The sequence below is a fragment of the Fundulus heteroclitus genome, chromosome 3, assembly GCF_011125445.2.
Source record: "Fundulus heteroclitus isolate FHET01 chromosome 3, MU-UCD_Fhet_4.1, whole genome shotgun sequence".
Lineage (NCBI taxonomy): Eukaryota > Metazoa > Chordata > Actinopteri > Cyprinodontiformes > Fundulidae > Fundulus > Fundulus heteroclitus.
In genome coordinates this window covers 42,355,995-42,500,173 of record NC_046363.1, presented here as the reverse complement: position 1 = coordinate 42,500,173, position 144,179 = coordinate 42,355,995, and the positions used below count along the sequence as shown (strand labels likewise).

At 40.2% G+C, this 144,179-nt stretch overlaps 3 protein-coding genes across 4 annotated transcripts; 1 reads left to right on the top strand and 2 right to left on the bottom strand.

The window, feature by feature from the left end:
• Positions 1-550: 550 nt before the first annotated feature.
• LOC105936048 (beta-2 adrenergic receptor) lies at positions 551-6,122 on the bottom strand. The gene is made up of 2 exons (XM_012876687.3): positions 5,879-6,122; positions 551-1,923 (listed from the first exon to the last, which is right to left on the bottom strand). Exon 2 carries the CDS (start codon positions 1,885-1,887, stop codon positions 853-855), a length of 1,035 nt encoding a protein of 344 aa, XP_012732141.2. The 5' UTR covers positions 1,888-1,923; positions 5,879-6,122; the 3' UTR covers positions 551-852.
• A 53,746-nt stretch (positions 6,123-59,868) lies between these two features.
• Positions 59,869-94,696, top strand: plekhf2 (pleckstrin homology domain containing, family F (with FYVE domain) member 2). Its single transcript, XM_012856050.3, has 2 exons — positions 59,869-60,066; positions 90,403-94,696. The coding sequence occupies exon 2, from the start codon at positions 90,414-90,416 to the stop codon at positions 91,146-91,148; it is 735 nt and encodes a 244-aa protein (XP_012711504.1). The 5' UTR covers positions 59,869-60,066; positions 90,403-90,413; the 3' UTR covers positions 91,149-94,696.
• A 25,793-nt stretch (positions 94,697-120,489) lies between these two features.
• Positions 120,490-131,658, bottom strand: wdr73 (WD repeat domain 73). 2 transcript variants are annotated; one of them, XM_036135441.1, is made up of 8 exons: positions 131,511-131,658; positions 130,168-130,235; positions 129,430-129,515; positions 127,240-127,328; positions 126,010-126,077; positions 123,185-123,346; positions 122,732-123,100; positions 120,490-120,859 (listed from the first exon to the last, which is right to left on the bottom strand). In XM_036135441.1, the coding sequence occupies exons 1-8, from the start codon at positions 131,576-131,578 to the stop codon at positions 120,624-120,626; spliced, it is 1,146 nt and encodes a 381-aa protein (XP_035991334.1). In that variant the 5' UTR covers positions 131,579-131,658; the 3' UTR covers positions 120,490-120,623. The 2 variants fall into 2 exon arrangements, with proteins under 2 accessions (XP_035991334.1, XP_035991335.1); XM_036135442.1 differs by having other exon boundaries at positions 122,732-123,097; positions 131,511-131,657.
• Positions 131,659-144,179: the final 12,521 nt, after the last annotated feature.

The window sequence follows — 144,179 nt, the reverse complement described above, 5'->3', positions numbered from 1 at the left end:
GTGTTGCCCAAAAATATATCAACAGATGATGTTTTAAATAACCTTTCAGAAGATTTTAAATTCATAACATCATTATTTGGTTGTTCCCAAACTGTTTAAATCCATAGTAATCTAAACATCGTACTTTAAAGAAAGTTATAAATAAATCCATTTCTTTCTTTTGGCATGTAGCAAATAGCAATAATTGTTATAATCCTGACCTACAACAAGAGAAATTTGTCAGATTTAGTGTAGGGCAGAGACATTTTTTTTTGTTTTATCTCTTTTTTATGCGTATGTACATTTTAACTGAAGACACCAAATGCTCATTTAAAAAAAGTTAATAAATAGTTAAAGTTTTCCTGGGGGAAGGCAAACATCCCTGAAAATTTTCCCCCACTGATTATATTTACTGTTGTCTTCTTGTTGGTGAACAAAACCCCAGAATTAATAAATTACACAAAATTTGTGAAATGCATGTCAGTGTCAACCAAATCAAGTCCCTGAAACCAAGACGGTATGTGTTGTTTAAATCTAACCTCCTATTTACGTCATAGGAAAAGACGAGGCGTGTTGTTTTAGTCTTTAATCAGTTATACTCATGTCAACAACCAGCTCACGAACAGACAGGCCTCAGCTATTTAACGTTACACAGAACAAGATGAACGCCCACTGAGAGGAATATTTACATCCAGAATCACTCCAAGCCTTATTTATGTAAAAAAAAAAGAGAGAATTTAAAGCCAATTCACCACAGCTGCCCACAAGACATGCAGATACCGTCAGCACGTCTCTGACCGAAGCTTGTGATGTAACGGGCCCAAGGTTTGTGACACACATAAACATCTAAGAGGCGCCGACCTGACAAACGCTTTAGGTTTTGGTCGTGTTTTGTCTGTGGGAAGGCATGAGGAGTTTGTGCGCGCAGAGTCTGAACTTCTGATCCCTCACGCTGTAAATGATGACATTCCAGCAACTGTTGGTCGCCAAAATCCAGAAGGCAAAAAAGGAGAAGTTGCACCACTGATTCCCCAAAACGTTCCCCACCACAAAGACGGCGATGGGGGTGAACGACGCCGTGAAGGCCACGGTCAGGGTCCCGATGGTCTTCGCCGCCTTGATGTCTGAGAAGGTGGGGTTGCTGGTGGTTTGGATTTCCGTCTCTGCCAGGGTTTTCCTGTGCTTGGAGTGCTGCCGGATGCTGGACAGAGAGATGATGTTGATGACCACCGTGCTGCCGAGAAGCGTGAAGTCAAACGCGGGAAAGAGGAGGAGGATGTTCCATGCCTGGCTGGGGAACTCGCCAATGGTTCCCAGGGCGTAGTTGCACATCCTGCTGCAGGAGTTGTACTCCAGGGCGATCTCGCTGCTGAAGACCATCGGAGACACGGCCAGGAGGAAGCTCCCCACCCAGGAGAGGAAGATGAGGATTGTCGTCCTTTTGCGGGTGATGAAGGAGTCCTTGTGCAGTGGTCTCAGCACTGCGATGCTCCGCTCAATAGTCAACAGGAAGATGGTGCTGATGGAGACGAAGGTGCACCCCGCGAAGATCGGGCCGATGATGTTGCACGGGTGGAAGCCCACCGACTGCGAGTTGTACAAAGTCCACTCTGGAGCAGACTCGGCCACCATGAGATAGACCTCAGCGTAGACGGACAGAGGCACCACAAATATCCCCACCGCCAAATCGGCGACAGCGAGGGACGCCTTGAGGTAGCCCTGAGACGTGTGGAAGTGCTTGGTCCCCACCACCACAGCCAGAGTCACTAGGTTCCCAAACAAGATGGCGAATATCAGCAGCAGCATGAAGAGCACCATGAAGATTTTGTTGGCCAGAGTGCAGCAGCACACGGTGCAGTGTGCTGCCTCTTCTCTGTCCAACATCGTTGGCGTACCGGTCTCAATCATTGCAAAAAGAGCGAGCTTGAGCGTTCACATCTTAACCTGAAACAAACAGAGAGAGAAACAGTCATCAGACCTGAGGAAACAGCATCGAACGGATAAAAAAAGGCAGAAGTTAAACAATATAATCCTGGTTCAAAGCTTTATTGGTTCACTAATCTGCTGTGAAAAATCTGGAGATTGAAACTATGCACTTTATGGCATAAACGTATCATTAGTTTTACAGTTTGAGGTTCAGCTGTCAACAACCATCTGCCCATGATGATGCGATATGTGAGGCACTGCTTGATTTGTTCTTTGCAAGCTGCAGGTTGAAAATATATAACGATAAATCAACCACAAATTAAATCTACATTTACTCCTCAGACCTGATTCTAAAGACAGACGCTTCAGTCTACAGTTCATAGACCACAAAGAGCCTTTTTATTCCAACACTTCTAATGTTAGCAGTGGAACCGATAAAAATAACAGAATTTAGGTCCTTTTTCTGTGACCTAAACATTTAATTAAAAATCAAATTGATTCATAACATCCATACACCGTCACTGATATATTTTTGTAAATGATTTGTATATGATTTTTAAGGATTCCATTCTGTCATGTAGAATTTTATAAATAAATTAGAATCTGTGGAAGCAGATCCATCTCTGTATTATTGAACATCATCAACGACTTTATTTATTTTAGCAAAAGATTTAAAATAACTCATTATACACAGAGTTATATAATGCTTTTGTTCATTTTGATGATTGAGGCTAATGGGAGTCCATCCACCCTGTTAACCTGTGCGTAGGGTCAGGGATTCAGATATTTGCACCTTTCCTGAACTGTGGGAGGAAGCCAGAATACCTGGTGAGACCCCGGGGTATTCACAGGGATGTCCGGCGCACTCCATGCAGAGAGACCCCCAGCCGAGATTTATCCCCAGGACATTCTTGCTGCAAAACAACGGCGCTGACAACCGTCGTATCATCCATCCATAACACTTGGATAGAACCAAGGAAAAAGATCTTTGATGCAGAAATCTGTGCCAACTTGTCCATGCGTTGTATCTGCACCCACTGCCTGGTTGGGTTACACGCTGCATGAAGTCCTGCATCCGTGCAGCAGGACATGGACTATTGACAGGTCTCATGTTTCAGTGAGACTACGTGTTTGAATAAAGGTTTTAAAATGATCGAGACAATCAGCCTTTGGCTCTGCTGAGGTGTTCAGAAAGCTCAAGGTTGCTTCAATATAGTAAACAGCTTAGTTTGTCATCCAAACAAGCACATTTACACCACAGTCATTAAAAGGAGCAGATGGCAAGGCTTCCCAAACCATCATGGACTATGGAAACTTCCCAGTGGACGTCAAGCAGCTTTGAATTCGTGCTTCTCCATTCTTCCTCCCTACTCTGGGACGTTAAAGACCGAGGGACCTTCAGATCCTTTTTGTCCTTAGCCACTGTTGATGTATCTGGCTTAACACAAGTGATGCAACAGCTGTAGCCCATGTTCAGGGCTATTTGCCTCATAACAATGAGGTCAAACGTCTTTCCTACATGATTTGGTAGGTCAGTCCATAACATATAATATTTGTGTATTAGAGTTGGAAAAAAAATCTTTTATCTTATTAGCTATGGACCACAATCATCTAAGTAACAGAAATAACAGTTTGAAATACATAGCTCTGTATATAACGATTCTATGTAAATAAAGAGTTTCACCTTTGAATTACATTTTTTAAATACGTTTTCTTTTCAATTATATATCCACATCTGTATATATATCTACATGTTACAGCAGGGTTAGGGTTGAAGGCAAAAACGACCTAATGGATTTATCAAGTGTGTATATTTTTCACTTGCACCATAATTTGGATACATTTATATCACGTCCTAAATTAGGTCACTTGAACCACTGAGCATTATTTTCCTTTCTTTGTAGGGGTAAAGCTGTGTATTATAGCTTTTTATTGTTACTGTCGCATTCCTTCATCTGTAAGTTTGCATTTATGTTGATTTGCTGCCGCTGTAGTTCTCTTTTCTTCCACCAGGTGTCGTCTGACCACCTGTCAGAGCAACGTGCGTCATTACGCGTCTCCATAAAACCAAACCTGTGAACAGCAGCTTGGCATCGCACACTTTTCGGACTGCGGACATTATCAGAGACCCCTGGTGGCTCACAAGTGAAAGTGCAACACCTACAGCTTGATTCCAATCAAAATATCTTCCACTGGCGTTCCTTGAAATGCATGCGTTAAATAAATAAAAATACTTAAGTTTATCTGTTTCTAAGGACTGATGGCAATACTTTAATTTGCTAATCACACCTTTTACATTTTGCATAGTTGGCCTAGTTGCAGTTGAGCGAAAAGTACAGACACAGTAAACAGAACAATATGTGTTAGACTATTATAACTGCTTTTATAATTTCCTTGCTTTTTAATTTTTTTAAATTTGCACTGCAATGTTTCTTTCCATTTTTAATTATTTATTATTCTTTTCTTCCTGTGTATTTTTCTGTTTTTTTTTTGTCCTTTCATTTTCATAAAAAGCACTAAATTATCTTGCTTACGAACAGTGCTACAGTAATAAATTCCCCTTGCTTTGATGTGTAAAAGGTTGATTGTAATTGTGTCAGAACATAATTGTGTCGTTTTAGGTCACAAATGGCTTACAGTGCAGATTTCTTCTGATCACCTCTAAGGTCTTTTAATGTGGGAAGCATCCTTTGTGTGTGTGTGTGTGTGTGTGTGTGTGTGTGTGTGTGGGGGGGGGGGGGGGGGGGGGGGGGGGGTCCTTTTAATAAAGGTGTATTTTTGAGATGCCATTATTTTGGTATGTCACTGTTACTTGATCAAATTCACCCGGTAGGTTAGTTTGACTGGTATCAGCTTAACTAAATAATAAAAAGTTTAAAAAAATATTTTTTTGATAAAAACGGAGTTATCTGTTTTTGCAAATGAACTCATCATGGTTTGAGCCGCAGCGTTCAGCAAACTGGCATCAATTAATGCGCAGCTGACGATAAAACTACGCGCTTTAAATTACTGACGCAGCCGCTTTGAGCGTTTGGAGCGCTGTGGCAGCAGCTCAGGGATGGAGGGATGGATGTAGATGGATGGATGGATAGAGGGATGGAATTGATGGATGGATGGATGGATGGATGGATGGATGGATGGATGGATGGAGGGATGGAATTGATGGATGGATGGATGGATGGACGGACCTACAACCTTCGTGAGGTAGTGACGCAATAACGTCAGCGGACAACAACAACAGCAGCAGCAGCTGTAGTAGTAAACAGAACCCAGCTGACGCGCTTTAATCCACCATCAGGTTTCCTCTGAAACTGTCCAGCTGACATTAGAATTGATTTTAGCATAACTAAAAATGGTCTAATTTATTTAGCCCTCAGAGATAAACCTGCGCCACATGGAGGGACATGTAAACCCTCCATGGAACCTCCACCCTCCAACTTGACCGTTTTCCCTTGAAAAATTATTAACACTTTTAATTTGTATCAAGGATGTGAAGCTGGAACCTCCATCTCTGAAAAAGAAACTCCACACCAGGCCACCCAGAGTTTCAAACGCACTTACAGCACAAACAGATCTATATAATAAATCATATGATTTAAATGGCACAGCAAAGAACTCACACGATAATCATCTAAATGTAATAAAAATGGTGACTTTAGAATAATAAAAATACCAAAAAAGGTGTTTCACATACACTAAATATTCTGAATATTTTAGCTGTCATAGTCTCAAGCTTGTTTCCAACTGTAAATGTTTAGTGGAAGCCTTTCACTTTCACCCTTTAATGGTCTCAATACGGGGGGAAATCCATCAAATATCCCCTTCAGCGCGCACGGATATACCCAAATGCGCTTTGCATCCTCTGAAATATTTACTTTTCGACTATGTAAGTCTTTTTCTTCTTTTTTATCATTAATATAACATTTGCATTGTGTGTCACTTTGATCCATGTTCTGGAGTCAGCTGTACTCACTTTCTGTTAAATTCCCCTCATTGTGTCAGAAGAAACCAGCTGGAGGTTTGTGCAGAGCTGAATTTCAGAGTTAAAAATCCACATCGTCTTTTCAAAGCCGCGGTCCTTTTTTACGCGAAAACCAACACACACCGGATCCCGGAGCAGAGCTGAGCTCCCGATGCTGCAGATGTTGGAGAGTCGGGGGAAGAGCCTCTGTGGCGCCAGGCGCTGCGCTCTGATCCGCTCCGCGCAACAGACGCGCTTAAGTGGCTCCTCCGATGGGTTACCCATTGGCTAAGGAGGGTGCTGATGAAAGAGGAGTCCACCGCCCCCACGATGCCTGCTGCACACCAGCATGGCTCTGCTTCTAACAGCAGTGGGAGATGTTTGTCATTGTCCAAAGTGGCTGAGTGACTACTAAGACTGTGTGACTGTTTCCTCCATCATTAACATTATAACAGACTACAAGCAAATACACTGTATTAAGTCTCACTTAATGAAAAAAGGTTAAAAGTCTGACTTAAAGGTTTCAGGTCCTTTTGTACCTCTGACATTTTTAGGAACTGTAGCTAAAAGCTAATCAGAACTGAGACGTCTGACCAGGCGTCCAGCTTTGCTCCCTCATCTCGTCCAATGCGGTGATTTTCAGTGTGGACCCTGGAGATCGTCTGTCCTGCAACATTCAGACGCTTCTCTGCTTCCACACTCCTAACTTGATCGGTGCAGCAGAAAAACTTGGTAACTTGAGGTAACTAGCTCTGCTGCTATAGGCTTAGGCTGCTGGAGGACATAACGGTCACTTTTCCTCACTCGGCTGCGTTCTCCTACTACTCTACAAGTTTGCCCCGTTTGCTGTTATTTCAGCTTTTAAAGCTATCTTTTCTCTTTGTGGCAGCATTATCTGGCCTGGTGTTCTGTTTAACTGTGACGCTGTTCTTGGGCGGGGTCATTTTGGTTCTGTCTGTTAGTGTTAAACCCTATCTCTCTCTCCTGGACATGCTGAGCCTTTACTATGACCAACTGTAGTGTTCTCTTTCATCCTATTAACATGAAAACTGAAGTTACTTGAAAACTCGAGCTACTACTGCCATGATGTCTTTATGTTTTTCCCCACATAGAAAGTACTCCTGGGTCAATGTGAGCTTGTGTGCTTTCTGTGTCTCTGCTCTGTCTTCTCTAAGCCCCAGTGGGTCGAGGCAGATGAGCGTTCACACTGAGCCTGGTTCTGGTTCTGCTGGAGGTTCTCCTCCCTGTTAAAGGGAAGTTTTCCTCTCCACTGTCGCTTCATGCATGCTCAGTATGAGGGATTGCTGCAAAGCCATCAACAATGCAGACGACTGTCCACTGTGGCTCTACGCTCTTTCAGGAGGAGTGAATGCTGCTTGGAGAGACTTGATGCAACCTGCTGGGTTTCCTTAGAGAGGAAACTTTCTCACCAACCTGGAGGATCTGATGGAATTAGACTTTTGAAAGCTGCTTCAGATGACATCTGTTGTGAATTTGCAATATATGAATAAACTGAGTTTCAACTCAATCAATCCCTGAGATTGTGAATGTATGCCCCAGACAGAAAAGACAGGTGGCAGTCAGTTTACAGGATGATGTAGAAAATACCGTGCAGTTGCATGAATGTAGACACACATTCCCAGAGAAGTTATTCAGTGTGTGCAATTAGTCATTAGCAAAAAAACAAAACAAAACAAAAAACTTTCAGTTTAAGAACTGCAATTTGTGAGGATGTCCAAACAAACACTCCCTGATGCACATTCTATAAATAAAATCCACTTACTTCTCCTTGGATGAGGGACAAAATATAATTCTTTGCAAAATGACTAAGTTCAGTAAGATGTTAGCATTCCAGAGAGGCCAGGCCAGAAAATATGAGGAAGGATTCAATGATCTGCAAAACAATGAGGACAAATGGTTCAGCAGTTCTAGTCCTTGGTGTTTTGCATTACGAAATGCTTTGCAATACTGATTATTATCATTTAATAGTAGTACATCTATATTTGCATTTCTTTATTTATTCATTTTTTGTTTGCAAAAATGAAAGTAATCAAATCTGCAGCACGACAGAAAGCTTGGCCCATTTATAACGCTGCCTTTTCTAACACATATCTGCCCAAAACCAGCACTGAGTCCCTTTCTGAATGCATCGTTTGAAGCTGTTGCATTAGCCGCAGACGTTGTGGGGACACCTGTGCTAAAGTCAGACACCTTCTCGCTGCGTCTCTTTAATCTCTGGAGGCTTTTGTTCTCTCTCATACTCCTGGAAGCAAGCTTTAATCTTCCACCTTTAAAACTCCTCAGCTGTTTGTGGTAAACTGCACCTGCCAGCATTTTTTTTCTGGAGGGTTCGCTCCAGTACCGCATTAGAAAAAATTTAAGAAAATCATATTCCCACAGTTCTCTGTGTGCGCCGTGGGGAAATCTGAGGCATTACCGTACATCACAATCCTGAGTTTGCTGTTGGAGTTTTACTCAGATGAGCATCAGATCTGAAACCTGCCTGTCTTCATATCTTCACTGGTCTCAGTTTCAACCCAAGGACGTCACCCTGTAATACTAGAATTGGATTGTGTTTTGTGAACAGATACAGAGCTTTTAAATTCCCTAAAAGCCTAAAACAAGCTGTGAAGTCTTTATTTTACCCTTTCAGTTTACCTGTCTGCCATTCCTGGTCAATGTTATTGAGTTTCTGCCAGCTCGTTTCCACTCTTCCTCCCTCATTAACGAGACGAGGACAAAAGTCAAAGTTCACAACCATGAAGGCTTTACATCAGAAACCAGTTGGTGCAACAGTGACAACTTTGTGTGCACTTACTGCCATACATACGTTGTTTTGATGCGTCAGGTGCTGCAATAATCTAAAGAAACACATTTATAATATTATCAAGCATGATAATATTGGTCTGTATTTTTTGTTTAGCATTCCCCTACAGAAGTTCTGTCATCCTGTGTCCATTTGGTGGTATTTCAAATGGTCAATATTGATATTTGGATTTTTTTTTTTTGGTCAAATGAACTCTCCTTCTTTTCTTCACAAGTTTAAAAGTTTGACTTTTATTCCATTTGTAGTGACAATGACTCGTAGATACAGTGCAACACATTTAGTGCTGTCACGATTTGTAGGAGTTTGCACCTTTTGGTTTTCATTTCTGTTTGTATTTTGACCATTTAGGGCAGGGGTGTCAAACATACGGCCCGCGGGCCGGATCCCGCCCACCGAACTATTTAGTCCGGCCCTGTGGCTAAATGCATTATCATTATAAAAAAAATAAAAAAAATAAATAAAATTTTCCAGTGTCCTGTCTGGCAATGTGGCAATAAAATGCCACAAAGACCTCATCAGATTTGACTTTCACAAGTGGACAAGATAAAAGGAAGAGAATGATAAAACAGTTATTGAAAAAAACATGTACTTCGTTTAATTGAACATATGCAGTTCCTATATTGTCCACGAGGGGCGCTGTGTTTTAATTAGCAGATTAAGCTTCAGGTGTGGAAAAATTCAAATAATTTCTTAATTTTTATCTGTTTGATGTATTTTGTCATGCAGGACAGTGTTTTTAAGTTCCAAAAAATGTGAATAAATGGTTTTCAACATTGTACAATCACTGTGATCAGTTCTTATGCATAATGCACAAGTAAATGTTTAACTGAGTAAAAGTATTGTTGAAATTGCACATACTTTTCTTAAAAACGCTGAGGTTATTCATAATATATTGTATAAAAGTGAAATTAATTTAATATAAAAATCAACAAGTCCACATTTATTAGTTCTATTTAATCTTGCAATGATTTTACTCATGTGGCCCTCTTGAGATCAGATTAAGCTGTATGCGGCCCCTCAACCAAAATGAGTTTGACACCCCTGATTTAGGGTGATTGATTATTACCTTTAATGTCTTGCCATACAGGCTAATTCCTCTGTTTTTGGCTTCTTAATTATTTTATGGGTTTGGTTCGCAGTGCATTTCTGTGTAGACCCTTAGTTTAGCTTTAGTTTTTGCCCTCCTTGGTTTTTAGATTCTTTTGTGGTTTCTTCGCTCCCTCTGTCTTCGTTCGGTGTCATTTCCACCTTCTTGTCACCTTGCAGCATAGAATCCCCCCTCAGCTGTTCTGTGTTGCCTGATCGTTCTCACCTAGCTTTAGCGTCACTACTCACACCTCTCGCTGGTTTCTTCTGCTGGTATTACCCTGGTTCTGGCTTTCTCATTCTCCTTGTGGCAGTCATGTAAGCTCCTTTTTTTTTTTTTTTTTTACATTAAATTATTCTTACAACCGTGATTCATTCAGATCTGATGCAACCTCAAATCCTGACTTCAAGTTGCTTCCACCAGTGAAATGCAGAGGGAATTCTCAATGATTTTAAATTGACATTAAATAAATATTAATCTTGCAGATGATAATACTTAATGCATGCAAAATATAATGTTTTAAATCCACTTATGCTGGTCTGGGTTCTGGGGGAGGTTTCTTCTCTGACGCTACGTGCATGCTCGGTATGAGGGATTGCTGCAAAGTGAGTGCCTCCGTACGATGATTGTCTTTGTTACCACAAGTTCATCCAGGGTGATTTCTGCAATGCTGAATCACACAGAAAGCCTTTACACAGCCTGCAAGAACAGAGATGTTTCATGTGAAGCTCCAGCAACATTTCAGCAGGTTTCTCACCAGAAGACCCGGGTCACAAGGAGGACGCTTGGATTCTTCTGATAAAGGAGAGATCTGAACTGAAAAGCTCGTGGACTCAACACGTTTTTCCTTCTTCAAATCCCTCCTTGCTTTTTTCTGCTTTTAACATTTCCTTTAGATTTAAAGCCAGCCATAAAAATCCAACTTATGTGCAAAACCTTTAGGTTCAAATTTCTGAAAGAGACACAATCCTAACATTTGACTTTAATTATTAATATTCTAAATGTTCATTCTTAGTGGATTTGATTGATAGTAAGTAGATTTATCTAATGTTTTTGTGTCAGTATTAGGATTTTCCAAATAAATATATCTTCATCTGATTTATTTCTCTTTAAACTGTGAGCTGAGGTACATACCTGTTCAATAGAATTAAAATTAATCCAGAAATATAATTTTATGCTGCAATTTATTAATACTACATTATCTTTATATAGAAAGTACTTTTCATACACAACAGCAATACAGTAATATTAATAAAGGTTTACGCAAAATAAAAACAGGAAAAAAAAAAAAAAAACAAGAAAACAAACCATGAGCTACACATGAAACAGAAAATGACTCATTAGGTATTTCATAGCTTATTTACGCTTTAGATTTGATGCTGAACATTTCAAATACAGGTTTAAAATGTATTTTCCATTTAATGTAGCACTGGTTTAGAGCGAGGACAACAAATAAACTGCTAAATGCTATACTGGCACAATTTAAAAAGGGTGCTGAGTTTTGCTTCTTTTTCTTAATTCTCACCTGGTTTCAGTTTATGGATCGCTTCACACCCATTTCCATATTTTCCAGCTCATTATGTTTAGAATATTGGTTCACCGGAAGATTTGTCATTTCAGACATGATCTCATTTAATCTTCTCTACCAGGGATTTTGGATTTCGTTGTGTGCTGTGGATTTCCTGCTCATGCAGCACTTTTGACTTATCTTGTAACTTTTCAAAACTCTTGTTTTTATGTCCCCTCTGCCAACTTTTTTGCATGTTTTCCATAAGTAGAGTTTTACCTGGGAAAGTGTCATGAATGGGTTGGTGAACAGACAGGAGGAGAGGAAGACAACAGTGGAGACAGGTGCGGGTAAGTTCAATTAAATTAAACTTTATTTATATAGCTCAATTCATGATACATGTCATCTCAAGACTCTTTCCAAAGTCAGACTCCATCAGATCCTCCAGGTTGGTCAGAAAGTTTCCTCTCTAAGGAAACCCAGCAGGTTGCATCAAGTCTCTCCAAGCAGCATTCACTCCTCCTGAAAGAGCGTAGCGCCACAGTGGACAGTCGTCTGCATTGTTGATGGCTTTGCAGCAATCCCTCATACTGAGCATGCATGAAGCGACAGTGGAGAGGAAAACTCCCCTTTAACAGGGAGGAGAACCTCCAGCAGAACCAGAACCAGGCTCAGTGTGAACGCTCATCTGCCTCCACCCACTGGGGCTTAGAGAAGACAGAGCAGAGACACAGAAAGCTCTGAAGCTCACATTGACCCAGGAGTACTTTCTATGTTAGATGGTAATAGAGGATGATCTGCCTCCCCTGAAGATGTCACAGCTAACAGAACGCCAGACCAGGTGTACCTTCTATGAAGAGAAAAATGACAGAGAACAAAAAGTTAAAAGCTGAAATAACAACAAACAATGCAGATTGGAGAAAAGTATTTATTCAAAGACAAAGTGGCTCAAACAACAAAATATCCTGAAAAATCAGAATGTTTACAGAAACCCCCCTGAGAGGCCAGAACGAGGTAAGTAGGTGAGACTATGAACTTGTCCTGATGGTCGTCTGTCCAGTTTAAGGAGTCTGGCTGTTAATTTAAGAAGAAGTTTAACAATTTGGGCCAGTCTTCATTATTTTACTGAATTAAAACAGACCCTCAGCATGATGCTACCACCACCATGCTTAACACTCAGAAACGGAGACACTTTTTGTCATGGTGGCGAAATGCTCAACATTTGTCTCATCTTTTCCCCAAGAAGGTATGTGGTTCATCCATGTGGGCAGCGACGCTGAAAGAGGTGATTTTAGGGCTTCTTTCTAGTTCGGCACCTTCTCAGTCCACGGTGATGTTAGATTTGCTTCTCTGAGGACCGTGAAACTGGTGATTTCAGGATCTTTGAACCTTACTTGGGTAGTTTCTGATAATCCTGAATAAAGAGGTTCCAAAGACACACCACAAATTGGTTTGCAATGGGTAAAGCAGTGTAACATGAACCTTCTGGAATGGCCATGACCTCAACCCCTTTATGTCTAAAAGCCAGGTCCATGCAAATAAACTCATTTAAATGAGCTTCACCCATTCTGAGGAGGGTGGTCAAATATGCAGCCAGAAGAGGTCATGGCTACAAAAAGCATATGGTCTCTCTGCAAACTGACAAGAGAAACTGAACCAAATATTGAGATGTATGATCAAATTTGAGATTGTAAGGATGAACCAGATTTTTTAATTAATGCAAAACCAAGAACTTTTTTCTTTTAAATCACTGAAGTCTCTCCTGAACATTTCTGGAGATTCTTTTTTCCAGTCCTACACCCAGAATCATAAACAGAGCTCAGAATTTACTTGATAAAAATAAGCTATTAACAACAAAGAAATTATAAACGGTGCTGCTTGGATGGTTTCTGTTGTTCTGCAGTGCCTGGAGGAGGAGAACAGCAGCAGGAGGAACAAGGACGCATCTTGTGATGGAGCAGTCTAATTAAGAGGCTTACGCTGCTGAGGCTGGTAGACGAGACCGAGGGGAGGTCCTGGAGAAGGGGGGGGGGGGGGGTCAGAGCGGAAGAGTCGAGGTCCAACAGGGATTCTGGTGTGAGTAGAGCAGATGGAGGGTTGAGACGCAGGTAGAGATTGAACATAAGTGACTGGAGACAGAATGCTGATTTACAGCGACTGTTCCTGGTCGGGCTTTTGATCCAGGAGAACAAATTAAAAATTTTTAGTGCAAATTCAAAGTTTATGACCCATATAAGAGTACTATAGAATTACAAATCTCATTGCAAAGGTAAAACGCAGAAAGAAAACACATCTCCAAATCAGTGTTGATGTTGTGTCATAATCTGACTCCTCAGAGCTCCACACGTCCATCTGGGATCGCTCCACTGGAGATGTATTTCAGAAGGAGGGGCCTTATCAGAAAAACGGTGCTTATGATTGGATAAACCATTCGTCCGTCATCTTTACTGACGTGCTACTTCAACCACTGACAAAACCACTAACAAAAGCATTCAAAGGGGTTCTCTGGGGTTCTTTTAAAGAATTAATATTCGGTAGATTGGACAACACTGATGAAATAGCAGCATCAATGTCACCGGGTTTCCAGATTTCTCTAGGGAAAACTGGGGATGTCTCTGATTTTGCTAAGCGGGCAAACGCAGAGTCTTTGTTGGGGGTTTGGTTTGTTTTACCCGATCTGCAACGATCTGCAACGCTTCTCTGATGCGTCACACCAACAAAAATCCCGCCCGGCGATCCTGATCGGCTCGTCCATTTTTTGTGGTATTGAAATCCCTCCCAATGGCAGCGAGTCCAGACGGATGCATGGAGCCGTGTGGAGCTACATCTGGTGAGAGTCAGCTTAGTTCAATGCTTCAGTTTTGTTGAGAAAGGCCTCATGTCTGACGGAGACTTCAGCTCCTGTGGTAAAGCGATCCTTTGACCATTTGACTCGACAGTTTCCATCATGTTCAGGAAAATAAAAAACAAAAGGTAGATTCGACTTGGTCTTGACTGCCAAGTGGGCTGATCACCAGGCAAAGTGTGTTAAACCCTCAGCAGCCAGATGAAGGAGCTGCAAACAGACATGCGGTCTGCAGCTAGCAGGTACGCCCTCCAGCAGCGCCCCCCCCCCCCCCCCCCCACGTTCAGGAAAGATCTCATCCATGCACGCAAAGCTCACTCCCACACAGCAGGGGAACAAACAGCCTTTTAATGTGTTAATCGTGCCACAGATGAGTGGTCGTAAGCGTCTGACCAGACCTGCATTTTCCCTTTCTGCAAAACTAATTTCATACAACATCTCCACAAGTTCAGAATATCCATAATTTATTGGTTAATATCCATCTTGAAGCCTTTAGCAGCAGGACGACGCTGCTGTGAGCACCGCTTGAACCCACTCATCAGGAACCTGTGGGTGACATTCAGGCTGTCGGCATCACTTCATCGCTGCCAAACACATTTGGCCACTTAAACCTGAAGCGACGTGCTCAAAGGTGTGGAAGAGAAGAGCCACGCATGGATCCAAAGCCGCAGCCTTTCTTCCTTTTACACAGGCAGCCTTTTATTGGATTTTATTGATAAGTTGTCCTCAGCACTGGGATAAAAGGGGCACTTTTACAGGCAATAGCTGCTTCAGTCTGTGGCGTGTGAAAATGAGCAACTGCAGCACTTTAAATGACGGCAGTGTTTTTTCTCCAGTGGATGAATCGTAAAAGATCCCAAGTTGCATCTTTTGCTCTCATCGTCGTTGATAAAATATGAAAACTGGGCTTTATTGTCCTCTCACAGTGGTTTCCAATCACAGTCCTTGAGGCTCCCTGCAGGTTTCAGATCCTTCCCTTCTCCATGGCACCTGTTTTACATTAACGGGCTGTCAATAGGCCTCGGATGAGCCTGATGACGGGCTGAGGAGGCAATTCTTGGGAAAGAAATTGAAGTAATTCTGTCCTGGTGGGTAGCTTTCTATGAAACCCAGCTTGGTGCATGGAGCACACACTCAATAAGACCACGAGGTTCATATGCCTATCAAGTGCAGCGCTGACGTCTGTGAAGGTTTCACTGAATGAAGATTAACTCCTTGAAATTGAATGTTCTGCGGGGGAAATTTTAAGCACACGTGTAATGTCACGGCGACATCCACATCCAGCCAAACGTTACAGACCGGACCAGTCTCCCCATGGCAACCGCTCTGCCGTCGCTCTGCAGCCTGATGTGCCCTGCATCCATATGTAGCTGCAGAAGACTGAACGGGGCCCCGAGGTGTTAAACCAGCCTCACATTTCCCCATATCCCCCCCACCCTGCAGCCTGCGGGGCCCTTCAGCAGCCGCCGCCCTGGTTCCACCAGAGAACATCCACCAGACGACGAGTAATGAATATTAACTGATAGGCGGGACAGTGAGCATCTGCAAAATACTCAGCGATTGTTCTTTCTCCTGTCATATGCAAGGTATTTGGGGGGATTTTGTTAACGCGTAATGTGAAGTGGAAGGAAAAGTGTGTTTTTTGTACAGTACAGGGAAACGGGTGTTGATCTCTTTACACATTTCTTCTGCTTTTGCTCTTTTTTGTCACATTTTAAATGTTTAAAATCACCCAACATGTATTTTACTCAGTGATAACTAGAGTAAATACAAAAACACAGTTTTCAAACACTGATTACATTTATTTAAGGGAGAAAAACACAATTCAAACCAATCCGGATCTACATGAAAAAGTAATTATTCCCTTAATCTAAATCTGTGGCCCATTTGGTTTCTACGGCGGCTCTCAAGCAGTAAGGGATTCATTCACGTCGCCGCTGATGAATTTAAACCAAACTTGTTTAAAGAATTGTTTTATTTCAGACACATTCGAGGATTTTGGGGCGTTAAGTATTTTTGATATCAGACAAAAGTACCGAATTTGTCGGACTATAAGTCACTCCAGAATATAAATCACATCAGTCAAAAAGAGGGGAAAAAAACATATATAAGGACTGTCATGGTATTTTTCTAGGATGAACCCGGACACAGCACGCACACACAGAGCTAGTTCTTAGGAGTGAGTTTATTGAATAGTGTGGAAGATGGATGATGATGGGACCAGACTCTTTCAACAGACGGAGGTGTAGGGTGCAGAAGCTGGCTGGCAGGAGGCGTGTGGAGAGACTGACCGGGAGGAACTCTGGAGCCGAAGACTAGCGACCAGGACGGAGCATCTGAGCCGAGGACTTGAGACCGGAACAGCTCACCAGGAGTTGAGAACAGGAGTTGGAACTTGAGTGGGAACAGGGCTGAGCTGGATCTAGGCAGTGACTTGAACAAAAACAAAGCTGAAGGAAAGTCTTCTGGCTGACTGTAACAAAAAACTGAGCTGACAAGGATTCTGGTAGAGACGGCGCGGGAGTGAACACTATGGACCGGTGACGAGAACAGAACTAAGGTAAGTTTATAAAGGGAGCTTGACAGGTGGCGGGAATAAAGACTAATTAGTGTCCAGACAGGTGTGACTAATAGCTGAGCGAGAGAGAGCTGTGTGAACTGCAAAACAACAAGAAAGAAACCAGACAAAACTTAAACCATGACAAGGACTATAAGCATTTATCTAGACATTTATTTCACACAATCCAAGACTAAAAACTGACATTTGATCTGGTAAGACGATGTATTAAATGACACTTCTGCATCTATAACCGGCTGAATAATATGGAACATACCTGGGAGGATGAATGGGGTAAATTAGCAAAGTTTTATCCAGCTCATTTCAGCTTAACGGCTTGTTATGCCGAAAGTTGTCAAAATTACGCCTAAATCAGACCGTGAGCATAGCGGTGCTATGTGCTAAGCTAACAGTGCGACACGGATCTTTCAGAGCAACATAAAGCTCACGTATATCAGCGAAGATGTAAAAAACCTGTAAGCTAGACTACGTCAGGACAATGGCAGTACCTTTCATTACACTGAACTTTGTTTACTCCACCATGAGGCACTGAAATAGGGGACATTTCTGGGGACAGAACATCCAAAATGGGGACTGTCCCTAGTAATCGGGGAAGTCTGGTCACCCTATTTTAAGTGGCACAAGAGTGAGATAGTTTTCACAAGCCTAGAGCGTCCCCTGGTGGCTACAGACGGTAATGTTTACTCCATGGTTGATGCTGGTCAATATGAATTACCATTTAAATTTTATATATAAGTCACACCTGAATATAAGTCGCAGGATCTGCCAAACTATGAAAAATAAATTACTTATAGTCCAATAAATAAGGCAACTGTTTTTGTTTATTAAAAAAAGAAAACCATTTAAACCAACCTGACCTTCTGTGAAAAGTAATTTTCCCTTGCTAATTGATGAGTTAATTATGATTAGCCACATTTTTCCATTTGATATCATGACCTACCCCAAGGCCAGTTTATCTTCATACCTGGAGTGTCAAGAAATCACATAATAGAGCCATTCTGACGGCATCAATTAGGCTAAAACATAAAAAATGCACCAAATCCTGATCTAAAGGGATCAAATAGCAGATAAGAAACAAAGTTACAGATATTTATCAATCTACAAGCAGCTGACAAGCAGTCTCTAAGGATCCATACCTAGTGACCATAGAGGAGGATCAGAACCACAGCAGAGCTTTTCTTTTCTCTTTCTTCACCACAACAAACCAGAGCCATTAGTAGCTGCCTGATCAGCTGGTGGCGAGATTAAACCGCAAATCCAGTGACTATGATATGAATGATGTAGTAGGAGGATTTCAGCAAACAGCAGACATTTCACTTCATATTAATATTTTGCATCTAAAATGTCGGGTGTCGTGGTCGTTTGCTGCCCCCTCAGACAGATGACACACTGAGGGAAAATGCCGTGCAGAATAAAAGTCCTCAAGGGTCCAATTAATGAAGTGGAAACCCTCCTTATCGATGCTCACGTTCAGACCTTAATGCCCTCGACTTAGGGGCATTTTCACAAACTTTCCTGAGGGTAAATGATGCCCCTTATCTATAATAGATAGTGCAAATGTCTAATATTAGTTAATATAAAGGTAGCTGCTAAATGATTGTTCAGAAACGTTCCCACACAACGATTGACTCCCACCTGAAGGGAAGTAGCATGGAGACCTAGCATGTATGTATTTATAAATGTTGAGAGGAAGCTGAAGTAACTACAAAAGCATGCAGACTCCAAACATGAAGGCCCTGGCTGGGATTTCAACCCAGGACCTTGTTGCTGTGAGGCAGCAAACTGCACCACCATGCAGCGATCTAAGGAGATGACACAATCAGGCTTTTTTTTCCCAGGCTGATTCAAATTTACAGGTTTTCTCTTTTTATTCTAAAAGGGAATAAAATATGCTGCAGGTTCAATTATGGAGTTATTTTGTATTCAATAGAAAATGAGTAAATTATCCAGGGTGGGGGGCATCCTTCTAGAAGGTAACAGCAGACTTATACCACAGGGATGTCATGCAATGTTGCTGATTTAAGCACCACACTCCCAGCATGACTAAGAGCAAAGTGACTGGACGTTGGTCTTCCTCCCACTACCTACTGCTGATTTAGTCGGAGAGGACCCCAGTCTTTCCACAGTCCCCACAGGGTGGTGTACTCGGCCCCCTACGGTACTCTCTCTAGGCTCATTGTTGACTTCAGGAGGAGGAGGAGGTCTGGACTGCAGCCTGCCTCCTTAAGCGGGGGAATGTGTGGAGAGGGTGGCCAGCTTTAAGTTCCTGGGTGTGCACACAATATGCAGAACTCCAGTGGAGCTCAAATGGCCCAGCCAACTCAGAAGGCGTCGTGAGGGACCATAAACGCCTTTATTTGATACAGGCTTGTACTGGAGTAAAGTTTTAGAGTGAAAGTAGAAGTTTTGACTGATAGTCTGCAGACTATAAAGATTGCAGTGAATCCAGTCCACTCCAGAGTTAAAGCTATACAATACGCTCTGTAGTTACATTACACCTCCAAGCTATTCTGACCCAAAACTGTTAGAAAAACAAACCCTCAGCATACAATAAGAGATTAACCTTTTGTTATGTCTCAAAAAAATATGCTTCCATTAGCAATTAGGAGATGTCCAATAACCTCCATCTGTCAATTTTCTCCTAAGAAGATTTAAATGAGGGTTTCATTCAAACTTCTGTCAACTTATTCCAAAAAAAGGTAAAAAAACAAAGCAACTGGACTTGTTTTCCGTAGCAAGCAAGTCCAGTTGCTTTGTTTTTTTACCTTTTTTTGGAATGACCATGACCTGGATGACTGAGAATCTTCACCAGCATTCTGTCAACTTAGTAGCATTAAGGATGTGATAAGACATTGTTTTTATTTTTTTGTAATTGTTTTTATTTGTTTGGAAGAAAATTGGTAACACGAGAACCAAAACTTGTGAAAAGCTTGCTCTCTTTGTCATTCTGTCTCTGATAAATGTTCAAAACTTTGACACAGTTCCAGTGTTTTTGTTGGGTTCTAGTTACAAGCAGACTTTATATAAAATGAGCAAATGACAGATTTCAACAGACAAAAACACTAAACTCCCGGGGACTTTACTAATGCATGAATTACCTGTTAAAACATGGTCTGGTTGTTTTGGCTTATAAAGGACTCACAAAACAATAATCTCAAATAATAATGGGCCAGAACTGGAGTAAAGAGATATTTATTAGGCTTTTAGGCACTGGCTCATATAATTTTTTTTTTAAAGAGACAGCAACATTTAATCTTGCACGTTTTAAAATTATTCTTAATTAATTTTCAACCCAGCTTCACTGATTCGTGGAGGTACCGCTGTCCAATGTTCAACATGCTGCTTAGCTCGTCTACGTCTGGTCAAAGTTCAGTTCACGTCTGTTTAAAGTGGAAAACGTGACGCTGATATCAGCATCTGATTAGAGGTTTCCAGTTCTGGAGATAAATAAGTGAAACAGCTCTTTACACAGCCCTGTCAGAAGCTGTGCCATGTTCAGCTTATCGGGAAAACAGAACTCACTTCCTGGCATTAACAGCAGGTAATTGTTAGATGGGTAATTATGCACCCTATGAGGCTACAAAATACAATGAAGGAACGCTGAATATAAGCCCTGAAAATCCATTAATTAAAAAATATTTATTTAATTATTCCTGCTTCGGATCAGCTGATAGTGCAGCAGTGGTAGATTCAGGCCGGAATGCCCAGGTCCAGTCCTCAGGAGCTATCCTGCAACATTTGGATGATGCAGCACTTCTTCAATGCTCCTGAATCAAAGTAATAACTGGTTACCTGGCCTCTGCAGAGCTGAATGACATGCAGATGAGAAAATTCAGCCACTTTATTCAGCTGGAGAAGGGATCCATCCAAACGTTGCAGGATGGTACCCCTCAAAGACCGGACTTGGACACCTTTAAGTTAAAGTAACAGCAGCTTTAGAGATGTTATTGTCCCCCTCAAAAGATCCAGTCTTCTTATTTTAAAAAAGCCAAATAAGCACATAAAGAAGGCTGGTTCTGTTCCTGGGACTCATGTTATTAAAGAATCAATAATCTTTATTGTCACCACGTGTCACCATAGTGACATTTTTGATGAGTCTCAGGATGCGCACAGATTACATTAAACACACAAACACAGCAAGGCATAATATTTTCACACCTTTGTTTTTTTTTCTCTTCTGTGTAAATAGACTTTACCAGTAATGTGATTGTAACAAAGTCATTTCTGCCCTCAGTCCAGCTAAACAAATTTGGTTTAGAGCCACAAAAGTTACACATCTCTTTGAAACAAGAGCTTGTTTTTAATAGTATACTATAGGAATTTTTTTTATTTTTTTTCAATTAAAGAACGACAGGAACGCTGGAGATAGGCACCAGCAACCCCCGCGACCCCATAAGGGATTAAGCAGTTTGGAAAATGGATGGATGGATGGATAAAGAACGACAGTTTTTATTATTTAACCAACAGTATTTTTATGTTTAGGTTTGATACATTTTCTTCAATTGAACGTTTGATTTTTATAGCAAATGGCATCAAAATGATGAAAAAGCAAGTCATTTGCAACCTACTGACAAAAAAATACTTAATTTATCTATAGTAAAATATTCTATATATGCTGTCCGCACGTTCCACCACCACCCCCTGTATGGAGAGAGGAGCTGGTTCAGTCTTCCTGGACCTTCTGTAGTCCACTATGACCTCCTTGGTTTTGCTGGTGTTAATGATGAAGTTATTCCTGGAGCACCACTGTGTCAGGTTGTGGACCTTCTCTCTGTAGCAGGTCTCATCATTGTTGGATATGAGAGCAACACACCGGTGTCATCTGCAAACTTCACAACCATGTTTGTGAGGTCGACAACAGAGTAGTTGTCCCTTTGCCTTCCCTTTCCTCACCACCTGGGGTCTGTTGGTGAGGAATCACAGATCCAGGAGCAGAGAGGTGTGGATAATCCATGCTGTGGAGCTTCAGAGCCAGCATGTCTGGGAGCAAGGTGTTGAATGCTGAGCTGAAGTCCATGAAGAGCATCCTAACAGGTTTTGGGCTGCTGCAGATGGGTCAGAGCTGAGTGCAGCGCTAACGAGACAGAGTCCTCTGTGGAGTGATTCTCCCTGTAGGTAAACTGCAGGCTGTCCAGGCCAGCAGGGACAGCGTCTTTGATGGACTTCAGGAGCATCCTCTGGCAGCCCTTCATGATGACGGGGGTGTAACAGACCCAGGATCTGAGTCTGTAGAACAGATTAAATGTCATGAAACAGGGACAGGTGGACCCAGTATTTAGGCTGGACAAAAATAATTATATTTTAAAGGGATTTATTAACCAGAAAACAATCAGGTGGACACAAAAGGGGCATCAAGCCAAAAACGGGAGGACTATGTCCAAAAACCAAAAATAGTCCAGAGTCAAAAAACAGGAAAACCAGAATAGCAAGAGTATCCAGGGCAGAATCCAAAAGCAGTGTCCAAGAACAGGTCCGAGGCCGGCAACAAATAAACTAAGCAGGGAACTAGGAACAGACGAGCTCTACTAGTCAGGAACAGAATCAGGCCGTGTCAGGGTTCTCTGTTTTCCGTGCTCTAAATCTGCTTCACAGGTGGCTGCAGTTGACGGGTGGGCATGGCCCACACCTGCGACTCATCAAAGAACCTTCGTCTCGGGCTTTATAAAAAGTACACAGACAGCTGGAAGACGCCAGAGTGTTACCCCGTCGTGGTATGCCTAGGCCACTGATCTGTCTCCCGTGCTTCTTCCCAGTCAGTTTTTGGAAACCCTGTTTTTGGACTAATCCTGTCTCCTGTTATTCTCCAGTTTGTCGTGTTCGGATTTATCCACCTGTGTTGGCGTCGTGCTCAGTGAACCAGTCATCCGAATCCCCGCTGCTCAGATTTTGCTGAGGGAAAAAGTGTCTGGAAGTAAACTGAAGCTGATTGTATGGTGAAAAACAGATAAACTAAAACAGTTTCAGGATAAATCAAGACAAACCCAACCAGTGGCGGCTGGCCCATAGGGGGCGCTCGGGGACGGCCCTCCCTAGATGCGGAGGGGAAAAGACAAAATATATATAGATTTTAAAAGTATTATTAATGTCAGTTTTTACTTAAAAGTACGTGGCTACATGTAATAAGAATTATTACAACACTTCTACTAATTGTCTCTACCAATTGACTCTCATTTAACAGTGCATTTCCACTGACAGAACGTATCATTTCTCTTGTGGGGCTATCACTCAAAGTGCCCCACAAGTGTAGCGAAATACCCAATCGTGTACTGTTGCTAGGGAAAATTTATAAATATTTGGCCAATCAGTATCGCCAAAATGAATGGCTTTTGGGCTCCTGGAATATTTGCGTTCACGCGTGACGACACGATACATCAGCGCTACATCCGGGTCACAGTGGTAGGCAAAAACAGTACTGTTTCTGCCTACCACCGTGACAAAACAGGGTGAATTAGAGCATACTTTTAGTTTATTTTTGGAATCTAAACAATGCCTACGACGTGTGCTCCCAGTTGCACAGAGAGGCATTCCAAGTCGTTGAATGTACGTTTCGTTCGTTTACCGAAGGTCGAAGAAAGAAATGGATAGTTTTAATGAAAAGGATGCAGGCAGACAATCCCAATCGACTGTGGGAGCCATCATACCACGACAGAATTTGCAGTCTACACTTCATCTCCGGTAAATACAACTTAATTTTGCACTAGTCATTGTTCTACTTAAATAATTATATAAATAAAAAATGTGGATATATACTAAAGTCAAGACGTAAACATTCGTTTCATAATAATATACTTACATGTACAATGTATGCAAACCCTCTGGTATGAGTCTGTGAAAAGGATTAATAAGACAAAAACACCAAAATAGTCCTTTGTGAACAATGTTCTGGTTTATTAATTAAATGCTTACTGTGGAATTGTAGTCATTTTCCGACTTTTAATTTGAATGCATGTACTGGGTTAGGCAGGGTAATCTATTGGCCTGCCCCACCAAGATTTTTTTCACCAGCCGCCACTGAACCAAACTCAAAACAGAAACTAACCCTATGACAGAATTGGTTAAATGAAGAGAATCACTAAACCAAAACAGAGACTTAAACTAGACTAATCCAGAACCAAAATAACCATAAAGACCAAACCTAAGCGAGAAAACCAAACTTAGACTAAACAGAACACAAGCAAATAATAAAAAACAGAGCTAATACTAAGACAAGAGAGAGAACTAATAATCAAATAACAAACATAAACCATAACAAAACCCAAATCATGACAAAATGTCCCTGTAAAACGCAGGGAAATGATGAGACAGACGACCGTTGACGTTTCTCAATGCCTCGCTTCTGCCATACTTATTAATGCAATCAAATGTATTCTCAAAATGCAGGATATATATATATATATATATATATATATATATATATATATATATATATATATATATATATATATATATATATATATATATATATATATATATATATATATAGATATAGATAGATATAGACAGAGAGACAGAGAAAGAGAGAGAGAGAGAGAGAAGGATGGTTGTCATTGGTGCAGGTGATGGTTGTTTTCTTGGGAACATTTTAAAACCTGCATCAAAGCTCACGTTGTTAGTTTCTGCGTTTAGAAACCAGCAATGGTGGGTCGGGTAGTGGTGGGGGTGGTGTTATTTTTCATGTTTTGAAAAATGGTGTGTGTGTGTGTGTGTGTGTTGGGGAGGGGGGGAGATTATTGGATCTTACCGATCAGAGCAGATCAAGGAAAAGAAAAGTCTGATTCTGATCTCTGGCTGGTCGACTGGAGCATGTTTCCTTCATCACGCTGGCATCTAAACCAGGAGGATAGAAATAATGAACGGCCATGTCTGATTTCGGAGGGTTGTTGTGCCGCATGCAAGCACATTTGAAAGATAATGGGCTAAAAAAGCAGGCAAAGGATTTGCTTTACAGTCAAAACCATCTCCTCACATGCAAACATTTTTAAGTGAAAAGAACTAGACTTCGGTGCTTGTGGTTTAAAACATTTAGCTTTTTCTGTGAAGGGCTTTCTCAGTTTAAAGCTGGTGAGGGTGAAGTTCCCACCAAGCTAAGCCCCAGATTTCAGCTTTTCAAAGCATCCAGTTGAGCATTGAGCCTGATGCTCGGTCAGTTTCAGAAGAATTCACACCTTCTTGCACGTGACCAGACATCTCAGCGAGCCAGGATAACAATTTCACTAACGATGCCGTTTTGTTGGGGGAGTCCAAGCTGCATGTGAATTTAAATAGGCAGAGCAGCACATCCCAAACAGCTTAAAAGCCTGGAAAATCTCCCTCTTTAGCTTTTCAGATAAAAAGCAAAAATTATTTCAACCACAGAAACAAAGCCCACTTGTTTTGTTTGAATTTTTTTTTTATAAATTTTTTTTGGAGAAGACTGTTGGTTTTCAGTAGTATTTTCTCATTTTCAAACACAGGGGGGGTATAGTGTGCACAAAAATCTTTTCCACCTTTTAGGCTGGTCTCTCCTTTTTCAGCATTGTGTCCCTTCTTACTGCATCTCAGAGATTACAGCATAAAGTATCAGGGAGTCCTTTTATAGCACATGTGGAGTGCTGCATGGCGCTGACATCTTCTATGAATGCATGCCCCCATCTTTTATTTATGCACGCCTGTTTTTGTCTCCTCGTTCTTTTTACTTGAGATTACGTCCACACTCACACCTAGCAGTTTTCCAATTTTCTGCTTTTGAATATCGTGTGCTTTCAGCAGCAAATGGAGTCGCTCTTACATCCATGAACACTGCGAGCTCTACGTGTTGAGACTGGTGCATAGGAGTGAGCTGTGGAGTAGGAGGGACTCTTCTGGTGAACAACAGAATATTGTAAATTAGACAAATGTAATTATCTGCTCTCATTTTAATACAGAAGCCCTTCTCCGGTTCTGAAACCATGAAATCATTTCCTTTCATCCCCTAATGTTTTACTGTTTTAATACAGTGCAATATAAATTAGGCTTATAGAGTACGATAAGCTTAACTTTATTCTACTTGGGGCACGTTCTTCCTGAGGAAACTTCCTGAGGAATTTAAACTTTTATTCGCTTTTGGAAACAGTTTCTGATGCAATGAGTTTGATTTTTAAGGTGAAGCATTTTTTCTTTTTTTATTTATCTCCAAGACTACAGAAGATTTACACTCCAGATGGAACTTGTCTTAAAATAAAACATGCAAACTTGAGTTGCTGTGATTCCCCATGGGAGCAGAGAAAATCCCAGCGTTACTAACATGGTGGTTTCTCCCTCTCCTCCTGTTTGCTTTTGTAACACTGAAACTGATGTTCGCTGTGATCTGTGTCTCCTCACACAAAGCTCGGAGTAAATAAAGTCTTCCCACCGGGCCGCCTCTTCATACGCGCAGAGAGAAACGCTGCTACAACAGTTTATCAGACGTTTAATTTAAAAGTCAAGTGCGGAAATGACAGCGGCCTTATTAATACTTGCGTTTGGGCTGAAATGTCAGTTTGAATGTCATTACAGCCGCCTTAACATGAAGAGCTTATTAGGTTTAAGGAGAGGGCTTCACTGTGTCATCATCCCAACGTTGTTTTCCCTGCTACAGCTCAGACACGGGGAGGGAAAAACCATGGAGGAAATTTGCTGATTTAGACTTTAGAAGAGACATTTTTCTATTTGTGGACACAGTTAAAATGTTGACTCACGCTGGCTCTCTTACATACGAAAGCAGACCTGATGGTGCGATGGAAGATGACTTGTTGACAGTCTAATCACCTCGTTTTCCAGACAAAGCAGCTCGATGTGAGGCCTGGATCGCCGTGCCTCGTTGAGCCGAGCGCCGCAGTTGCGCTGCGCTGCTAAAATAATCCAGCTGCGGTTCGTGGCAAATTGTGAAATAGGTCTGATTAAAAATGATTGGCTTGAAATTGTTTGGAAATACCCTCGCGGGCACTTCTGTGCTGATGGGCAGCAAAATTGCTTCCTTAAAATAACGGCGGCGCTCACAAACACCTGAAGGCTGCAGCGGCTGTCAATCATTTATGGAATATATTATAAGGCTTGTAAGAAAAAGCTCGCCTCTTACAGGTCTATATTCAGTGTTTATTTCAGTTCATTTAAATGATTATGGTTTACAGATAACAAAACCCAAACTACAGTTTTTCACAAAATATCAGCGTGACAGAAAACTAAGCTTAAATGGATTTTTATTAAATGCAGATGTGCGGGCCAATTGGAATGTGTGTATATATAGTATACAGTACCTGGTTGGGGCTCCTTTTGCTTGGATTACTGCATCCTAGCAGCGTGGCATGGAGACGACCATCTGGGGTGTTCAGGATGTTTGAAATGCTTTAATAGCAGCTTTCATCTCATCTGCATTGTTGGTTCTGGGGTCTCTGATCTTCCTCCTGACAATAACCTTCAGATTCTCTGTGGGGTTTAGGTCAGGCAGGTCTGCTGACAGGTAGTAATACTTTTGACAGTGCGGGCAGCTGCCAAGTCCTGCTGGAGAATAAAATCCCCTCCATACAGCTTGTCAGCAGATGGAAGCATGAAGAGCTCTCTGCTGGTGAAGATTCTCAGTCATCCGGGTCATTCCAAAAAAAGTTAAAAAAACAAAACAATTCCTTCCAATTATCACCACAATCCTCACCTCCATAAGGGTGATCAAAAGTCAGCTGTCTCTCCATTTGTGAACCATGGTGCCTGAATCAAATAATCTTATTTTGTTGGTTTTCTGTAAGATACAAAATGTTGGGTTTTCCTCAGCTCTAACTCAATCATCATAATTAAGAGAATGTACATAATGTGAGTTCCACTTTTGGAATAAGATTAATGAAAAGAAACTTTTCGATGATACCCTAATTTACTGGGACACAGCTGTGTATTTTTGTTAAACTAAGAATAACATTAAGACTAAAGACAATAATGATATTCCTCCAGGTTTTCATGAAGCCTATTGGAAGATTAAGCTTGATAGTAGATCCTCTCCCCCATGTGCTTGGATGGAGTCTCAGGAGAAAGAACAAAACAAAAAATAAAGATCTCAATTTCATCTTTGAAAGATGACAAAACAGTGTTTCTGAGATGCTTCATAACAAGCGACATCAGAGCATTACTGCCTCGCTGCCTTGTGAGCAGCTCTCCCACTCCTCGCTCCAGCTAACCACCCTGGCTTTTAGTTTCCAAGCCCATGCTCAGATGGATCTGATTGCATTCTGTTTTTGTCAGAGGAACGATTGTCAGAAAAATAAAGCATCTCCCGAATGCGACTTACTAGGACTCGAAAGAAATGTCATTTTAAAAATCCTAACAAAATTGAGCAGATATAAAATAAAACAGATAGTCTGTCATGAAAACTACTCACAGGACACAGTATTTCAAATGCAAAAATTCAAACATATTCAATACTAATCAAACGTTTTGGTGCTTTAACAGCGTTTCTACATTGAGCTGCCAAAGAGACTTTTCATATTTCCAGTGTTCTAAATTAATAAAGAGTCTATTGAAAGTTTTCCTTTTGCTGTTATTTTTTTTCTGTAACTGTTTGTGACTTCAATTTGACTGAGTGAAATTAAACACTGAATTGAACCAGGTAGACGGACACACTTGGCAGAAGGTCAGCGTGACATTAAAAACAAAGTTATTCAGAGAAATCTGACAAAGTGCATTATAAATAAAAATAATACTGCCTGGGCAATAATTGCAGTAATTAATTTCAGGTAGTTGTGGTTTGAACACAAGGAAGCATAACGAGGAGTTACTGTTCAATTATTCTTTATTATAAGAAGTTTTCTGTTATTTTTTGCTATAGAAGTCTGCTTTATACGGTATTCTTTTAGTGAAAATAATCAAAATAAAGCTGCAATTAAATCAGAGAGAGTAGCACATATTAAATATTGTAAGCTACTTTCAGCCTATAGGAGCAATAATCTATATTTCACCACTAGGTGAAGCTTGAGCACTGTCTGTAGACCAAAACAAGACGGGTATCAAGCTACGCCTTTTTCTTCCTCACTCCAGCACTTTGCACTCATTTCCCTTTTTCATCCGTCTATTCATACGCAGATATTTGCAAAGCATAAATGCACAGCAGAACAGCATCCCCTTTCAGAGGAACATGTCTAATGAAGGAGTAAGTAACTCATAACTTTATAATGCTGTTGGCGTGCTCTCCGCCATTTTGTGCCTGGCGGTGACATTTTACGGGCAGCTGTTAGCGTGCACATACACACATGTGTGGCTGGCCTGCTTTGTAAACAAGAGATTGGAGAACAACACATAGAGATAGTGTGTGTTGTTTACACATAGCCCAGCTAAAAAGATAACTTTAGTTCGTCACAAAACAATTTTTTAGTTCTTTCTATCTAAAATATTGACATTCTGCTAATGGCTCCCTTTAAAGCTATAGTTGGTAATCTTGTTCAGAAACACTTTTTGTTATAATGGGTGAAATGGTTCTTCCATCCTGACAGTGTTCAATGCATTATGTATTTAGAAAAAGGAGGTTAAAAAAATCAATCTCTGTGGGAGCTGCAGGCTTGTAAAAACTCCACTCAACTTGACAGGCCTGTAAAAACTGGATCTTGGGCCATTCTTTATTGTTTCCACACAACGCTGTTGAGATGCTAATAGCCGTTAGCCGCTTCCTTGTTTATGCCCTGATGCACATGTGCAGTGTCGTACTTCCTTTAAAATCATAAATAAACACGAAAGGCTTTATTTCCTAACAAACAGAGTAAAAACGCCAAAATAACAACTAATACACCAGCAGAACATGATAATCTTTCATAAAATCGTTGTATGCAACCAGAGTGAGCTACTGACGTATAAATTAAAAAAAAGTACTACTCCTTTCCTACGTCCTTCTACCTTTTACCTTCTGTTGAACTCCACACCTCCTAAAAGCATTTTTCCTCTTTTAGACACCGCTTAACCACCCATTTCAGAACCTTATTTGCATTTCACTACCTGTTTCCTGTATGTGACTCTGCATGTGAGTCAGAAGCCAAAACATGACACTTAACCTCTGAGGAGTCAACACAGACTGAAGCCATTGAATTCAGCTTGCAGTTATATGGAACACAACTCAATCAAAGTTAAAAAGAATTAAAATATTTTCAAGTATTTCCAATGCAGTCCAGCGTTATAGTCCTATTCAGAGCATAGTAATTTTTGGCTGTAATTTAATGGTTGCAACAATTTCAAATAATGCATAAATGGAAAGTGATAATAGCAGAGTGAGGAAAAGTGGTTGTTATTTCAGACAGCGATTTACAGACAGCGTAACTACAGAGAGAGTTTGGGATATCCCAAAACACTCATGGCTAGTCCAAAAATTAGACAGGATGTCTGAACCTGGACAAAAACTGGGAACTCGACATGAGAGGAGCCCAGCGATCCGTTTAAAAGCGTTGAGCATCACAGTGTTTTAAACACAAAACCAAAACACTTTCCGAGTACCCTATTAACCCAGACCTCCATCCGTCCGTCCATCCCTACCCAATACCCGCCCTCTGGGTTTGGCACCTTTTTCTGGTCAAGGACCGTGGCCTCAGACCTAGACATCCAATCACTGCAATCAGATTTCTTCCATTCTGGAGGTGGATGAGGTACAGATAAATTTAGGTTCATGACAGAAATGCTGAAAACTCTACTTAGAAAAATTAAACTTGAGAAAGTTCAGATTGTATGTCTTTTTCTCAATTCTATTCAGTTAAACTCTGTTTAATTTACGTTTGATGAAAAAAATTAAAAATTTTTTTTTTTAAATTAAAGACACTTATTAACTTAACTAAATAGAGAACAGCTTAGTTTACACTCACGTACACACTGTAAAAACTACCACACAGACCCAAGAAGTAAATGCTTTTAAAAAGTATTTAGAGCACTCAAGGTTTCACCAGACAGGATATTCAAAAGGAAGGACAAAAAAAGAAGAAAACTAATTAAAAAACAAGTTAAAAACAAGCCAAGTTACATCATGACTGTCATATAATGATATATAATAAATACAATCAGGCCAGCAATTAGCAAAACAAAATGGAAATGATTTGTGAAATATAATGAGTAGGATTTATTACTTCAGTAAAAGTTCTCTCTTCATGGTCTTTATAGCATCATATTAATAATTTCAGTCAGAGTGAAACAGGCAATAATGCACATTATTCCAATATTTATGAGAAGCCTGTGAATTGGTGCATCAGTCAGATCTGAATATAAAAACAGAAGAATCAGCTGAAGTATTTGAAAGAGAGCAGACTCAGTCTAATCAACAATGTCTCCATGGTTACGTAGACCTATCTTTTTATATGCATTATTGCATTTTATTATTATTATGAACAGCACAGTGACATTCAACACCTCCTCTACACAAAGAGGCGAAGGATTTTACACAAAAACATCCCAAAATCCTAATTCTAATTAAAAAAAAAAGTCACGTACAGAATCAATAAAGCGTTAAAGTTGTTTATTCTTTATGGACACTCCTTTGAAATTGAAATAAAAATGCTCAGACAAACCTTACCTCGGGTGGAGATATTTTTCTGAAGACGCTTCATTTGTTCAGTCATGCTTGAACACAGAAATTTAGTTCTGTGCAACAACTGCAGCCATGAGATACAGGTTAATGAGTTACAGGTTAATGAGTTGATTCATTTTGATTTGGTGGCAAGAAGGGAATAGGATAAGAGAGAAAAACCGTCACAGTGACAGCCTCGAAAAACACCAGCTGGCTGAACATTATCGACTTTTAGTACAGAAAGGCGATGTTAAATGACATTTTACAACGTTTTCCATCACATTTGGCCGTTTTTCAAGTCAACCTCCCACTGAGAGAACTTATTTTAGCCACTGTTGTAGAAATAATGCTTGCTTTCCCAGACAAATCTTTGTTCAGTGCATCTGAACAGAAAAAAAAAAAAAAAAGATCCGTGGAGGAACACAACTTATACATCACATTAAAACTTGGAAACCTTGAAGGCTGAGTTGTGTAGAGGCGATGCAACACAACATCCCTGAGAGCGTTATTTCTGCACAAGCCCTTGAGCAGCCTGGCAGTGCTCCACCGCAGCAAAATCCTTCATATCTTTAAGGAGGGTCTTGCTTTTCATTAGTGGGGCTTTTAGATCTCACCACGGCTCTCACTTCTTCCCTGTTGTGTCAACACAACTTTTAAATTACATCCCAGACTGAGGAAGCTGAAAACGCTCTGCTATCTTTCCAAGAAATTCTCCTGTTGAGTAAATTATCTGTTATTTCCAGTCCACAGAGCTGAAAAGCTGCCGGGTGAGGCTGGTACATGCTGGTACATGGTTTAGGGAGTGTGCGTATTTATACAGTTTGGGAGATTTGCCTTTTACCTGCATAACTGTGAATAAGTGCTGATCTTCAAAGATTAGAAATAAGGAGCGCTAAATTGCATGGACAGAAAAAAAAACGTGCAAGCAACAACTGGGCTGGTTGCACTTGATCTTCAAAGATTGGATAAAACGTGGAAAACAGATTTGGTCCGCCCAATTTAAATGAGTAAATTGTGTGTACTCAAAAAAAGAGGAAGATCAAATCCGTCTCGCAATCTCTCCAGACACCCAGGATGCACATAACCGTGTTTAATCAACAGAGAATTTCTGCTATTAAGCTTTTTCTTTGAGACACTATTTATTATTATAAAAATTATGAATATACAGGAACATTATGCTCATGTTTTTTTTTTTATTCCTCAATCAGTCGCACGCTTCTTTAATTTCTTGAGGATGCCAATTTTAATGACTAATAACTGAGAAGTATTTTTTTTTCTTACGCTGAATCTTGTTTTTTGCGGCCGGTTCACCTGGATTTCTTCCACTGCGCGACACCAAAGGGTCTATCTGTGTTCTACCTTTGAGTTTATAATCATGGTATTCTCAGCTTTACCTGCAAACCAAATCCATCCCCTCCCACACACCTTTAAACAGTGAATATGGTTTTTAAAAATCCACAGAAGGCTTGCAGTTTATCACTCCCTCCCACCTAGAGACATGACTGGTCAGCTGTGTGTGGGATGGAAACTCTCTATCCATCTTTCTTTTTCCCACATCACTGCTAGTATCTATTTATGGCTGAATATGAACAACTGAGTGTGAGTGAATGCTTGACAGGAATGACAGAGAAAATGTTGAACAGGCTTGATTTTAAACCTTTAACAGAGCTTTGCAAAAGCTATTCATGTAGCTTGTACGGTTCCACCTTTTGTCATGCTACAACTACAGACTGATTTCCTGAGACCGCCACAAAATAATGCATAATTACATAATAGTTAAGGATGCACCGATATGAAAATTTGGGCCGATATCAATTTCTAATATTATTGTTGCTGTTATGTCCGATAATCGATATTTACTGATGTGTGCACACACTTACGTTTCCGTGATGGTTAAATTTTGTAAAAGTTTGTACTGAATGAAAACTGTTATAACTGAATTTTTGAATATGGATCATGGTCTAGACTTACACACCGCTTTTTTAAATGTTTTATTTCTCCAAATGTGAATGCATCACACGCTTTTTAAATTTAGTTTTAGTTTAGCCAATTTAAGCTGACTTTATTTTGTTAGAACTTCTGCAGAAATCTCACAAATGTCCGTTTGAGCCGAATAATTGTATTTGTCTAACATCAGCAATGCTAAAATGATGAAGAGAAACACTTTTTGTCATTAATTATTTAATTTCTACAGCTTCATGTCTAGCTCTAATATTGAAAAGATGACCTCTAAGTGACTCTTATGTTTCATTTGGACCTAAATATGCTTAGGTTTATGTGTATTTCTTCATAAAATAAAACCAAAAATATGATGCAAATTTTTTTTTTTAAACTAAGTCAAAAGAACCATTTGTTGTAACTTTGTGTGTAAAATGCATTTCACAGACATAAAAGGAGGGAGAAGATTTATGCAAATATGTTTTGCATGTTTTGCATATTTCATGCTATTAATTGCTTAAAGGTAATCACTGCATGCATATATCTCCTGAAAGCCTCCCTTCAGCAGGCAGATCATCACAATAAATCTAGAGGGTTTCACCTCTCCTCCCAACTCCATGAATATGAATAATACTCGGTCTGAATGCATGTGTTAAAAGCCGGTCCAAATCGCTAAAGCCCCACAGACGGATCTGCAGAGGCAAAAGGTTATTTTGCTTCCTGCTAATAAAATCTTCTTGACACCACAAGATTTTCAGTAGATACCCTGATTAAAGTTGCTTTAGGGGCCAAAGAGGGATTGTATCAGTTTCAAGCAGATAGCTTTGATAAAATCACTGATTCTTTTACTGACGCTGAAGTCATACATCGATTTTTGTGAGGACATGTGTGAGCAGACTAATTAGACGTTTCACAAAACAACAAAGCATGGTTCACTTCACATAAGAGGAAGCTATGTTGGACCAAGGGTCGGCAGAGGGGACCGGGCCCTACACCAGCAGGCCAGGGACAAACCTACCAAGAAGATTGAAGCAATAATAACATTATTCTGAGTATTTCCTGATTATGGAAATTGCCATAGATTCACTTCATCTCTTGCTAGATTTTATCGCTTTTATAAATAGACTGACATTGCAGTTTAGTTTTTGGAAATTAATTCATCAATGCAAATGTCAGCAGCCAAACTCTGCCTCTTATTAATAAATTTGGAGGAGCGAATAATGGCTAAGCATTATTTTTATATATCTTTTGAACATGTGTTCCCTTCATAGCTGTTTCTGAAGTTCCTCTCCTCTGTGTGCACACGTGTTACGGCTGTATCTGCTCACTGCTCTGCGTGGGGTACAAACAACTCTGTGAAAATGATGTGAAGTCGAGGCTTGCCTTTTCCTGTTTTTGATTTCTTTATTATTGAAGGACGGTGTTTCTTTTGTGTTTGTTCTCTTTGTTTTAACACAAAAAAAGTGGAAGGGAAAATTAATGTGCCCAGTGGTGCTGTTCCAGTCCCTGCTGCCACTAAAGCTTTTTGCTTTATTTCTTTTACTTTATTTTTTATTTTTTGCCTAACTGTGATGTGAATTCTGCACAGACCTGGAGAAAAGTTAGAGATTTTAGTTTTTCTGTCATTCTTAAATGTTTTTTGCTATTGCTGACATTCTGTGTTATTGAAGCAATTTAAAGTATGACGTTCTTAAGAAAATGGTTAATGTGACGTGATTTTTATTGATTATTTACTGAGTTAATTTGAAGACTGCACAGTGGCACCGCTGCCTTGCAGCAAGAAGGTCCGAGGTTTAAATCCTGTCCTGGATTTTAAATGTGAACCTTCTAAATGGAGTTTGCATGTTCTCCCTGTGCATGTGTGGTTTCTCTCTAGGTACTCCTGCTTCCTCCCACAGTCCAAAAACATTACTTTTAGGTTAATTAGTCTCTTTAAATTGTCTCTAGGTATGAGTGTGTGCATGCAGTTGTTTGCTCTGTGTGTCTCTGTTGCCCTGCGATGGACTGATGACCTGTCCAAGGTGGACCTCTCCTCTCGCCCAGTGACCACTGAAGATAAGTCCCAGCTCCCTGTGACCCTGCATGTTTAAATAAATATAGATAATGGATGAAGTTTATTTCAAAGGGATAGATAGACAAACTGAGAAAGCAGACATAACCAGGATTTGGTGGCTTGATGGTTAGATGTTGCTATTGGTTGGCAGGGAAATGGACATGCAGAGAAGCAAGCTGGATGCTTGAAAGCAGCAGTAAGAGAGATCCAGGGAGAAAAACAAGTGTGAGCTGGTTTGTTCTGCAGAGGATGAAATCGTTCACAGCTGTTAAAATGGTGCAGAAACAAGCCTGCTGTACCAGAGTCCTTACAGAATGTTTCCTTCCCTCCTGCAGCAACAGATGGAGACGTCAAGAATTGATGCCTGCAGTAAATTCTGTGCAGTAAGCCTAAATATACAGAACGGTGCAATGAAACATTCCTGATAAGGTAGAGTGTACAAATATGTATCCGCATGAGTGTTAATGTAATGTGAAACGATTGTTGTGAAATCAGACAGTAGGAAAATAACACTGTTTTTTTTTTTCCATATAAAGGTGGATATACATTTATTCAGTTCTTTAAAAAAATATTTAGGAACAAAAATTGGTATTGTCTGAAATAAGAACAGGAACCTTGGCAATATGATAATTTTATCTTACCTGCCAATGATATTGGGAGAGATGACCATCTTTCCATATCTGATTTTGCCTTATCTGCTGTTACTTTAAAATTGTGCTTAAATAAATCTTTATATTTGCTTGTTACCATAACACCTAAATATGTGAATTTGTCTTTTTTTGTTGTAATAGGATAGGCCTGGAATGATATTCTCCTCGCCTGTTTATTAATTGGGAAAAGAACACTTTTTTCTAGATTAATTTTATAACCCGAAACCCTCCTGGAGTTTTCAATAATACGGAGAGCCACCGAAATGATTGCAACAGGATTTGACAGGAAAAGGAGAAGGTCGTCAGCGTACAGTGAAAGTTTATGATTTTGCATATATTAACTCAATCCACAAATTAAATTTAGGACCAAATCCGAATCTCTCAAGGGTCGTAAACAAATAAAGATGCTCAATTCTATCAAAGGCTTTGTGGGCATCTAGGGGTATTACAATCTCGGGATCAATGTTATCATCAGCAGTCTATATCAAATTAAAAAGGTGACGGGGATTACTAGGAAGTTGTCTAGCAGCAACAAATCCTGTCTGGTCAGGATGTATTATCTTACTTATAACAGGATTAATCCTCGCTGCTAGTACTTTGGTCAATATCTTTTAATCACATCCGAGGATGTGATTATAAGATATTGAGGACGATATGTGAGGTTATGTAATAATATAACATAAATAAATAAACAATACTTAAAATACTTCAATATTTTCTTAAAACTTCTGAATACAAACTGTCACAAAATATATTAAATTCTTTCATCATCATTCATTCATTCATTCATTTACATTACTTGTTTAAGTTATTTAATTGTAAAAAAAAAAAAAAAAATTAAAAAATGGGGGGCCCTGGTGGTCAGGGGGCCCCAAGCGGCTGCTTAGTTCACTTATGCCTCGGGTCGGCCCTGAATTGGCTAAGTAAATCCTTGACTAGACGTCGTTAGTTTCACTGGAACAAGTTTCATCACTAATTGTTTATAGACATAATAAGAAATAAACTAAGTAAATCCTTGGGGATTTCTGATCTAAAGTAGTTTTGTTCAACTTTTCTAAGAGCTATAATGAAGTAGACTTCTTTTGTTTCATTGTAATAATCCTTAAAGGTACAGCTTAAGGTCTCTGATTGGATCTTTCTGATACTACAGCCAAAACAGAAAGCAGCAGAGTAAAGAAAATAAAGTGCATGGAAGGCGTTGTGCGTGCATATCTGTTTTAGTGTAATCATGTGTGTACTGTATGTGCGTGTTGATGTAGGTCTGTGAACTGTCCAAGATAGCCGCCACAGCCATAGTTATTGATGGAACGTTATCAGGCAGTTCGGTAGTGCTCTGTTCCAGGTCACAGAAAGTGGAGCAGAGCGTCTTGTTTACATCACATCCAAGAGAAATTAAGATTGTCGGCCTTCCATATCCGACACAGGGGAGCCAGTTCACATAAGAGCATTTGTTTTGGGGCAGGCAGACTCTTTTTTTTCTGTCTACCTAAAAGTCTCACTGCTACATCTCAAGTGGCGAATCCAAACAGTCAAATTTATGGTCATTTTGCCAAAGCCGAGTTTCCAACTTCTCCAAGATTTATTCCATCTCACCAGGAAGTTCAGGGCCTGTAGTTCTGCATATGGAGCATTTCAGTCTGAGTGTTGGTAGAGGACATATTCCTCACATAGTTCAGGCAGCTTCAACATGGACTGAAACAACTGCCAACTTTTTCCAACTTTATTAATACTTCCGGTGACCGCCAGTTCCAAAAAGCAGAAATCTTGTTATCAGAAATCCAATTTTTTTTAATACATTTTCAACAACCTCGACTGACAAAATGGACAGACACTTGATCCTCCCGCCAGGAGTCAACCAGGGCTCTCCTTCACCCTGTCTTCCAAATTTGATAAATTGTGAGACCAGCTGACCAGATCCATAATTTATAAATCGGAGGATGTGTAAAGAGAGGCTCCAAAAAGATTGATAGAAACAGAAGCAGGGCAGCTACAGCTACTGTGCGTGGGTGGTTCTTCTCTAGCTGGTGTTGTTTACAAGATGTCAGACCACAAGATCACCTTTTAACTGCGGACCGCAAAAGAAATTTCCCTCATGCCCTCCTGGTCGGGACAAAGGGTAGGTGGGGTGCCCAGGCTGGCACATATGTTTCTGTGTATGACAAAGGTGTCATAGGTCTCGAAGATCAAATGGTGACGGAAAAGCAAAAAGGCTGTGGGAGCTGACTGAGTTTGCTTGTACACCCAAGAAAGGGGTTAGGATGCACCAGAAGTGGGCCAAATATTTTGAGAAGGCTAAAAGCATAACGTGTTACCCAGAATGACTTATGATTGCACAGTTTTTCTTTGCAATTTCCTAACACAATGCAACACATTGATGCAGAGCCACTGGACCAAGGAGAGGAACTGGCTTTGTGTTGAGTCATTGCAATGTGCAATGCAATTTCTGTTTCTGCAATATTATTTCAGACATTTCTGGCAAAGACCGATAAGTGAGTCCAGCTCTGCAGCAAAATATGGAAGGGGCAGGGGGGGGGGGGGGGCAATGGGTAAGGAGAAAACAGTAAGGATGATAAAGAAGACTAAAGGCTGGCGTATACACATTTTTGTTTGTTGAATACATGTCTCAGTGAGACTGTTGCTTTTATTTTTATTATTACACTGACAACAGGAGAATAGAAAGCTTATTTTCTGAGAATGTTATTTCAGATGTTTGTTTATTTTTCCAGTTTGACTCAACAAAAAAAAGTGAGCTATTATTGTTACAGGTTAGTTTTCTAACACAGAAGAGTCAATATTTCTCTCATCATAAAAATGATGATTTTTTATTTTTGTACTTAATGAGTTACAAAAGCCTACCTGGATTGTTTTTTTCTTTTATTTAACAAATGTTTCTAACCATCCAGAGAAGGCTGTGGTAAAATTATAAGCAGAGTATAATTAAAGGGTTTCATGACTGGACCAAGTGTCCTCTTTTTATTCCCAAATTAGAATATTGTCACCACGTGTTTGACATCAGGAAATAATGATACTGTTTCTTGTGTATCTGCTCTCTGTTAGTCATTTTCCGTCACCTATCATAGTCATGCTCCCCACACATTGCTTACATAAACATTGAGATCCTCCTGAGCTACCTCTGTATTTATATTTATGCTCCTGGATGTTATACTAAACACTTTTCCCCTGCTTTTTTTTTTTTGCCTTTTTTTCTATTATTTCTGCCATTCATTTTGTGGTTTCTCTCTGGTTTTCTGTCTCTTAGAAAGTACTCATTACACTTTGTCTTCTGTGACTCATTCCTGTCCTTTCAACCCCAATCAGTTCCAGAAAATGACTCTGAGGTATCATTCTTCCTGCTAAAAGGGAGTGTTGGTGTTGATGGTGGTGTGTGTGTGTGTGTGTGTGTGTGGGGGGGGGGGGGGGGGGGGGGGAATATTTCCTTCTGAGTTTATGTGATCATTTTTGTGTTGGTTTTGTGTTGTTCTTATATTTTCAGGTTCTAGTATTTGGATTATCTCCATTTTTAGGAGTGCTGACGATGTTTTCCTCTGTATTCGTCCGCTGTTTCTCAGCCAGTTAGACTCACCACACCCTCGCTCCAGTCATCTATTTTTAAAACTTAAATATTACTCAGTATTTTATCCTTCATTCAAAGCTAATGGAGCCCTGCTGAATGTGAACATTTGATAAACGTTGTTCTGTTTGTGTCTGCTGGCTTCACGCTGCAGGACAGTAATGGTTGCTCATGTTTATTTACTTCATTAATGCTGGAAGGTTGCAAAGAGAAAACATTAAATCATGGCTTGAATTCTCCTTGATTTTGCCCTGCATAACATTTTCACACAAGGCTGTCCTTAAAAGTAAAGTTCAACATTTAAGAACTAGATGGTTAAGATTTCAAACTTTTAAAGTGGGACAAGAAAATGCCTCCAGCTTCAATTAACCAAATGCATAAATTGCAACTTTTTCCCCCTTTTTTAGGTTTTTGACAATAAAATCTTTATTTATTAATTTTTTTCAATTTGAAGAAGAGCTTTTAAATACGGAAGACAGCAAAAATGGCTCTTGATGTTGCGAGCCCTCCCTGAAGGTTCTCAATTGAGAAACCCACAACAGGATAGAGGAGCAGGAAGTCAACAATCTGCCGAAACCGAACTCAGAGGTGTTATGTAATCCTTATCTAACCAGTTTTGATGACTAACAGCAAATCATTTCTTCACAGAGGCCTTCTGAGGGCTCAACGTTACGCTAAGGTTTGCAAACACACCTTCATGTTTTTCTATTTTGAAGACAGGCCTGTCAGAAATACATTCACACGATCCAAGCCAACAACTTCAGGAAACCTTCAAATGTTCTTGTGACAGTAACAACGCTTAAATAAAGATTTGATTGCACGAATAAAGTAGCAGATGAGATTGAGGTACAATGTGTGGTGAAATCCATGGCTTGCTTTTCTCTCCACTGCCTTGGCAAAGACCTTTTCATCTGCCGCTGAATGTTGCAGTCTCCGGTGCACAGAAAATGTTTCATCTTTGCACCAAAGGTTACACTTGCAGGTTTCAAAGACAGGTGGCTGTTTTCTGTCCGCTCCAGCTGACCACGCTCATTGTGGACAGCGAGTGGACAGCAGTCTGTCACGTTCCCACTGCAGGCAGGTTTTATAGAACGCTCAGGTCGGGCCCATATTTCAGTTTTTCAAAGTCGGATTTGTGTAATTTCTCTAACCTATCCTGAATCTGACTGATCGGATCTGAATGTGACTCCAGTGGGAACAACCAAAGCAGCTTTGATGCTTTTACGTCACGATCCATCAACAGGCCTGTGCAAATTCTCAGTCATCCGGGTCATCGCAACAGCAAACAGGTTTAAATCGTTCAGTTCTTTCTGAAAACGTTTCAACACTTATCCAGGAGTATTTACAGTTCTGGTGGCTCGCACTTAAGCAGCTAGTAGTTGGAGGCTCATGGAGGCCCATCCGTCAGCATTTGTCACATTTTTGCACCAGCGGCGGCTGGAATGAAGTGTTAGCCGTTAGCATTAGCAAGACAGATGGCAGCTACCTCCCACGTTAGCACTGCTCAGTGGAGAGACGAGGAGATGTTAGACCTCAGTATTATATGCGGCGAAACTTTTATTCAAGATAAATTGGGCGGCTTGTATAGGAACTGTTTGGATGAGGGACGAAGAGCACGGCCGTGCAAAATTCTTGCAAACGGGGGACTTTGCAATGCCGTGTGCAATCATTAAACATGCATGTGCTGTTTAATGAGTGTATATATGGCGTAAGTTAATTTCCCACTGGGGAAATGAAATTACCAAAAACTAGTACATAGGTAGGCAGGTAGGACTAGCGATGTAGAAAAAAAATCTTCCATTTATCAGGTGTTTTGAAATTTGTTTCCAAATGAATCCGATTTATAAATGGATTGTTGGTAGATTTAGTTTATTTCTTTATTTCCAGGATTCTATAAAATCAGCAGAGCGAGGCCTCCATGTATTATAAACTCCTGCAGAGATGGATTTTCCTGCAAAGATCAATACGCCGGCTTTTTCCTCTTAATTCTGAATGTGCACCATGAAGATACAAATAAATGACTTTTTTTTCCAATCCATATTGTTTTGAGTGAAGTTTGACCTTGTCTGGGAAATCTACTCTGTGAACCGAGAACAAGGGATATGAGGCAAACAAGAATAAATGACAAAGAAAGGCACATTTGCTCAAAAGGGGAAAAAAACAAATAATGGAAACATTTAAATTTCATTTTAAATGTTAGAAGAAACCGCACGGAAGCTGGATTTTAGTTTGATAAGGCTTTGTGTCATTTCATTTCCCTTGTTGGAAACCTAGATAAATGCAGCTTGTCACTGAAATGAAGCACATTAAGAATTTTACGCTTATAATAGTGACTTTTTTCTTCCGTTGTTATGCTTTTCATGGATGCTGCGACGGGTTTCAGTTTGTGCAGATGTTCTTCTAAGATTGTGTGGAGGTGTGTTTGAACACAGAAACAGGATGTGAAAGTAAAAAAAAAAAAAAAAAACAGCGTTATGTTACGGATTTCAAAGAGTAAATTCAGAGAGTACTAAATCTGGCTTTTTCTCTGGCTTCATTGCTCACCATGTGTTAATTTCATGGTGGATCCCCTGCTGCCTGGTTTAACATGTTTCTGCAGCCGTGTGCCATCTAGAGCTTTGCCGCGGTGCCTCACTTGATTGCATGAGGCGAGTTTTAGGAAACTGTTAATGATGGACGATGATTGGTACAGGTGGGCCGGGTCTCCCTGTGACTGCAGCACTGAGCTGAGGCCTGGAGGCCTTTCCATTCCTGAGGAAAGGAGGGTGGAGAAGATGCACTGGGGGACAGAGTTGGAGAGCCAGCTGGAGCTAAATCTTAAGGCAAAAGCAGTATTTAATTAAAGAGGGTCTGTAACCTGGAGTTGGAGAGAAAGATTTGAGAGCACATCATGATGGAGAAGTTGGAAGGTCATGAGTTTGCTGTGGGTGACAATCAGTCCGAGTTTGCTGTGGGTTTAGTGGAGGCAGTGTGCCCTTTAAAGCTGCACTTTTTATCTGCAGAAATCCTAAAATAAATCAATAAAACGTGAAAAACATCATCTGAAGTCACAACATGAGCATTTACTGCAGTTTTAGTATGTACAAGAGTTAACACAGAGAATCTATAATAATATAATAGTAATTTAATAACATAATTGTATTTGAAGCGCCTTTCAAAACACTCAGGGACACTGTACAAGTAGGACAAACGAAGCAACAGCAACACCATCATGATTAAAAGAAACAACGCATTTTCCTTTAATTTTTGAGTCTGTCCTAAAGTTAAAATAGCTCATTATGAAAATCCCGCTCCCTAAAATAAACCAGTGCTCTAACCTCGTCTCCATGTGGACGGGGCCTTGGTGCTGTTTGGTATTTTGTTGATTTTGACTCACCTGATTTTAATCCGGTTGATTATTGTTTTATTTAGCGTCCCGGTTTCTGTTTCTCCCTCGCTGTATTCTTGTGTTACACTCCGTTGTTGATGAATCCTCCCTGGCTTGCCTGTGTTGCCCCTTTGCCTCTTAAATTTCCACTTTCATTAAATCACATTTTCTCACCACTGTTTCGCTCCTGTTGCCCTTTGGGTCCTCACCAGCGCCATGTCAGGAAAGCATTAGAAAACCAGATGTTCAAACTGAACTTTTCAATGAGATCCCAATGTGTTGAGATGAAACCTCGACGTCGCATCCGGACCGAACCGCAGCTTCACGCCCGGCTGCAGATGTGCACAGAGACGGGTCAACATGTGCTCAGAGTGACACACGTATTGATGCAGATTACTTCACTCCAGTATTCCCAGGCCCAACAGAACAAGTGGGAACTTCAGCTTAACCGCTGGTTCTGTTTGTAAAAACTGCTCAGATGTTACTTAACTTAAAGGCACTAAAGTCTAAAGGGAATGTTTCACCTGCAGCAGTTTGCTGCAGTGGAAGTTCTGTGAAAACTTTGGTCTTTTTGGAAGCCGATCAGAAAGCCACGGTTTTATTTCAGTGGTGGAGGAGCGGCCCATAGACAGCCTGATAGACAGGCTGTGGCCTGTCTATCAGGCTGAAAACTGAACATTTGTGATTCTTGAAGCATCAACTTTCACTAATTTTAGATCTTTTTCTTGAGCATTCTGGTTTCAGGCACAAAGGTATTTGCATGCTGGTTGAGGAGCTTTGTTTCAGACCTTCGGGCTTCCGGCAGCTGCATGGTTTGCTGAGTGGTGCTGTAACAGTTGCTGCTCGGTTTAGTTTGTATTTTCTTGCTTTTTATCTGGTCAGGAGGCCAGTTTTGGCTGTGAGTGGCTAACTAATTCATTTAAGGTGAGATTTTTTTCCCTCTCATCTGTCAGCTGTTTGGATCCTAGCTGTAAATGTGATCAAAACGCAACAACCATTGCTGATCTGTTGGAGAAAACCTGTTCCACTACGTTTTTCTGCATCTCCGCAGACCCTGAGCCTATTTGCTGTTTCCACCATGAAACGCTCCCTGTATCTGTTGCACCAGGCTTTGTGTCACCAGAATCTTCAGAACAATCGCTGTTCTATACGGGTTCATGTCAGTCAAGTTTCACGGGAGACATTTCAGGAATTCAGCTCAGAAACTAAAACTCATGTTGCACAGGTCCGCTGCACATAGGGGATCATATTTCAGCCGTTTGCTCCTCCTGATTTTGTTGATCATGGCTTACAGTTAATAAAAAAACAAAAATCAGACCAATAAAGAAATATTTTAACCTAAAAATGTTTTGGTTATGGCTATGTTGTGGTGTTACCTGACTCCGCCAGATAGATTTGCTCTGCATATCCATCTGGAAACCTTCCGTTGAAGTAATTTTGGGAAGGGGCGAAAATACTGGTTAGCTGATTGGCCTATGTTGGTGATAGACGGGCCAAATAAACCAATCAGATTCGTCGTCGCTCGTAACAGAGCGACAACGAAAACACAACCACAAGCCAAGCTACTCTTGCTGCTGCAGGTAAAGGCTCGTTAGCTCAGCAAAGAAATACTCTGTAATTCCGATAAAACTTGCTCGATAGCCACGCTAACGCTAGTTTCATCGGCTGAAGCCGCCATGTTCTTTAGACTGAACTGTTGCGCTTCTCGTTGCGTCACACCTCAACCCGCCTCAAAGCCAACGCTGATTGGACGTTCGTTTGGTGAACGGCTCCAAATTTTCTTTAACGGAGAGTAGCCAGACTGATCTGCGAGTGAAACCTTGAAAGCTCGCGAGATCAGGATGGTCTCACGAGGCTAGTTATGGTGTACATCCTCACAGGAATAACTGCAGAAAGTTTAGTGGAAGAAAAAAAGCATGGAATAAAAACAAGCACAAGCAACATCAACAACTGCTGCTTTGAGGGGTTTATGGAGCAAAGTGCAGTCAAAAGTTTTTATTTTTGTTGTTTTTATTTTAGGGGTGGGGGTGGGTCCAATAGTTGGAGTCAATGCTACAAGACCCACTACATGTCCAGGATTTGGGCTGCTACTGTTGCATTATTTGGGTTGAGCCTCCCCTGAAGCAGTGACAATGACAGAAGAGCTTTACCTGGGCCAAGCAGAAGCAGGTTGGGACAGTTTATCAATTTCTTAAAGTCCTTTTACCACATAAAAGGAGATTGTGGATCAATTTAGGAAATTAAGGTCCTGAAGTATTGAAGGAAGATCGGAGAGGAACAGAATCAAAGCTTCTGGAGCGCCGGTGATGATTCCAGAGTCAGTGATGATTTGGGAGCCATGTCTGCTGGTGCTGGTCCACTAGGTCTTAACAGACTCAGTCAGTGCACCAGGGGATTATAATGCATTTGTGCTTCTCTCTGCCGACAATTTCTATACAGGTGCTGATTTCATTTTGCAGCTGGACCTGACTACGGGTCGAGCTGGCAAAAGAACCCATTCCTGCTTTAATGGCCAAGGAATCACTGTGCTGGACAGGCCAGCCAATGGGCCTGAGAAAAAAGGATCTACGGGCCGTTTTCAAGATGGAGGTGGGAGATAACGTTGCAGACGAGCCAAAGGATGCAAGAAAGCAACGGTGGCTTTTTTAACGCCACAGCAGAACCACAGGCTGGTGGTGCAGCATTACAGGGAGACGGGCACAATAATTCATGCTTAAAATACATTTTTACAGCTCTTGTGTAATATTCTACATTCCTGAGAAACTGATCTTTGTTTTTGTTTTTCTTCGACTGTGAACCAGAAACTTCAAGATCAACAGATCTCTGTGGGCAATGAATCTTCATGAGTACCGGGTTTCACTTTGTGAACTAGAATAAATAAACTTTTGTGGCATTCTGATGTACTGAGATGCAGAAAAGGTCCGAACAACAAGACCAAGACCATAATTATCGATTTTATATGGATACAGCATCACCACTGCATCCCAGAAGCAAAAACCTGAAGCAAACCCTTTTATATGCCTTTCTCTAACGAACTACTCCAAAGTAAACTTGTTGAATTATTTAATAATGTTTGGCTGTTTGTGTGTGTGTGTGTGTGGGGGGGGGGTGGTGGTTGGGAGTACGTGTTGGGTATGGCTAACAGGGCTGAAATATGCCTCCTCTTCATCATTCCCCATATGTGTTGGTTTCATGGTTGAATATTAATGTGACTTGTTTTAACGAGAAGGTTATGACCTGAAATCATCTCAGAATCACAAAACAAGAAGTCCTCCGGGGAAAAAGGGATCTATGAGAAAATATTGATTTCATGTGGATGCTGTTTGCAGCTCTTTGTGGAAAGTTTCTTAATTTTGCAAAGTTTTGACATTTTTCTCCTGTTCTGGAGTAAAGTTGGAATAATAAGATAAATTTTGTACAATCTGAGGTCTGTGGGAGGCTGTAAAGTCAGGTCTCCTGACTGAAAGCTGGACAAATGTCAGCACAGAGCCGTCTATGACGCCTTCCAGGATTTATTGTGTGCTTTGCATGAACTCAGATTCTCCTGCGTGTTTCCTCCCCCAGAGAACGGAGAAGAAGTGATCTTCAGAAAGGAAATCCTTCGTTTTCTTCATCTCTTCTTACGATCAAAGTTCTGGGCTCAAAGCAAGCCAAGATCAAGACCGATCCACTTCAAAAAGATAGACGGGGCTCCGCGTTTGTATATCTAGAACGGGCCTTTTTGCCGTCTCTGGGCTTCAAACAGCGACATGGAGGCAGAGCAGAAGAGCAACAGCTGAAGACAGGAAGCCATGGGGGAAATTATACTGCGCAGAGAGATGGAGATCATCGTTGTGGTGTTGGGGGGGTGGGAGGCACAGCAGAATCCCTCAGCTGCAGCAGGCATGCCAAAGCTGAACGTTGGATTAGTTCCCTGTCATTGTGATGTGCTCGACTGGGGGAGATAAACACCAAAAAAAAATCTTTCCCCTTCAGACTGTGACCATCACCCTTAACTCCACCCTCCTGCTGGGTAAATCTCCGGAGTCCTGGTGAGGCTCTGCTTGGGGCCGGCGCCGTGGCTCCCAGGCGACAGATGGGAAAGTTTGCAGGCCTGCTGGCTCGGCTGGCCTCCCAGAGTCACGTTTGGGCGTGTGGTGACGCCATCTTAGCTGAGAGCTGCATGTCCGAGTCAGCGGGCGTAGAGCAGAGACGTGGATCGTAGCAAAAGTCGCCTCAGCTGCTGCCGTAAGATCATTACAGAAGGCACAGCTGGGGTTACGCCAGCTTACAGTGTGCACAGCGTCCTGGACAGATGTGCAACAGCTTAGTGCTTTATGGCAAAAAATAAAGGTTATACATGATGATTGGAATAATGGATCACATCATGAGAACTGAACAAGACAGCCGAGCCGTTACGGAAACGTGTTGCTGGTCGGATCAAAGCCTATTCATGTCCTCAGGTTGTTGTTTTTTTTAATCCAATTATTCCAGTTATTTTTTTACTAAATGGAGTTCAGTGGGGTTTCTAATACAGTTACATGAAACCAATTCTGAATTTTAGTCAAATATCACATTTCAGTTAGTGGCCAAAAGTGTTTTATTAAAACATGTCTGATAAAACCAGCAAAATAAATGTCAGGTATAAGTTACTTGAGCGTACAGTGGTTACTGTTTCAGAAAGCTGTTTACATTCAAAAATAGACATTCAAAAATAGATTTTTTCCCCAATTATCAGAGTTTTTTAACCTTAGCATACAATATTAGAAATAGAAGTTATGGTACATAAGAAATCAGACACTGAGGTCTTTTCTAATGCAGGCGGCGCTCCTGAAGACCTCTTTTCGTTGACCATCTTCTATGGCAGGGATCTGCAACCTTTATAATCTAAAGAGCCATTTCTGCCCTCAGTCCAGCTAAATAAATGTCATTTAGAACCACAAATGTTACACGATCTTTTGAAAAAAGACAGCTTCTATTTTTTATACATATCTACTATAGGAAAAACGTTGACATTTTTTAAAAGCTCCCATTTTATTTGCTCTATTTCTATTTAGGTGTTAGAATAAAGAAAAACATTTAACTGGAGACGTTTTCTTCAAAAAGATGTTGATATCTGGGGAAATGGTGTAAAAACAGCACATAACGGCTGATTTTCCAAGGTTAAATCATACAGACATATAGAAGTTTGCTGTTATGTTAATTAACTGTCTTCCATTTCATCATGCAGCTCTCAGACTCTTGTCTGCACTTCGGCTCACCTTCAAATAGCACAAACCTGACAGATAATAACTATTTTACAAAGATAATAACATAGAAAAATCTGTCTAGGATAAACCGTGCCTCTCGCCCAGGAGACAATGAAAGAAAAGAGTGATGTTAGCAAGTTGATACTTTAATGTTGCTTAACTTTGTCTATAAGGTTTTGTCACATTAGATCAGATCCCCTGGGTTGAGTTTCTTATTTATTTCATGTTTGGTTCTCAGTGTATTTTGCTTCAGACTTTTATCTTAGTTTTAGCATTTTCACTACTTAGTTTGAAGACCCTTGTGTGTTTTATTGTTACCCTTAACATGAGTTCATTAATTGCATTAAATAAAGAGTTTTCCTAGGGTCTACCTTATTAAAGTCAGACATAAGGGTCTTTTTTTTTCTTGCATCTTACTGTGAGGCAGTTATCCAGTGACCAAATGGAGCCAGAGAGCAAAGAGGCTGACCTGCACCCTGCAGTTTTATGTAGTAAGTAAATAAAATATAATTTTGAAACAGGGCTGATCTCTGCAAGGTTTAGGAAATTATGCTAGAAACAAAGATTTAATCTCACATGGCCCCTTCCTTCTTTGGGGATTCTACTAAATGAAACCTCAGTGGAACATAATCTGACTGGAAATGTTGGGAGAAGGTCACACCTACTGATAGTCTGCCCTTCAAGATGATCCACACGATCAATAATGCCATGTAGTAACACATGTGGAGGCACATTCTGCATAATTCATCCTCTGCTGACATGCACAACAATCGACACCTGCTCTCCTCCTTCATAAAAAAGCACACACACGACCTTCCACCTGTCAGTCAAACGTCTGACAGAAGCAGTGATGCATCGTGGGTTTCCAAAATCAGAGTCAGCATCGATTCCTGAGCTGACAAATCAAAGACTGGAGGAAGTAGATGTGCAAAGGTTACAGAACTTCCGTGAAAACTATGATTACTTCAAACTTGATGTTAGTTGAGAGAGAACAGAATCAAACAAAAATCTTAGACCCACTTTCTGTAAGTATCCATGATTTTAAACCATTTTAATCCCGTTATCTTACAGATAATAAGACAGAAATGCTCCACAACCAACAGAAGCACAGTTGGTTGTGAAGCCACTAGGGGCGCTAGACCTGTAACTTCCAGGTTTAGCACCCCTGAAGGCCACTGGCAGCACTGCACTGTTGTGAAATTAAACAGTCTCCCTCTGTGTTTTGGAATCTGATAGCAGATCAGTTTGGAACATCAGGTTGAGAAATTAAGGAGTGACTTCTAAAGACAAGGTCACATTCAATCCTCTAGATTTAATCCTACATCAGAGAAGCAAAAATATGTCTGATCAGGTCATATCTGTTTTGTTTTGTTGTGACTGCAGTCTGATCTCAGGTAGCCCTAACCTAGAGTTGGTCATGTGACCCATGCAGCAAATGATTCAACCATGTAAAATGACATGGGTGAGTTTTTGAGAAGGGCAGCCTGCACAGAGCATCAATGCGTGCCAAGTGCTGTATACTGACCTGAAAAATCATTTATCATATCTCAAATTAAGTTATTTTCTGTGTCAAAACGTACACTGTACTGCCAGAGTTCACGGTTCAACGACAAGAAAGAGAAACTGAGCAGAAATGCCTTCCATGGGAGCGCTACATGGCCCAAACCACTGCTGAACAAAAGGCCCCTTTTTGGTTTTGCCAAATAAAAAAAGGAGACAAAAGTGGAAGCTTTGACTCTTGATAATTAATGCGAGGCAAAGTGTGAAAAGGTCCAACCAGTATAAGTACTTTTGAAAGGCCCTGTGAGATAATTCCTCTTAACAGGGAAGTTCAAATCTCTTCTGTGTGGATTCACTCCGTCAGTAAATTCAAGAATCGAGAGAATCATTTGTCCTCGCGTGTTACGATGGTAAAACAAAAATTTAGACAGGCACCGGCTCAGGATGCACACAAATGATATATACAGGTAGACACTCTGACATGGAGACACAACCAAATTGGTCCAGAACCTGCCATAGCCCAGGTTCTGACACAACTGTGTCCTCTGCAGCCATCCTGCTTTCTTGCAAGTTCCCTAGTATGAGCTGTAAGGGAGGAGTGAATTGGGTTGGATGCTTTCAGTTGAGGAAAACACGTATTTTGCCACAGACTTTACTGCATAGCAGGGACTCAGATGGGCTAACCCACACAGAACTCAAAACATGGGAATCGTAATGGGGAAAACACGCCAGAAACATGAGGCTGAAGCATCATTTAAACATAAAGCACCCATTGCTTTATGTTGGATTTGCGTTAGACAAAACTATGTAAATTTAAAAATGTTTTTTAATTTAGGGTCAGGGTTCTTTTTTATTGTTCTGCCTACAGGAAAAACATACAAAAGGGTCCAGTACTTGAGGGTCAGTGTCCTCCAACTTTATGAAATATTCCTGGTCCAACACAAAAGAATCCAACGGCTGACTTGAATTATTCCAGTTGTAATATTCAATTAAGTTAACATAAAAAAGATATCTAGATTTTTTTTTTTTTAATTCCACCTTTTTTTTCTCCAAGGATCTGGTTGCTTTTAGCTTTGCAGAGGATTGGTTTGTGTCTAAAACGTCTTAGCTTTAAACTAGTGTTGCCCCGATGCCATTTTTTGGCCCCGATACTGATACCCGATACCTGGCTGTGCAGTATTGGCCGATACCGATACCATCTGTTTGAAATTGATGTGTGTGTATATATGAAGAACTGCATACTAGTTAGGGCAGTAAAACGTTTTATTGCCTACCTGGAATGGGTGACAATAATTAAAAAAACTTTTGGCTCTCAAAGGCCAAAATAGTGCAACATTCGTGAAATATGACATGTATAATATTAGTGCAACAGTAAGACAGTAAAATTACATTAATAATTGAATCATTTCTTTCAAACCCTGAGTTTTGGCTCTCAAATGCCAAAATAGTGCAACTTTCATGAACTTATATAACATGTATAATACTAGTCAGGAGAGAGAAGGCTGCGTTCAAGTGACATACAAACATCAAAATGGTATCGGTGCCTGTTTGTTGGTACTCGCCGATATCGATACCAACATTTTAGTGCTGGATCAGAGCCCAGTCCGATACTGGTATCGGTAAAGATAAGATAAGATAAGATAGTCTTTATTGATCTCACAATGGAGAAATTCACTCGTCACATCGGCTCATACAAGAAGGTGCAGAGTAGGGAAGGTGCATTCAATTATATACAGTGAATCTTCATATATACAATGGATCAAAAAGAATACCAAAAAAAAAAATACAAAAAAGGAAATAGGAATGGGCATATGATGTCTTATTTACATTGTTAGTGGTCTATATATATATATATATATATATATATATATATATATATATCTATATATCTATATATCTATATCTATATATATATATATATATATATATATATATATATATATACTTAAATATATACTTATATGTATGCGCCTACATACATACGTACCTACGCGTATATATGTGCATATACATTGTATACATTTGTACATACATACATACATGTGTACTGACTTATGTTCAGGTGTTGATACCAGCAGAAGTCACTACATCAGGATTATTGCACGGGTTGTAGGACAGTATATTAAATAGATTATTGCACATTAGTTATTGCACATTACTTATTACAGTTATGATCACAGTTACAGTGCAGCATTGTAAAATCTAATAGCAGCAGGAATGAATGATCTGCGGTAGCGCTCCTTTTTACAGACAGGATGTCTAAGTCTTGCACTAAAGGAGCTGCTCAGCTCCTTTATCGGTGCAACACTACTTTAAAGAGACCTTTTGCAAAACACCTAAATATCCATTCTCTTGTGACAAAGTGGTGTCATCATCCGTGTCTGCAAAAAAAGCAGCACAGCCAGAAAATAAAGCTTCTACTGAAATACATCACTTTGAAAGCCTTGAGCACAATTTGCATTTGTCAGCACAAGTACAAAAGTTTTCATTTCATGTCTATAGAGCGTTTTTTTTTTTTTTTACCATAGGCTCAGTCGGTTGGTATATTAGGCGCTGAAGGCAAGTTCTCCAGCTCTTATCTGTTTGCTGAGATGAGCTGTGAATGTGGTGCAGAGATCTGATAGATTTCAGCGCGAGAAGGAGAGTGGCGAAAACAGTGCAGTAAACCGCCACGCTTCTTAATAAGGTTGATAAAAATCACCTCACTTCTCATTTTTGCCCACATCATGATGTCTTTCATCAGATTCAAACGCCGTGTGGAGCTGCAGTTAAAAAACCGAGTATGTTTGGGGCTCTGAAGCAGAACATGCATTTATCTGCTTCAGATCAAATCATTTGCTTTCTGACACATAAGGCTGATAGGAACAATTTGAAAAAGACATGAAACCCTGACTTTTGGAACCAGAAGCTGACTAACGTGATAAACAGTGAGGGGAGTTCACACTGCATTTAGCACCAGCAGAGATCTGAGACATGGTCAGAAAGTACATTGATTTTCTCTGCACCCTGCCGAGCCGCTGTCATGATTGCATTGGTTTAAATTACGGGACATTCTGTTTTTATTCCCACTCCACTGGGGCTTAATTGGCATTTACACTACATGACATTTGGAGGAGGGCAAACAGAATCCGAGTTGGACTTGGCCCAGCGACACAGAGCTGCTTGCAGGCTCACCTGCTCCGGCAGTGATTGAACCAACAACCTCCCTGTTGAAGCAAATGCTTTTCAGATCACCCCCAATTAAAGCTGCCTACACAGAGGGTGGACATCCTGGTAGATTTAAAGCATCTGTGTGAGCGGTGTTAAGTTATTATGATCTGCCATAATAATAATAATAATAATAATAATAATAATAATAATAATAATAATAATAATAATATGAGATGCTATAACATCAGGATTTACTGTTGGACCTCATGGTGGTGAGAAAACTGAAAAGTGAATAAAGGCTTTGGGGATTAAAGTCAGAGAAAAGATGAAGATGTAAAACCTTTCCTGAACTTTTCTAAAATGATTCCTTATGATATTTTTATTCTATGCTTTTTTTTCATTTTATATATCTTTTTTCTGTTGTATTAGTTTTCTTATTCTGATGTTTTATTAATTGATGATGATGATGAACTTTATTGTCCCAAAGGAAATTTGTCTTGGATAGACTCTGGCTGCTGCATAGTCCAAACCATGGCTGTCACATTACATCCACACATAAAAACACTACTATAAAAATTACATTATAAGAAAAATAAACACATAAAAGAAGCAGGTCGCATTACATTCACAATTAAACAAATGTATAAAGACCCTTCTATAAAGAATCCGTTATAAGAAAAAATTAATACATAACAGAAGCATGTCAGTTTAGTTTAAAATTTTGGATACCATTGCCTACTTCTACAATTTACTGTTTGATGTTGTTTATTGCTTTAATGGAAAGCGGAACAAATTAGTTCTTAAAGCGGTTCAGTCTACAGGCAGCGACTCTAAGACGTTGACCTGAAGGAAGAAGCTGATACTCTGAATAAAGAATATAAATGGGGTCTGAGATGATTTTCTGGGCCTGTCTGCTTATTGTTTCATTAAAGATGGTCTGAAGTGAGGCGTGCTGCTTGACTCCCATCAACTTCACAGCTCTTTGAGTAAATTTGACCTTCATTTGGACAGACAGGTGACCAAACCAGGCAGAAATGACGTCTCTAATGATGCTCTCTATCACAGCACGGTAAAAGAGCAGCAGGACTTTCTGACTGACACCAAAGGCCCTCAACCTGCGCAGAAAACGTAGCTGCAGCTGGACCCTGATGCAGACATAGTCAACCTGAGCGATCCACGATAAGTTACTGTCAATTTGTAATCCAAGATATTTGTAGGAATCTACCTGGGCAATTAATAGTGAGTGGTCTCCAGCTGCCTTTGGGTCAAAGATCAGTTCTTGTGTTTTCTGAACATTAAGAGTCAGAAAGTGTTCCTCGCGCCACTGAACAAATGTTTTAATCTGCTGTCTGTAACTAGTTAGGTCTGATGTGTCTGAAATGAGGCAGAGAATAGCTGTGTCGTCTAAAAAATTTAACATATAGTAGCTTGGTGCATTACAACTGCAGTAGTTGGTGTATCAGGTGAGCAGAACAGGTGAACTGACACACCCCTGGGGAGCGCCAGCACTGATGTAAAGAGTAATTGGTGTTAATTGGTGATAGTTTTGTTGTATTTAGTTTGTTTTTATTGGTGCACAGCACTTTGGTCAACGGTGTTGTTTATAAAGCGCTTTATTAATAAAGCTGTGTCGTATGTGTTGGACGTTTTTGACCTCAGGTTCATTTTTCCAGACTTTCCACTGAGTCCTTGAGGACTGAACTGTCATTCAGATCCATTTCTTAGTGTTAAAAACTAATTTCTGGTTAAAACTTCATCAGGTTTTCTCCTTCTCCCAACTTGCTCTAATTTTTAGGGTTGATCTTGTTATTTTGATTTAAAGACATGCAGACTGTTTACAGATGAATGTGCTGTTAGACCCACTTTCTTCAGATTTATTGTGATATTTGTGAAGGACCAACCCAGAATCAAGCATAATTGTTTTCTTTTACTAATAAAATCTGGTGTACGTTTGTATTCAGCTTGCGTGACTCATTACTCTCCTTTCACTGCGATGACACAGCTAGTCTGTCAGTTTATGTCGCCGCCTGCTTTACGTGCGTTTTAACCCCTTCTTGTTCTGGAAATGGCTCCAGCTGAGTCTAGATGGATGGAGAGCCTCTGGGAGCTTCTGTAGCCTGTAGATGTTTTGGACATCTGATCAGGATGCTCACTGGGTGCCTCCTTTTAGAGGTTTATTTTTTTATTTTTTTGGGCACGTCCTGCTGGGAGGAGACCTCAGAGAAGATTTAGAACCAGCTGGAGGGATAATATGTATCCTGATTGGTCTGGAAACGCCTTGTGACCCTGCAGAACGAGCTCAAGGATGTTGTTGGGGAGAGAGATGTTTGAGGTTCCCTTCTGGACCTGTAGCCCCCCATGATCAGATCTTGGATAAGCAGAAGATGATGAAGCAACAGAAAAGCAAAAAAGTAGAATTAAGGGAAATTACTTTCATAATATAGAGTCTTCTTAACTCATTTTTATATTCCCAAAATGTCACAAGTGTTTAGCGAGTCTGATTCAAGTGAATTCTCCTCCAGGCGGATCTTGAGCTAATTGACTAAATATATATCTACAGTCAGCACCAGCTCATTACTTTTCCCTGTGACCTTTCCACCATCTCTGGTTTTAAGGCCCTTTATTGGTGGTGGTAGATGAAAGAAAGGAATTAAATGATTTGAATTTCTGAGACAAGTTGAGCTCTGGGTTGGATTAGGGTAATGGAAGAACCCCTGTGGTGTGGTAAATTCTACCCAGTCTCATTAATACTGACATTCACACCTTGATGGTGAGGCTGCACCTGTTTGTGCTTCAACCTGCCAAACTGAATCTGTTATTCTACGAAGCTTTGACAGTTTTTTTTTCAGCCCAGTTCAGTGGAATTAATTCTGAATGTCTGACGTATCTGAACGTCTGTGGTGTTTGATCTGGACTAAGACCATGTGCATGTGAGTCATTAAATTAAAAAGTTAAAAGTTTCCAGGTGTGAATACTTTTGCTGGGCAGATTACATGGTTTTCTAAATGTATTCAGGCCACCTGAGTTAATACTTTATAGAACCATATTTCATTACATTTAATGGTGGTCTGTCTCTACCAGCTTTGACGCCTAGAAACTCCGGTCTCTGCTGGTGGATTTTTGTAAAATACCGCAGACTGAGTCAGATTTGTGATTTCTAATTGTTGCTACAGATCTACTGAATGATTTATGTCTGAACTTTTAGTGAACAGATGGTTATGCTTTGATCTGAATTGTAGCTCATTGTAGCTCTGACTCTATGTTTAGGTTTGTAATCTGTTAGAAGATGAACCTCAGTCTGAGCTGTTTTGCTGCTTCAAAAGGTCTCTTTAATTGCTGCTGTTTAGCTTTCTTCTTCTTCCTCTTCCTCTTATCCGCTTATCGGGTCGTGGGGGTAGCAGCTTCAGTAGGGAGGCCCAGACGTCCCTCTCTCCAGCCACTTGGGCCAGCTCCTCAGGAGGAATCCCAAGGCGTTCCCAGCCGGGAGACATAGTCCCTCCAGCGTGTCCTGGGTCTTCCCCTGGGCCTCCTCCCGGTGGGACGTGCCCAGAACACCTCACCAGGGAGGCGTCCAGGAGGCATCCTGACCAGATGCCCGAGCCACCTCAACTGGCTCCTCTCTATGTGGAGGAGCAGCGGCTCTACTCTGAGTCCTCCCCGGATGACTGAGCTCCTCACCCTATCTCTAAGGGAGAGCCCAGACACACTACGGAGAAAACTCATTTCAGCCGCTTGGATCCGGGATCTCGTTCTTTCGGTCACGACCCAAAGCTCGTGACCATAGATGAGGGTAGGAACGTAGATCGACTGGTAAATTGAGAGCTTCGCCTTTTGGCTCAGCTCTCTCTTCACCACAACGGATCGGTACAGCACCCGCTTCACACCAATCCGCCTGTCGATCTTAAGACCCTGAGATACTAAAACTCGTCCTAACAAGCTTTCTTCAATGTTTTTTCTGTATTTAGCTCCATCTAACCTCCCATAAAACCAGTTTGCTGCGCTGATGGTGTGTTCAGGGTAATGTGCCATATTAGACCAGAATCAGAGCACCTTCTACATGGTGGCTGAGGCAAATCGCACTGAGGGCTTTCTTTATTTTACAACTTTCAGGGGTAAAATAGCGAAAAAGGATGAAAATGAATGTACACCACACTTTTAAGATTTTTTTAAATTTATGTTTTATTATGAAAACCATTTTCCTTCCCCTTCACAATTATGTCCGTTTACATTTAATCCCAATAACACAACCTGGATCGGAGCATATTTCTTATTACACTGAAGACCCTACTCCCATGTGGAAAACCATCAGGATGGATGGTCTTTGCTGGGTCTTGGTGACGTTTTCAGGCGCCTTTTAACAATGTGGGACAGAGGGTTTAACAGGTTGTGGGGTGTTTTGGGGAAAATATTCCTCCAAAGCAAGTAAGCGCTGGTGGAGGCATGTCAGGGTGGCAGATGAAGTTGGGCCTGCGTGCACCAGCATGGTTCCTTGTTAAGTATTTGAAGTACCACTGGCCACAGTTCTAGATAAAACTCCATCATGGCCATGTTGGGCTTGTAGGAAACTTCCTTGCAGAGGCTCCTGCATGCCTTGATTCTCACAGGCACTCTTTTAACAGCCAATAAAATAGAGATTATTATTCTCAAAGCCTAATCACTGGTTGTGTCACTCTTGACAGCAACAACTGCCATTAAGCGTTTGCAGTAACTTACAGTCAGGCTTTTACATCGCTGGGAGGAATCTTGGCCCGCTCTTCTTTTGCCAAATCGTTTTCCAGCCTGTTTAATGTACAGTATCAAATGGTTTTAAGGCCACTAATAATTTTTATTATCTTTTTTTACATACGGCCAGGTCAGTTTGAATATGTAATTTTCCCTGAATAGATGAAATCATTATTTGAAAACCGTTTTTTGTCTTTACTCGGGTTATCTTTGTCTTATATAAAAAATATTTTTGATTATTTGAAATATTTAAGTGCTAAAACAAAACAAAAGCGGGAGCTATCTAATAGGGAAAACATCTTTATCATCACCTTTGACGCCTACAATGAACGGCATCAGCAGCAGAGAAACAAACAGCCTCATGATGGTTCAGCGGAAAATCAAAGAGACAGAAGTTGTGAAACAAAAGAAGAAATGCAAATATTATTGTCAGAACAAAAAGCTGATTTGCTTAATTATATTGTTTTTAAGCTCTGAGTTAAACACCTTCCTGTCCTGCTTGCTTTTTTTACTTCTAACATTTGTTTTTGACCATATTTGTTGCCAGTAAAGTCCTACAGCTCGGGACGATAAACTCTTTCAGCTATTGTGACCCGTGCTGGGAGGTCAGAGTGATGTTCTAGGAGGTGATTAGAGTTCCTCTGCAGCCTAATCTGGGCTCTTCCAGTGTCTCGGTACAACTTTAAAAGCCGTGGTGATGCAAGTAAATAATCACATGAGCTAATTTTAGATCTATTAATGGAATGACCCGGCAACTATAATCAGCAATCATCTTATAGTCTCCTTTTGTACAGATCTTATTTGAGGAAATGTGACCTGATTTTATGTTTCTGAAACATGCCGAGTCAAAATTACATTTTGCTTGCATCTCTAGCCTTCAGCTTCTTCTTTCCTTCCATTTTTTTTGTGTGTTTACATAAAAAAATATCCCCCCGGGTGTCTCCAAGAGCGCAAATAGACCACTGGGCGTAACATATTTTAAGTACCATAAAACAGAATGCACTGCAAAAACGGAACTAGAAATAAGTAAAATATTCTTTAAAATGAGTGTATTTGTCCTTGATTTGAGCAGGTAAATAGGATGATCTGCCAATGGAATGAGATTTTTGCACTTAAAATAGGAACAATTCATCTCCATCATCTTATTTTAAGTGCAGGGTGTCTAATTATCTTATTTTAGGGCTCAAAATACTCATTCCGTTGGCAGATAATCTTATTTATCTGCTGAAATCAAGGATAAATACACTAACTTTAAGAACATTTTACTTATTTTTAGATTCGTTTTTGCAGTGTGTGCTTTTTAGCTTCTAAAATATTTATGAGTCTCGGAACATTTTTTTCAGAACATTTTTTTCCTTTGAAATATAAAATGTGCTCATCTGTTTGATTTCAGCTTAATCTTTAGACTGCAAAATAACATTTGATTCAAATTACGAAATATTACTTTTAACTGATATATATGTGTGTGTGTAAAAGTGGTTTGAAACATTTATGCATTGATTAAAGCCACCCAGGGTTTACTGGATCAAGAACTAAAATTGCATTCTCAATAAACACCACAAGATAGTACAACGACTTTTAGTTACTAGAGAGAAGTCGGGTCAAAATCCAGCTCAGGGTCAACGCAGAAGTACATTTTTGCTGCATTCAGTCGGTACTCTTGACATTTTCATGTGCGGCACAATCAGGACTTTTACTCCCCCTGGCATTTAGAAAAGGAAAACATCTACAGTAGAAAGGGTTTTTGTACAAACTGCAGCGACGTTTTTCCCAGGTCGTTTCAGTGTTCAGGTGGCAGCACACTCTGACCTGGAATGTCTTGTTAACCACTTAGAACAAAAGGTGGGTCTCCTCATAAAAGCAACCAATGTGAGTTTCCATTTAGCATGATTGTAAAATTTGTATACAATGAAATATAGTATAAAATTGCTTACTGTACCATAATAAATAAAATAATGTATCACAGTGTTTTATGACATAAAGGGTTAATACTAAGCAATGTTTAAAAACGATCTTTGTTATAAGATAAGATAGGCTTTATTGATCTCACGTTGGAGAAATGCACTTGTCCCATCGGCTCAATAGTCAATCAATAGTCAGAAGAAGGTGTCAGAAGTAGGAAAAGGTGCATCAGTTATATACAGCTTATCTTCATATATACAGTGGATCAAAAAGAAAATGAGAAAAAAAAATAAGAATAAAAATACAAAAGAAATCGGAGTAGGCAGATGATGTCATATGTGCTTTTATGGTTAAATGATGAAATTATGATGTTTGCCTAATATTATGCCACCTAAATAATGAATTATATAATTGTAAGGAGGTTATCAACTATTTTGTTTTATATATTTTTTTTTTATTTTTTTTTTTTACTTTGAGCAACCAGGCTCCGTGAAGTGCTCTTTTACTTCCAGCACCGCGAGTGTCGGAACGTCCCTGTGGGAGGCGGTCGTCACATTTCCCACCGGCCCGGCGGGCCGTGAACGCAGCGCGGCGCTGCCATGTTGTTGTCTCGTCTTCGCTCGGAGTTTCCAGCCGCTGTCGGTGTCTGCGGACACGGTGGGCACTTTCTGAAGGGAGTCGCGCCGCCTTGCAGTTGTTTCCCGGAGCGCAGCGGGACGCCGAGCCGCCGCTAAAGTCGCCGCACAGCAGGAGCTACCGTTGGGTATGAAGTTATTTTAGCTTAAAAGTTGCCTCTGTTGACACTTTGCTGATTGGCTAAAGCTCGGTCTGTGGGTTTGGGATACTTTCCCCCCCTCCTCCTCCTCCTCTTCCACCCTCCTTATTCGTGCTAACAACAGTCTCCTAAAGCCCACTTTCTGTTTTTTAAACTAAAATATTGGGGTAATGATAAAACCGGAGACAGTTTTTGGGGTTAAACCGAACAAGAAAAACAAAGTTTGGTCGGTAAAGGTGGGGAAAAAAAGCTGTAACGTCCGAGGTGTCTGGAAGCTAACATCTGAGCTAGCTGGCCGGCTAACGCAGCCAACTGACACCAGTCTGCCCAACTTTGTTTGAAAAGTCGCTATAAGCGTGGATTGTGGCGTGGGAAGTGGGGATTAGTGCTCGTGGGGGGTAGATCTCACGTGTATTTGCCCCCAAAGTGAAGGTCATGGCGGACTGGAAGCGGTCCAAAGATCAAACCTCTTTCCGCCAAGTAATAAAACACAAGTTGAGATTTGATCGGCGGAGGCTTTTCCGCGGCTGTCAGGAACCGGGAACCGGGAATGCCTCTGGGCCGCTCCGGTCATGCGTAACCCCTGCGTGGCCAGCCCAGAAATCAGTCAGAAATCCGGCCATTATTACTACATGTCAGAAGTTGTTGTGTGAAACTTTTTTTTTCTACCACAAAAAGGGAACTTGGTGATGTCTTCACTTCTTCTGAGTCGTTTTGGGAGGGAAGGAAGGAGGGTTCCTCCATTCGTAATAGCCGCCTCCTTTTTTTAAAAAGCTGGTGATTAGTGGTCTGAAGATCAGGGTTCACATGTAATCATTGTGTATTTACAGCAGCGGGCCTTTTATTCTAAGACTTTTATTCTAATCCCTGTTGGACTTTCCCAAACAGCTTTTTAACGCCATAAACTCACAATATCTGAAATGCTGTAAGAGTCTGTGAATGGTGAACGTCAAAATTCACGTCTTTGAAAGGTGTGAGCTACTGTATGTCACCTACTGCCAGACATAAGGAGGATATAATGTGGACTGTTGTGTTGACAGCATGTTTTTTGATTAAAGCATCTTTAGCTCACCTCTCAGGATCACACCGCCTCCTGATCTCCTGTGATCTTAGTCAGTAAGATCTGATTAAAAAAGGTCTGTGGAAATCTATTAAAGGGAACAAGATGATCGGCAAGCAGCGTTTCCACCTTGGTGACTTTATAGCAAGCTTTCGGACCCAAATGTTTTTGCATTTTTACGAATAAAGCGAATTACCGTACAACATAAACAAGTAAAATCACAAAGGGTGAAATGATAACTTACTTGTTTTTTTTATCGCTGGACGATATATATAAAAAAAAAAGCATATTGATATTTTTAGATAAAGACACAAACACTGAATTCAAACTCAACCCTTCATTCAACCAACTTTTTATCAAAACTGCAAGTTTTTTTAAAAAGTAATTAAAAAGAACATTTGCTCTCTGAACTCTTTGAAGGAGGCGGAGCTTGGAGGTAGACTGTTCCAGGACCTGCGTTTTGATTGGTTGGGAGGATTAATAACTGTAATATTAACCTACATATCTAGAAAGCATAAGGAAGGAAAACTTTTATTCAGTTAAACTTTTTATTGACCTTTTTTTTCTATCAATCGATTCATTCTGTCATTCATTCATTCATATATATATATATAAAATCAATTATAAGTGCCTCGAATGAGTTGAGATCTACTGATCAACTTTAAAATGTTTCATGGAGAGAGAAACTTTTTATTAAGGTACATTTTCATGCTGGAAGGCTGATGGTAAAACGTTTAGCAGTTGTTATTACAACGTGATTGGGAGATTGAGCTTGTGTGTGCAGGTTATTTGATTGTCTGATTGCACATTTTCTGGGGAGCTTTGTTCTCAGATATGGGTTGTTTTCTTCTTTATTTCTCTTTTTTAAAAGTTTTTACGCTGTGTTTGGGCTGGAAACAGTCAGATCTGGCAACACAGTGTGGTGCTGAGTCTATTTAATTAACTCAAAAGTCAAAGAACAAGTATAAACAGATGCTTTGATTAACATAAGCAGGGATGTGAGGCTGAACCGTGACTGAAGTAAACATACTAGGAGAGCTGAGGAGGACAAGGATCAGAACAAAGCAGAGTTCCCTTCTTTCTGCAAATAACCCGAGTTTCTGTCATTCAGCTGACTGTTCTGGTTCTGGTTCTGTTCCACGTGCTTCTAGCGGCCGTAGCTCAGCCTCCCAGCAGGAATATTTACTCCAGTGTTGATGTTCCCAATGCCGCCAAAGTGAATGCCGCTGCTTCCTGCTCCTCTCATTTGCTCTGTGGATGGCCAGCATGTTGCTTCTCGCGCTGTTTTGATTGGTCGAATTGTATGATTGTCAAATCGAGGTAGAAATAACAGAAAATTAGACACTGAGGTAAAAAAAAAGCCCAAAATATCAGCTTCCAGACCAGGGCGGGGTAAAATTCTGATTACACATTATTCAGTGTGAATAATTATCACCTGATAGGTGAGATTTCCAGTGTGAGGAATGTCTGATTTGGAGTCTGGCACCGTGCCGGAAACAGCGACATGTTCTCTCCTGTGTGTCCGGGCTGCAAATGAGACACGCACGCACACGGCCCGGTTACTAGGGCTGTGCATAAAAATCGATATAAAGATTAATATCGATATTTTTAAAAACGATTTAATATCGATATTCTGGCTTTCAATATCGATATACCTCCCAACCTCTAGGGGGCGTTATTACAGCGCAACCATTACAGTTCACAGCGAAGGAGAGCAAGTGAGACGAATTTGTGGAACGGCCGACAGGATTTTAGAAGCTCCTTTGTCCCTAAAATCAGATGTTTGGGCACATTTTTGGTTTCTGTGACACGTTAAATGCATTGAAGCAAATGCACTTTATTTTCCTGTTAATATGTCAGTGATCAATAAATAGAACATAAACATAATATTTGGCTGATTTTGGTGATTGAATCACTGAGCATTAATTCAAAGTAATAAATATCGATATTGGAATCAAAGCAAGCTGAGCTGTGTATCGAGAATCGTATCGAATCGGCTCATCCTAGATGATACCCAGCCCTACCGGTTACGTCGGTGGTGGACACTGCACTTAAAAAGTAAAATGCTTTGGACAACGATGTTGATGTGGACTGGAAAGTCTCGTGTTTCCTGCCGCTTGCTGGCCTGGAGGATTTGTGTGCAGAGAAATACGAGCCGTTAGACATTTCAGCTCCCGTCACGTCGGTATCGGTTCCTGTCGAATCGGAGGACAACTACGAGCTCAACAATCACGAGACTGGATGCTGACATCGGCGAGCATCCCCCCCACCGTCTGCGGCGATGTTGCTTCGGCTGATAAAAAGCGGCCGGAGTCGAAGCTGAAGTCGCTGTTTGGAGGGAGATCTTCAGAGCTGCATCTGGTGTGAAGTTTGATTCCTGTTTTCTGCAGCGTGAAAGTCAGCTCTGAAGTGTTGAGTCAGGGCCGCAGAAGGAGTGAAGACAGGGGGGGGGAAGTTCACACAGCCATAATGTAGCGTTGTCGTTTACTTCATCTGATCAGAGCGCTTATTAAAAACGCTGCTGCGAAGCTGCTAGATGGATGGGACAGGCAGATATCGGGACAGAAAGCTGAAGTTTATTCGGTAATCGTATGACTTGTCTGTCTCATTCTTGAGCTGAACGCCTCAGGCAGGGCAGATTTCCTCAGGAAATGGCTTGTGAGATAATATCTTGTGTATATAATGTGTTTAAACATTTTCTCTAATGTTGCACAGGTAACAGAAATGTGTGGGGGGTGATCAGATCTTTCCTTCTCTATAACCAATGCACCGCATCTGGTTTACTCGTGTGGGGGGGTTCTGTTAATGTTGGCGTGATAATTACTTTAACCTTCAGCTTTCACTGCATTGTTTGTCTGACACCCTGATTTTCCAGGTTCAACTTCATTTTACATTTATTTATTTATTTATTTCCATCCTTTAAACATGGACAGTCTGGCTCCCGGGTGCAAATGAGACGTTCAATAAATGTTTCAAATTTAAACTAATAAATGTTTACATCTAGAAAAGTGAAATTATGTCGGCATCAGTTTCATTTAAAAACATTTTCTTTTTAGAAATAAAGCAAAAGAAGAAGTCGCAAAGGGGGAAGCTATACCTTTACTTGGCTTTCATTACTGACTATTGATATTTCCCCCAAGTTATTGTTAGAGATTGCCGATCAGGGTTTTAATTAATTGAAGTGAAGGTTCTGGTCATGAAAAGTTGCTGTTTACTGGCATCTAAATGCACAGACTGTTACACTGCAAAAATGGAACTAAAAATAAGTCACATTTTCTTGAAATGAGTGTATTTGTCCTTGATTTGAGCAGGTAAATAAGACTGTATGCCAATGGAATGAGTATTTTCACTCCTAAAATTAGATAATTAGATATTCTGCCCTCTAAATAAGACGATGAAGATGAGTTGTTCCTATTTTAAGTGCAAAAATCTCATTCCATTGGCAAATCATCTTATTTACGTGCTCAAATCAAGGACAAATACACTCATTTCAAGAAAATTTTACTTATTTTTAGTTCCATTTTTGCAGTGTATAGTTTCTATTCATTACTGATTGTCAAACTTTTAATCTTGTTGAAGTGACAGAGCTCAGCCGTCTAATGCAATTTAGTGCATTTGTACGTAGTTTAATCTAAATTATAAAAGAATACATTTGCATATTGTTTCGTTATCACATTAAGAAAACACTTGACCAGAGATACCGACCATAGTCTCGATACTTTCTGATATGTCAGCTTTGGAAGAGGAGGATTACATTATTATGACTTAATTTCCTCCCCTGGTAATAGAGTTTTGCATAAAGCCTCATCTGCTTTACTCTGGCTATCTTTATAACAGATAATCTCCCCCCCACCCCCTTCCTATTTTAAATACATCTGAGTCGGGTGCAGATCTCAGAAATCCCTACAGATGTTTAAAAATAAATACACACAAGGCCCGGACTTCCTGAGGCTGTTTAGTTATTTGCCTGTTTGTTTTACGTGGTTTTATCTTTTTCCTTTTAATAATGAAAGATTTCCTCGCACAGCCAGTGTTTCATGACAGCAAGGTTAGGACAAAGATTATAACGCAGCACATGTTTGTTACACAAGGAATGCAGAAACTAAGGCAGCGTTTTAGAGAAGCATGTTTAAAAGTCTCGGTTTCTATCACTTAAGGAACCTTTAGGAAAAACCGCGGCAGAAGGAAGAATCAGCGGCTGAATAATTGTTTTACATGCGCTGTGTTGCCAGGGGCCTCAGTCTGTGGCTCCTAAGTCTGCTGTGAGCCTCTGTGCAGTGATACGGGTGGAGTAGAGCTTCCCCTGAACACGATTATTCTCTCTATTTGATCTGGAGCTGAGCAGTGAAAATTAAACGTGAAAACTGATTTTGATCATTATCTGTAAAATCGCTGACATCTGTCTTGGCCACAATCTAGACTCTTCACTAAAGCTGTGATGCATTTTATCCGAGCAGTAAACGGTAAACCTTTTTTTTATAAAAAACAAAATGTAAAGAATGAAAGTTTTCATTTAACGCTTTCCACCCCTTGGTAACTAATTCTGCTTTTACACATAGCTAGGAAATGGCAAGTTTCTAAAGAGTCATGTGTCTTTGGGCTCTTCTCGCTGCGTACTTCCTTAATTGACTGAAAGTAGGCGGCTCGGTGGGAAATTACTATCAGCTTTTTCAGACACACAAAACCACCTAATTATCTAAAAGTTTCTTTTCTGGGGCCAAGAAGCAAACAGTCACTTTAACAATCTGGTTTTTGTTAAGACACTTTAGATTTTAGATAGACATTCTGCCGAGTTCCTACCTTCACTAAATTGCAGGTCAGATAAGGCATTTTTTCCCCCTGGTAAAACTAGTTCTGCCAGAGCTCACAAGGCTGAAGTAAACAAGTAGACAAATTAAAGTGTAACTCATCCCCATACCGGAGCCTTACTCCACCCAATCTGAAAAATGTGCCAAGAGGACGCGGTGCCTGGTGGACCAGGAAACGGGCTGGGCCTGGTTTAGGCTACTAGTAAAAGCTAAATAAATGTTAAATAAATTCAGGATTTTAGAAGCGCCTTTGTCCCTAAAATCAGACCTTTGGGCACATTTTTGGTTTCTGTGATGCGTTAAGTGCATTGAACCAAATGCACTTTATTTTGTGTGCTATAGATATAATATTTGGCCGGTTTTGTTGATTGAATGACTTTGGGCATTAATTTGAAAGTGTTAAATATCGATAGGAGTCAAATCAAATCAAGCTGAGCTACGTATCGAGATTCGTATTGAATCGGCTCATCCTAAATGTTATCCAGCATTAATAATGACCAGGATATGTAGACAGCACTATAACAACCACTTTAGCGGTTTATTGGCAAAAAAACGTTGAGTTGGGGTGAGTTGCCCTTTAACAACCTGTCCGCCATGTTTTGTTCTGTTCACCCTCCAAGCACAGTCTTGTCTGCTTACCTGTTTAATCCAACATGTCTTGGTTTATAAATAGATGCAGATTACTTCTCTAAAGAAAGCGCGCCACTTCCTGCTTGTCGCCACAAACGGGTAAACAACCTGATTACTTTATGGCGAGGAGGCGTAAAGCTAAGATTCCTCTCAAGTTGCTTTGGTTTTCTATACTTTTAATGACCATAAACCAACGCTCTGCTGTATTTATTTGAGATGTGATCAAAGCAATGTGTTATCCAAAGACAATAGTGAGCTTGTTTTTACGTAGTGACCATTAGGGATGGACAATATGGACTAAAAATTATCATAATTTCTAGGTTCTATCATGGTAACAGTAAGTAATGATCATATATATATATATATATATATATATATATATATATATATATATATATATATATATATATATATATATATATATATATATATATATATATATATATATATAATTGGACATGTGGCAATGAAATGCCACATGTCACATGCTAGCTGCGCTAATGCTACATGCTAATGCTACATGCTAACGGTACAGCACCGATGTCTGAGAGCGACTTAACAAGGCGAGTAACATTCTTGTATCTGTAAACCTCCCCAAACGCATAGACTGACACCGTCTGGTTAAATATTAGCATCACAAGGTGCAAAATTCCTAACATCATGTTATAATCGCCCAATACCTCATGTTTGAAGTTAATATTTACATAGTAATCAAGTCTTCTATATTCTTTCATCATCATCTCTTTAAGTCCGTTTCATTCTCTTTGATACATATTTTATTCTAAATCATTTCTTTAGATTAAATATTGAATGAGAAGGAAATGACTGCTATTGTCTCTTATTTGTTGTTTGCTCCACAATAAAAAAACTAAAAAAACTAAAACCATCATGTCCAAAGTTGTTCAGATGGAGCAAATGCTCAGACAAATTCAACTTCAGGGTTTGGGTCTGAATACTTTAACTTCTCCCACCATGTTTCAAAAGCATAAAGTTTGCTTTGTGTTTGCATTTCTTACTCATTCAGACATGGAGCTTCAGTTCTGGTGTTTCACAATATTCACATTAACATTAGATATGAAGATCTTAAAGCTAAAACTGTGAGGATTTATGCTCTTTTTAAAATAACATAAAAATCTGCTGCACTTGATTGGACGACGGCTGTAAACCGTGGACACAGTCTGCAGAGTACCTGGCCGTTTGCTAATTAGCACCCCCACATCATTCGAGAGTTACCGGCATGTTCACACAGGTTGTTGACTGATCGGTTTAACTGCTATTAAATCTGTTTGAACCTGCAGGAGTTATGGGTAAAACCTGCTTCTCTTCTGACCATAAAAAGACATAAATTAGATTTTAAAGAGTTTGTTGTCAGGTTGCAGTTTTTTAGGACAAAATCACCCGATGCAGCTGCTATTCCACAACGTTATCGTTAAATTGCTTTTAGAATATTACATTTTTCTGTAAAACAAGGTTTTTCTTGGGACCGTCGCCTGAGCTGCACCTAAAATTTAATTATCTTAGCCTAAAAGATTAAGATTGTGACTTTCCCTGATCCTTCTAAGAATTTGAGAAATAAATGCTAACAGTTGTTTGTTTTGCTTTAATCTGGAGGATTGCTTTTGTTCCCAGGTGGCAATGTTTGAGTGGCATAAATGTCAGTTTATTGAAATGTTGGAAAAAATTACCAAACTTTCTCATAGATTTGTTTAGCTCTTGTAACAAAAAACAAACAAGATATGGTTTTACTTAATGCTTAAAGGACATAAGATGACTAGTTAGCTAGTTTAAGCAAGGCGGATAATTAAATTAATAACTGAAGCATATCATGACATGTAAATCTGACGTCAGCTGGAAAGAATGTGCAAATGACTTTGATCTTTGGTTTCTATGTTCATGAAAGCTTGTATTTATTTAATGGCTGATGCAAGATTTCACAACTTCAACTTTTACCCTGCATGCGTGTTATGTCCTCTAAAAGTCGTACACTCGCTCATCTGGAAGGGAAAGAGTTAGATTTATTTTATTTAAATACAGTGCTGGAGGAGATCTTGGAAATGATGGAAATATTTTTATTTCAAGACCTTTTTTTTGTCTTATTTGTAGTTCTCATGTATTCTTTTATACATCTACTAAATATGTGTGAGTTAGTCTGTTAAAGTGTGATTTTCCCCCATATTGCTTGGTGCCTGTGATTTTTATTTATTCTTTCCCTTTATATGTGTGTTTAGACGCAGTTGTGATGACCTGAGTTAACGTTTTCCTCTCACTGCATTAGCGGAGAGAGAAAAAACACAGTAAATGGTTTTTAGGTTTCTGTTTATAGGGGAAATCTGTGTCATTTTCCACTTCCTGTGCTGTAGGATCTAGTTTCGTGAACTTTACCCGCTGCAGTATCCAAATAGCTTGTTGGCACTGATTTAAACTTTTAAAGTGCAGGAAAGGCCTCCTGATTGCTAAAAATACATCCTTCCAAATCTATTCCATAACCCATTTTACTCCTCCATAGAACTAAAATAATTTGACATTAACTGAGCCTAACAAGGGTCCAATTGAAAAAAAATAAATAAATAGAAAGCAGACTGCAGACTTCCTTAGCTCTCTGTTTATAGGAAATATGATGAATTATTTTTAGGTGAAGAGATCTGATACAGTCTAGGGGCATACATCATTAATCAACTAAAAAGTTCCTTATGGCTGGTATGAAGTAATTTATTGTGATGTTAGATATTGACTAGAACAGAAGAGTCCAAAGTGCGTCCCTGGGGCCAATTGGAGCCGTTTCAATGGTTGTGTGTGTGGCCCCGACCAAAAATGGTCCAAATCTGACCCTTTAGCAAATATAGCCGATGATGGAGATTGAGGCTTTTTGTCTTTCTAGGTGGAGAAATTTATATCTTGTTAAATGGAAAATGTTTGGTACAACAAATTGTTTTTCTCTTAATAGCCATGTTCATTTTAACAAAGGCCTACTCTGACCTGAAATAATTTAATTCGTTCTACTTTGTTACACTAAAATATAGCATGTTTACGTAATTTATTGTGGAACAGGTAAAAAAAATCAGAATGAAAATAATTATTTAGCATTTTTAATTGAAAACCTGGTCATTTTGGCCCGTGGTTCAAAAGCTTTGTACTAGAACCTATAAATACCCAGTTAGCTTGGCCAAAATCCACCCCGTTAAATAAAAAATAGTTGTGTCGATGCACCTTAATCTGTGTTGGACGTATATTTTTCCAGGGAAATGTTATGGCAGCTTTCACAGCAACAACTCCTGCAGTAGATTAGCTTCAAATCCTCTTTATCCCGCTCTCATTCTCAGCTGGATAATCCTTCGCGTAGACGTGGTGACAGGATGTTGTCGACATGTTCAGGTCAGCGGCTTAATAAAAAACAGAAATTATGGTTTCTCTGTTTGTTTGTTTTTTTTCAGTACTGCTCATTTTTCATTAAATTGTAGATTTTAGGGACTTAGGGATGTAAACACTTGGTGTTTTATGATATCTACCTTTTTTTTCTGTCATGCTGTTCCGATTTAACAACTTTATTTGAAGCATTTTTTTAAAATATATATTTCCATTCAAAATGTGCTGTTAAGCATCTATGTTACCATTTTTAAATTGGAGGAAAAAAAAACACTTGCTACTTTGGTGTAAACATGAGGAAAGGATGTGGGTTTGGTTAGGTGTTGCGTCCTGCCACATATTTATGTTTTTCATTTCTGCTGCATTCCCGTTCTGAATAGTGCATGCGTATATGGATGGAGGGTGTGGCGTTCTGCTGCCTGAGGGCGGGGCATGTTACCTTTGCTGCCACCGTCCTCTTTTTCTTGGTGTTTTTGTATTTAATTATCAACAGACTACCCGGCAGCTAAATGTCTCGGTGGTCTGAGTGGTCAGATGGTTATTGGCTGAATCACTTTAAAGTAGGTCAAGCTGCCAGTTTCAGTTTGACATCCGGCATGGTGAGGTGAGTGAATCTCAGCGATTGTGGCGGTGCAGACGCCAAAGGGTAGCGTTAAATCAAGAAACTAAAATTTACCGAGTCATTGCTGCGAGAGGTTAGTTTTAATTGTGTGGTTTCTGTAGCGGTGCTGCCCATGTGAGAGATCTGGCTCAATATTTCGACATGTCCAAAAGGGGCAGGGCAATAAATCGATTTAATCGATTAATCTGAATTTATGCTTTTTTAAAGTTACATTTTTGTAAAATCTGGATTTTATTTTGCCAAGACACTCATTGGGCTTCCATAAAGAGAATATAATGCAATGCTGAATATATGTTTAGCATTGCATTATATTCTCTTCATGGAAGCCCCTGTTCCACCTAAATATATGTTTAGGAAAATATGTTGTCACAATACTTTAAAGAGGAAACTTTTTTAACATAATAAATAAATTAATTAAATTAATTACATTAAATTACTAATTTGCTTTTTTTTAAGTTAGTTTGAAGCTACACCAGTGACCTGAAGCCTGTTCTCAGCTCATTGTGTAAAATCACCAGCAGCAAGTTATATTTTCATTGTTTATAATGGCATGGCGGCCATCTTGGTTTACGAGCCTGTTTCACAGCTTGGATTTAGCTGCATTTTCAGGTCAACTCCCAGACAAAATGCTTGACATAAAAGCAAGTTTTTAAAATAATTTCTTTTCGTGAAAGGAAAAGGAGTAAAAAAAAAAAACAATCAATCAGATTTGGTATGATAAAATCGGAGATTGTATTTTGAAGCCATATCGCCCAGCCCTAATATCCAATAATTCCAGCTTATTTGGTGCTCAGGTTGCATTTTTCTCATTGTGAAAGGGGACTTACTGTTTTTATGGAGCTATATTCCCAGGAGTTGTTTTTGGAGTCTTTATTCGTTCTGCACCAGTAACTATTTTACATTATTAAAATATACATATTAGGCTGTTTTGTGATTGGCTCTCTTGTTTGTGTGGTGTGTACAGCCTACAGAAACTTTTCCTCATTGCATCTCTTTACTTACCTGACTCCGCCAGATAGATTTGCTCCGCATATCCATCTGGAAACCTTCCGTTGAAGTAATTTTGGGAAGGGGCGAAAATACTGGTTAGCTGATTGGCCTATGTTGGTGATAGACAGGCCAAATAAACCAATCAGATTCGTCGTCGCTCTGTTACGAGCGACGACGAAAACACAACCACAAGCCAAGCTACTCTTGCTGCTGCAGGTAAAGGCTCGTTAGCTCAGCAAAGAAACACTCTGTAATTCCGATAAAACTTGCTCGATAGCCACGCTAACGCTAGTTTCATCGGCTGAAGCCGCCATATTGTTTAGACTGAACTGACGCGCTTCCCGTTGCGTCACACCTCAACCCGCCTCAAAGCCAACGCTGATTGGACGTTCGTTTGGTGAACGGCTCCAAATTTTCTTTAACGGAGAGTAGCCAGACTGATCTGCGAGTGAAACCTTGAAAGCTCGCGAGATCAGGATGGTCTCACGAGGCTATCTCTTTACTGGAGGTTCAGTGCAGCTTATCAACAAGAGCTGGTGACCTGAAATTATATTTTCCTCAGACCGACTATCCTCTTCACTTCTACGAGCTCCTCAGATGTTCTGCTTGTCAAGACAGGTTTCCTATAGAGTTGCTTGATTAAAGTGCCTCTCTTGTCATTACAAGGTTTTTTCCTGTGTTAAAATAAATCTGTTTTTTTTTTTTTTTTTTTTTTTTTTTCCGTGAGATACTATTTCAGATCATTTGGCCTCTCGCTCGCAAAAGAAAGTCTGAATCACTCTCAATAAATAAGGTTTATGCTCAATTCTGTCCATCAAGGTTGCATTTTTAAAAAAGGGATTTTATAAGAATTTTATTTCTTCATCCACTAACCTGTAATTCTACACCTTTGCCTCATTTAGTTTATCCCTATAAACGTAAATTATCCTTCCTTTTTTCTCTTTTGCTACCAGTTCTTCCTGCTCAGTCTTGATTCTTATAGAAAACTGTTGATTTTATGACTTGAAAGTGTTTTAAAACAGAAATATATATATTCTTGCATTGTACTTTAAATGTATTCCTTGAGAAAAGTGGAATTTAAGTCAAATTATGTGTCGTATAAAGCAACTTGGCAATTAAGCAGATTCTAATGAGCTATAGCTTTTGAAATATAGGGTAGATTTTCCTGAAGATTGCCTGTAGATTACTTTGAGCAGATATACTGCGTGGTTATTTATAGCAGCTGATGCTACAGTCCAAGGCGAGCTTTGAAAATAACTCTTTTAGTTCACCGGCTACAGACGCCGCTTCACTTACTGAAAACCTTGATTGCTTTCAACAAATCAACACCTTGGGAAGCAAAACTTGAACATATTTACTTTTGTGCTCCATTCTGTTTGGCGAAAATGATCTCATCTCTTTAATCACTGTTCTATTTCAGAAATAGAGGTGACAGACGATCTAATCTAAAATTGACTTATGTCGAGAAGCCAATGAATGTCCGTTAATTTTCCTTCCATGTGTCAGTTTTCTAACAGCCTGTCAATGTTTCTAAAACCTGAGGCTGAAAGCTTAAAGCTTTAAAATAATGCAGGTTTTTGTTGTGTAATCAGCCGTCTGGTTGCTGCTAAATGTCCTTGTGGCTACGCCGTACCTCTAGGTTTCCTCTGGTTATTAGCCGTGCAATGAGATCTGCGCTATTTCACAGCTCTTGTTGGGGTAGGACTGACTTTGAACCTCTCTAATTTAAAATCGAAGATACTTGAAGGATAAAACCTGGTTGGATATTTATGCACTGAAAGAAAACTTTTTAAAACCGTTTTTCATATGAAAATTACTTCAAACTGGACTGAATTATGTTGTCTGTTGCATTTACCGCTAGAGCTGATCGGCTTTACGATTTAATTTAAACTTTTCTCTACATTAACCACATGCAAGAAAAATGGCCCCTTAGCTAAAGATGTTTAAAACAAGGACTATTTAAAACAAGAAATTTAAGTTTTTTTTATTAATCAGAATAAAGAGTAGGGATGAAACCAACAAACACGTCTATGTATTAAACAATTTGACCAGTAGTTGACGCTATGGTGAGATTCTAGTAAAAAAGTATTGATTATATAAGCTCTAAAATAAGTAATAAAACTAGATTATCTCACTGCTTTAACTCTTCACTTCCATGTGGAGGAAAAAACACTTTAAAAATGTTACTGACACCTAAAGGACGCGTCTGAGCTATTAATTGTCACATAACCAAAAATTGCAGAGCTCTGCGTTTTGGAAATTGCGTTTTTTTTTTATTTTTTTTAGAATTGTGAGTATATTGCGAACGCGATTAACCGTCCAGCCCTATTTACCACTACAACGACGCAGACGCAGATCTTTACCTACCTGGTCATGTTGCTCTCAAACACTCGTGTCGAGCTGTTAGCTTAGCATGTAGCGCCGCTCAGCGTTTCGTTTTTCGTTTACCTTGCCTATAGAGCTGGTCGCATGTTTTCTTCTGGCTGTTCTCCTCATGTCAGCAGACTCTAAGACGTCCAGCAGCCGCTCATCATTTAGGTCAGATGAGCGGCTGCTGGGAGGAGACGGGCTGAGCGGCTCTACGTGTCGCTGCTGGACGAAATGCGACATTTTGGGCGGATGTGAACGGCTCAGTTAATAGATTTGACACCTAGTCTTGCGGCAGAACAAGTAAAGCCTGGCGTCCCGCATAGCATATAATACAGGGAGGGAAACCCTGCACTATGTTTCTGTTAAATATAAAGAGGAGATTCTTAAGGTTCACACGGCAGGATTTTAGCCCCGATCGCCCCATTCTGAGAGGCGCCAATTATCGCCGTGTCTCTTAATATAATCTTAAGAGAGTGTGTGGCGTGTTAAGAGCGATTGGGTCCGCTCTGTGGAGAGTCGGGACCGCTCCGACCTCAAATCGGGGATATTCTAGCGTGTTTGATGACCCCCGAGGACAAACGAGAACTAATTCTGTATAATTTGACTTGTAGCCAATCAGAAAGCGAGAAGAGGGATTCCCCTAGAGAAAAAATCCCCAACGCGCCTAAATTTCATAGTGCAGCAAGCGTAGAGGCCCTGGTCGTGTTGTCTCCGCTTCTTTAACCAACGGCTTTTATTTTTGTTATGGTTTTTCTCCGTTAAAATCATTCCACAAACTGTCGCAATTATTCTTCCTGGTCTTTAATGTTTATTTACTCTGAACTCACGTTTGATCTTGAGAGGATTCACAAGATTTCCCGTCTGACGTCTGAATGATTCTGAGTGAAATCTGTTCGTGCGTTGAGCTCCACCTTCTTCAATGTTGGTACAAAATACATAAGTTATGTTTATTTTTTCCCATTTTGACACTAAAATACCTCTGATTATAGATTACAAATACGGCTATTGCTATATATGTTGTATATATAAATAGATCTTTCACATATACAGTTTGTGAGATTTGTATATTTTAATATTTCCACGTGCAGAGGTGGGATGCATGTTTTCTTTTTTTTGTTTGTTTGTTTGTTCTTTTGGGATGGGATAAATTCAATTGCAAGAGTAAAATCAGTAAAATTTGCCCTGCAGCAACAGGACGAAGGCTTCCTGATCAGTAACTGGATCGATGGCCTCGTCCAAGAATGACGTCAGCGTTGGCTCTGATGCAGAACGTGGACCGTATGGGGCCCGTCTCTGCTCATGTCTTCTCCTGTATGGATCATGTTTCCACAGCTCTGTGGCTCAAACCTTCTCTGGTGGTGTTGCTGAAAGGGAACTACTCACACAGAAGTGTAACTGGCATGTTTCGCTTGCTACGAGTTCGTCCTCATAGCGAGCCAAAGGTCTGCAGAGACTGTAATTACAGATGAGTAGAAAGACGAGAGTAGCTTGGTCCCTTCGGCCCTCCTAACGAGAACGCTCAACAGTACCAAGAGCCACAGGCACCGCAGTAATTGCCAGCAATGCTGTTGTGGGTCATTATGTTGTTGTTTTTCTATTTACTTGGACTTTGAAAGAAATAGAAAAGCCGACGTGTCGTTCTTTTTAACCGGTTCTGTTTAGTGACACCTGCCCCCTTATCCATTAATACCTTACGTCGGTATTTCTGGATACATTTGCCTCTTTAAAGCAGAAGCATGCTGTTTAGTTGTCGTTTTTTTTCCCGGTAGCACATTTTCTACTTTGTTGGTCCAAAAAAGGTTTTCAGTTTTTACTAGAAACAAAAATTCATTATGACTCACTCCTCCTTGGAAAAAAGCTTGCTGTATTTTGATGAGTTTAATGAATAAATGTGCAGAAGTCATCAAATGTTTGTGGTCTCACTTTCCATGAAATCATAATGAGAAAAAAAGCCCAAAACATGGCCGATGAAAGACAAAAAATGTGTTTACACCTAACAATTCTCATTCCAAGAAAATGTAAAATTCCAATTAAAATCTCTCCCTAGAGAAGTGTCCTTGTGCATCAAATGCCTGCGCTGGAGCCAGTCTTAAACTGTTACACCGCTTATCTTCTAGTTTTTCCTGATGAAGTGCTTCATGTTCTGACTTTTATCTAAATTTAATCTAATTCTACCTTTTTTAGTAAACGACCACGCTGTGTAAACTCAGAGAGCCGCTCCTGAGAAACGAGTTAATTTGTTTAGCATATTTCAGCAACACGATAATACAAAGTGCTTTACATGTTAAATAAAATAAGCTAAGAAAACATAGAAAGGTTCATTGCAGAGACATAATTAAAAACAGTAAATTAATTAATTTTAATAGTTTAAATGGAACAGTCGAAGGCCACTCTACACAGATGAGTTTTTAACCTTGATCAAAAAACAAAAACTCAGGGATTGATGATTTTTGTGTTTCTTTTGAAGGTTGTTCCAGATAAATGCTGCTTCTCCATGTTTGGTTCTGGTTCTGGGGATGCGGGGTAGACTTTCTGGACCCCAGTGGCAAAGCTTTAATGTGTTTTGGTGCGACGCCATTCAGTGATTTATAAACTAAGAAGTGTCTTTCAGTCTGGTTAACTTTTTAGACAGACGTGTGAAGAGAGCGCTGCAGTAACCAGTTCAACTAAAAATAAACATATAGAGGAGTTTTTCAAGGTCCTTGTGTGACATTAGTCCTTTAGTCCTGGAAATGTTCTTCAGGCTGACATTGTCTTTGTCTGAGTCCATTGCTATACCCAGATTTCAAGTGGTTTCCAGCTTTAATAATTGAAGGTATGTGCTGATTTATTTATTTTTTTATTAGGGCTGTACGATTTGACTAAAAATCTAAATTGCTATTTGTTTCAGCCACAACTGCAATTTAATTGTGACTTTTTTCTGTATTAACCACAAGCAACAAAAATGTCCTGTAGATAAAGATGTTTGTAAACAAGCACTATTTAAAACAAGAAATTTAACTGTTTTTATTAAACAGAATATTATTATTCAAGACAATAGCTTGTTGGACATCAATCCTTGTTGAACATAAAGTGCAACTAACCAACAAGTCCATGTTTTAAACAGTTTGGTCGGTACCTTAGGCTATGGTGATTCCTGGAAGTTTCTGGTTAAAAAAAAACCTTTATATAAACTCTAAAACAACTGCTGCAGCTCTCCTCCCTTCCATGTGGAGGTAAATTACTTTAAACATAATTACTGACACCTAAAGGACGCATTTGATCCATTAAATGTTACATAGCCAAAAATCGCAGACCTCTGCAATTTGGAAATTGTGTTTATTAACATTGCGATTATATTGCTAATTCCATTAATTGTTCAGCCCTACTCTTTATGGCCCCTCTTTTAGTCCAAAAAATAATAACTTTGTTTTTATTCTGCTGAGGAAAATGATGCTACAGCCACACATTTATTCTCTGTATGCATCCACGCAAAACGCTGGGAAAGGTTTCATGGTCGGCTGTGGACACTGTTAATGTAGAGCTGCGTGTCGTCTGCATAGTCACAGTTTGTTTTAATCTGATTTAGTGGGAACATGCAGATATGAAACAGGAGGGCCCCAAGCTTCTGAGACCAAGCCTTCCCGGGATCCTGCACATATCAGCACGTTTCTGGAATGTCCCGAACACAAACAAGATCGTCATCTATGATGTGCAGCCGAGACAGATTTCCACCTAGGAGGTGGGGGGTGCTTGGTAGATACTGGTTTAGTGCCAGGGGCTGGACGATGATGGGGACTATGGGGGGTAAATGTGGGAGTATGGGTTTGGTGTGAGTTGGAGTCCAGTCCTATCAAGGGTTTTCATGTTGTCAGTGAGTCTGATTCACAGAATTAAAAATGCTGGAATTGAAAAGTTGTACTCAAGTAGGGCTGGGCGATATGGATTAAAAAATAAATCTCCGATTTTATCATACCAAATCCGATTAATCGATTTTTTTCCTCCTTTTTGTTTCATAAAAAGAAATTAAAGAAATAATTTTAAAACCTTGCTTTTATGTCAAGCATTTCGTCAGGGAGTTGACCTGAATTCAAAGTGCAACTAAAAACAAGCTGTGAAACATGTTTGTAAAACAAGATGGCAGCCGTGCCATTATAAACAATGAAAATATAACAAAACATTTGCTGCTAGTGGTATTACACATTGAGCTAAGAACAGGCTTCACTGCACTTGTGAACTTCAAACTAAGTAAAAAAAAAAAGTAAATAAGTAAATGAAGTACCTTGTATTATGGTAAAAAAAAGTTTCTACTTAACAATATTTTGACAATAATTTTACCTAAACATATATTCAGCATCACATGCTGTTCTCTTCATGGAAACCCAATGAGTGTATTGGCAAAATAAAATCCAGATTTTCCAAAAATGAAATCTTAAAGAATTGTAAATTCGAATTAATCGATTAAATCGATTTTTCGCCCAGCCCTATAGTCAAGATTTTATCAAGACAGCGTCCATCTGCCTTCAGACGTGTGCCTTCCTAGAAAACGTTGGTAGTTGTCGATAAAGTTCCCTCCTGTTGAGCATCAGCGTCTGCTGAACTTCTCGTCTCAACCCCGACTGTCAGCAGAGATCCTCTGAAGATCGCCTTCATACTGACACCTTCAACTTTCAAGGTTTCTGATTGTTGCTTCACAGCATCAGGGAATCCTGTGTGCTTGATGCGGCTTTTCGCTGTTGGACGCTCATCAGTGATTTCTCTGAGGCTTCAGACGCGACGTTGTTGACAAAACTAAGTAATCCGGTGTTTGTCTTTCTTGCAGCAAAAGCGTTTAATCCGTTGGCGACTCATTAGGGTTTGTGTCCTGGTCTCACACCTCTTGTCTTCTTAGGCGAGTTTTCCTTCAGGAAGAGCAAATCTATTTTCCACAGGCGTTCCTGTGTTTTTTTAGTTGGTTTGTTGCCGTTGTCTCCTTGGTGTTTTGGTTGGAGAGATAATCTGCGGTTCCGGCCACACGGTTTCATCTGAGGGCGCGTTTCTTCACGTTGGCTGTCTTCCTAAAAGTGAAGGAAGGGGGTGTATACTCTGGCTTTGAGCCCAGAGGGTTCCAGTTGGTCGGCTTGTTCTCATTTAGATCTGCTTTCTGTTTCTTGTTGCTGCGAGTCGGCTATCTGTCGGTCTTATCGCTGTCGTGACTCATCTGTAGAGTCGCTTCGTTACATCGTTTACCTCCACATTCACATCAAGCTGATGATTTAGTTTTATCGGTGCTGTTTTCTGGAGAAGTCGGTTGTAGTCATCTGTGGAAAAGAGGGGAGGGGTGCATGGTGCTCCTGTCAAAATCAGTTAAAAAAGCAAATAAAACATTGCTTACATATCCTTAAGTGTCACTAATTTACAGTAGTTCAGTTCAAGCTTTCTGTAGTTTTGGCTGAGAGTTGGGAAGGAGCAATTAAAATGAAAAATTAACCACATTACCAAAACTTTGACTCCAGGCTTTGTTTTTCTGACACTTGTTGCCAGATTGAGGAGGACAAATATCCAGATTGTGAAATGATGAATTAGGCCTGACTGTGTTTTAGCTTTCACTCCTTTAGAAACATTTCCTACAACCTGTCAAGGTTCTGTGAAACAATTAATAGGATGCAGGCTCAGATTATCAACAAACGCTGTCTAAACCTGAAATATTGAAGTATTGCTCACATTTTGATTCTGTCTCTGTAAGCGTTTCGTAAATTGGAAATGAAATGAACATGTTCTGAGTGGCAGTTCTGTTTTGTCGGCTGACTTTGAGCTTCACTCGTCTGTCCGGTTGGCCACAGATAACCAGGCGATTTATTTATGCTTTCAAAAGATGCGAGGCTCCGCAGAGAGAGATGCTGAACATTAAATCAAGTCCGTTTCCTCTCCAGCTGGCTCAGGACTCCAGTCTTTTCTCAAAGGTGGGAAACCGACACCAAGTGCCAACGCAATGCAAATAAATAATTGCTCATGGCTGAGAAGGTTATCTCTTCTATCCCCTGCTTCTACACTCATTGGGTCTATTCTTATCAGCAGTGTGTTAAATGATTAAATTTGTCCAAACTTTCACCAAAAACTCCTCATCACTGTTGGCTTTCTGGACTTGTTGGTGTGAAATGTTTTAATAAGCTCTAATCTCCTCTTCTAATAGTCGTTTCTAAGCCTTTTAGTCTGGAAAAGATGAAAATACAAAGAAAAGTCCAACCAGAACCCTTCCTGTTCAAAAGTCATAATGTTTATAAAACATAATAAAAAGTAGGGATGAGCATTTATTGTATCACTTATTGCTATCAGCAAAAATATATATTTGTGATAAGAATTGTGACATACGGATAAAAGATATTGGTGATGTTTGAAAAAACATAAACACATTATGGTGAGATTAATCTTATTTAACCTTTGTTTAATCAGGATATTGTCCCATTGAGATTAAAAACCCATTTTTTTAAGACAGCCCTGGCCAAATGGAAGCAACAAATACACACACAAATATTATATAGTTAAAAGAAAACAGGTTCATGTTATTGAATCAGGCTGAAGTATTTCTAAAGGCGCTCAATGAGTTCAGGTAATTTCAGCATTTTCTGGTCCAGGAGGAGGATGCTGAGTTAACACAAGTTGCAGAAAATTGTGTGAGTGAAAGTTGAGTCGGCATTTCTCAGTGCAACTGCAAAACAGATGTACAGTAAATGGTAGAAGTCCAAGTAATGCCTTATAAATAAAAGTTAACCCATGGGAACTAAACACTTATACAGTTATTTACACTTATACAGGACTGCACATTTTAAAGTGAAATTACCTAACACCAAAAGCAGCAGGATTGAAGCTATAGCTTTCAACCCATCTGGCCCTCAAGCCAGAAAAAGGCCTATCATGTCATAAAGTAGATGCATATAGCCTTTTACATTGTATAAAGAGGCTAGAACTGTACCTCATGTAGCAAATGTTTATTTATTTATTTATTTTTTTGTAACAGCATCCTGCAACTAGAGGTCAGTTTTCCCACAACACAGTAAAACTACCCAGAAAGAGAAAGTGATGCAGAATAATGAGTTTAAAGTGTAACTCACCCCAATATCTTGCATAAAAACTGAGCCTAAGGCTTTTATGTTACTGTGCATTTTATATATATATATATATAGACTAAAGGATTCAGTCACTCAGGCTGCAATGTTTAGTACGTACTGTAGCTTATTTTGTTTTTCTGATGAGAGGCGCCCACTTGCAGGGCTTCTGCTTTAGAAGCGTTTAGTTGGAGGAAATTGGAGTTTGATAGTGATGCTGTGGAGATCTGGGTCCATTTTAATGTGAAGCTGCATGTCGTCTACGTAGTGATGAGATTAAATCCTGTGTAGAGCGATGATCTGACCCTGGGGGAGAATTTAAATGGTGAAAAGAGGTGGGCCACGGACTAATCCCATTAACACAGTCCCACACCCGGCTTCCCTAATGGAGACGTATTCAGATCCTGTGGTGTACTGAAGCCAGTGGAGAACAAAGCCGTGGTCCAGTGGGTCAAACGTGGTCAGGTCCAGGAGGATGAGCCAGAATCGGCCGCCGTCGTGAGAAACGACCCTAACCAGGACAGCTTCTGTGCTGTGAGCCGAACAGAAGCCGGAGCAGATTCAGTCAGATGTTGTTGAGAGCGAGACGGTTACGTAGGCATGCTACAACGACCTTTACCAGAACCTTACCCAGGAACCGCAGGTTGGCAGCAGGCATGCAGCTGGTTAGGTCTTCTCCAGGGCTACAATGTCCGCCTGAAGGTAAACACCAGGGGACTACCGGAAGAAATGTCTGTTTTTGGCAGAGCTGTGGGAAAAGGATAAATGGTATCAATGACTTCTTGCTGGGAGCTGATATGAAGCAGTGGAGGAAAACTGAGGAATCTGAGCCTGAGAGACTGGAAGGCAGACCGGATGGTGTGGGCTGTGCTGCAGACATAAATCCATAAACTTATTACAATTCTCTGTTGTCATTTTTACAAGTGAAGAAGGTTGAGGTTGTAGGAGGAGGAGAAGACCTGCGAGGAAAACCACGACTGCTTTTTGGTGATGGTGGAGTAGAGGTTGCAGCTGCTTTCATGGAGTTTTTATAACTTTTATTTGAGATTCGGCTCTTTGTAGTAAAGTTTATAAGCAGAGGGTGACTGATACGTCGGTCGGCCGATATTTGTTTTTTTTCCTGTATCAGCATCAGCTGATATACGCATCTGTTCCCTGATCCGTTCTCTAAAAAGCCACGTTGCCGCTGTGCGTGTGTTCGCTCACACGGAGAATCATTTATGGACATGAAAATAATTACCAATCACTACGCGTACAGCGTCTAACTTTACATAAAATAATGTCCGTACACTGCAGCTGTGGTCAGAGTTTCTCTTCCTCCACCACTGAACTAAAGAAGCTCTTTTCCCGTTGTGACTCGTTCATTAAGTGCGAGCAAAGCGCTGCCGTAAGAGACGTAACACAGATTTTTTTTCTGTGTACACAGAAAGCTGAATTACAGAAGCTGATTAATATTAACCGTAGGGATGGGTATCATTAAGGATTTATTGATACTACTCTACTACTGCTACTCTTAATGATACTCTTTATCAATGCGGAATTTTATCAGGACCATTATCGATACTTTTTTAGTCAAACAAAAGGGTAAAAACAAATAACTGGTTTATTTTTTAAGTACTTGGAACAAAAGCAAACAAAATAAAAGCACAACATATCGTTCATATGGAAATAGAGCAATAAAAACATTATATACATAACTTATATATATATATATATATATAAAAAAAACACTATCTTGAATAAAAAGTATGTTGTAGGAGAGATAAATATCTACATTGACAAGACAAAAAAATATTAAAAACATTCTAAATATCCTCATATAAAATAATTTCAAGTATTAAATAATGTATTTACCTCAATGCAAAGTACCGTTATAAATTTTTTATACTATCAGTTTTAACCAAACTACAGCAGAGGTGCCTACGGTGCATTAGGTTAATAAATGAAAGGCTGCGTGTGAATTAGCTACAGGGAGGATCCATTTAAGTGCAACAGTTTAGGGGGGAAAAAAGACTATTACCTGTTAAAGATTATGTTTTATAATATATTTACATCCGGCTTTGTAATCTAGGGGAAGCTTTGCTCATACGTGACTCTTTTTGACTTAGAGCTGAGTTTGCTGCAGCAGCACAGCGACGCTGATGCACCGTCTGTCAGAGCCACAAAGCAGGAGAAGCTCACAGCTGATGGTTTGCTGAAGAGACGTAAACTCAGAGATATCTTTGACTTGTTGCCAAAGTCTCAAACAACACACAAAAAAAATCACTAGATCCATTGCTTGTCTCTTTTGAATAAAAAAAAGTCACTAGAGCAATCTGAAAAGTTGCTAAATAGTTGCCAACAGTCAGTGATGAAAGTAAGCCGAACGTTAGCCCCTCCCACCAGTCGCCTCAGTGTGTTTCTTACAGTGGAGAAAATCGACAAAAAATAATTGTTTTGGTTGGAATCTCCCTGAAAAATGAATGTGACTCTAAAAACTGACTGGACCTGCAGCCTCATCGATGAACGGAGGTCAGCAGCCAGTAAAACCAGTAAAACCCTCCAGGTTTTACCGCTCCCGTCATATTCTCTGAACTCCTGCACCAGGAATGTTTCCGAGGGGCCGAGACGTGAGCTTTCACGCGTCAGATCACCGTGTGAAGGTGTGTGCTTGAGTCCTGCGTCTGACGATTTAGTTCACCGAGTTTCAGGAGGAACTTGTTAACAGTAAAATCTGTGGGCAGAAAAAAGATCCGGATCTCGTCATGGATTTGTAAAAACCCTAGACAGCACCTTCCCACGTGACAGCGGTGTCGACGAAGCCCATTTCCTCTAAAAAAAAAACAGAAAATCTGGGCTTTGACACGTCGTGCTTTGATGGAGTTGAATGTAGAAACAGATTCAGCTGTTTAGACGCGACTGCTTCACTTGCAGCCCTCCAGCTTTCCATAGTCTGCTCCCCGTCTGTGCAGATCCTATTTGAGATTCGGCTCTTTCTAGTAAAGAGTCAATGATTTTTCTACCAGTTCTTCTGCAGCGGCTCTCCACAGCCAGTTCTCCCTCGTCTGAATCTGACATAACTTACTTGTCGCTGTCGCTGGCTTCATCCATCTGAGTGGAAAAGCGGCTGTAACGCACCCGATCATTAATCTGCTCAGTGGCCTGTCATAAACGCAACTACTGATGATTTTATTAGAGGAATAACCTGTAGTTTGGTGGGCGGTGCGTAGAAACCAGGTCTGTGTTACAGGCAAGCATCATTACGTCTACTGGTGTGTGCAGCTTTTTTTTTACACTGGGCTATCAGCAGACATGCACAGATGGAGCTTTAGTGAGGAGACACTGTTAAACACGGCGGTTTACGAGTTTTACTCTAAAATAAAGTCCACTGACATGTCTTTGTGCTCTGGATGTTTGGTCTTTATGCGGTGTAGCGGCTAAAATCCTCTATTTTAGGCTACTGGTTGTTGTTTCTGAAAGGCGTTGGTTTTACGTGCGCTCGATTAAGATTCGCCAGGCCGATCTTCAGTTTGACTTATTAGAAAGTCATTTATTGTTAGCACAATGTCCATATTCTCAATATTTCCATTTAGATCCACAACATTTCCCTCCAATCTAAACCAAGCACAGTAGAAAACTGTTGCCTCTTCCCATTAACACCTGAACACAATCATGGTTGACCTTAAATAACCCCATCACCCCTCAGAAACTCAGAACTCAAAATTAAATACACCCCCTAGTGGCGATAAACACAGGAAAGGAAAAATGGCTCCTACATGTGGCGTCTTGGCTTGTTAGGCTTTAAACCGTCACAAGCTAGCACTTTACGACAGACGCTATATAGTCAGGCTGGGCGATATGGACCCAAAATAATATATTGATATTTTTAGGGCGAATGCTGATATACCATATTTATCTATATATGTTTTTCTTTTCATAAAGTCATTATAGAAAGGCATCTCTGAAGCAAAGCTTTGTCCCAAATGTCTCACAGGCAAATTTTTTAACAAACAGCTCTAGATAAAGATGAGAAACAGCTGAAAAATAACCTAATTGAATACATAAAAGTGTAATTATAATGGAATATAGACCATCTCGATATAAACAATACAGTTTTAAAAATCTCAATACATTTAAAATCTCCATATATTGCCAGCCCTACGTTGCGTTCCTCGTTACCAGCCGCTGTGCAGGCGCAGCCAGAAAGATTTATTTTATTATATTATCTTTCCTTTGGAAGGATGATGTTTTAGGGGCAGCGATGCTTTGTGTTAATGTGGGAGCGCCGTCAAAAAAAAAACATTTCAATAATGCTAGCAGTGTCCAAGCATTCATTTCTTCAGTCCTCTCACTGTCAAACACATTTTACAAAATGTGAATTATGTTTTTAAAAAGAAAAAAACAATTTTATAAAATTGAAAGTATAATTAAATCAAAAGGTAGAGTCGGTGTTTAAATTTACATCCGATTATACACATTTGTCCAATCCCTGAGATTTCAGGTTGAAATTTCCTCCAGTTTCTTGTGGATGTTTTTATAATAAATCTTGTTTTTCATCGTTGTTGTCGTCGCCTTTTGGTACAAAAAGCTAAAAGTTTCTAATGTGCAATTTTCTGTCAGTCTCTTTAATTCTCCCTGGTCCTGGTTTGATTACTGGCTTGGGAGGCTCTACTCTGTATTTATGCCACTCTTACTCCCTGGAGCCTGGTGCTCTTTGTGCCCCCCCCCCCCCCCCCCTTCCTGGGCAGCGAGCCCTTGCTATCAGGGTGGATGTGTCGGCACCCCCTCTTTTCTCTCCAAGGCGTTTAAGGCGGTTGACTTGCTCACTTTGGGTTATTAGTGTGCAGATCACTGTGGAGTCGGCCTGAGCCGCTCTGGCATTTGCTGCCTAATTAGCATAGTTTCTACTTCTGTGGGTTTTTTTTAAAGGGCAGGAAGGGAAAGAATACGGTCACACCAGCACCTCACTTTGTGTTGTTCTTGTTGTTTAGTTGCTGATTCAGGTGCGGTCAACACACCTTTTGACAAAAGAGTGCAAATTAAAAATAAAAAGTCAGTGGTTTCATTAAAAAGCTAGCAGGTTATATAAATGTATATAAAGGACACAGAAATGTAACAGCAGTGGTTGTATAGATCTAAATGATGGGAAAATACCTGTTTGTCATAGTTTGAGTTGTGGTCTAGACTTCCTTTAGCTTCAGGACACCAAGTTGATTATCCTTACTAATAATGTGTGACAGTCTTGTCTAAGAATAGGAGCGTCAGGGTAACGTCTTACAGTGGCTATTAGGGCTCAGCGATGTGGCTTCAAAATAAAATCTCTGATTTTACATCACCAAATCCATTTAATCGACTTTTCCCCTCCTTTTCAATTTAAGAAAAAAGAAATTATTTTAAAAACTTGCTTTCATGTTAAGCATTTTGTCTAGGAGTTGACCTGAATTCAAAGTGCAACTAAATCCAAGCTTTGAAACATGCTTGTAAAGCAAGATGGCCGCCCTGCCGATAAAACAATGAAAATAGAACTAAATGTTTGCTGCTGCTGGTTTTACACAAGGAGCAATTTAAAAAAAAAGTAAATTAAAGTGCTTTTTATGGTTAAAGTTTCTTCTTTACCATATTTTAACAATTTACTTTCCTAAACATATATTCAGTGTTGCTGCTGTTCTCTCTATGGAAGCCCAATGGGTGCATTGTTGTGCAAAACAAAAATCCAGATGTTTCAAAAAATGTTAAACATTTAAATTTAAATTAATAGATCAAATCAGATTATCACCCAGCCCTGGTAGCTCTGTTTCCACAGCATTTGTGCTGAATATCTTAAGCCGTCGCTGTTTCCACTTAGTAACCTGTAGAGGTGGAACATAAGCAGCTGAAGCTGCACCGCTGCGTTATTAGCAATAGTCAGCTGCCGTTGATTAATAACAATGCTGTGCTGAACCTCACTGGTTTCTAACTTGCTCCTGTAGATTTCTGCCGTGCCTTGCAGCTGCAAATCAAACCCATGTCTCACACAGCTGAATTGGAAGAAAAAAGTGGTGCTTTTTTACATTTTTCACGTGTATCTTGCTGGTTTTTTTTGTTTGTTTTTTTGTTTTTCGGCCCAATTAGTCGACCAGTCAACAACCATTTTAATTCATCTCTACTTGGAGTGTGTGCGCTTCTTCTTCTAAGTACCTCTGCGTGTTTTAACACATTTGTTTTTCAGACCAATTACCTTTAGAAATGACCCCATCTCTGATCGGTTGATTAAATTAAGCACAGTTAATTAAGCATTAAACCCTATTAAGTTGGAATTAACCTTTGAAGTCTGCAGCACATATGTCAGTAAATATTGTCATTTTGAAGCCGACTGAGACTTAGGAAGTGTTTCATCTGAGTAAACTTTTCTGTGTGTTTTTTATCTGCACTAAATCCATTATTCCCACTTCCTCCATTTCTGGGTTTTCCTGCTTGAGCCTCCAGCTACTGAGGAACACATCGAGCTCTGTCGGACCTAAACGCGCCGCTCTGCAGCGCATTTCTACACTTCTTGACTTTATGTTGCACTTTAATTTCTGTTTGTTCTGTTGAGAGTTGAAAATACTTGCTGCCATTCAGTAATACTTTCTGTTCAGACTGAGTAGAGCATCGTGGAAATAAAAGGCATGAACCATAAGGCCATCATGCATAGTAAAAATTATGAGTTGTAAACATTTAAACTTAAATCCAGAAGGAATTTTACTGCAGGTTTTGTCTACCGTACATGTGTTTTTCGCAGAAATCATTGTATATCATCATTCTGCACACAACCCTTCACACATGCCAGTGAAAGAGAGAGATAGAGCCATCGCCCTTTCATCACTATTGCGCCTGACCATTGACCTCCACCATTGTGCATTATTAAGGAAGAAGGCACCGATTGTTCTGTTTCCTTCGCTCATGGCAGAAAATACAATCCTTTGCCAGTCTGTCTTGTTTCTTCATGGATTTTTCTCCTAACACCTTCTTTAACTGAACATTCGAGAGGGAACCTTATTATATAGGCCCCTTTAAAATACCTAATACGGCCTGTAGAAATATATATTTTTACAGGCCGTATTTCTATATATTTTGTGAGATATCTCAGCAATAACAAGAAGTTGAATTTGGCAGTCTGGCTGCTAGCTCGTAAGCATTTCTAAAATATCAAATTGTTACAAAAAGGTTAGATTCATAGTAATGAAGAATCCAATTCAGTCCAAATGGAGTTCAAATTAATCAACTTAATTTCTTTATACCGTATGTTTTGGACTATAAGGCGCACTTAAAATCCGTACATTTTCTCAAAAATTGATGGTGTGTCTTATATATAATCACCGTTGTGCTAACTGACAGATTTTATGTGGTACAAAGTGCTCAAAAATCTGTTAAAATGTGTAAGTACGACTTTAGTTAGCAATAAAGCCGCTCTTGTCAATGGATATTAGGAGCATTACGTTACACTGTGTCACTACCTGAGGACCCCTGAGCTGTACGTCAAGAAGTGATATTACACAGTTGGGAAGAATATTTAGTGTGCCTTATGGTCAGAAAAAATACAGTAATTTAATTATATTTCAGATTCAGACTCCTTTGAACATGTATTCTTATACTTTACTATTATTCTTTTGCTTGTTTTTTTTTTTTTATTTGTAGTTTTTTCTTCATGTTTTTCTTTTACTCTACTACGTTCAATAAACTCAAACCAAACCGATTCAGATCCAGTTACATACCGTGTAATTTGCTCCTAAGTATAAGACGGTAAAATCAACGTCATCTTCTTATAATTCCAAGAAGTAATAAGCTATGTAAGCAAGATCAACTGACTGCATCTAATATTGACTCTTCATGAGAAAACATGTGAAGTGCAAGTTTAATATGACTGGTGTTTCTCCCCACTGTGGGTGAGACCAGAATTAAGAAAAAAGTTATGTGCAGTGCACAACTTTCTTTTTTTTTTTTTTATTAACTGCAAGCTTTGCACTTCCTCCTAAAAATGTTGACACGAAAAAAAAAAAAACAATGCTAATAGAGCAAACACCACGGGTTGGTACTAATGTACTAAAGTGTTGCTCCAGTTGCTTCTTCACATGTGGATAAAGATAGATTCACAAAAGTATCTGCAGTTGCTAAACGATTGCAGACGTGAGTCGTCTCTATTTCTGGAACTAGATGCAAAAGCAGATCTGCTCCTAAAATAACCAACGATCAGATAAGCTGTAGCACCGTTAAATTATCATTATTCATTCATTTAGAGTGATATCAGCCTTTTATTTCTATATATATATATATATATATATATATATATATATATATATATATATATATATATATATATATATATATATATATATATATATATATATATATATATTTTAGAGGGGAACGATTTTGGAAAATAATCTAATTGCGATTTTTTTCTTTCTTAATATTGCGATTTAATGCGATTTTTTTTTTTTTTTTTTTTTTTTTTTTTTTTTTTTTTTTTTTCCCAGTTTAATTTATCATGTCTTTTTAAACATATACAAACAACAAGTCATTTTGTTTCCTCGCCGTGCGGATTAGTTGCTAAAAGACCCGCAGCATCTAAACTCTGTGCAGAAATGATTGTGTTCTGCCTATGATATATTTCAACCAAAATTGCAATTTTGACTTTTCTCTGCGTTAACCACAAGCAACAAAAATGGCCTCTAAATAAAGATGTTTGTAAACAAGGACTATTTAAAACAAGAACTTTTAATGTTTCTATTAATCTGAATATTATTCAATAGAACAGCTTTTAATTGATTTGGACATCAGTCCTTGTTGAACATAAAGTGCAACCAACAAGCCAGTCTATGTATTAAACTGATTGACCAGTACTTAATGCTATGTATGATTATACAAACTCTAAAACAAGTAATACAATTAGATTATCTCACTGCTGCAACTGTCTTCCCTTCCATGTGGAGGCAAACCCACTTTAATTATTTACTATTACGTATTTAGACAGTACAATTGGCCTGTAAAAAAGAAAACATACCGAGATGAATATCATATATCGGCATTCAGACCAAAAATATTGATATATTATTTTTTGGTCCAAATTGAACAGCTGTAGATATTATTACTTTGCTTTGAATCCTGTACTTTTAAAGACTAGTATTTTAACTCTAAACTCTAAAAAACTTGTAAAAGTCTGTAAGGGAGACCAGAGCCGTAGTGAAATGGGTCACATCACGCAGACGGGAAGCTGCAGCAGCCAATACAGTCTCTCTCTGTTGCTGTCTTGTTGTGAACATCATCTTAAAGGATTTTCTAAGGACAGCAGAATAAACGTAAATATCCTGTTTTGATTGTTTGGAGCAGTAATCAACATGGAAAGAAGTTTAAAAGCTGTAAATGATGAGAGCTGTTGGCTGGTTTCCTGTTCTCACTCTTGGTTTTCGTCTCTGACAGGCGAGGTGAAGATGGTGGACCGGCTTGCTAACAGCGAGGCCAACTCCAAGCGCATCGGGTTGGTGGAGAGCTGCTTTGGAGCCGCGGGCCAGCCGCTGGCCATCCCCGGCCGAGTGCTGATCGGCGAGGGCGTCCTCACCAAGCTCTGCCGCAAGAAGCCCAAAGCGCGGCAGTTCTTCCTCTTCAACGACATCCTGGTCTACGGCAACATCGTCATCCAGAAGAAGAAGTACAACAAGCAGCACATCATCCCCCTGGAGAGCGTCACCATCGACACGGTGCAGGACGAGGGCGAGCTGCGCAACGGCTGGCTCATCAAGACGCCCACCAAGTCCTTCGCCGTCTACGCCGCCACCGCCACCGAGAAGTCCGAGTGGATGAACCACATCGGGAAGTGCGTGAGGGAGCTGCTGCAGAAGAGCGGCAAGTCTCCGACGGGCGAGCACGCCGCCGTCTGGGTGCCCGACTCCGAGGCCACGGTGTGCATGCGCTGCAAGAAGGTGAAGTTCACGCCGGTGAGCCGCCGCCACCACTGCAGGAAGTGCGGCTACGTGGTGTGCGGGCCGTGCTCGGAGAAGAAGTTCCTGCTGCCCAGCCAGTCGTCCAAGCCGGTGCGCGTGTGCGAGCACTGCTACGGCGTGCTGTCGGGAAGCCTGGGGCCCAACGCGGATTCCCTGAGCCGGCCGGGCTTAAACTTCAACAACACGCTGTCGGACGACGACGACGACGACGACAGCAGTGACTGAGGATCCCCCCCCCCCCGGAGGACTCTGTCAGCGTGTCACTTAATTATGTTCCTGTTTGGTTTCTCTGACTGAACTCATCCAAGAGGACCATTTATTTTCTTTATTCTTCTTTAGTTTTCTTCAGGATTCTTTCCTCTGAACCTAAATGATGAATTCCTGCTGAGATAAATAATGTCCAGAAACATAAATTCATCGGTGGGATTAAGCGGCTCCCCCTGGTTCTCACGCCTCCTGATCAGGTGTCAGTCCATCACTACAAACCAAAGGTGCTAACGAGCCTTTAAGCTGCACTGCCCCCCCCCCCCCCCTTCAGTCGCTCCGTCTTTAGTTCATTTCTACCAACTAAAACCAACAGATTCTGGCTTATTTTCTACTCTCTTTTTGTCCATTTTGTCCTCAAAGGACAGTGTAGATATTTTTTTTTTATTATTATTAACAAAATGTAGATATCATGGAGGTTTTTCTGCTTGAATCTAGTTGCAGTTGCTTATGACAAATCAATTAAAAAGCTCATCCGGCAGTAGAAGCGGAGCCTCTGCCTGCTGCGGCGTCACACGGTGCCTTCTAGAAAAGCCCAAACTAAGCTGCAGCGAGCGGGTCGACTCTGAAACGCGGGTTTTCTGGGCCGATCGTGGCAGGAAAGCCCGTCTTAGAACGCCGGCCTCCAGGATTTCCTTGGCCGGTTCTGTCCGGTGGAAACCGGGCCGCAGAGGAGCTGACGCAGTGCCTTGAGTTAACCCGCTCAGCAGAAACAGTCCAGACGGTCCAGATTCCTCACACAGTTGGAGAAGTCATCATAAAAAAGCAGATTTTTTTACTTTTTTTTTCTTTTTATTGCACCGTTTTCTTGCGGCGCTGGTCGGGTCACACATCCACCGCCGCTGCTGCTGCTGCTGCTGACCCGTTTTCTGTGTCGACAACATCCTAAAACTCTTCCTCCTGGGAATTGCTGGAATTTGGGCCTAGTTTACCTCATGGGTGGAGCTCTGTGGGAACGAAAGGGAAACATGGCAGCAGCTGCAGGCTTTACTTACTGCTGTACAGCTTTGGTTTTCTTCTTCCTGCTCCGTCTGTGTGGCAGAACCATTTAACTGTTTTTTACGTCTGATTTCTGTCTGATTTAAAAAGGATTAAAAAAAAAAATCCAATAATGACCTGAGAGAAAATTTAATTTAGGGCTATCTTAGTTTAGTTTATCATTGAAATCATGCAGTTTGCCGTAATAAGGACAGCGAAGCTTCCTGTTTGACATGCAGCTGCTGTGAGTTCAGAGGTTTCTGGAAGGAAAGTCAGGAAGTCAGCGAGGCGTCCTCCTGTCTCCTCCTGCCGCCGCTGATCTCAGGTCAGGTGGTTCAGAGGCTCTGCCCCTCCTACAGCTAGCTTTAGCATCCTTCCTCCCTACTACAGCTAGCTTTAGCATCCTTCCTCCCTCCTACAGCTAGCTTTAGCATCCTTCCTCCCTCCTACAGCTAGCTTTAGCATCCTTCCTCCCTCCTACAGCTAGCTTTAGCATCCTTCCTCCCTCCAGCAGCTAGCTTTAGCATCCTTCCTCCCTCCAGCAGCTAGCTTTAGCATCATTCCTCCCTCCAGCAGCTAGCTTTAGCATCCTTCCTCCCTCCTACAGCTAGCTTTAGCATCCTTCCTCCCTCCAGCAGCTAGCTTTAGCATCCTTCCTCGCTTTTCATTCTCACCACTGGGAAGCAGGCGTCTCGTGACCTCTGAACCAGGAAGTGAAAGAAGGCTGGGTGGAACCAGGGAGCGTCTGGAAGTCCTGAAGAGTTTCATTCCTGTGGATCTAACAGAGCTGTTAAGGGTTCAGCCTTCCTTAAAGAAGGGAATCCACTCAGCACTGCTTCACACTGGAATCACCAGCACTAATAAAAAAAATAAAATAAAAAAAAAAGACTAAATGAGCAATAATCCGTGAGTCTGGCTGTGAAATAGAAGCTCAGGTACTGAAAAATGGCCGCCTCTGTGTCTTCTTCCCTCAGTGCCAGCACAGGATCATAAAAACAACGCTCCAAGTGTCCCCGTCTCACCAGGTGGAGCGCTTCCTCAGAACCCCCACTCCGCGTGGAAATGTCACGTAGATCCACTCAGAGAGGTCCGATATGTGGACGTGAACTTCCAGGACGGATTCCTCCAGTCTGGATAAATCTATAAATCTATGCATCTCCTATTAAACTCGCCACATTCAGCTGTTTGATCAGGATGTCCAGCCTCTGATGTCACTTCCTGTGTGGGATTAGTGCATCCATCAGGTGTTTTTTTTTGTTTTTTTTTTTTGTGGCTATTGCTGCTGCTGTAGGAGATTGCTGCTTGTTGTTGGGATGAAACTCCTCAGAGGTCCATTACTGCGTCCAAGCTCAGCAGAGTCATGATTAGAAACGTGTTCATTAAGCCAGTTAACGGGGAGTGTTCATTTTTATTTGCTTTAAGTAGATAAATATTTTTTTTCACATATGTGTTTTCAGATGATTAGCATTATTTGGTTCTGAACGGTTCTTTTAGTTTTTACAGAGCTGGCATTATGTGTCGCTCACACCAGAGGGAAGAAAGGGATTTTCTTTTTTCTTTTTTTGTCTTGATTTTATAAATGTAATATTTGTGTTGCTACGATTAAAGCGGCGTCTGTGATTAGAGTTAACCGCTGTCCATCACTAACTAGCTGTGCTTCAGAGCGACCAATCGGGCGTCAGGACTCTGATCCCCGTCCATCCCGTCCTTCCTGTCCGACCCACAGCGGCTCTAGATGTAAATCAGTGATTCTTTCTTTTAATCCTGAGGATTTTTGTATATGTTTGGGTTTTTTTTTTTGTTTGTTTTGTTTTGTTCTGCAGCCCAGATCAGTTCTGAAATGTCGCTGTCCTGAAGCTCTTCTCCTTCTTCTTCCTTTGTGCTTTTTCCACGCTGCTCAGCAAGCAAACCCCTGACACCCCAGAGACCCGGTTCTCAACACACCGCCGACATCAGCTGTATTTTACAGGTCCTTGTTCTGCCGGGAGGTCGCAGGTCAGCGGCCGTGCATAAGTAAAGACACTCAGAGGTTTTTTCTGCACTTTAATTAACCTGCTAGGTTTCTCTGAGCTTACTAAACGAAGGAAAAAGGGAAACCTGTTGCCTGCACTACCACAGCTGCACACATCCAGCCACTTCCTGACTAACCAGGTTACCTGAGTGCGTCTAAACAAACGAGATTCGCCACTTTGCAGTGGAGTGGTTCTGCAGCAGAGCGGGAATCCAGCGGGGGATCCTCTAAACGCTTCCTGGCGGCTCGCTGCGGCTCTTTCAGGCGTTCACACTGCGAGCAGCCTGGTTCTCTGCTCCGGCTGATTATATATTACAGGTTTCTGATTACACTTATGCTTTAGTTTTCCTCCTTTTTGTTTTACCTGCGCAGCTTTGATTACGATGACGCGTGTACACACATCATACCTGTAACCTGATTTTCATTGTTCTGTGGAGGGTTTTGTTTTAAATATAGGCTTGGGGGGCCGAGCAAGTACAGAGAAGGTGTTAAAACATTAAAACGAGGCTTTTCTCCAGCTCACAGTCTGTATTTTGTTGTTTTCATGTTGACTCCTTTGTTTTTATTTAACTAATTCCTCATCAAACCGTGGCACAAACTTCCTGAAGGTTATAAATGAACATATTTATACAGAATATTAACGGGTTTTCTCCCGTTGTCTACGAGTTCAAAGCTGAGTTTGAACGTGTAGACGACGTTTTACCTGAGGGGGGTAAAAGCTGTTGACTGTGGCAGCTTCTGAACTGATGTATGAAAGGAAAGATGAAAACAGGAAGTGAGCTGTAAATATTGCAATTACCAGCCTAATGGGGGGTGGCTGCATATTTATAAATAACTAAATTAAAAAGCTAGTGTCAGACTGGCTGCGGTTTATGTTTTAGATTTATTTTAAACCATCTTTAGTAAAAAACCTCACACACTTTTTCCTTGAACAACTTCAATGCTTTTTGCAGCTTTGTCTCCAGCAGCTTCGCACCTCTGAAGAGAAAAATGTTTCACCGTTCTTTGCTAAATACCTAATGCTCAGTGTGTGAAAGTCTTCTTCAGGATCTCAGGACCTAAACTAATCTTCCACGAAGGTGAACCTCCTCAGGCTTAAAGCTTTCCAGCCTCTAGCAGTCTCCAAGCAGCATTCACTCCTCCTGAAAGAGCGTAGAGCCACAGTGGACAGTCGTCTGCATTGTTGATGGCTTTGCAGCAATCCCTCATACTGAGCATGCATGAAGCGACAGTGGAGAGGAAAACTCCCCTTTAACAGGGAGGAGAACCTCCAGCAGAACCAGAACCAGGCTCAGTGTGAACGCTCATCTGCCTCCACCCACTGGGGCTTAGAGAAGACAGAGCAGAGACACAGAAAGCACAGAAGCTCACATTGACCCAGGAGTACTTTCTATGTTAGATGGTAATAGAGGATGATCTGACGCCAGACCAGGTGTACCTTCTATGAAGAGAAAAATGACAGAGAACAAAAATCAGCGTTGGCGTTGAGGTGTGACGCAACGGGAAGCGCGACAGTTCAGTCTAAAGAACATGGCGACTTCAGCCGATGAAACTAGCGTTAGCGTGGCTATCGAGCAAGTTTTATCGGAATTACAGAGTATTTCTTTGCTGAGCTAACGAGCCTTTACCTGCAGCAGCAAGAGTAGCTTGGCTTGTGGTTGTGTTTTCGTCTTCGCACTGTTACGAGCGACGACGAATCTGATTGGTTTATTTGGCCCGTCTATCACCAACATAGGCCAATCAGCTAACCAGTATTTTCGCCCCTTCCCAAAATTACTTCAACGGAAGGTTTCCAGATGGATATGCGGAGCAAATCTATCTGGCGGAGTCAGGTAATAAGCCTATAGCAGCATAACTACAGAGATAGCTCAGGGTAACAAAAGCCACTCTAATTATTTGACTCCCATCAACTGACCAGCTTCTGTTTCGTCTAAAGAACAATCCCACAACATGATGCTTCCACCACCGTGTTTCATAGTGGTGCGTTCAGGGGGACTTTGATAGCATTTTGCATATAAATAATTGGTCATAACTTCTCAGGTAAACTGCTGCTAATCACGCAGCTTCTGGGGTTTTGCATAAAATGTGAAACTCACCTCAGCAAACTTCTTGTCGCTTTCTTTCCGCTGGTCGCTCTTCTATAAAGGCGAGGTTTGTGAAGTTAATAGGTGCCTGGCACACAGAATCCTGCACCTGAGCTGTGGATCTCTTACCTGACTCCGCCAGATAGATTTGCTCCGCATATCTGCGAGTGAAACCTTGAAAGCTCGCGAGATCAGGATGGTCTCACGAGGCTAGTGGATCTCTGCAGCTTCTCCAGAGCTACCATGGACCTCTTGCCCAGCCCGTCAGTCTAGATCAGGGGTCTCTTTGCACCTTCCTCAAAGGCTCTAAATAACTGGCTAAAAACGATAGAGACCAAGCTAAGGTTTATAAATCTAGATATAAAAACAAATGCAGATTTTTCATGTTATAATTGTACTAAAACAACCAGCAAATATTAATTAATATTAATTCATAATTTTAAATCAATTGTGGAAACTCAGTTTTCTTTATCTTATTAAGTTGTAAAGTTTTTTTTTGTTTGTTTGTTTTAGGTTTTTTTTACATATTTTTGCACAAATATCAATATCCCATTGAAGAAAATCTAGTTTTGTTTGCAAACATTTATATTTAAAATTCTAAAAGTTAAAAGAACATGGTGTTTTAAAAAAAAAAAAAAAAAAAAAACATTTCCAATAGTAAATCCTCATCTAAAAATATAAGTTGTCTTTTTTTTTTTTTTTTTGAGTTTTATGTATGAGGTTTTAGGTCAGAATGGCTCTTTGGATTGTAAAGGTGACAGCAGGTCTGTGTTCCTGCTTTAAACTGGACCAGAACTTTCTCCTTAAACCTACTCGGGTTCATTGGTCTCCATGATGCTGGTTGTTCTCACAAGTTACACATTAATCTGGTGACTTTTGCAGGTTGTAATGGGTTTTATTGAGGGGTATCAGAGTACAGAGGGCTAAACATGAATGCCACATTTCTTACATTCTTATCGAACATGCATCATTTTCCTCACTTCACTTGCACAAAACTTTGTGCTGGTTCTAACATGAGAAAATGCAACAACTTCAAAGGAATTAAATAAAATATAAAAGACTGATGAAGATATTCGCCAGAGGCCCTTCAGGCGTCGCTCCTCAGGCCGCCAGAACAGAGAAAATTGCAGATCTTTCTTTTGTACAAGCTGAAAACCGACTCTCTCCTCCACATTTGATGTCGATCCGTTGGCAGAAGAGGACAGGAAGGTTAGGGGTCTGACAGCTGCAGGGTTCATGCAGCTATCAGTGAGACGACTGGAGCAAGAGCTGCACCACCGGGTCCACCTGAGAGACGAACGCTTGTCAAGTCTTAAAAACCTCCTTAAAACAGGTCCACCCACAATCCTTTAAATAATTTAAGCACTTACTATACATTGATGGAAGTTTAGCTTCCCTTTTTCAGAAGGATGAGTTATATCTGTGGCTGTTTGAGTCACCTTTTCTGCAACTATAACTTTTGCTGTGATTTAATTCATTTTTTCTGAACCAGTCAAGGCTGAAAAGTAGAAATTAAAAGTGTTGTGTGGCTGTCGGCTGCCTGCCAGACTCCCAGCGGTGCTGCTCCGCTCCTGAGAATATTAATAAAGAAGGAAAAGCCTTTGTGGGTCACCTGCAGGAACAAACTGTCCCTTCTGCTTCATCAAAACAAGTCCCAGAGAAAGAAATACACGAAGTTCAGGTGATAAATATTAATAGTCGAATTACACAGAGCAGACTGAGACTTTGAGCGCTGCAGAAACTCCCTGGATGCTCCCATCCATGTTGCTGCTGCACTAAAGAAGAATACTAAGGAGCTCAGGTTGGGGGAAATAATATAAAAAACAAAACATTTTGGGTGTAAAAAAAGTGTTAGTGGTACTACCGAGACATATTTTACTGCTTACCCTGAATTTAGATGGTATATTAAAGAAACAGCAAGAAGTTTTCAATGCAACAGGTGTATGTGCCCTAAAGGCATTTCTGCTATAGAGTGTTTTTTATTTATTTTTAGCTCAGAGACAATTTTTGTAAAGAAATACACAACAGAGAACACAGAACAGAGTCAAGTGCGTGCCAAAATCAGTTTTTATTAAATATGAATCCAAAATAAACTCTGGTTAGGTCTGATTTGCTAATATGTGGTCGTCTTGGAAAACTCCAACATGTTAGAAAACATAAATTTAGGCCAGTGGTGTGTTTTAGAGGCATGATTGCTGACCATCATGTCATGATCTAAACTCAAGAACAGATGCAGAATAACAGATGAGCCACGAACATTTCTACGGTTATTTGGCTCAATCAGACCACAGAACTGTTATTCACAGTCAGAGGAGGCTCCCACCAGAATTACTCCAAAGGAGGGTTTTAGACCGCTGGATGTGACGTCATCACTTGTCTAATTGGCTCAATGACGCACCTGTTTCCTAGAGCCAGGTGATTCGGTCACGTGTTTGAAACAAAGCGATGATTTTCTTTTACAAGGTAAGTTCCTCTGCCTTTTGTTCAGTTATAATAGCGACAAACATTTTTAACACGGATTTTTTATCTACAATTTTAGTATAAATGTCTGTTTAAGCCTCACATCTAAACACCACTCAGTGGTTTTCCAACTTTATACACAATTTAAACTCTTTATTTTACATAAAGTCCAGTTTACAGAAGCTGGTCAGGAGAAACATCCATTAATCCATTAAAGATGATTTCAGGAAATCCTGGACAACATTTATGATAAAAACTATAAAATTATGAACATAAACAGTTTAAAGCCCCATCTGAATATTAGCTTTTTATTTGACATAAGCATATATGGTGGTTAAAAGAAAAAACTTGATTTCCAAAACAAACTGAGGGACATTTTTTAAAAAAAATTAATGACATAACTACTGTACAAAGATGCATTAACAGTCTTCCTCTCTAACAATGTACCTGATTTAATCAGTAAAGAGTTCAGTCATATTTCAGCAATTGTTGCAGGTATTTTTGGAGGTGAAAATAATAATTTGTCTCATTAAACGTGAAATAAAGAGGACAAAAGACATAATGAGGATAATTTCCTTGAATAATCTGTATATAAAAAAAAAGAGTGAATCACTTTTGGTTGTGCTTTATGTTCCCTGTTGCTAAGGCTGGTGTTTGCTGAGCAGAGATCAAAAGGTTTTCATGTGAATTAAGTTGAGTTTATTAATATGACACTAAACGTCAGCAGGATAAAGCGAGAGGAACCAAATTGAAATGAATAAAGAACATTACAGAAAATGGACCAGAGCCGATGGTGTGGCTGTCCAGGTTCCCTCTGACCAAACAACGACATGAAGGCCGCCCTGATCTGTCTGCTTCCCCAGACGACTCCGCCTGAGGTGACCACGCGTTATTCTGGGATGGAGACCAGATAATTACTTTCCTCTGCGCTGCCTTTAAGTTCAAACCGTCTTCAGCGCTGCGGTGAGTGGCAGGTAATCAAAGCAAGCGGTCGCCATTAGCGAGCTGATAATGGAGGATAATTGCAGTAATCATGTTGGTTTACAAAGGAGACACCAGTCCTGCATTACACCAGAGCTGGATGATAAAACTCCGGGTCACACAGGGGCCAGATGCTCTAATTACACTCTGAGGCCGCAAAAAATGTGAAACCGCGAATCATTTACATAACTGCAAAATGAGCTTTTTGGTTTGTTTGTTGTTACGCCAGAGGCTGAAGTAAAAGACACCGTCCATGTTTAGGGTCCACAGAGACGGTGCAGAAGTTTTGGAGGTTTCCTTTAATTTGAGCCACAAAGAGCTGTCAGCTTGTAAAAAAAACATCTGGTACCAGAACCACGTGGTACCTTTCAGGCTCGCCTTATAGAAGCTAAATGCTTTCAGAAAAGTTTTATTGGTAAAAACTTTGTATGTGCAGCTCAGGATTAAAATGACATTTTAGCTGACATTTTGATTCCAGGCTACAGATCTTTCTCATTAACTACGGTGCAAAAGTTCCTCAAACTATACTTTTTCTCTTTCTCTGCTTCCAAAGAAATATTCTGTTCAAAAAAATAAAGGGAACACTTAAACAACACAATATAACTCCAAGTCAGTCACACCTCTGTGAAATCAAACTGTCCACTAAAGAAGCTACACTGACTGACCATCAGTTTGTCCTGCTGTTGTGCAAATGGAAGAGACAACAGGTGGAAACTAGAGGCAGTTAGCCAGCTGTTTTAAGGTCTTTACATCAAAGCTGGAGCCGTCTGTAGAGTTTTTCCACTTTAATTTTGAAATCCAGACCTCCGCGGGTTAATAAATTTGATTTCCAGTGATGATTTTGTGATTTTTGCTGTGAGCACATTGAGCTATGTAGAGAACAAAGTTTCTAATAAGAATATTTTATTCATTCAGATAGAGGATTTATTTTTTGAGCAGTGTATATTAAACTGCCCCAGGCCTAATTAAGGTTTTTAATAGTTTCCTTTTGAACTTTGCCAGCTTTTTTTTTTTTTTTAACTCGTTTTCCAGCAGGTACCTGACCTTTTTCACAGGGATCTTTTCATTGGTAAATTGACTTAACTCTGACCTATGAATCAGCCGGTTTACACAGTGTTGGTCAGATTTATTAGCAAACCTGTGGACAGATATGTAAAAAAAAAAAAAGTCTTAAATACTCTCCTGTCACAGCAGCAGGATCTCAAACTTTTATTAAATTGGGGATATTCTAGAATAATTATGTTTTTGGCTAAATCATCGCTGCACAATTATAGTCAACCCCAGCTTTGCATTTGAAATGAAGGCAACATTTCTGTTTCACTTATTGCCAGTGCAACTATTTATAACGGCTTTTAAAAAGCTCTAAATTATTATTCCTAAGCTAAAACCTAAGCTAAACCCATATTTGTCTTGTCAGCACCCAAAGTGAGCAGGATGATAAGGGAGGTTAAAAAAAAACTCATTACTGGAGAGCTTTGCAGCAAAGAGTGGCATTTCTGGCTCTTAATAGCAGCCATAAGATGCGGTTTATATTTTTAACAGCCGTTTGGGAGAAAAGCAGAGAGAAAAGGCCGGTTCTGTCCTCCCATCACAAACCTGTGGAGTTTGCTAAATGCACCTCATACCTAATGTGACGTACGGTGATGGATGTGTGATGCTATGGGCTTGTCTCGCCAAGTCTCTGGAACACAAGGAACATTAATTTAGATATTTTATGGCCTCTACCAGAAAAGTTTGTGGCCATCTCAGTCACCACCTGTGGCCTCTCTGCAACCCTAACCCTAACCACCAGATGTCGCTGTGGAGCTCTATGTTCGCATTAATCAGCGGGACATGATTATTCTTTATGGAGCAATACTGTAAAAAAGACAGATTCCCTTACCAATAAAATTCAGTTATAAACATTTGTGTCTATGTATCTAAGCTCAGTAGCTAAGTCCTCCTTAGGCGCCTTGATATTGGGGCCGGCCCCCCAACATTTGTTTAAATAACGAACATCTTAAATCACAGTGAGCATGCCCAGCACGCTTTACCTGACTCTGCCAGATGGATTTGCTCCGCATATCCATCTGGAAACCTTCCGTTGAAGTAATTTTGGGAAGGGGCGAAAATACTGGTTAGCTGATTGGCCTATGTTGGTGACAGACGGGCCGAATGAACCAATCAGATCAACGAAGCATGTTGACGTACTCGTCAACATGCTTCGTCGTCGCTCTGTTACGAGCGACGACGATTACACAACCACAAGCCAAGCTACTCTTGCTGCAGCAGGTAAAGGCTCGTTAGCTCAGCAAAGAAATACTCGGTAATTTGCTAACGCTAGTTTCATCGGCTGAAGCCGCCATGTTCTTTAGACTGAACTGTCGCGCTTCTCGTTGTGTCACACCTCAACCCGCCTCAAAGCCAACGCTGATTGGACGTTCGTTTGGTGAACGGCTCCAAATTTTCTTTAACGGAGAGTAGCCAGACTGATCTGCGAGTGAAACCTTGAAAGCTCGCGAGATCAGGATGGTCTCACGAGGCTACAGCACGCTCACAGTAGACAGACATGAGGCACAAAAACTACGGCCCCAAGCTCTGATCGTCCAATCAAAATACTGGAAATGCAGACGTTACGTTTACGTTCTGCTGGACAGTGAGAGACCATGAAGGCAAATTTATTTGTATAGCACATGTCAGTACAAGGATAATGCAAAGTGCTTTACGTGGTTAAAACATTGGAAAATAATAACAGAATAAAACCAAGAAGAAAAATATCCATCCATTATACAACATGCTTATCCCTTGTGGGGTCGTGAGGGGTGCTGGTGTTTATCTTCAGCTGTCGAGAGGCGGGGTACAACCTGGACAGGTCACTAGTTCATCACAGGGCAATACAGAGACAAACAACCATTCTCACACACCTAAGGACAATTTAGAGAGGCCAATTAACCTGATAGTCATGTTTCTGGAATGTGGGAGGAAGCTGGAGTACCCAGAGAGAACTCACACATGCACAGGGAGAACATGCAAACTCCATGCAGAAAGAGCCAGGGCAAGGGTAGGACTCAAACCCAGGACCTTCTTGCTGCAAGGCAACAGTGCTACCTGCTGCATCACTATGCAGCCTGGTTAAAAAAAAAAACTGTTGGAATAAAACGTATAATTTGAACAAAACATTGGAAAATGAAAAGTAAAAGCAAATATTAATCTAGTGTTGGTTGTCCTTGGTGGCTCATTGAAAGATTGATGTGAATCTTTTGTCCAATAAATTACCAATATGAATGAGCCTTTATTTGTAATTGTATGTATAAAAAACTACATTTAGCTGGGGGAGTGGTAGCTTAGTGGTTAGAGCATTGAGCTTGGGTCCCAGAGGTTCCAAGTTCAACTCCCACAGACTGCCACTCTGGCTCCCTGAGCAAGACTCTTAACCCCAGACTGTGCCACACAATGGCAGCCCACTGCTCCCCAAGGGTGATGGGTTAAATGCAGAGGTGAATCTCTCAATCCGTGCTTTTGCTGTAATTTCAGTTTAACAGTAAATTGCACCATAAGCATGCAGCAGCTGGCCAAATATGGCAATTACTGTGGAAAAACAATATTATTTGCCAAGAATGAACTTAAGAAAATAAAAAAACAAAAAACAAAAAAAGGTGGTTGGTTTCAAAGGATAGAGGTTCCACAGTGGATTATATTTTTAAAGCTTTTATTTCTCAATGTGGGATTTTCTTCCAAACTGTAAAGATTTATTTAAAATGTTCTATAAAAAAAAACATATAAGAGGAATTTATGTTGCTGCTGCTAACACATCTTCACCAGGAGGTGCCAGGAGATGCAGCCGGCGCTAAAAGAGAGGAGCCAGCATTGTGTCGACACGTCGCCGACATCTTACCAGCTTTTAAATTGGATCTTCAGGCTCCTCGTTAGCAGCAGCCTGACGTAAAGACACAACTAGCCCCAGAGTCTGTTGTACGATCTATGAACAACGGCCTGGTGGACAGAATGAAGGACTTTAGCTTCGCCCAGGCGATTCCCAAACACCCGTCAGCAGAGAACTGACAGCAGATGATTAGTAGAATGATGGTACATCTGTTAACTCCTGATTTTTTTTATTATTCCTGCTTCTTACAGACCAGATCATCAGAGATTATTTAGAGATTGCTCTTCTTTTGTCGTGACTTTTTCTCTTTTCTCTCTGACTTTCTTAACTTTTAGTGCTGCAGGATGTGCTGTTGTGGCCGGACAAGGGCTGCACTAAACTTTAACCTTTGTAATGTCTTTAAAAAATATATAAATTCAGAAAGATTTCAAAATTATATTTGGAGGAAAATAGTTGAAAAACAAAATGACTGGAGTTCAGGTTTTCTACATAATTCAATATAATGTTTTTCTAACCTCTTGTGGAGGTAAATGCTGAGAGCCTGCAGTGACCACAGGGCGGCTAAAGGACAGAACCTGGTGGTTTTTAAATGTTTCCTCACTTCACCGACTGGATTATCGGTAAATAGGAAGAAATGATTTAATGTCTCAGAGATTCTTGCAGCTCAACGGTGATTTAGGGTTCAGATGCCTGAGCTGCACATCTGTCTCCAGGACTCGGCCCTGCCTCCGCTCTCATTGGCTTCAGTCGCATCAGGAAAGTGTTTTATTGAATATCGTGACAGTCTCTGAAATTGAAAACTGAAGCTGTTGCTCAAATAAAAAATGAAGATGGGAGAAAAAGAGGAGAATATAATTTCTTCCTCCTGCAAAGTAAATAGAAACATTTACAGCTTCTTGCAGAAAACACGTTTTATAAAGATGGAAAGTTTTACCGATTTCTCTTTGCAAAAAAAAAAACCCAAGCAGAGTCAGACTGGATGGGAAGTGGCAGTGAGCTGCAGTTTTTAAAGGGGACATGTGCAAAATCCACTTTTTTAGTCCTTAAAAACATTTTTGTTGTGTGATTAGACTCTTCAGGAATGTAAAAAAAAACATTGTATTTAGGAGCTGTCAGGATATATTTTTGTGCTTTTCTAGTCATTTGGCTTTAGCTGTTCAGTTTTCTGTCCCATTTTTTTTAACATTTTGGTCACAGTATTTGCTGCAGAGCTGCTAAACAAGGTCACAGACTTCCAGTTTACCAGTCTCAGGAATCTGTTGTTTTTATTTCGCAGAGTGTAGTCCAAGCGAAGGATGCAGAAGTGGGCGTAAATTAACCAGGAATTCAGAGCAAAGCTTAGCAGGTCCAACCGATATAGACCATAAGTGAATGGTTTCAATGTGAAAAATTAAAAACTGAAAAGAATGCGGACATAAACTGTTAACTGGATTTAGGTGGAGACTTTGACTGGACCACTCCACCCCCTGAGTGTGTTTTATAAACCTTTTCATTGTAGCTCTGGCAGTTTAGTTTAGTTGTTGTCCTGCTGGAAGGTGAAGCTCCGTCTCCAGTCTTCTGTAGCCTCTTCCACTGAAGGGTCACTACAACAAGTGTTTTTTTTGGGGGGAGTTATTTGTGTACAGATTTTTCCAGCAGTCCCTCGGTTGAGTAACGTCAGCAGCGTTCAAGTAAAGTCAGCATGCCACAAAAATACATTAGTGTGCCATGAGGGTAAAGACATGAATCTGCTGGTTTGTGAGGGAACAGATCCCTCCTGACCTCAGTGGCTGCATCTTTCTGGACCAAATCTGGACTCGTTTGTCTTGTGTGAACCGATTACTGCAAACATGTGTTGCCAAAAAAGGTGAAATAAATATGCCAGAATGCAGCGAAAAGCATCTGAACGCAACAAAAGCAGTGAGCCTGTTTCCATCCATCGTTCTTCTTTTTCTTCTTTTGCCCCGAACAACAACTTGGTGCATTGCTGCCACCAACTGGTCAGTTTAGGTACCTTTAAGCTGTTCCCCACGTAAGAAATGAGCAATATTCAGTTTGGCTTTGGTTGGTTTGACAAATCATGCATCCTGTGATTCTTTAGCAGGCTCAGCTCTGATCCAAAGTCTTTCAGCCAGTCTGTTGGTGAGTTTTATCAAAAATCTCTTAAATTGTTGTCTTTTATTTAGGTTCGTCCATCTTCTCTAGAACTCCAACCATTTTTGACCCCTGGCTAGAGAAAAGCATCCCCACAGCATGATACTGCCACCTCCAGGTGTACCTGTGCACATGGTGTGTTCAGGGTGCTCTGCAGTGTTGGCTTTCCTCCACACAGCCAATCAAAAAAAGTTTAATTATGCTCTCTCCTGTCTAGAGGTCCTACGTCTACACGGCTTGTGGCAAAGTTTAAATGAGATTTCCCGTGGATTTCTTCTCTTCCTTCGTCTATGAAGGTCAGATTTGAAGAGTAAATGACCAACAACTGTTGCCCTGAGGGGAGATTTTCCCACCTGAGCTGTGGATCTCAGCAGCTCCTCCACAGCTACGGGGCTTCCCGGCTGATTCTCTGGTTCACGCTCTGCTTGTCAGACCTCCATGTTTCTGGTATGCACTAATTTTATTATTTATCTATAATATCCTGATTCACTTAATGTTTGTAACTTAGATGACAAGTTTAAGAGTATATTGTAAAAACTGTGGGCTCAGTGCTGTAATTTCTCCCGTGATTAAGGCTTAATAACCAGACGTGTTTGTCTCTGTCGTCCTGTGATTGGATCCATTCTGTTTCAAAGCTGAGTGATAAAAATTAAAACAACATAAATATCATACAGAGGCTTGTAATTGCACTGAAGCTCTTTCAGTTCCACAAGTGGAAACTCTGAAAACAATCCCGATCGTCCCTTTTTAAAGTCGCATTTATTATCTGATAGGTGTTTGTAAGCTCAGCTGCTTTTTATTCATTTTACAACCTCTAAATTAGCCAAACTGTTAAAGTTAAAGTGGTGCCTGTCTGTTTGTCCCTTTAGAGCACCGGTTCATTTCCCATATATTTGTCTTCCTGCTACAGTACAAAATATGAATATCTACAGAAAAGCAGGTAAATCTGTTTCTTCCGAATATGTCAGAAAATGCTGTAAAACTTGCTGATTAATCTGGTTTGAAAGTTTTATTTAGTTTGCATGTCTTTGTTTACTGAGTTTCTCTCTACCCGATGCAACATAATCTGATTATTAAACTGCAGCGGCTGACTGTAAAGTCAACAAAGCGACAGCTATATACCCGCTCTGTCACATCAGGCAAACTTTTCTTATCAAAGAGGATTAAAAAGAAATCTTATTTGCCGAATAAGCTTCTATTTCAAGATTAAAATAAAAAGTACTTTCACAGCTGGCATCACAGCCGGCAAAGATCTGTTTAATTTCCTAATAAAACAAATATTCAGAGAAGGGCTGAGAAGAATATTTGATCACTGAAGTGCATCCGCAGACAATAATAAGTCGAAGAGATTAGGTATTTTGGTTGCTAAAGTGGGGGCATAACAATAAGTTGTTCAGGTCATATATTAGGACCATTATATTGATTATTGTGGCAGGAAAATGGACACAATCCTTCACAGCCTCACAGAGCAGCTCTTTGGTTCTGGAACTAACTGAATTAGCTCTTTTTTTAATCCACTAGACTTGAAAACTGGATCAGAACTGATCTGCTTGGCTGTGTTTCTCTCCTAGTCACAGCCACCCATGGAGCTAGTCTGCCGTTACCCTCTCTACCATAGAAAGTACTCCTGGGTCAATGTGAGCTTCTGTGCTTTCTGTGTCTCTGCTCTGTCTTCTCTAAGCCCCAGTGGGTGGAGGCAGATGAGCGTTCACACTGAGCCTGGTTCTGGTTCTGCTGGAGGTTCTCCTCCCTGTTAAAGGGGAGTTTTCCTCTCAACTGTCGCTTCATGCATGCTCAGTATGAGGGATTGCAGCAAAGCCATCAACAATGCAGACGACTGTCCACTGTGGCTCTACGCTCTTTCAGGAGGAGTGAATGCTGCTTGGAGAGACTTGATGCAACCTGCTGGCTTTCCTTAGAGAGGAAACTTTCTAAATTATTTGATGACATTTTTAAAGTACCTTTAGATGTCATGGGTTGTTAATCGGCGCTTTGTAAATAAACTAAATTGAATTGAAAATGTGAATCTGACATAAACTACCCGATGGCTCGCCTAAGAGAGTTTGTAATTAAATGTCTCTCTCTGTTACTGAAGCCGTTCACAGCGAGTCTGTTGAACATTGAAAAGATGAAACGCTCATTAATTAAAAGCTGAATCCAGAGGCAGGAAATAACCTTCCAGCGTTTTATCAGCTGCTGTCATGGCAGGAATCAGGCCGCGCGAATGAAACCGTTTCAAGTTGACGTTAATGAGGAGGTCCGCTCAGGAACTTCTGCCGCAGTTACAAGGAACACAAACTCCCATTTAGCTCCAGCTTTGCTTAGTCGCCCTTCATGCTGGGCCTTCACACTGAACCTGTTGTGTTCGGGTTTCATCAGCTCACTGCTGTGACTTGAAGGTCGAGCTGAAAATCACAAACTGTTAAGCTTTTAATTTCACTGAAAAAAAAGGAGAAAACTGAACTGAGCTAGTTTCTATGAGACAAGGTGAAGAAAGCATGTCTTAAAAAAAAAAAGCTTATTTTGTTTATTAGCTCTTAATTTGTCCAGTTTTTAAAGGTTGAAAAGCGGGTCACTGGATCTTCTGCGGGTCAGGGGGAAACAATCAGAGGAAAAGAAGAAACTTTTTCATAATTCATTACCATTAAAAGTCTAAACTTTTGCCAAATATAACCTGAAGAATTTAGTTTCTCTTTAAAGCTACTTAATTGGGGTGTGTATATTTTAGAAACTTCCAAAGGTGCAGCTAACAGGGTCAGCGGAGATGGGTTAGAACCATTAGAGAACTACGGCTGTGACCGAGCAACGTGACCAGTTGTTGAGTTTAAATGCATCATAAACAGATTTAGAAGATATTAAAGTGCATCATTAAAACGTTGCTCCGTAGCGGCCGCCATCTTTGCTATGGTTACAGAAAGGTGAAGGTGCATTATGGGTAAATCATCGTAACTAGCGAAGCTTTCTGTCTTTTTCAGCGCCTGAACAGCTTTAGCTTTGCAAATTCTCCGATATCTGGGTCATCGCTGCTTAATTCGGAGCTCAATCCGAACTTTAAACTCAAGCGCGAGTCGGCAGAATTGGCAAAGACTTCTGGATCGGTGTCAAAACTTTCTCAGAAAAACTGATCGAAAGTCCGCTTGCCTCCGATTTAAGCCTGTTTGAAACGACTTTATCATCACAACTAATTAGTGATCTCTATCTGAGCAAATTACACACATGATGGACTTCTCTGATAAAAAGTCTAATTCCAGTTGCAATAAAAATGCTAACGTCTCTGATTATCGCTGCAGCCCCAGCACACAAACGCGAGGCTGAGGTAGAACAACATTTTGTCCATCTTCATAGCTGCTGCTGATTGAATCATGGCTCTGCGGTGCTTCTGAAGGCGTCTTTGCGTTGAGCCAGAGTTGGCCACAGCGAATGCTCAAAGCTTTAGCAGGGATCGCTTTAGCGTTGTCTTCTGTCGCCATTATTTCTACCAGAAACCCAAAATGCTGCCAAACGTAATAATCAAGACTAGTTGGGGCGTCTTCTGTCGCAGCTGCCTGGTGCTCACAAGATGGCGGTCACCTCAACCACAATATGGAGATCTCGTTACACCCCTACCAGCAAGGCAACAAATGAGTAGCAGCTCGTTAAGATCTTAAAGTAGTTTGCATGAGTCTCTGAAACGTTGCCCACCAGCAGACCTAAGCGGTCCAGTTTCTGCAGGTCAGATCTGTCAACAATACGACGTTACCGTGGCGGTGGCTCTGATTTCTCCTGCTGAGATCTTCATATGAACGACAAAGCAAAGCTAAAACGAGCGTTTGTGTGAAAGCCACCAGTTATTATTACCCACAGAGCAGAACTGTCTGTGCTCTTCATAACGGAGCCCAATCAGGAGCTCATTCAGAACCAGGTTGGACATATTCTGGCCCAAACCTCGTTTTTCTCTGTGTTTTTAGCCACTTTCTGTAGCCTTGAAGGCAGAGTGGCTCGCACATTTATTTTCTCCTTTAAAACACTGACAACTCTCTCATTTTCTCAGCCAGTTGACATTTCTCATTCTGGTTCCTCCTTCCTTTAAAAGTGACCTTTTTCCTCTGAGTTATTTTCATCTGATTTATTGCTTTTGACTCAACGCGAGGAACAAAATATTTTGTCCTTGCAGTTTATTTGGCTCTCCATCACGTTGTTACTTTACGTCTCTTTGGGCTTTCAGCTACTTTACACTGATGTTGCAGATTTGTCACTAAAGCCGTTTTTATTAAAAGTGGTCGGTGTTTATTTGAATTGTCTTAAAGTGTAGATGAATGCCGGCCAAGTAGCTCTGCATGATTAGGAAACACTCAGGAATGCAGGCTCAGCAACAATGGAGAGATTTCAGCAGCATTCATTTGACATTTTAACTAAGAGACAAAGATACTTTGAACACAGTTAACTTAATATAACCCGGCGTTCAGATCACATTTTGTTGCTTTTCATCTGCAAACTTCAAAATGTTTAATTAGGATTTTATTAGACAGATCAAGCGGAGCAGAACTGCAAAGTTAACAGAAAATTATGAGTTTTTATTTTTTATTTATTTTACAAATGTTACCCATCGTGCTGTAGGGACACTGTTCGCTTGAGCCACTATGCAAAAAACAATGGGCCTTTATTTGATGCTCTTGATGAGAAAAGCAGGTAGGGGCGAGGACCTGCAGCTGAAACTGTAGCAAAAGGTGGATCCACAAAGCAAAGGTTCAGCACTGCAGAAAGGGAACTAAAAGTAAGTGAAATTTGATTGAAATTAATGTATTTGTCAATGATTTCAGCAGGTAATTTGCTAATAGAGCGAGTATTTTTACCCCTAACATAAGATAATGGGATATACTGCACTTGAAATAAAACGAAGATGAGTTTTTCCTAGTCTAAGTGCAAAAGTCTTATCCCAACAAGGACAAAATACACTAATTTCAAGCAAATTTTACTTTCTTTTTGTTCCCTATTTGCAGTGAGGAGGGCTGATTACAATTTCATGTTTCAAAATTTCATTTGCAAAGACTTTCTAAAATTATGCATCATTTTCCATCCATTTCAAAATTTGGTCTTAGTTTTAAAATACAGCAAAAAAAGGCAACAAAATGCAAGAAATTATGAGTAAAGTTAATGCACAAACAATTTACTTTCTAAATTATAAATGAAACGCCTAAATATAGGATGCATAAGAAGAAACCCTACCTTCTACCGAAACAAAAAAAGTCTTGGTTGGAAAATGTAAGACTGTTTTTGGGGTGCAGACAAAACTTTGAACCTTGCTGGAGCAAAAAAATGACCCTGCGTTTCATGATAAAAGTCATAAAAGAACTTCGTATAAGAACAGGAGCTGTGATGGATGTCGGGCCTCTTCAGGGTATGAACAGACTGAAAATCAGCTCTTCGGCCCGTTTTCCGGTTCAGAACATGCTTTCTCCAAGCTGTGGAAAGGGAATACTGTTCTGAATAAAGTTAAATAAAGTTAACTGTAGCGCATTTAGCCAAAACAAAGATAATTGCTTATTGCAACCTTACTTTCCTGATAACTTCCACCCTTTAACACAAAAAGAATCTGAATTTCCTTTCTAATGTTGGGGGAAAAGATTTCAAGGCAGCAGGATTTTCTTGCGAGCACAATGTTCTTCTAGGGTTATTATGTTTTGAAATAAAATACCTAACTTCTAATGAAATGTTATCATTAGGGATGAAATAATATGTTGGCAAGTATTGGATCAGGATCCTGATGAAGGTATTTTAACGGTTAATATTGAGCATCTCAAGCTGTGATTTTTGTCAGCTTCACCACCAATATGATGGATGGCTGCATTTCTGCAGCTGGTTTCCACCAATCTCAGCCTTTCTTCTGTGCACGGTTTGGAAAACAGTATTATATGCACATTATTTTGTTGTTCTAATCTAACCCATCTGGACTTCCCCTAAAAGTTCACGCTTTACCTTGATGTTCACTGTGAAAGACAAACTGCACTGGTTTGTTAGCTATGATATGAAACTACAGGTTGCTGGAGCTGTTGAAAGCAGTTGCTGGGAAAGTTTAGATGATTCACAGGCATTGTGGATGTGGGAGAAGTGGCATACATAGACATAGACAAAGGTGACTGATGAAGGAAAACGGGTCGGTTATCCCGGGGTTGTCTGAGACACCGTGATATTACTCAATCTATCACATAACACCCAAGTGGTGGCACATTTTCTACTGATGTCATGTGAGGAATGCTACAGCCTCTTCCATTGGAATGTAACTAGATTCTATAAAATGCTGATGTAGCTTTTATTCTGGGCTCGCCCTTCCGCATTAATTTTTCCCGTGGCGAACCTGTTTAGAGCCTCCAGTTCTGATCTCTACCATTTCTGTGGCTTGTTTAGGTTAAATGTGTTAAAGTGTACTAAAGAAGTTATTTATTTATTCAGTGAAGACCGGGCAGGGCGCAGAGGTGTCTAACCGCCAACAGGGGGCGGTAGCCATTAACAGGTCGCAGATGTTTTCATGTCCATTGGAGTGATGTGACTTGCTACAAGTTTTCAGTTTGGTGTAGAGCAGCTGAGACCTGAGCTATCAAACCTGATGTCATTCAAAGAGAACCCCTATAAAGCACTAGAATGACTTTTTCTGTGAGTTTAACTTGTTACAAGCAGAATAATCAACGAGTCATATCAAAACAGGAAGAAAATGAAAGCTTACAGTGTGGCGGTGCATGCGACCGGAGGCCTCAGTCCTCGACACGGCCACCCCGGGTTCCAGACCTGGCCTTGGACCTTTGCTGCTTCTGTTTCTCTTCTCTCTCCACCTGCTGTCAAATAAAAACCGCTAGTGTCAAATGAATCGACTGTGGATGTACGTGTCGTGTCAGTAATATCTTCAGAAAGATTAGGCGGTTCTGCACAACTTCTGTTTGGGACAAGATATCTGTCGGTATTTAAGAACAGATATTGCAGTATTCAGAACTTCGTTGGTGAGAGAGTTAATTTTGTTGTTTTAGTGCATTTTAAATAAACTGATTACACTTCACTGCTATTACTTAGAATTATGTATGTCCCGATACCAGTTTTTTCCAGACCGAGTACGAGTACTTCAGTTTAGATCCTTGCTGATTCCAAGTACCGATACTGAGTGCTTAATAAATTGGTACTAATCAGTCACAATTAACTTAATATCATTGACCACTGAAAACAACTGACCATGAAGGGCGATGAATTTGGTCAGAGCTTCAGGAATCTTCTCCGCTTTTTCTATTGGAGGGTCACCAAACAGCATCACTATCTGGTACAGAGTGATATCTAACCTTTGAGTTGCAGCGAAGCCCAGCACAGGAGGAAAATTGGTGTCGGTTCAGAGTATTGGGTTGCTTTTACAAGTATGAGTACGCTGGTATCGGGACACCACTACTTAGAATAGCCCCTTTTCTATTAATTATTCAGTCATGGAGAATCAGCAGGATGCCTCTGAGGTATGTTGGTCTGTTCCTCTGTTACATCTAGAAGTCAGTGATGTCCCTTTTTCTTTAGCAAAAACAGTGATTGATCTGGTCAGGGCTGTTGGGATGCTGTTACTTTCAATATATCAACATTTTGGATTTGGATGAAAAACGGGTCTGATCAGGACATTTCTAGTTAGTAAAGTTTGTTCTGTTTGTTTTTTTTTACTCCTCTTCCAAGACGTGGTACCAGACAGATGAGGTTCGAGGAGCGTGTCAAGCAGTAAAATCCTAACAGATGCTTGAATTTTTAATTGCATTGTGTCTTTGTGATCTGCAGCAGACCCTGATTGCTCCACATGTCATAAACACGATTCATTTTTGGATAAAAACTGCTGGAAAACATCATAAAAAAGGACCAAAAAGGTGAGGAAATGCCACTAGGACTTTCTGCACCTGTTTAGAAAGCAGTCATGCAAAACTTTAATTACTGTGGTCCTGAGTTATTGATTTAATTTTATTGAAACATTATTTTTTTTTAGCAGAATACTGTCTCATTAAAGCTGTCCTTTCAGCTTTTTGAATAAAAATGTGCTCCTCTAATCTTTTGTGAGAAACGTTCTGATAATTGGCTCATTAATGCTTTAATTTTGACAGGCTGCTTTGTTTTCAGGTCGCTCTAACCTTCACCTACGACGACCAGCAGCGGTGAAATGGCCCGGTGACACTTACCGTAATATTCAAATGAGGCATTTTAAAATGATCAGATTCACAGGAATGGCAGCAACTCAACATTCGGTCAAGAACAAATTGTTGTGAGAAAACTGTTTTTATTACAATGCAGCAACTGCAGGAAACTATTAAGCCGTCTGATCAGGAAAAAGTGCAAACTTACAATAGTTTGTTCACTCATGAAAAACAAAAAAAAAAAACATTTTAAATACTGATTGTTTTAAGTGTCTACGTCAAGATGCTCAATCTGCAGGTTTATTTTTCTGGTTTATGTTCAGCTACCAGAATGATGATCTGCCTGCAGGTGTAATTTGAATTTGATGAGTGTGATTTGCATAAATATAGTAAAAGAAAAGGGATTCTTTGTTCATGTAAATCTGCAGTTGTCGATCATTTTCAGCCCAAAAGTGTCCTCCTGAATGGAGGCACACTCCCGTTTAAACTTGTGTCCACAGAGAGAAACCGTGGAGCTCGACAGCGTCCATATTTGTGCCTCGCAGTTCAGAGAAACGAGCCGTCTGATTACGATCGCTTAGTGAAGTTCTGTTCTAATAGGCGTCTTATAGTCAGGCCACAGGAGAGTTCAGGCGCTTGGCTCGTCCTTCTGTCAGTCAGAGTAATTATCGTCTCTGGTGACTCCTCACTAAACACGTTCCCATATGCAGCAGCAGAAGTTTCTGCTAGACCTCATGCTTCATTTAGCTATTTATGTATCTACACAGCACATTTGATCACATTATTATCATTATTACTGTTATTATTGTTGTTTTCCTCTAATCTATATATCAGAATTATAGCCTACATGCAGGCTTCGTTTGTGTCGCCTTGTGAATATTTTTAGTGAATATCCACGTTTCACTTTGATCAAATGCTTTTTTTTATTAGCCATAAATAATATGTTTCTGGTACAGATCTGCGAGATATTGAACAACTCTTTGTTCTTTTCTATAAGTTGATTAGCTGGCATGAGTTTGTTTTTGTCTGAAAATGTTGAAATGGGGTTGGAGTCAGAGTTTTGGGGAAGCCATTTCAGCCTTGAAGTAACAAATGCATGGACTAGTTTTCCAGCGTCTCTCCTGGACAGAATGTTTTTAATTTAGTCAATATTCCTGAGGTGAAAAAAGGAAACTCTGGAAACCTGTTTAATATGGGATTTAAATGACATGAGTTGGTCAAAAATAACACCAAGATCTTTTACTTTATTCCCAGAGGCCAATTTAATGCCATCCAGATTAAATGAAAAGCAGTTTGCTCACTAAAGAAAGCGTAAAACACAGAAATAAAATATAATAAGCCAACAGGGCATAATAATTTAATTGGAAAATCTTTGAATGCAACCAGAGGGAGCTACTGGCATAAAAATTCACACAGTCATAGAGCATTGACTTCATCTAAAGTTACAAAATGTTGTTTCTGAGTAACTGGGCATAGAGTATATTTATCTGAAACAACCAATAATAATCCAAATAACTGCAAGACACCACACCTGTGTGGGTGAGGTTGATTCTCTCCGTCATTCTGACTTTGCTCCTCTGTTTTATTACATAGTTGGGTGCCAATGGTCATGTGCACTAATGAAATTAATACATTTTGTGGATTATTTGGAAATCAGTGCCTCACTCTGGTGCATTTCCCTGAAACAAAACCTTGGTGTCCTGGTGCAGAGCCAATTTATGAAGTCTGTTCATCTTAAAACGGTGCTTCTAATACACAAAAGCTCCAACTAATAAACACCGTCTATAGCAGAAAAATCCCCAGTAACTTTCAGACTGTGTCTCTGCTTCTATTTTCCCATTTTTGTTTTGCATTTTCAGCCAGAAATCCAGCATTTTCAAAGGACAGTGAGTCGGTCTGTCTAACGGGGATCTGGGTTAGGAGGTCAGGTCCCAACGTGTCTGGAGGGAAATATCCAGGCAGGCTGTGTGTTTTCAGGCCTTCACTCACACACACGCGCCTCTAGCCGTTGGCTTTTTATAACGAGTCACACATTCGCTGGCAAAATGAAATGAGAATCAAATGTTAGGTCAGATCAGACGCGGTTAGAGCTGCTGCCTTCATACGGATGCTGTTGCTCAGCGGCAGAGAGGCTTTCTTCCTGCTGGAAGGTCGGGGGTTCAATGCCCAGAGCCACTGAAGGAGGGAGCGGGGGGGAACATTTCTGAATTGATTTAGAAAGAATAAACCTAAAAGGTTAAAATAAAAAGAGTTTCTGATTCATCACGTTTAAAATGCTGCCAGTTTCTGTGACCAGAAGTGATGTTATTTTCAAAAGAAGGAAAGCTGGAAGCTAGCGAGCCGCAGGAGTTGGCTCCAGAGCAGAGCTGCTGTCATTATGTGGTGCCATTAGAGCCGGAGGTGAGGAAAGGAGGCAGTAAAGTATGAAATTAAGTTCAGGCTGCATGATTTTCTTTTCTCTTCTTGCTCCTGCTGAGCGGTGGAAAGAGGGACAATGCAGTGGAAGCGCACATTTGTCTCGCTGTAGCCTGTTAGCGTATGAAGGGTCCACAGATGTCCGACTTGTTTTCCATTTCTGCTCGCTGTGACTGTGGTCGGTGTTGTTTTTTACCAAACGAGTCTCCGTGGGAGTCTGTGTGCCATCAGAGCAGAATGCGTCTCAGGGACAGAAAAAGAAGAGAAACTACAGGTGCAGCTTTGAAAAGTTTTGCATTTATCGCCTCCAAATCAGTCTCGGCGTCGGCACAGAGGCTGCAGCCATCCTTCTAGGTTTATTTAATCACTCGTGTTTGTGGGCCAGTAAATAAAAAGCATGTTCTCAGAATCTAAAATCAAATTTAACTTGTATTTATTAAAAACTGGGATGAAACGGGTTGGAAACACATTGTTGCATTAAAGCTGACGTCCATTTGTATCTCATTATTACACTGCAAAAACAGAACTAAAAATAAGTAAACATTTCTTGAAATTAGTACGTTTGTCTTTGATTTGAGCAGGTAAATAGGATTATCTGCCAATAGAATGGGTATTTTGACCACTAAAACAAGATAATTAGACATCCTGGACTTAAAATAAGATGATGGAGATGAGTTCTTCCTATTTTAAGTGCGAAATTCTTATTCCATTGGCAGATTATCTTATTTACCTGCTCAAATTAAGGACAAATGCACTCGTTTCTAGAAACTTTTAGTTATTTTTAGTCCTGTTTTTGCAGTGTATGTCAATCAATTTCCATCGATTGTTGCAAAATTCTCTACAACTTCTGTTGCTTTAATCGTCTATTATTATAAGCGTTAATGTCTTCTCCAATAGATTTAGAGGAGTTTCCCCTTTTCTGATCAATAAAAATAAATCTGATATCTAAATATTTGGCACCGATTTTCACTGATGAGTCCGAAACGCGCATGTAAACTTCAGAGCCGTGTACAGATATTATCCTGAGGATAAAGTCCACCATTATACAGCATGTACCACCATACCTGCAAAAAGGGAACTAAAAGTAAAATGTTCTTCAAATGATTCAATTTAAGCAGGCGAGTTTTAAATGATCTGCCAATGGAATAAGATTTTTGCACATAAAATAGGAACAACTCATCTTCATTTTATTTCAAGTGCAGGATATCTAATCTTATTTTAGGGGTAAAATACTCATGCTATTGACATTATATCTTATTTTCCTGCTCAAATCAGGGGCAAATAAACTCATTTGAAGAAAATTGTACCTCCTTTTAGTTCCCTTTGCAGCATAAATCTGGTTTTAGAGGGAAAATTTGATCCTGAAACTGTTCAGTAAATGATAATAAAAAAAAAAATAATTTAACAGAAACAGACTTGGATTTATTCAACTAATGATGGCCGTAAAACCTGCAGACTAATTCAAACGTGAATTAAAAAACAATAAGGAAGGTCAGACTGAGTGATTTAACTTCTACATGCAAATGTTATAATTAAATAATTAGCTTCTATAAAATAAAATGCTGAAATTTAAAAGCTTTTAAAAGTTAAATTTGCCCCGACTGATCCTTAAACAATCACAAGTATTAATACCCCTGAGTCCGTTTTAGTGATTCAGGTTTAAGGCTTTGCTGTGTTTTAGTTTTTAACCATGAAGCAAATTCATGTAAATATCTTCTGCTTTATTCTAATAAGTCTATCTAAACTGTACTTTCAGCACAAATTGCAGCGTTAAGTCAATATAGCTCAGAGTGGTGATAAGCCTTGTTATATTATTTAGGGTGTTTTTAGGTTTGTTACTTTAACATGATGGAGGAAAGGGCAACGATCTATCAGGGTGATGGGGATCATCTCATTAAATCTCTCTAAACATCAAACAGAATAAGACCGTTCTGCCCGTCTAACATTTTAAACCTAAATACATTCATTAAAAACATGAAGGATAAGCTGTCAGAATGGCTAAACCAGTCTGTGGGGATTCCTTATATGTTTAATATTTACATATTTAAGGCTGGGTTAGGCTCAGAGCTCTGGCTGAGTACTGAGTACTGAATATACTGTCCAGACTTTTCATTAAAGTTTATGGATTAAAAATCCTTTCTGTGTTAATTTATCTGAGAGAAATTAACTGTAAGTCACATTCGTTAGAAAAATTGAACAGGGGGTGGCGGTGACCCTCTGCACCCATCATCCTGCATTCAAAGGTTTTCCAATTAAATTATTATGCCCTGTTGGCTTATTATATTTTATTTCTGTGTTTTACGCTTTCTTTAGTGAACAAACCACTTTTCATTTAATCTGGATGACATTAATTTGGCCTCTAGTAATAAAGTAAAAAATCTTGGTATTATTTTTTATCAAGTTAATTTAAATCCCATATTAAACAGGTTTCCAGGGTTTCCTTTTTTCACCTCTGGAATATTATCTAAATTAGAAACATTCTGTCCAGGAGTGATGCTGAAAAACTAGTCCATGCATTTGTTACTTCAAGGCTGGACTATTGTAATTCTTTACTATCAGGAAGTCCACAAAATGCAGTTCAAAGTCTTCAGCTGATCCAAAATGCTGCAGCAAGAGCTCTGATGAAAATCAACAAGAGGGATCATATTTCTCCAATTTTAGCTTCCCTTCATTGGCTTCCTGTTAAATCAAGAATATTATTTAAAATTCTTCTTCTAACGTGTAAAGCCCTTAATAATCAAGCTCCATCATATATCAGAGCTCTGATTACCCCGTATGTTCCTAACAGAGCACTTCGCTCTCAGACCGCAGGTCTGCTGGTGGTTCCTAGAGTCTCTAAAAGTAGAATGGGAGGCAGATCCTTTAGCTATCAGGCTCCTCTCCTGTGGAACCAACTCCCAGTTTTGGTCCATGAGGTAGACACCCCGTCTACTTTTAAGACTAATCTTAAAACTTTCCTTTGTGACAAAGCTTATAGTCAGAGTGGCTCATGTTACCCTGAGCTATCTCTATAGTTATGCTGCTATAGGCTTAGGCTGCTGGAGGACATCAGGGTCTATTTCTCTCACTCTGCTGAGTTCTCCTACTACTTCTCCAATTTGCATTGTTTGTTATTATTTCAGCTTTTAACTTTTTGTTCTCTGTCATTTTTCTTGTCATAGAAGGTACACCTGGTCTGGCATCCTGTTAGCTGTGACATCATCAGGGGAGGCAGATCATCCTCTATTACCATCTACCATAGAAAGTACTCCTGGGTCAATGTGAACTTCTGTGCTTTCTGTGTCTCTGCTCTGTCTTCTCTAAGCCCCAGTGGGTGGAGGCAGATGAGCGTTCACACTGAGCCTGGTTCTGGTTCTGCTGGAGGTTCTCCTCCCTGTTAAAGGGGAGTTTTCCTCTCCACTGTCGCTTCATGCATGCTCAGTATGAGGGATTGCTGCAAAGCCATCAACAATGCAGACGACTGTCCACTGTGGCTCTACGCTCTTTCAGGAGGAGTGAATGCTGCTTGGAGAGACTTGATGCAACCTGCTGGGTTTCCTTAGAGAGGAAACTTTCTCACCAACCTGGAGGATCTGATGGAAGCTGACTTTGGAAAGAGCCTTGAGATGACCTGTGTTGTTCTCTCCATTGGCACCAGCAGTTTTGCTCCATTTTGCTGCTGATGTTGCCGTTTGTTTTGTCTCTGCAGGTGTTCGGTTCGTCTTGCTCTGGTTTCCCCACAGGAGTGACTTTGGTGGAGCAGCTGGTTGTCGCGTTTTGTAACTTTTGTTTACATGCAGTATTTTCATCGTTTCTGTCAGTCATCCCTCTCCCATTGTTATATTTGGTACCAGTTTGTGCTCAACAGCAATAAAATAAATCATCATAGCAGGATTTATGGGAATAAAGCCTCCTTTGATGAAGCAAATATGTTCGGTATGAGTACGGCTGTCTGAGCACCATTCTGCTGGACAAGAGAAGGCAAAAAAATAAAGAAATTAACAGTTTTATAGAGTAAAGCCACTATTTGAATGGCTGAACTAAATTAATTCAGTCAGTTTTGTGATTTGTATAAAAGGTATGTTAGGTTTTAGAGCGGAGCAAACCAAACTAGGCAGAGAAATAATTTACTGAAAAAAAGGGAAATAATGCAGAGCGCTGTCAGAAACCAAATTCAAACCTCTGTGGGGAAATAAAACACGTCCCATTAAACCTCAGTCTGGATTTAAATTAGAGCAGTTACAGGGAGCAGCCGTCATTCCAAGCAATCTCTATTCGATTTGGTCACATTTTCTGTTTTTTATTATTAGCCCAGTTCATCTCATCAGACAGAGGCAGCAGCTTTAACATCCCAAACCAGACATTCATCGGGTTCCTCAGCACCCATTAGACCCGCATCACTGAGCGGCAGCCTCAGCCCGCCTCTGGTTCCACCCAGTCCCAGACGTGGAACGATCCGTCCGACGCCGCCGACAGCAGCGTCCTCGGCCGCTCGGGATGCCAGGCGTGGACGGTGACGGAGGCGGGGTCAGAGTCGTCGTGGCGACGTGAGGGAACCACGTGGCCGCGGTGCTGAAACAGCGGCCGGGCGTCCTGCGGCGCCGTCCTCCAGCCGGCGGTGTCGTAAATCTGAACGAGTCCGCCGAAACCTGGAGAGGAAGGCGAGAGAAAAGCGCTGAGAAAAGATAAAAACGGGACTTCTGGTTGTCGGGGGACCAAAATCAAAAAGTTTAAAACCGGAACCTCTGTAACTGAAAGTGGCAACTGGAACCCAGACAGAGCTAAAAATGAAGGGAATCTGAGAATAATCAAGTTTCCTCCTTCCTAATGGATCAGGGGGTCCAAAGTGGCGCCTGGGGACCATTTGTGGCCCTCGACTGCAAGTTCTAGCAAATGGAGCCGATGCAGATGGACACCTGATTAAATCGTCACTGTGAAAAACAGAACTAAAAATAAGTGAAATTTTCCTAAAATTAGTGTATTTGTCCTTGATTTGAGCAGGTAAATAAGACTATTTGCCAATGGAATAAGATTTTTCCACTTAAGAATAGGAACAATTCATCTCCATCTTATTTCAAGTGCAGGAAATCTAATTATCTTATTTTAGAGGTAAAGATACTCCTTCCATTGGCAGATAATCTTATTTACTGGCTCAAATCAAGGACAAATAGACTAACTTTGAGAACATCTTACTTGTTTTTAGATCCGTTTTTGCAGTGCTTCTATAATAGATAAATCATTAAGAGGAAAATGTTACATATTTCCCAGAGTATTTTGCTTTATTTGCCTTTTTTGCTTTTATTTTAATATTATAATAAGAAGGAACTAAAACAGACTTAAATTAAATACAGCAGTTCGTTTGGTTTTTGGGAACAGACTAAAAACATTTTCTAGACCAGGGGTTCCTAAAGTTGACAATGGCAGAGACTTTTTTCTCTCTTTCCCTTTTTGGAAATGACGACAAAACTGCGATAATAAAGTAGTATTTTTCTGAGAATCCTGTGTTAAAATGAGGAATGTTGAGCATCTTTTGAATTTATTCTTTGGTTTCGTTTTCACAACTAAGAATTTTTATTTTATATATTTTTAGCAAATCAGCATCAAATTATTATTATTATATTATATATAAATTATTTAACAAAATACTTTTTTTTCCTCATACTATCACAACTATCTCTAAATGTTGTTTTGCAGCCATTGTTGATTGAAGAAAATGTAAAAAAAAAAAAATAATGGCCCCAGAGATATAAATTTCCACAAGAGGAGCAACAGAAATTTGAGATTAATTTAACATTTTTGCGAGAAAAAAAACTGTTTTCTGATGCTGAATGGTTGTAAATGTTGGAGATTTTTTTTTTGCCATGATTTAAAGGCATATAATAGCCACATTAAAACAACTACATCTCAAGAATTTGGATCATCTCCCCCTGTGGGAACCCGTGTTCTAGACCAACAAAATGGAAAAACGTTGAACTGAACACCATTAATGCTGAATTACAAGAATTACTTCTGTTCTAATTCAAATATTGCATGTTTAAACAGAAAATAGCTCAGAATAAAAAGGATATTTTCCGCTTTTCTGTTGGGAAACAAACTGTTTTTAGTCTAATCTTTGTAATGGTGACCATGAAGGCCTCAGATTACATGACACGCGCCCAGTTTAGCCCAAGAGGAGCAGCTGGGAGCACCGTTTCCTCACAGCAGGAAGGTCCTGGGTTCAAATCTGCGTCACGCGTCGGTTCAAATCCCACCGCTGCCTTCGGTTTTGGTGTCGGCGTGAACCTGAAAGTTCCTAGTCTGCAGCATAACAGCTGCTGGTTAGAGCATTGGAGGTTCCAGGTTCAACTCCCCCAGACTGCTCAGACTTTAGTATTAATAAATGTTTTGTTTCCAAACTTTTTTGCGTTAAACGTTTTTTGTCATTCTGTTGGTGCAGAAAATGTTTTTAATCTGCCCCCCCCCCCGGACGCTGCACAGTGGATGCACCTTTAAAAACGATCAGAAATGTTGCGTAAACTGACCCGACACCGAGAAGCAGCCGTCCAGCGCCGGCGCCCAGGACACGGTGACGTCCCCCGGTCTGCAGGGAGCCGTCTGCAGGTCCAGCTGAGCCCCGCCCAGCGCTCCTCCCAGATTCCTCAGGTCCGACACCACCGCCTGAGCCGAGGAGGAGACTCGGACCACCTTCCAGCAGGACTGCTGCGGCGCCGCAGAGGCGTCGGCCCACCACAGCAACGACTCCCCCGCAGACGGCGGCGGAGGCGAGACCCGGGGAGCGGCGGGCGTCCGAATGTCGGCGGCGTAGACGGTGCCGTCGGAGCAGCAGGCGAGGAACGCCGCGTCTCCCACGAACTTTAGGGAAGTCAGAGGTTCTGCCGAGTCCACTGCTGCTGGGAGAAGGACAAGAAGAAGTAAATCCCCCCCCGACACTAAAGGCCGGGAACCATCAGCTGGACGGGAGGCTCTGTGGCTACCCAGCTTGTAAAGCGTCTGTCCCGTGCTCAGGTGGGTCAGCCGCACGTCGCTGCTCCGCGCTCCATGGAGGACCCGAGCCGGAGCCGAGGGCGGAGCGGCGATCCTGGTGCCGGTCTGCGACGCACTCGTCCCCCGGATGCTTCCCGTTCTCCGGATCACGTCTGGCGGGACGCAGCAGAGGTTCAAACAGCAGCAAACATCTGGCCTGACTCAGAAACTACAACAACGCAGAGCTGGAACCGAATATTCAGCCTAACTGGGTGAGAATCGGACCCGTTGGTGAGATCCGATGTGAATTGGTTCTGTTTATCTAGTTTATCCATTTTGGTTGTTTTAACACATCCTTACGGAAGCGTATTGCTGCCACTGGACAAAATATTTTTTTTGTTGCTTATCTTGTATAAACATGATAATTATCTTGTATAAACGTGATCATTATCTTGTATAAACGTGATAATTATCTTGTATAAACGTGATAATTATCTTGTAAAAACGTGATAATTATCTTGTATAAACGTGATAATTATCTTGTAAAAACGTGATATTTATCTTGTATAAACGTGATATTTATCTTGTATAAACGTGATATTTATCTTGTATAAACGTGATAATTATCTTGTAAAAACGTGATAATTATCTTGTATAAACGTGATAATTATCTTGTATAAACGTGATAATTATCTTGTATAAACATGATAATTATCTTGTAAAAACGTGATAATTATCTTGTATAAACGTGATATTTATCTTGTATAAACATGATAATTATCTTATAAAAACGTGATAACTTATCCAGATGGTGGCGCTAGTATGCTTTTAGTCTGACTCATTTAAGGTGAAAAAGAAGCATGTACATCATCTACTCGGTAGTACAATGGCAAGTTTACCAGAGTTGATTAAGTTCTACTTTATGCTCGGTCTAAGACACGGAGAGATACTGATGCTGCTGCACACAGTGGATGAGATCAGTATTAGTATGCGAACATTGAGAAGAATCCTCCAAAGAATAGGACTCTACAGAAGAAAAAAATCAATCAGATCCTCTGGATGTGGCGGCCTTTCTCATTGAACAGCTGGAGAGTTATGGGAGCCAGCATGGATATAAGTTTCACCACCTTAAATGTGTTCAACATGGATATGTTTTGACTCAGAGTACAGTGAGACATCTGTTAAAATTTCTCGACCCCAGGGGTGTGGAACGAAGGCGGAAGAGGAGGCTGACACGACCCGTGTATATTAATCCTGGACCTAATTTCTTGTGGCATGTTGACTCCTATGATAAACTAAAGCCATTTGGTATCTGTATTAATGGGGCAATCGATGGCTTTTCCAGGCAAATTGTATGGCTCCATGCTTTTTCCACAAGCAGTGATCCTAAAATTATGGCTGGATATTTTATAAAAGAAGTTGAGACGAGGATGGAGACCCCTGCTCGAATCCACGCTGATTTTGGAACTAAAAATGTTACAATGGCAGAAATGCCGAGGTTCCTACGATGGAGTGCTGATCGCTCCTCCATTAACTGCTTTATTTCTGGTTCCAGCAATCATAATCAGCGGATTGAAAGCTGGTGGGCTTAACAAGGCAAAACTTCTTCTTTTCTTCTTTTTAAATGAGTCTTGCGGTCAATACAGACTAAAAGCATACTAGCGCCACCATCTGGATAAGGTATCACGTTTTTACAAGATAATTTTCACGTTTTTAAAAGATAATTATCACGTTTTTACAAGATAATTATCATGTTTATACAAGATAATTATCACGTTTTTACAAGATAATTATCACATTTATACAAGATAATTATCACATTTATACAAGATAATTATCACGTTTATACAAGATAATTATCACGTTTTTACAAGATAATTATCACATTTATACAAGATAATTATCACATTTATACAAGATAATTATCACGTTTATACAAGATAATTATCACGTTTTTACAAGATAATTGTCACGTTTATACAAGATAATTATCACGTTTTTACAAGATAATTATCATGTTTATACAAGATAAGCAACAAAAAAAATATTTTGTCCAGTGGCAGCAATACGCTTCCGTACATCCTCTCCTGGGAGCTGAGCTCCACCGGCAGCTGGGTCAGAGTTTCTCCCCACAAAGATGCAGTGAAGCATTGCCCCAGTTATTAATCTAAATGTAGCGATGGAGCATTATTCTGAAGGCCAGGAGGAATAAATAAACACTGAGGGTTGGTTGAAGCCTGAATGTAGCCAGACTAACATTATTACGGCGTAATAAACAAACTCAAACGGCAGGTTAAGGCTAAATTAGGACCATGAAATGTGGCCCTTCGTGTCGATGAGCGTTGATTTTCTCTCCTCATTAAATAAAAAAAACAAGGACACCTTTTCAACTCTTCACAGCAACAAGAAAAAACGGTTTTAATTCTGAATGAAATGTTTAATAAATACTTTCTCCCCATCAATGTCACTCATGTTTTCAGGGCTGTAAATGACGCAGGTAACTTTCTATTAACATTCAAGATTTCCTATAATTTCAAATATATCAGATTCAGTCAGTTTAATTTTCATAAAGTCTTGTTGAAAATGAATATGCAACATAAAGAGCAGCGATTATGAGTCTTTTTGCTTATTATCGGTCATCTGAGAGCCATTAAAGCCTTTCCTGTAGTTTTATTCAGCTTCTGTCGGCTGTTTTTCTAACAATCATCAGGTGAAGAAACTGATTTATTTACAATAAGATGTTAAAAATATTCTTTTAAGGAAAACTAATGGCGATAATAAAGAAATGTTTATTTTATGCTGCATCAATGAGGAGTTTCTGGGAACTAAAACTCACCGCTGTCGTCTCCTCCGAGGTCCCAGAGCTGCAGGTCGGAGCTCCGCCCGTCATTAGTCACGACACACCTGACAGAACACCTGGATCAGCTGCTACGTCACAATATTTCATTTCCCTTTGGGATTAATTTAAAGTGTCTTTGAATCAACAACATTTAAAAGATTTAAATCTTAAAAACAGATTTCTGTTGTTCAGGTTGTGTTATTTTCCTATCTGTAGTTCTTAAGCTATTTTTAAATATGATTAATATTTCCCACATTTACACGTCACTAACCATAATATGGTCAGAACATATTTCTGTCCTTCAATTCACACAATTGATGCTCAGATATAGATTACACACAGAATGATGAATATAAATCTAATTTCTTGTTATTCAGCTGATCATGAAACCCAGCTGAGAGCCTGTAATTCTATAAAAGGTATTAAGACATATTATTATATATTATTAGGCATTCAGACTAGACTCTCATCCAAACTAACAGAATGCTGTATTAAAATTTATTTAATCGGCCCTGAGTAATATTCTAATTTCTAAAGAATCTGAATTTGTGTTTTTATGAGCTGTGAGCCAGAAACCTTGAGATTAACAGAACTAGATCCGCCTGTGAGTAACAAATCCATAAATGTTTCTCTCTGTGAACAAATTACTAAAATATACTTTTCACTGATATTCTGATTTATTAAGATACAACCCAGTCTAAATATAAAAATGTGGTGAAAGTGGAATATTCTACAGATGGAAAATGGTTTTTATTTATCCCACCTTTACAACATGGGTTTATTTTATACTAAAACTGTTTAAATAAGCATTAATGGTTTGTCTTTTTTTTTTAAGTTTGGCAGAGAATGTTTGCATAGTTTTCTTTATATTTTACTACTCTTTCAATTTCTACCTGAATATGACTAAAGGTAACTAAAATTTTCTTGAAATTAGTACATTTGTCCTTAATTTGAGCAGGTAAATAAGATTATCTGCCAATGGAATGAGTATGTTGACCCCTATAATAAGATAATTAGATATACAACACTTTAAATAATATGATGGATATGAATTGTTCCTATTTTAAGAGCAAAAATCTTGTTCAATTGGCAGATCATCTTATTTACCTGCTCAAATCAAGGACAAACACTCATTTAAATAAAACTTGACTTATTTTTAGTCCCTCTTTGCAGTGGAGGACGCTGGTTTTTAAGAGAAAAATGAAGCAGCTTGACGTCTGAACTCACCTGGTTCCTGGAACGTGTCTGAGGCAGCGAACAGGGCCGTCTGAGAAACCACCATGGACAACTTTAAAATCCCTCTCTGCACAGAGACCCTGAACACATCACACATACACACACACAAGCTGATATACTGGTGCTGGTCATATCATTAGATATCATGAAAAAGCTGTTTTTCTTTCAGTAATTCCATTCAAAAAGTGAAACTTGTTTAATATATTCATTCATTAAACACAGGCTGATATATTTCAAGTGTTTATTTCTTTTAATTTTGATAATATTAACTGACAGCTAATGAAAACCCAAAATTACGCATCTCAGAAAATTGGAATATTATTTAAGATCAATAAAAAAAGAAGGATTTCCATAAATGTTGAGAAGTCTGAGCATGTCCAGCACTCAAGAAACAGAGATTCTCTACGGGGTTAAGGTCAGGTGAGTGTGCCGGTCCTTTAAGAACAGGGACACCACGGACCTTAAACCAGGTACTGGCAGCTTTGGCGCTGTGTTCAGGTGCCAAGTCCTGCTGGAAAATGAAATCTGCATCTCCATGAAGTTGGTCAGCAGCGGGGAGCATGAAGCGCTCTAAAACGTCCAGGTAGACGGCTGTGTTGACCTTTGACCTCAGAAAAGACAGTGGACCAACACCAGCAGATAAAACGGCACCCAAACCGTCACTGACTGGAAACTTTACTCTGGACCTGGAGCAACGTGGCTTCTGTGCCTCTCCTCTCCTCCTCCAGACTCAGAATTTACTTTCATCAGAGAACAGAACCGTGGACGGCTCAGCAGCATCCTAGAGTGGCTCATGTTACTCTGAGCTACCTTTATAGTTTTACTGCTATAGGCTTAGGCTACTGGAGTATATCAGGATCTAATTTTCTCACTCTATAGAGTTCTACTGTTCTTCAATTATGCATTATGTGTCTTCATTTCAGCTTTTAACTTTCTGTTCTCTCTCTTTTCTCTTCATAGTAGGTACACCTGGTCTGGCGTTCTGTTAACTGTGACATCATCCAGAGAAGACGGCTCACCCGCTACTACCATCTAATGTAGAACAGATTACTAGATCAATGTGTGCTTCTGTGCTTTTTTGTTTCTCTTGTTGTGTCTCTGTTCTGTCTTCTGTAACCCCAGTCGGTCGAGGCAGATGACCGTTCATACTGAGCCCGGTTCTGCTGGAGGTTTTTCCTTCCCGTTAATGGGGAGTTTTTCCTCTCCACTGTCGCTTCATGCATGCTCAGTATGAGGGATTGCTGCAAAGCCATGGACAATGCAGACGACTCTCCCCTGTGGCTCTACGCTCTTCCAGGAGGAGTGAATGCTGCTTGTCGAGGACTTTGATGCAATCAACTGGTTTCCTTATATAGGACATTTTTGACCAATCTGTATAATATGATTGAACTTGACTTTGTAAAGTGCCTTGAGATGACATGTTTCATGATTTGGCGCTATAAAAATAAATTTGAATTGAATTGAATTCTGTCCTTTTTGTCTCCAGCCCAGGAGAGACGCTTCTGACGCCGTCTCTTGTTCCAGAGTGGCTGGACACCAGGAAGGCAACAGCTGGACCAGGACTAACATACAAGCTCTGATCCAGCTGCCGTTCACTCTTTGTGGGGTTTCGTTTCATAATCCTCTGCAGGGTGCAGTCATCCCTGCTGTTTGGACACTTTTCCCACATCTTTTCCTTCACCTCTCTGTTAATGTGCGTGGACACAGAAGCTCTGTGAACATCCAGCCTCTTAAGCAACAACCTTTGTGCCTTGGTCAAGGTGTCAACGGTCATCTTCTGGACAACTGTCCAGTCAGCAGTCTTCCCCAGGATTGTGTCGCCTGCAGAACTTGACTGAGAGAGCATTTAAAGGCCTTTGCAGGTGTTAATTAGTTAATTAGTAGATTAGAGTGTGCCACCAGGTGTCTATAATATTGTAACTTTTCACAATATTATAATTTTCTGAGATGCTGAATTTGGGGTTTTCATTAGGTGTCAGTTAAAATCGTTAAAATTAAAAGAAATAAACACTTGAAGTATATCAGCCTGTGTTTAATGAAGTTTCCCTTTTTGAATGGAATTACTGAAGAAAAAAAATATATATAAAAACTATATTCTATTTATATGACTAGTAACTATGTATAGAAAACTTTGACAAAATCAAAGACAATCCAAGTATCTCTTTATTTATTTATTTTTACCTTGTTTTCATCTGCTAAAAGTTTCAGTGGCAGGCGGAGCTCCAAGATTTCATTTTTAGACGAGTGGAATCCAGCGACGCAGACGGCTGAAAACACAATAAACACGTGAGAACCTGACAGGGACATGCTTTTTTAACCTTTTTGATTTCTTTTTTACATTTTCTTCTTTTACAGACTGTTTAATAGATTTTACAGGATAAACAAACACAAGTGGTGCCTAAATGACACAGTGATAAAAAAAAATAAAAAATTGATAGATTCTTTGAAACATAAAAAAATACAAATCTGAAAAGTGTGCCATGTCTCTGCTTTCTTGCACTTTCATCCTTAGATGAATGGACGTAAAATTTTATGGGTAAATGTTTAAGGGGTAGGAAGCTTTTGCAAGACACTAACATTTATCTGCTTCATGCTGTGACAGTAAAAGTTAATAAGCAGGAGTTTAATGTCTTAGATATTAAAGATCCAGAAAAACAGCCTACATGGTCTGACTGATGTTCTGTTCCAACAAATACGACACTGTCCAACTATAAAGAAGTATTTTTTATGTGTAACATATCTTTCGGTCCATAAGGCGTTCCGTGAATGAACGTGTTTTTGTCCCCATATAAGGTAAACCTGATTATAAACCGCACCATCAAATTTTGAGAAAATGTAAGGATTTCAGGTGCGCCTTATAGTCGGTACCTATAGTGTTTAGCACAGGTAATAAACGGCGTATTATTTAAATCCACTCACTCTTTGCGGACGTCCACTCGATGACCTGAGTGGGTCGTTCCAGCTGAAACACGTGAAGATCTTTGTACCTGCAGGAATCAGACGTGTTCACACAGGTTACAGACGGGCAGCACGAACAAGGCAGGACGCGTTCTCTAAGTGTCCCAGAGGAAACCAAACATGGTTCTGGTTAGTCTTATATTGTATCCCATTTGCCTCGGAAAATCAGAAGGGGGGGATGGGAATGGAGTAACTCCGAGTAAACGGGGTTCTGGTTAATACGGTTAGTAGAAGTCAGGATTCCAATATGGCGACGGGCCGGAAAGAGGTTTTGTCCGTACTACCTCTGAAGGTACGCTCACACCGAACGTGAACAAGGGGAAAGGATCAAGTGATGTACAAGTTCACCTTGTTCGCGTTCTGTGTGATCGTACCTTAATTACAACTGTGTCTCATACAATAAACTTGTTTTCATCACAGTTTACTGTTGATGACGCGAGGAGCGGCCATATTGGATCCGACAATCAGCCTTAAATTATTCTCCAATTCTCAGAGGTTAAAGTCTGACTTCAGCGCCCGTTACAGTTGATTTTTCCGATCGGAGGCCAGGATTTCTAATTTCTGACAGCAAATTGAACGCAACCTTCCTCTAAGTGAATCTGCACGGGTCACAGAGCAGAATAAGATTGTCAAACTAAGAGGCTTTAAGCTAAATAAGAACAGGTCTCTGTTGTTTTCATCATTTATGTCAAACTCATCTAAATTCACTAAAAGGCAGTCACGGTAAAACAGAATATGATCTTTCTATTCCAGGGTTTCAGGACTTAATCCAAGCAATCTGCTACTTGTCAGGCTTTAAAATGATGTGTAAATAACTAATCTGGATTATTTATAAATGATTCCACTGGATTTATAACCAGAGACCTGCTGATCATCCTCAGCATAAAAAACCTTTATTAAAAAAAACAAGAATATTGTCAGTTTGTTGGTCTGGAGCACACAGCTGTGTGTTAATAACACAAATGTGGACTGAAATATTCTCCACATGAGGAAAACCTACCAGTCTAGCCGGGAGGAGAAATTTAAGATCATTTAACCAGGAGGCAGACCGTGCATGCTCAAGCAGCTCAGACTAAAGTTTAAATTTTAACCACATGGCTGCAGCTTGAGTTGAAATTAAATTAGCCGAATTTTAAATCTCAACAAAATTAACATATATCTAAGTTGTTATCGTTTTTAAGCCACCGGACTTCACAATATCTTAAATTTTAATTATTTCAAGCGGATTTGGAAGACGAGGTTCCACCGCAGGCAGCAAATGGAAACAAAAATGACGGTTTAAGAAAGAATGGACGTTTTCTCACGATTTCAGAGACTCGAAGAACCAGTCATCTAAAGGATCATCATTCTCAGCAGCCTCCATTTCTTCCATCAACTCATTTTAAAAGCGCCTTGTTGCCGATCTCCACCAGTTTCCGCTCGACTTCCTGAACTTTTCATCCTGACAGTGAACGCAACGCCGCCCCCTGCCGGCAGGGAGTTGTCACTGCTTAATTTTCTCTAATTTTTGCCTTTGGTCCAGCGAAACAAAATTAGACTCTAAATCACGTGTCAAACTCAAGGCCCGCGGGCCGAATCCGGCACATCAAGGCAATTTATCCGGGCCTCAAGAGCCAAAAAAGGCAAATCTTGTCATAAAGTAGAGGCATTTATCCTTTTAAATTGTGTAAAGTGGCTAAAGCTGTGCCTCCTGTGGAGAGTGTTGATTTTTTTTTTATTGTGTAGTAACAGCATCCGGCCACTAGATGTCAGTTTTTCCCACAACACATTAAAAAAACATAGACATGTCCAAAAAGAGAAAAAGTGATGCAGAATGATGAGAGTTTAAAGTGTAACTTTATATTGGACCTAAGGGTGCTACTTTTATATTACTGTTAATTATTTTTACATTTTTATGTGAACTGTTCAGAGCCCCCAAAGGGACGTTGAAGGGGATTTTTTTACCAGTAGACCTGGAATGAAATCGTGAAATCAAAAGTGTCATCTATGCAGGTGCTTTCAGCCCTTTTAATGACTTGACGATGCCAAAGTGGCCCAAAATAGAAATGATGTTTGACACTCCTGCTGTAAACCAATTTTAAATCCATTATAAAATAGCTTATTTTTATAGTGTTAGGATATCAACAAGGTCAAGTGGAACGAGCTGTTTATCCCAGAACTGCATGGCACACTTAGATGGCACTGACCCAAAAGATTGGCACATATCGATCAGATACCACCCTGGAGGTGACGCAGCTTCCCTGCTGATGTCACAGTTTGGATGTGTACCGCCCTTGTATGGGTGTGTCCCGAGATCCCTTTATAATGTTTGTGTAATGAGCACTCGAGGCCTCCTGCCGATCAGGGGCCCATCAGCGCTGGTGTGACTGTAACTATTTCTCTGTCTTTACTTAGATAAAATATAACTAAAAGCATACTTGTCTGTTTTATGCGTCCTACATTCAAGGTAAAAAGTAAGTGGGAGTCGCCTGACTGGGTAAAACGAGCTGGGTCCACCGAGGGTGCTTCACCGTAGTCACGGCTCGGTGAAACAGTAACAAATTGGTGTTTCCACCCGGACCCAAAAGGCGGCGTACCCCCTTCCGTTTTCCGGCCAGGACGTCATTCCGGAAGAAAAACACACAGCGTGCGGCCGCACAAAAGGTAAGGAGATTTCATTCATCTCCTAGTGTCTTTTTCTTCCTGGAGGGCCGACTTTTTGTATTCCTAAAGGCAGAGAAAGGTTTGAGGATAATTGTTTGCAAACGTGTCGATAATCGATGAGAATTTGGGATTTGCGTGCGGTCACAGAGGTGAGAGTCCGGGAAGTTTTGGCCAAGCTTCTGAAAATATTGTGAACCTTGAGAATATTGGGTTTAGAGGTCCCTTGTTAGGCACAGAGGAAAATACGTCTTCCTCTGTGTCTAGCATAAAAGCGGCCATTCTGACAGACACGCCATTACGCGTGGCTTCTAAAACATCGTGTAGCCTAGAAAACGTGGGTTTAGAGCCCCTTATCTTCCGCGGGGACTAACATAAAATCTTTCGTCTTCACGGAAATATAAAAGCTGCCTTTTTCGAAAAACGAGCGCGTATGAGATTGAGAACAAGACCTGGCAAATACACAATAGTATGAATGCGGAGGTTTGACGGAGGGTGGCTCTGTTAAAACCCCGATTACAGACAAATATAGAAAATCAGCCAGTGAGTTCAAGATATCTAGTTTGAGAAGCCGAGAACCTGTCGTAGAGACAGCAATGCCGAGATATACCCGTGAGCTGGACGCACACACAACCAGCAAGACCGAAGGTACGTACAGAGTTAACTAAAAGATTGGCCAGAGAGTGTGAGTGTATGTGTGTGTGTGTGTGTGTGTGTGAGACACGTTATTGTCATTGAGCCGTGGAAGTGAAGTGAAGGGTAAGGGCCTTCTCATCCTGAGTACACTGGCTCATTGAAACTGCCGTGTAAAAACACAATAATAAGGCATATAGGAACATAATAAGTTTTGGTGTCTGAGAGATAAAAAATAAGCTCTCATTGGACCGGGGTCAGGACGCTGTCCCAGCAGGTTGGCCAAGACGTGTGAGTGCTGGAATGGCTGAGAATCAGGCAGAAAATGAGCTCCAGGGGGGTTCTTTAGGAACACTGCTGGAGACAGGAAAAAGGAGCATAATGGCAAACTTCCCACACAAAGATGCTGAAAACCATTTAAAACAATTTGAGGAGTGGTGTGAAAAAATGAGGAGAGACGGGGTTTTTGGTGATACAGAAGGGTCACCACCAGAGGCCAAAATGTGCACTTACTATTTACAGATGTTAAAAAATAGATTAGCCCTAGCACAAGTAGAAACGGGTGATGCAGGTGAGTTTGCTCGAGAAAAATACCAAAAAGAGGAAATCAAAATAGCAGGCTTGATAAAACTAACTGAACTGTATTTCAGCATGTGCTTCTGAGGCCTCGACAAACAACAAGAGAGTGAAAATCTGCAAGGGGTAAGGGAATCATCTTCTTTCAAACAAGAAGGTAAGTACACAACTATGCAAAACAATCTGCATGGTGATAAGGGAGAACTGTTATCCAAGGCCAGGAGTGTGGTGACTTCATCAGACCCTTCGGTGCAGGTGCCTGGTATGGTGTTATGTGGGGGACAGATAAGCTGTGACGTAAGACCCAGATGTAACCTGCATTCTAGCGAAACTGATCTTTCTTTACCTGCAACAAAACAAAGTGTGCAACTGCCATTGTTTCAGACTCACAGTGCTACAGGACAGGTGAATGCAGCTGTTTACAGCCCTCTTTCATGTGCTGACAACGTTCATCTGAGGCACATGTTCCCTGATCCCAGAAAAGGGGCGCACCTTTGGATCAAAGCATTCGTGGAGACTTTAAGCGGGTATGTATTGGCTATTGGTGATGTGAGGACTGGCTTATCAGCATACCTGGAACCACAAGAGGTACATGCGGTTGAAGTCTCTGCTGGAACTGACGTACTAGGAACAGCTGCTCCTTTGGCCTCAGAGGCACGGCAACTTTGGAGCACATTGAGGACATTTTTATCCAGTAAGTACGGATTCTGGCCTTTTTAAATGACACTACACGTTGGGCAGGGGAGACGGCTTCAGCATATGTGAACAGAATGTTGAAAGTTTGCGCGCAAGCTGTCTGTCTGATATTGTTGCCTTCGTCATGTCTTGTACAATATATTGTGTCTGTTGAAATGAGATTATTGAGTCAGAGTGAGTGGGGGAGAGACTGCTTGGATCCGCGGATATTGAGTGTGTCTGTGTGTGTGTGTGCAAATGGGTCTTTGTGTGTAAGTGAGGTTACAGATAAATGTATTTGTGTTTTGTTTTGTTTTGGGGGTTTTTGGCGCAGGGGGGTGTTCAAAGTGCAACCAGTTGGTCGGGGCAGTTGGATTAATAAGAAAAAGAAAAGCGAAAGTTTTTAATAAAATAAAAAATAAAAAGGAAACGGAAACGGAACAAAAAGGGCGTTGCACCGGGGAAGCGTTTACGTGGGGACCGACTGGGACTTCCGTTGTGGATAAAATTGTTCGTAACTATTAAATGCAACGTATAACTTTCAAAAAGGGGTAAGCGTCCAGGTGTCTGCGAGACACAGAGTTGTATCCTTGCGGGGCTGAAGAGTAAAACCGTGTTTGGACGAAACATTCGGGGGTCGTAGCCAGCGCAAGCTCTCCACTTTTAAACTAAGCGGGAACTTAACACGTTGAAAATACATCTTTCGGCGTTGCTATAGACGTTTAAAAACTATGAAAAACATAGAACTATTTAAGACAGTCAGAAAAAGCAGGCCTGCACGTGTTTGTCTGTCTGAATGTCATCTTTGTATGTAAATGTATGTATTTGTGTATCGTATGTAACTAAACGTTCGTCTGTGTGATGTTCATGGTTTCAGAATGTTCATTTGTTTTGGGAGAACTGCAGCTCCGTAATTCAAATGACGTTTTTAATCATGAACTACGTTAACTAAAAGCTGAAGAAAGGTAAAGAGAGATTTCAATAACAGTTTGTTTTTCTTCCCACATTAAACATCCGGCCAAATTAAATTGTTACACTGAGAGATGTTAACGTGTCTTAAACAGAAAATATCCCAGGGCTGTAAGAAATACTTGGGACTGGGGATAAAAGTTTTTGTTGTTTGGAGCTTAAATATGCAGTACAGTAACCAGAGGCAGTAGGGCTGTATTCAGTTATGCTATTAGATTGTGCTTGGCTTGTGTTTGTCAATGAATTCATGACAGCTGAAATAATAACAGAGAAAAAGCCTTTATATTGTAATTTTAGAACATTAATAAAATGGCAAACAGCATATGGGGAGCATATGGGAGAATGTTTGGGAGAAAAGGATTTTACAGCTGCCTAAAAAGAAGAATTTAAGAGCACTAAGATATACATGATTTTTGATTTAAATAGATGAGACAAACTGCTTTAAACAGACTGTATGGGACTAAATATGGTTGCTTTTCTAAGGGTTCTGTATTAATTTATTTTATTTCTTTTTACTGGGGATTTGAATGCAGCTAATGAGAAATTTTGAGAAGTATCACAAGGCCACATTAAGCATGTCATCGGTTACAAAAGCATCTGATGTTATTAGTTATGCTGAGCTGAGGCAAGCCTCAGAGGGTCAGTTTAATCTGAAACAGGACAAAAGATATGATAAACAAATCTGACCATGATGTAAACATCTGAATGTTATGGCAAGGCTGGGTCTGTGTGGTCTAGCCTGGGGGCACGAAAACTATGTCAGAGGGAAAGAATGAAATAAAGCCAGCTTGTGAAGAGTTAGATTCTACTTCTAATCTCTTTGTTTTTGGGTAAGCTTTCTCAATGTGCTGAATTACGGGGAAAACTCTTATCATGTATAGAAAAACACTAGAAGCTCGAAAGCCTGACAGAGAAAATGGTTGCTTTAAAGTTTCACCCTTGACCAATTTAGTTTGCAAAGTTATATATGAATAAAAGTATTACTAATAGCAAATACACATGGTCAAAGGACCAGAAGGATATCAAAAAGTTTGTAATACGTCAAAAACCTATGTCATATTGGAATAGACATAATTGTGCTCCTTGGAAGACAATTTTGTTTGTTTTTGTTTGTTAATTTATTTAGTTTTTTTGTTTTCTTTCTGTTGGAGGGGTTCTGAACAGAGTTCAAAGGAAAGGTGAGGAATAGATCTAATTTCCCAGGATCAGCAGAACAACATCACGTTAAAGTGACACTAAGGGGACCAGGGTTTTAACTACATGCTATTAACACTCTTGTTTTTCTCTGAGTTATTGCTTTCAGAATAAAGGAGACGCCACCTTTCTGCCAACGGGGGGCTCTGAGGAGACAGTGCGGTAAGGAGTTATAATCAGATTTGGACACTAAATTATACTTAGTTTTGACTGAGGAGATCTTCCGGCAGGAAAGGTGGTGTCTTAAAATTGTTTGTTGCTTTCTGCTATTAACAGCTCTATCTTTCTGCTTCTTTTTCTTTGCAAAGAAACCTGGTCAATATGATAGGAATGTGCTAACATAGAGATTTAGTCTCATTTTAGACATTCTCAGATGCGAGAGAATACAGAAACAGTGCCGCAGTGCCATGGGGGCTGATCCTTGGGACAAGGAGAAAGAGGTGATGCACTTGACTCCTGCCTAATCCAGTTTTTAATCAAATTTTGGACAAAAAATCAGTAATTTTTGCAGAAGCTGCATAGAGGTTTAATGGGGAATGTGATGCTACAAGGTTAAGAGAAATGCTTTTTATTAATGAACTTATACAAAGAGGTTGAACTGTCTGTAAAATATTTTGCTTGGATAAATTTTTAAGGGATCAAGATCTGGGGTAAAGGTGAAAAACTTCAAGAATAATTTTGTTTTAGAGGGAACGATGTGGTTGATTTTGTTTTGAGACAGTTTTCTTGTAATTTTTGTTTTGATTTTTTTTCTTTTCAACTTATTTACACTACACTACGGATGAAGATGGACAATTCTTGTATTAGACAATTTGATTTTGGACAAAATCCATATTGGCAAAATGCTGGCAGAATTCCTTGTGGTTTCAGACACAACGATTGGAGAAAGAATATTCATGGACAACGCTTGTCCTGGAACGATGTTGTGCTGTTGAACTGAGACATGAGGACTGAAAATGGACAACTAATTGCGGGGGCAAAGACAGAGGCATCGGATAACCTTCAATGGACCGCAACACGAAACAAAGATGAGTTGGCAGACACCCCTTCTGCATTTCACATCAGATTTTCCTGCACATAATTAAAACACAAAACACACATTAGAAACATACACATTGGCGGATGCGCTTAGAAGAAAACTTTCAGATTAAAAGCAATCAAGATTATTATTAAACCCCTAGGATGTTAATTGTTTTAAGTCAGAGCTGTTATTAGCGAGCGATAAGAGGGTCAAACGCATTCGGACAAGTGGTACTGGTCTGGAAACAAAGCTGGTAGAGATTTTGGGCCGCTAATAAGAAGGATTTTCTTTTACTTTTCTAACAAAGTTTTTATTTAAATCATTTAAACACACATAGATATGTTTTGGAATTTTATTAACCCCACAAGGGGTTTTGAAGTAGATTCAAAGAGGCACCTTTAAGATACAATAAGCTTCATAAAATACATCATGCATGAGAAGAAATAGGGGGAACCACTAAAAGACATCCATTTTGCACCAAAATATTAAGTTACGGGATGAGAGCATAGAGCAGCTTAAGTAATTATGCTAAACCTAAAAGGTTTGACAACTTATATTGGGGATTACAGTAAGGGAATTACATAGAGGGGCCGTCTAAACGTAAAAGGAAAGTGGATAAGAACAATGTATGCTATTACATCAATGGGCGATAATTATGATCATGACAAAACTAGTGGGCGAAAAAGTTAAAGTAGGCATTACAGCAACAGTTAATAGCATAAACGAATGACCTAACGAGTGAGCAAGCTAATTTTTCAATATAAGCAGAATAAACTCTAAACCTTTTAACCTTGTTCAACCGAAGGATAAATTGTGAGCACAACATGTACTGGGTATCTTAAAGTAAGCAGAGGCGCAACTAAGAAATTAATTATTAGGATGTAAAGCACCGCAAAGGTTAAGGACTTAAATGGATAAAACTGCAAGTTTAGAATAATGCCTTATTCTAATAAATAACTTGGGTAAATTAGGATTAAAGCACCAGTGTAAATAGTTTGGAATTGTACGCAGTTACCTAAAAGGTTTGAGGAGACTTAACAACCACTGTTTGAACACAAAATAGCACAATAGTTGTCCTTTAGCTAGATGTTAAATCATCCAGAAGGAAAAAACACATAAGCAGAGTTTAGCCAACTATTTTCGTTTAGACCAGGATAATCTAACATTGTCTTCTTGCGTACATGCAGAAAAGTAATGAGGTCAATTAGATTAGTTGGACGTTTGGTATCTGGTCAGGACAGCAGAAGCACTCCTGGACACAAGATGAGGATAACAGCTCCAACATGATATCAATGCATGAAGGTTGGCTCTGAGGAACATCAGAGCTGCAATGGCATCAGACAGTGACACTACTGCTGTGATAAAGAAAATCTTGAAAAGAACTATGCATGACTGCTTTGCTTCACAGGTGATGGAATTCAACTACAAGGTTTCACGAACATGACATGGAGAGGTTGGCGTTCAGGAAACGCACCTAGTACACACTCTTGAACACTGTGGGGTAAATGGGCTCTAAAGGGGGACACTTAACAGGAGAGAAACTGAAAGCCTGGGCTTACGACAAGGGGACATTTCACAGACAGGGGGTGTGGGACACCCAGGAATTGCTGCTGTGGTTTGAAAATGTCAGAGATTTGTCGCAGGTGGTGGAGTGTTTCGATGACCCAGGCGCTTGAAACCAGGTTGAACAGAGGAGACAACGTCGTGTTCCCACAGGGATTACCTGTAACCTAACACTGACTGTGAACAATTTTATGTTTGGGTTTGCTGGGGTTGCCAAAAGGAGCATCGGAGATGACTTTCTCTATCCTGACCAGGTTCACACTTAAAATGCAAAGAACAAAATTATAGAGGCCAAAACAAATACGGACATAGAGAAGTGTTTATACAAAGAATTCCACTATTCGTCAATTTAAGGTGCAGATACTAAGGCTAAACAAAGAATTAAAAGAAGGGCAAAACTTAAAGCTGATCATTTACCAACGGGTGGTCAATATTTAAGAGGGTTTAAAGGAACTGCACAATTTCTTCAATAATCACAACAGACAGTGATTGATGAAACAAAAAAGCAAATTCTAAAATGGGAATTTTTAATCTGCTGGGACAAGACGGTGCAAACATAAAATAAGGATTTATAGATCACGGGGTGATATAAGATCACAAAGGTAATAATAATAAATGTATGAGAATGTAAGAAAATCACTCGGAGTAATGTCTGCTTAAGGTTTTTCAAGGATAAACTAAACACATGAGAACAAGAACTAGATACTTGTTAAAGGGTTGATTTACTTGGGGATATAATTATGCTTGGATGTATTATCAATTAAACTAATGTTGAAAGACTGAAAAAGGTTTAAAGACCTAGAGCAGTATGGAGCTACTTACATGGTCAGGGGGCGATGTGTTTAATAAGCAACAATGAGTTACTGCTCACAGCATACTACAGTTTAAAGGTTTGTTTCAAACAAGATTCAAACAGGGGGACATAAGATAAAAACCAGGGTCGCTTACAAAAGCTGTCTGTTAAAACAAGCAGAAGTGATTAAAAAAATCAAGAATTAATGGGGTTAGAATTGCTCTTCGCTTCAGGTGGAGGGCACATTCAATTACAAGTCTTTTGGGTTGATGCATGTCAAGCTGAAAGTGATTCACAGAACTACTTCCTGTCTCCGCCCTGGGCTACACCCACTTCCTGAATAGCAACCAATCACAACTCCGTGTGGGCGAGGGGCATGCACACACTTCCTTTCTCTTAGCTGAGCTTTTCAAAATAAGACAAGAAGTACATAGGGCTGCTTCTTATTAATATCACAACATTATTCTGCAAATATATATAGTGGAACTTTCTTTTACAAACTTAAGGGTTTTTCTGTTGGACTTTTTAGAAAAATGTGAAGTATTTTGCAGCTGGTTCAGTAAGAAGTTTCTGAAAGGTTTTAGTACAATTCCCTGTGTGCTAGATAAATTGAGATGAACCGTGTCACAGTAGCCATGAAACATATGATGATAAATTTCTATTGCAGAGATCTTTTCAACTGTTGGACAATTGTAAGGTGAGACACACATGGGAAATGCTGCTGCAGATAAAGTTGAACTTTCAGATTTTTCCATTAATATAAGAGTAATGCAAGATCTAATGATTACAGCAAAGGAGGTTAAGCTAAGAGCACAATAATTGTGAAAGGAAATATCTAGATGTGAAAGTGTTTGAAGAAGGTAAATGACAGAAGGATTGGGAGTCCTGATAAGAACACTAATTACACCTTGTTTCTGTTATTCAACAGTAAACGAGGCCTGGTGTCTGCCAATCATCTTCACAGAGCATTTTCCTGGGGATAAAATGCTTATTGCCTGAAAAAGGACAGGACACTCATTACCATCCAACTAAATCGTTTTTGTCCATGCGGAGGAACCAAGAAGAGGACTGGGGATGAAGAAGCCAGTGAACTCTGATTCCTTATTCTTCAACGGGAGGAGTTGCCTGAAGAGACCCTAAGCGCGATTAGATTATTTTCTGCCTTGTGCCTGAATGGCCTGAAGGCTTCCTTAACTTTGCGTTATTGACGTACAGACTCTTTTTATATCACAAACCTGATTTTTTCCTTTCTCTTCTCCACTGACTTCCATCACCATGTTTGATTTTATGTGTTATGATGTTTATACTGTGATGTTGCAATATGTTGATCATTATGGCTTTATGACTAAGAATGGAAACTCTCTGTTACAGACACACACACCAAGACCTACAGTTCTTGCAATCTTTTTGCTTTGTTATATAGAGAACCAGGATCTGATGGCTATCACAGATCCATAAATTACTTGGTAAGGCTAATTTTTAGATTCAATACAGGGTGTCTTCTCGCTCAGATTGGCCCAGAGTGGGATTCCCCTAGACTGGGCTCCATCACTTTTTTGCCATTTCTTAGAGATGGTTTTTTGTGATGAAGACTCAGCCTGCCCTCTGATGCCCCCTACTGGTACTCTTGGATTTGTGAGGACTGAAGGTGTTGGATGATTGTCCATAGGAATGGAGAGGGGAGGACCAAGTAGGAGGTTTCTTGGGGTGGGGGTAGAGTAGACGAATTTGGCCTTGATTAAGGTACACCTTTAGCTTATATAGTCTAAAGTAAACTTAAAATAATGTGCGCATAGGAACCTAAAACAGGCCTAGCTTGAATAGTTGAACCCTAAATTGTAGATAAAATGCTTGGACTGTGGGCTTGAGTAAAAAAGGCTGAATTATGAAGTATTCATGCTGATTGATGCTAAGATGTTTCCATTGTGGTTTGTCCGGCCCTTTTCTTGGAACTGTTTTCGTTGTGATGTGCCTTTGGGGCACACCAACAGGGGGGGCTAACGGACAACTGGACTGTTTTTACAAAGTGCTTTTCAGTCACACCAGCAGAGATTGTGTGACCCCAGAGACTGAACCGCACTATCGACTGCCATGGAGATCACAGATGGATGGACTCTGGAAGCCGGAAGCTGACGTGCGTGGATTGCTTGGACTGGACGGAATGACCGACTGTTCTGGGAGAGGGACAGACTGAGAGTTGTCGTTCCACTGGTTGATCATCTTTGGTGATGTGCCATAATGACACATCATCAGGGGGTCTGTTAGGATATCAACAAGGTCAAGTGGAACGAGCTGTTTATCCCAGAACTGCATGGCACACTTAGATGGCACTGACCCAAAAGATTGGCACATATCGATCAGATACCACCCTGGAGGTGACGCAGCTTCCCTGCTGATGTCACAGTTTGGATGTGTACCGCCCTTGTATGGGTGTGTCCCGAGATCCCTTTATAATGTTTGTGTAATGAGCACTCGAGGCCTCCTGCCGATCAGGGGCCCATCAGCGCTGGTGTGACTGTAACTATTTCTCTGTCTTTACTTAGATAAAATATAACTAAAAGCATACTTGTCTGTTTTATGCGTCCTACATTCAAGGTAAAAAGTAAGTGGGAGTCGCCTGACTGGGTAAAACGAGCTGGGTCCACCGAGGGTGCTTCACCGTAGTCACGGCTCGGTGAAACAGTAACAATAGGAAATTTGTTTAGCGTGCATCCTTTGCAGCCAAACGACAAATAAATAATACTTTATAATAAATATTCTCTGTTAGAACATATTGTAATTTTTTGTAAAAAGGCTTTGTATATATTACACATAGAAAAAATGGCCAAACCTAAACCTTTTTATTACCTGTACATTTTAAAACATTGCTCAGTTTGTCATAATTTACCAAAGCTTTTAAGAACCACAGAGCCACAGCGCAGGGTTGATGCAGCTCTGAAGCTGCAGGTTACAGAACCCTGGTTTTAAGGACACTTCAGAGTTGGGTTTGCTATGAGGAATTTGAGGGATTACATGGTTCAGAGACTAAACACGTCACAATTCTTTTAAAAACACACATCCACAACTGTGCTGCATCAGCTAATATCATGTTGGTAATTTACACACAAAAAAGTCCAAATATTTCTAACTAATCTTTATAATTATATCTGACTAATTTGTATGCTGGATGAACTTGTGTGACTTAACATCTCATGTAGCAATTTTGGCTGGTTTCACTGATTCGAATTGCAGCCCTAAAATCAAATTAATTTATGTAGCAGAATAGCTGCCATTGGCCAAAGTGCTGAACACAAAAGCATCAAATGCATCATTTGCTTCAGAAATTTGACTTAAAAAAAAACACATGTTTAATTTCTCAGACAGTAAGCGTTAGATTTAGTTAGTGTGCGGTGGCAGAATCAACCTGAGTCCTCGTCCAGACTTGAGCCCCAGCTGATTTCAAGGTTGTTGTGTTTTTGTTATTTCTACATCAGTACAAATTAAGAAGTTATGGCAAAGAAAGAAGAAGGAGTCATGGACTATTTACTCAAAACTCCTAGACACAGTGGTCAACTTTAAAAAGTAAAGTACACATTAAAGTTTCAAATCAAAAGCTGGATTTTTTTACATTTACAATTATTTTTACAATAAATTTTATTGTTAATCTGTGGGTTTTACAGTTGGTAGCGCTGCTGTCTTGCCACAATAGGGTCCAAGGTTCAAATCCTGGCCTGGGGTCTTTCTTTTAGCATAGAGCTTGCATGTTCTCCCTGTGCATGCATGGATTCTCTCTGGGTACTCCGGCTTCCTCCCGCAGTCCAGAAACAGGACCGTCAGGTTTAGCAGGTACTGGATGGTTGTTCAGTGAGATTATGCTACTGCAACAAGAGATGCATTTATTTTACAGCTCTTTACACATCTTTACCCCTG

Coding starts and splice junctions, on each gene's coding strand:
- LOC105936048 (XM_012876687.3), bottom strand. CDS start 1,887: ATGATTGAGACCGGTACGCCAACGATGTTGGACAGAGAAGAGGCAGCA.
- plekhf2 (XM_012856050.3), top strand. CDS start 90,414: ATGGTGGACCGGCTTGCTAACAGCGAGGCCAACTCCAAGCGCATCGGG.
- wdr73 (XM_036135441.1), bottom strand. CDS start 131,578: ATGGAAGAAATGGAGGCTGCTGAGAATGATGATCCTTTAGATGACTGG. Junction 130,236..131,510: donor TTCTTCGAGTCTCTGAAATC/GTGAGAAAACGT, acceptor TGATTCCTGCAG/GTACAAAGATCTTCACGTGT. Junction 120,860..122,731: donor CGGCTGCTTCTCGGTGTCGG/GTCAGTTTACGC, acceptor CTTCCTCTCCAG/GTTTCGGCGGACTCGTTCAG.